This window comes from Rhineura floridana, chromosome 18 (assembly GCF_030035675.1).
Source record: "Rhineura floridana isolate rRhiFlo1 chromosome 18, rRhiFlo1.hap2, whole genome shotgun sequence".
Classification (NCBI taxonomy): domain Eukaryota; kingdom Metazoa; phylum Chordata; class Lepidosauria; order Squamata; family Rhineuridae; genus Rhineura; species Rhineura floridana.
This window is the reverse complement of record NC_084497.1, coordinates 6,538,694-6,670,692: the sequence shown is the minus strand read 5'-3', so window position 1 is coordinate 6,670,692 and position 131,999 is coordinate 6,538,694. Positions and strand designations below refer to the sequence as shown.

The 131,999-nt window shown below is 50.1% G+C and overlaps 5 protein-coding genes across 9 annotated transcripts; 2 read left to right on the top strand and 3 right to left on the bottom strand.

Annotated features, from left to right (window-relative positions):
* Positions 1-22,971: 22,971 nt before the first annotated feature.
* TMPRSS9 (transmembrane serine protease 9) lies at positions 22,972-47,464 on the bottom strand. Of its 2 annotated transcripts, XM_061600733.1 has the most exons (20): positions 47,352-47,464; positions 41,795-41,973; positions 40,708-40,835; positions 40,012-40,079; positions 39,721-39,890; positions 38,035-38,076; positions 37,406-37,519; positions 36,480-36,651; positions 35,930-36,195; positions 35,062-35,198; positions 34,627-34,948; positions 34,363-34,534; positions 33,660-33,931; positions 33,225-33,361; positions 31,259-31,613; positions 30,463-30,579; positions 27,068-27,239; positions 24,947-25,212; positions 24,417-24,553; positions 22,972-23,755 (listed from the first exon to the last, which is right to left on the bottom strand). In XM_061600733.1, exons 2-20 carry the CDS (start codon positions 41,946-41,948, stop codon positions 23,594-23,596), a joined length of 3,363 nt encoding a protein of 1,120 aa, XP_061456717.1. In that variant the 5' UTR covers positions 41,949-41,973; positions 47,352-47,464; the 3' UTR covers positions 22,972-23,593. The 2 variants fall into 2 exon arrangements, with proteins under 2 accessions (XP_061456717.1, XP_061456718.1); XM_061600734.1 differs by lacking the exons at positions 39,721-39,890; positions 40,708-40,835; positions 41,795-41,973; positions 47,352-47,464 and having other exon boundaries at positions 40,012-40,049.
* A 7,981-nt stretch (positions 47,465-55,445) lies between these two features.
* SPPL2B (signal peptide peptidase like 2B) lies at positions 55,446-78,376 on the bottom strand. 2 transcript variants are annotated; one of them, XM_061600953.1, is made up of 15 exons: positions 77,984-78,375; positions 74,673-74,792; positions 72,640-72,822; positions 71,346-71,435; positions 70,907-71,046; positions 69,664-69,806; positions 67,595-67,691; positions 66,643-66,759; positions 65,663-65,744; positions 64,391-64,465; positions 63,316-63,378; positions 61,544-61,643; positions 61,101-61,178; positions 60,341-60,501; positions 55,446-57,987 (listed from the first exon to the last, which is right to left on the bottom strand). In XM_061600953.1, exons 1-15 carry the CDS (start codon positions 78,047-78,049, stop codon positions 57,652-57,654), a joined length of 1,851 nt encoding a protein of 616 aa, XP_061456937.1. In that variant the 5' UTR covers positions 78,050-78,375; the 3' UTR covers positions 55,446-57,651. The 2 variants fall into 2 exon arrangements, 1 of the variants encoding a protein (XP_061456937.1); XR_009759487.1 differs by having other exon boundaries at positions 57,903-57,987; positions 60,263-60,501; positions 77,984-78,376.
* An 84-nt stretch (positions 78,377-78,460) lies between these two features.
* Positions 78,461-81,798, top strand: LSM7 (LSM7 homolog, U6 small nuclear RNA and mRNA degradation associated). The gene is made up of 4 exons (XM_061600954.1): positions 78,461-78,568; positions 79,739-79,829; positions 80,422-80,493; positions 81,035-81,798. Exons 1-4 carry the CDS (start codon positions 78,545-78,547, stop codon positions 81,175-81,177), a joined length of 330 nt encoding a protein of 109 aa, XP_061456938.1. The 5' UTR covers positions 78,461-78,544; the 3' UTR covers positions 81,178-81,798.
* A 1,757-nt stretch (positions 81,799-83,555) lies between these two features.
* Positions 83,556-90,666, top strand: LOC133372400 (kelch-like protein 21). The gene is made up of 3 exons (XM_061600946.1): positions 83,556-84,486; positions 87,728-88,139; positions 89,165-90,666. Exons 1-3 carry the CDS (start codon positions 83,574-83,576, stop codon positions 89,475-89,477), a joined length of 1,638 nt encoding a protein of 545 aa, XP_061456930.1. The 5' UTR covers positions 83,556-83,573; the 3' UTR covers positions 89,478-90,666.
* A 4,321-nt stretch (positions 90,667-94,987) lies between these two features.
* On the bottom strand, positions 94,988-127,497 carry ADAMTSL5 (ADAMTS like 5). Of its 3 annotated transcripts, XR_009759528.1 has the most exons (13): positions 127,144-127,497; positions 117,279-117,336; positions 109,731-109,885; positions 109,162-109,222; positions 107,128-107,236; positions 105,738-105,865; positions 104,151-104,274; positions 103,075-103,158; positions 101,879-102,042; positions 100,072-100,333; positions 98,572-98,643; positions 97,573-97,737; positions 96,944-97,028 (listed from the first exon to the last, which is right to left on the bottom strand). XR_009759528.1 is itself a non-coding variant. In XM_061601643.1 (12 exons), the coding sequence occupies exons 1-12, from the start codon at positions 127,272-127,274 to the stop codon at positions 96,715-96,717; spliced, it is 1,662 nt and encodes a 553-aa protein (XP_061457627.1). In that variant the 5' UTR covers positions 127,275-127,497; the 3' UTR covers positions 94,988-96,714. The 3 variants fall into 3 exon arrangements, 2 of the variants coding, with proteins under 2 accessions (XP_061457627.1, XP_061457628.1); XM_061601643.1 differs by lacking the exon at positions 97,573-97,737 and having other exon boundaries at positions 94,988-97,028; XM_061601644.1 differs by lacking the exon at positions 97,573-97,737 and having other exon boundaries at positions 94,988-97,028; positions 109,731-109,888; positions 127,144-127,169.
* Between the last annotated feature and the right edge of the window lie 4,502 nt (positions 127,498-131,999).

The window sequence follows — 131,999 nt, the reverse complement described above, 5'->3', positions numbered from 1 at the left end:
TGATAATAGTTCCCCTGCTCATTTTCCTTCTGAACTGGTTCCCTTCTCAATAATTTATGTTTGGCATGTGGTTGAAATTAGCAAATGAATAAAGAAGAGGGAGCAAGAGCAAAAAAATAATAAATAGAAAACTCGGACGGTCGGAATCAAGTGAACAAATTTACTTGCGTACCACATATTTTGGGATATGTTTCATGTCGTCTGTTCTGTTCATACATACCTGAAGTGGATTGAGCAATGAATGCATGATAGTGAGATGTTTTGCACTATTTTGAAATTTTGGGGCTCTATACAAATATTTTATTAACTGACATTAAAAAAATGACAAAAAGATGACTCTTTTTTGTCTCCTTGGGTTTCTAACCTGTTCTTCCTCAGCAAGGTTATTGCCACCCTTTTGGGAGAAAGGTTGTGATATAAATTTAATAGAAATCAATTAATAATGTTATTATTTATTTTATTCATCAGTTTATAACCCACCTTTCCTCCAAGCAGCTCAAGATGGTTTACATGGTTCTCCCCCATTTCATGGTCACAACAACCTTGCGAGGTAGGCTAAGCGGAGAAACTATGGCTGGGCCCAGGTCACTCTGTGAGCTTCACGGCTAAGCAGAGATTTAAACCCTGGTCTCCCAAGTCCTGATCTGCCAGGCTCACCTTCTGTAACCCCCTCCTCACCTTGACCGCTCTTCAACAGTTAATGTGAAAAGAAAACGCATTTGAAAATGTATGAAAGTGGAGGGGAAATTCTCACGGGTGGGGTGAGCTTTTCTGGTGAATTTGGTAGGCCTGGCTTGCTCAGAAGTTTTATTTATTTTTATTTATTAAATTTATATCCTGCCCTGTCTCCAAGAAGTTGCCATTCCGTTCTGTTCAGGATGGCATTTTGTTTGTGAAAGGGTCAACAAAATATAATATCGGAAGCGTTTTGGTTCTTAAATATATATTATTGTTTTGTTGTTGTTATGTGCCTCCAAGTCGACTAAGACTTATGGCGACCCTATGAATCAGCGACCTCCAAGAGCATCTGTTGTGAGCTGCCCTGTTCAGACCTTGCAAGTTCAGGTCTGCGGCTTCCTTTATGGAGTCAACCCATCTCTTGTTTGGCCTTCCTCTTTTTCTACTCCCTTCTCTTTTTCCCAGCATTATCTTTTGTAATGAATCCTGCCTTCTCATTATGTGTCCAAAGGATGATAACCTGCTTCATCATTTTAGCTTCTAGTGATAATTCTGGTTTAATTTGTTCTAACACCCAGTTATTTGTCTTGTTTGCAGTGCATGGTATCCACAAAGCTCTCCTCCTAAGTATATATATGCACACATAATTGTGATTAAACAAACAGAGGTTTTTATTATACTAACAAAACGTTCCGGCTTCTGGCTTCATCAGCTGCTAACATCCAAATGCTGTTGCGAAGGTGGCAGTTATAGAGCTTTGAGGATGGAATGGTCAGAGGGGCTTCCTTTGCAGAAGCTCAGTGATGCTGGAACTGTCCTCCAGGTTCAGGCCATGTGGTGCCAACGTGTCCAGAGAGTAAATCCAAAGGTTCTCCCTCTTAGTCAATGCCGCTGGATCTCTTGGCATCTCTATAGCTGTTACAGGCTGTGACCCTCAGTGTTGAAATGTTTTCAAATGGCTGCTCCACTTTTTTTGTTAAGATTACCAATTTGTGGTTTGTTGTTGAAATGTGCCTTCAAGTTGATTATGACTTATGGCGACCCTATGAATCAGTGACCTCCAAGAGCATATGTCGTGAACCGCCCTGTTCAGATCTTATAAATTCAGGTCTGTAGCTTTCTTTATGGAATCAATCCATCTCTTGTTTGGCCTTCCTCTTTTTCTACTCCCTTCTGTTTTTCCCAGCATTATTGTCTTTTCTAGCGAATCATGTCTTCTCATGATGTGTCCAAAGTATGGTAACCTCAGTTTTGTCATTTTAGCTTCTAGTGACAGTTCTGGTTTAATTTGTTCTAACACCCAATTATTTGCCTTTTTCACAGTCCATGGTATGCACAAAGCTCTCCTCCAACACCACATTTCAAATGAGTTGATTTTTCTCTTATCTGCTTTTTTCACTGTCCAACTTTCACATCCATACATAGAGATTGGGAATACCATGGTCTGAATGATCCTGACTTTAGTGTTCAGTGATACATCTTTGCATTTGAGGACGTTTTCTAGTTCTCTCACAGCTGCCCTCCCCAGTCCTACCCTTCTTCTGATTTCTTGACTATTGTCTCCATTTTGGTTAATGACTGCTCCAAAGTATTGATAATCCTTGACAAGTTCAATGTCCTCATTGTCAACTTTAAAGTTACATAAATCTTCGGTTGTCATTACTTTAGTCTTCCTGTCATTCAGCTGTAGTCCTGCTTTTGTGCTTTCCTCTTTAACTTTCATCAGCATTCGTTTGTGGTTTATATATATATATATATATATATATATATACACACACACACACACACACACACACACACACACACACACACACACACACAGTCTAAGCCCTCTCCATGCAACAGCCTGGCCTACTTTGCAGGGTTGTCATGAGCCACTCTTGACCTGTGAGCTCTCCTCCTGCAATAGGGACCAATGCCCAGAACTGGTTTCGGTCTCCTGGTGTGTGAAATATTGGCAAAGAAGCTTCAAACTAGACATGCAAATAGACAGGTGACCCCCACTCTGGAAGCCTCCACCCCCACGAGGAATCTGCTGCTTGGGGTTTTTTGGGGGGACACATAGAGACATCCCCCTTGCTGCTGAAGGTCAAACAGCGGGTCCTGCTTTGGATTCTTCCTGCCTGGTTTGAAGCTCCTTTGCCAATGCTTCGCATTCCAGGAGAGCGAAACCAGTTCTGGGCATTGGTCCCTATCTCAGGAGGAGAGCTTGGAGGTCATGAGTGGCTCACGACAAACCCTCAAAGCAGGCCAGGTTGTTGCATAAAGAGTGTACATATGACAGTCCTGCAATGTGGGACGATGTAAGAGCCGGGAAATGGAAAGGGCCCTTTATAAAAGAAATGGATGCTCCCAAACACTGGGATGTGTTAGGGAGAACTTGAGAGGAAGCAAAACCCTTCTGATATTATAGTTTGTTGACCCTTGCACAAACAAAATGCCATCCAGAACGGAACGGCTGGTTGGAGCCAATCAGAGTGAAAGGAGGTGAGTCAGCCACTGAGAAGACTCTTCTCGGTAGCTAACACTCTCCCCCATTTGTGCTTATTGGCTGCCAGGGACGTCTGCTGTTGTGGCAGGAGGCCTTCACAATTATCTCATCCACACCCAGCAACAAAAAAAAGAGAGAGTGGCTGTAAAGGGACCCTGCACTTCTAGATTTGCCGCCATAGCGCTAATGTGAGACATACAGCACTTTCGCGAGGCCATCTTTCTGATTTGGACCATCTCCTGGGGGACACTAAGAAATACCTTTCTTCAGTCACGTGTGTGCATGTACCTGTGTGTGTGTGTGTGTGTGTTAACTGCAGTACGTTTTGTTCCATCGGATAGGTCTCTGCCCCTCTGAATGAGTTCTAAGTCTCCCCTGTTGCTGCTGCTGCCGGTGGCGGCGACTTTAAAGGTTTTTTTTTCAGAATAAAAGAGAGCGACCCTTTTCGACACCCTCCACCCTCTTCCAACTTTCCATTTTTACTCCTTGTAAAAAAATGACAAATTAATCTTTTGGGAAGTGCACTGGGAAACCTTGGAGCACCCTCGATATAAAGCCCTCGAGCCAGTGTGGCAAAGCTGTGAGGGGGTCGGTCTATGAGGACCTGGGAGGCCAGAGTTCAAATTCCCCCACAGCCGTGAAGCTCACTGGGTGACCATGGGGACCAGTCAGTGTCTCTCGGCCAAACCTACCTCGCAGGGCTGTTGTGAGGATGCAGTGGACGGGCGGAGAACTATCTATGCCACCTTGAGCTCTTTGGAGGAAAGGCGGGATGTAAATGCAGAAAGAAAGCTCCAAGCAGATGAGCTCAGTCCAGGAGAGCACCGCAGTCTCGTCTCTTCACGAATGGAGCATCCACCTGCCTCTGCACAGGCTATATTCTCCCTCTTAATAGGCTCCTTTGTTTTAACGTATTTTAAGGTTTGTTTTTATGATGCAGCCTAATATATAAACATTTGCCTTTCACTGCCCTTCCCTTCTGTAATTGTAGTTGCATAAAATCCCCACCGGAGGGAGCCCTTTCCCTGCTTTGGCATTGTAGTCGCATAAAATCACCGCCGGAGACGGCCCTTGCCCTACTGTCATTGTAGTTGCATAAGATCACCACCGGAGGACACCCTTGCCCAAGTACAACAACCCAACAAGGTTGGGGGGCGAGGGGGAGCGGGACTGAATTGTTGCGGAGGGGACGGAGGGTGCCCTGCATTGTAGTCCCGCGTCGTCTGCCAGATGACAGCTCCCAGGAGTGGAATGAAGGTGGCTCACAAGAATCCAGCAAGGTCGCCCGGGCGCGGCCTTGTCAGAGTGGCGCAAGCGCACCGGAAGCGGCGAACATGACGTGCAACAGCTTTCTCATTTTATCTCTATGGGTATTCCCAGTCGCTTTAGGAGCGTCGCTTTCGGTGACGATGAAGCGGGGCTTGCTGGGAGTTGCAGTCTTCGTCCGGCGGGGCGCTGTAGTCCTCCCGCCCTCCTTCGTCATGGCGCCCGGCGCATGCAACGCCGTCCAATGAGCGGACAGGGAGGGGAAAAGGGAGCCGGTGCTTTTGTCAACAAGACCACACTTGCGTGTTCCTCTATGGGGCAGATTCCCGCTGCTTGGCAACCTGCGAGAAACGATTGGGGGGCGAAGGGGAGCGGGACTGAATTGTTGCGGTGTTGCATGCGCCGGGGGCCATGACGAAAGAGGGCGGGAGGACTACAGGCTCCCAGTGCCCCGCCAGACGAACACTTTAACTCCCAGCAAGCCCTGCTCCATCGTCACCGAAAGCGACGCTTCTAAAGCGACTGGGAATACCCATAGAGATAAGATGAGAAAACTGTTGCTGGTCATGGTATTCGCTTCCGGTTCGCTTGCGCAACTCCGAGAAGGCTATGCAGATTCCCGCTGCTTAGCAACCTGCGAGAGAGGATTGGGGGGCGAGGGGGAGCGGGACTGAATTGTTGCGGAGGGGAGGGAGGGTGCCCGGAGGGAGGGTGCCCCGCATTGTAGTCCTGGGTCGTGTGCCATCTCACAGGTCGCAGGAGGGGCAGCCAGCAAGGTTGCCCGGGCGCTTGTCAGATGAGCGGACAGGGAGGGGAAAAGGGAGCCGGTGCTTTTGTCAACAAGACCACACTTCCGTGTTCCTCTAAGGAGCAGATTCTCGATGCTTAGCAAACTGCGAGACACGATTGGGGGGCGAGCGGGACTGACTTGTTGCGGAGGGGAGGGAGAGTGCCCCCTCGTATTGTAGCCTGGCAGCTGTTTGAACATAACAATATCAGAAGCTCAACTGGCGTGTTCGCTGCAGATCAGAAAGGGTGCCACCAGGGCCAAGGGGATGCCAGCAGGGTTAAGTAGCAGAATCAATGATGCTGTTGGAGACAAGAAGGCTTCTTTTAAAAAATGGAAGTCTTGTCCAAGTTAGAAGAATGGAAAGGAATGCAAACGCTGGCAAAATAACTGCAAGAAGACAGAGAAGGATGCTAACATAAGAACTTGAGCACATTGCTAAAAACATGAAAGACCAACAATAAATTCTTTAAATACAATAAAAGCAGGAGATCGCCTAGGGAGGTGGTCGGACCCTTGACCCACATTGAAGTCAAAGGTATGCTAAAGAGAAGCGAGTTGCTGGTGGAAAAGAGGTTTCAGGATCCAAGTGGACTGTGGAACTTAGGAAACTCCTTTCTCCTGAGCCAGACCCCTTCGTCCATCTAGCTCAGTGTTGCCTGCACTGACTGGCAGCAGCGCTCCCCAAGGTTTCAGGCAGGGGTCTCTCCCCACTCCTACCTGGAGATGTTGCCGGGGATCCAACCAGCAACCTACTGCGCACAAAGCAAATGCCACTGAGCAATGGCACCCTTTGCATGTATACACTCATTTGCACATTGTAGTTGCATAAAATCCCCACCGGAGGGCAGCCTTGCCCTGCTGCCATTGCAGGCGCTTAAAATCCACACCGGAGCGGGCCCTTTCCCTGGTTGGCATTGTAGTTGCTTAAAATCCCCACAGGAGGGCAGCCTTCCCCGCTGTCATTGCAGGCGCTTAAAATCCACACCGGAGCGGGCCCTTTCCCTGTTTGGCAATGTAATAATAATAAATAAATAAAATTTTATTTATGAGCCGCCTATCTGGCCGAATTAACGGCCACTCTAGGCGACGTACATTGACACAGTAAAATACAATATAAAACTATAAAACCCACAATTAATGTAGTTGCTTAAAATCCCCACAGGAGGGCAGCCTTCCCCGCTGTCAGTGCAGGCGCTTAAAATCCGCACCGGAGCGGGCCCTTTCCCCGTTTTGCGATGTAGTTGCTTAAAATCTCCACAGGAGGGCAGCCTTGCCCGCTGTCATTGAGGGCGCTTAAAATCCACACCGGAGGATTGGCCTTGTCGGAGTGGCGCAAGCGTCTCGGAAGTGTCGCGCGGGGACGTCCCAGCCTCCCCGTCTTGCCTCTCGCTCTCTGTCCCTCCTCCTGCGGGAGGCGGCGGGGATGGCGGCGGGCAACGGGGATTTCGGATCGGGGTCGCATCTGGACCCCGCAGCGCTCATGGAGCACGTCAAAGTACAGGTCGCCGTGGCCCACGCCCAGGAGCTGCTGCCGGTAGGGAGGGAGGGCGGAGGAGCTCCCACGTGTAAGCGCAGTCTACCTCCTCCCCCCCCCTGTTGACCGACGCGCGCACAGCCGTGGGCGGGCGGTCGGGCGGGATGTCCCTGGTACGAGGCTGTATGTTGTGTGTTTGGGCTGTGGGGCGGGAGGGGCAAGCCAACACTGAAATGCACTCCCCTGTGCTTTTACGATTAGAAGGGGTTGAACGGTTAGAGCGCTAATGCTATAGCTCGGGTGCAGAGCATCTGCGTGCGTGCAGAAGGCCCCTTGTTTGATCTCTGGACCCTCCAGGTGGACTGCAGAGTCTCCCTGCCTAAAACCCTGGACAGCTGCTGCCGGTTAGTGCAGGCACTGCTGACCTAGATGGTTGGAAGTGCAACCCAATGTTTCCAGATCTTCCCGCCCTCTCATGCGAGCTCCCATCGTCCCTGGCTATTTGCTGATGCTTGGTGGGGCTGATGGGAGTTGTAGTGCAGCCGCATCTGGAGGGCCAAAGGTTCCCTACATCTGGTGCAGGAGGTAGCTTATCAAGGCCCCCCTTCAAGGACTTTCCAACCAATGCCAGAGTTGTACAGTCGATAACCTTTAAATTTCTCGGTTGCCTTTCAGACTACGGAGACCTCTGCCCGCAAGACGGAGGGTGACCCAGGTGCGATGCCAAGTGTCTGAACAACAGCTCAACCCACCTCTGTAATGTCCCGGTAGATCTTACGTCCTGTATAGCATTGTATTTATTTTTTATTTCTTGCATTTATATCCCAGTTTTCCTCCAAGGGGCTCAAGATTGGGTACATGGTTCTTCTCCCTCCCCATTTTATCCTCACAACAACCCTGTGAGGTAGGTTGGGCTGAGAGTTAGTGACTGGCCCCCAGTCACCCAAAGAGCTTCATGGCTGGGTGGGGATATGAACCCAGGTCCCCTAGGTTCTCATAAGCCAACTGGATAGTTTGGGGCTAGCCAGCCCCTCTCTTTCTCCCTCAGGCTAAACTACCTGACAGGGTTGTTGTGAAGACAAAACAGGTAGGGAAGAAAGTGTTTTAGCCACCTTGAGAGCAAAAAAAAAAGGTTAGCATATTTAGTACTCAGTCTGGGGTCCAGGAAATCTCTTCCCCCCCCCCCGCCAAAGTGCTTTTGGAATAAACTCACTTTGTACAATTCTACCGATGGCCAGTATTGTTGAGGGTTCCCATTTATGGAATGGCTGGTGCATTTTCAAGGGGGGTGTTTGCACATACACACGCTGCAGGTCACACACAGGACCAGCTGCTGCACGGGACGTTGGGCTTTTCTCCTTGGTTAAAAAAAGCAGCCCAGCGCTTATTTATGGTGACACAGAGTGAAAATGGTAGACCCTTAAGTGGGGACGGGTCGGGGGGGACACACGGTCAACCCACAGCTCATTCATTCTACGTCTGTGTTGGATCTTGGTAGGGGCATACAACCCCCCCTTTTTAAAAAAATCATCTTCCTTTGTTGAGTTACCAAGCAGCTTTGCAAACAAATGTCACTAACCTTCCTTTAAAAGAAACAAACCAACCCCGCCTTACCTGTCCAAATGTATTTCTCTTAGCAATGTGAAACTCAACTACTTTTCCTTTTAAAGCAGGGGTTTGGAGGGACAGGGCTTGAGCCAGTTTTAAAAATGCTTTCCCGGCTAACCAGCTGGAGGTGATCCTTCCTTGCCCCGGGCAACTAGGCCGCATGGCTGTTTACCATACGGGTTATAAAACCTTGGTTGCCTCTTTAAACCGTTGCCAACCCCTTGGGGTAGAGTCCTACTTATAATGCCCTACAGGTAGAAAATGGGCCATAACTAATGGCAGGAAGAGCCCACAATCGCCTCCTGAAATTCAAACGTACTGGGAGGAAAACTCCCCCCCCCCATATGCAAGTCGGAGATTGCAAACTGCGTCTCTCTTGAATACGCAAAAGATGTTTGCTTGGGAACTTTTTTAAAACAGAAGGGTCACCTAGGACGATTCGCTACACAAAGCCACCAGCAGCAGCGACAAACATGACAAAGAGACTTTGCACCTGGAGAGATTTTATCTCGCACTATGGGTGGGAAAACACACACACACACGTGAGAGAACACAACAGTGAATCAGAAGAGAGGGAGGATGGCAAAGGTCGTTCTGCTATGTCTGGACACTCATGGGTTCACCCATACCCCTTGTTTCATGCAAGCTCCAGCGACCCTCTGGCCCTAAAATAGCGGGGCGATGGGGCATAGAAGTTTATATTTCAGGGAGGTTTCTCTCTTTTACAGGGGTGGGGAGGATAAATTGAAATAGCCGGGCTCCCTGTTCCAGGTTCTAAAATCCTGGGAGGGGCTCTTTGATGGAGAAAGCAAAATAGACACGACAGGCTGAATCCAGTTGGGCCCTTTTGTCCGTGGAAGGTCTAACCGGTGTGCCCCTGCAGACGTTGGTGGACCACAGCTCGCATCACCCCTGAGGCTGACGGGAGTTGGAGTCCGGCAGCCTCCCCGTTGTCAAGGTTCACAATGAAATCTGAGACGGAGGAGACGTACAAACTGTGTGTTGTCGTGAACTAAGATCAACTCGGAGTCGACCCTTTGGAATTAACGGGCCTAGGTTCGCCATGTCCATTAATTTCAATGGCTCTTATCCGAGGTTCATTTATGTTAGATCCCTCCCATAGAAAGGCCTTTACAGCGTTACGTTTTCAATCTATGCCTTCGGCCTTTCTGGATGGGAGATATGCGACGGTCTCAGTTTATTTAAGACATTGTATATGTACTTCAGGAGAAGTTGAGGATGTTGTCCATTATTTATTGAGATGCCCATTGTATAATGCACTTAGGCTCAAACTTTTTTCTCCAATCCGTCACGTGCTGTCAAACAGACCACTGCTGGAGCAAACTTGCGTTCTTCTTGCGGGTACTGATATTCTTGTAACCACTCAGGTAGCAAAGTTTGCCCTGGCCGCAGGGAAATTGAGAGCTAGATATTTAAAGCAAGTGCCGTCCACCTCCCAGGTGTCCTTAAAGTAGTATTCTTAACTTTAAATCCTCCCCGGGGGTCTTAAGATACTCAAATGGGGTGTTATTGTCTTTTTATTATGTTGTAATGATTTTATGAATCTTAGCCTTTCTTATCTTAGGATGCTGTACTTTTATCGCTGGTAATTTTAATGTGCTTTTTAAAACTTTCTTCTTTTTGTATTGTATTGTGCTGGCCTTTGGCTAAAAACAATAAAGATCATCATTCATTTATGTTAGATGCAATCCAGCATAGTGCACCATCAACTCACTGATGCCAGATGTGGAGGGGTTGGCCACTAGCTTCAGATGGCGTTAAAAGGGGGGGAGCACACAAAGTTGGGCCCTTCTTCTGGCTGCCTCTCATTTCCAACCGCACCCTGAGGAGACAGGTGAGCCTGTAGAATCTACTCCCAGATAGCACAGGTGAGCCTGTAGATTCTACTCATATAGAGCACCTGCAGCAGGAGTTTGGAGCCAAGGCCTCAACTATGACCTCCTGGGAGGCTTTTCCCAACAGCCAGGGTGGCCTAGTTGGGAAGAGCTGTGGGTAGCAGAGCCAAAGGTTGCAAGTTCAAATCCCACAGTGAGATCTTTTCTTTTCTAGTGGCCGCCCAGGAGGTCTGGAGCCTCAAATATTAGTTCCGAAGAGTTCCTCCCAACGGCTGGTATAGCACAGCAGGATGAGAGCTTGGCTTGGGAAGCCAGAGTTTGAGAGTTCAAATCCCCGCTTGTGCCTCCTGGGTCTGAAGGGCCAGCCAAAGATCACCCCACAGTGAGTGGCTCAGGGGTTACGTGCCCCGCCACCTGTGTAGCCCTGGGCAAGCTGCACAGTCCCCAGGAGCCCAGTTGCCCCCCAGCTGGCAGTTGTTGCGGACAAGGATGGGGGTGGCCTGTGCAGCCGTGGCAAGCTGAGCAGGTCCTGGCCAGCTGAGGAGGACAGCCTAAGTAACCTGGGAGCAATAGTCAAGCTCCCAGGTGAAAAAATCTTGGGACTTAAGAATCCCGGCTGCAAAACTCTACTTTTCCCCCCTCTTTGCTGCCCAAGGCTTCCCCCACCCATCCTTCCAACGACAGGGAGGGGGCACGATTTGAACTCTCAAACTCTGGCTTCCCAAGCCAAGCTCTCATCCTGCTGTGCTACACCAGCTGTTGGGAGAATCTCTTCGGAACTAATATTTGAGGCTCCAAAGGGCCTGGGTGGCCACTAGAAAAGAAAAGATCTCATGAGCCTCCTGTGGGATTTGAACTCACAGACTCTGGCTCCCCAGCCCAGCTCTCTACCCTGCTGTGCTATACCAGCTGTTGGGAAAATGTCTTCGGAACTAATATATGAGGCTCCAGAGGTAATTGCAGCAGGTGTAGCTTCCATGATAAGTCGCACTTGCTGAAAATTCTCTTACACATGACTCTTAAGGGTGCAGCAGACTTGTTTGGGCAAGCTGTCCATCTGAAATGCTCCCGACATTTCAGATTTGGCTCCCACATCACCCAGCCTTGTCCCTAAAGTGGAACTGATGCATTAAGACACCTCCATTTCCTCTGTTTTTTTTATTTCCAAGCTTTGTACAAAAGGGTGCGTATGTGCACTTTGCCACAACTTTCACTGCCGCTGTCTCCTTTGCTCGCTCACTCTCCCCACACTCCCCCTCCATGCACGCTGAAAAAACACAACCTCGGTGCGGTTCTGCATGCCCCTTGCACGGAGTTTCTTTTTGCGCAGTGATTTACCAAGTGCTTAGGAGCACTCTCTCCAACGCTAAAATGCCGTGCCGAAAGAATCTTGCTGTAGTCGTCACGCCTCCAAAGTCTGCAGCCTTGCAACCGACCGTCTCCGCCAGCGCTATTGCGATTGCTGAAATCTGCGGGAGGGATCCTAACCTCTGAGGCGATGCCTTGGGTGGGGCCCAGGCAACGGGGACGAGATGAAAGAGAGAGAGTAAAAACACCAGGCCGCTGGGGTTGCCTAGAGAGTTGTTCTTCAACCTTGGGTCCCCAGACACTGTGGGACTACAACTCCCATCGTCCCTGACCGCTGGCTGAGGAGAACGCGAGTTGCCGTCCGACAGCATCTGGAGACCCAACGTTGAGGGACGCTGGCCCTCGGGTAACGGAGACGACAAGGTTGCCTTGGCCCTGGGTGAACAAGAGGCCTCGGCGATGGGGACAAGATGAAAGAGAGACACCTGGCTGCTAGTGTTGCCTTGGGAACTGGGCCTCAGTGAACAAGCCTCTGACGTTGCCTAGGGGCTGAGGTTAAAAAGGCGGGCTCCTTTTGAGGCACGATGACAGACGACAGGCTGGCCTACCTTCCCGCTGCTGTGGCTGTTGCGGAGGAGGTTGCTGGGCTGTTATCGTGTCTGGCTGTTGCGGGAAGGCCGGGCTGCCCGGTCCGTAAGCAGCGGGCTAGGCGGCTGTGGAAGGAAGCGGTACAGAGTGACGGGCAAGTCCCTTGCGTTGGCCGAGTGGCGGGGCCTTAGCCCAAGAGTGAGCACCAGGCCTCCAGTGTCACCTAGCCCGGAGAACGCCACGCAAACATCATGCTCTAGGCCAGGGATGGGGAATCTGCAACCGGGGGGGGGGGGGACACTGGATTTTGTTCACAGTGAAAGGCGAATCTACCAAGTTTGCACTTTCTGAAGCAAGATGAGAAAACAAACAGAGACACCCTTCGACATTCACATTCATCTGATTGTTGCAGTTCTCTAACCGACCCGTGTTTGCAGAAATGCGTACATTAGGAAAAAATATGCATAAGACTGAATATATTGGCGAAAATAACATACAAAGATGCATCACCTTAGGGAAGGTTGTTTGTAAAAACGTGCACGTTACGTAAAACTGCATACAAAAATGTGTTTATTGGGAGAAATTTGCACAAAAATTCTGACGAATTTCCGTGAGGACTACAATCATCATCATCATCGTTGCTGCAGAATTGTGGAGAACCAAAGACTGGAAAAATGAGGAACCGAGAGAACCGAAATGCACAGTGCCTTCTGTCCCAGCAATGGACCAATCTGTGAGTTTGGGTTTTTCCAGTCTGCTACATTTCCACATCTGTTGATGATTTTTTAAAAAGTCCTCATGAACATTTGCCAGCAATTTAGCACACCTTTCTCTTAACATTCACATTTTTGTATGCAGTTTTACATAATCTTCACATTTTTACAAGCAGTTCTTCCTGACTGTGATGCATTTTTGTGTGTGCTATTTTCACCAATATGCATTTTTAATGTACACTTTCCCCTCATAGACACATTTGTTGTTGGAGACCTGCATCGTAAAATCCAGAGAAGTGCGGATTTTGAAGGATGGCTGCGTTTCAGGACTCATATTGTTTCAGAGTGTGTGAATTTGATACATTTGGCTTTAAATGCAAACTGAAACGATGGCAACAACATGTCAGATGACTATCGACACATATGATATTGAAAAGCATGAGCCGCTGGGCTATTTCTACTGGATTGCTGCACTGAAATCCCGCCGTTTTCTCCGAGGAGCTCGTGGCGACCTACACCCGACCTACTCCCTCTCCCCATGTTGTCCTGACAGCAACCCCGTGAGGTAGCTTTGCCTGAGAGACACTGACTAGCCCCCAAGGCCAGGGGACGGGGAGTGAATCCGAGCCTCCCAGGCGAGGGCGCCCCGTTTGGACTTATGTCCAATTCTATCCTCGCAACGACCCTAAGAGGTAGGTTAGGCTGAGAGACTATGACTGCCCCACAAGGTCACCCAGGGAACTTCACAGCTTCTTGAGGACCTTTTTCTGTACACATGTCTAAGTTTTTAATCAGCCAGTCACTTTAATGATTTTGTTTTTATTATGTTTTGTATTTTATTGTATAGATCATTGTACAGCGCCACGTTACACTGTATGAGCTGGTAGCATGTAAACACTTTCACAACAAACAGACAAGCCAAAGTGAAGTGGCTCCCACCTGGCTCCTCTGGGAGGATTTGCTGCGGTGGAGGCCTGTGAGTGGCATCCGTCTCCCTTGGGATCTGCAAGGAAAAGAGTCCAACAGTGACGCTTGCAAGAGAGGGCGCGAAGATCTGGAAACATTGGCTTGCACTTCCAACCATCTAGGTCAGCAGTGCCTGCACTACGTGGCAGCAGCTGTCCAGGGTTTTAGCCAGGGAGACTCTGCAGTCCACCCGGAGGGTCCAGAGATCAAACAAGAGACCTTCTGCATGCACGCAGAAGCTCTGCACCTGAGCTATACCATTAGCGCTCTAACCGTTCGACCCCTTCTAATCGTAAGACCGCAGGGAAGTGCATTTTAGTGTTGGCTTGCCCCCCCGCCCCGCCCCAGAGCCCAAATACACAACATACAGTCTCATACCAGGGATATCTTGAGGTGGTCTGGACTGATGTGCGGCATGGTTGGGCAGAGAGACGGTGGGCTGCATTGACCGCACACAACTGAGAATGCCCCTGAGGCAAACAGAGCGGAAAATCTAGTCCCACGACATAGAGGACTTTTCTCTTTCAGGCCTGGGGACTTTGTCAGTCCCCATTGCCTTCTGGAGGCCACATGCAAGTGGTGTCCAGGGCCAGAGGCAAGAGTGGGCGGAGCAAAAGGGGTACAGATGACCTTTCACGGTAGCTGATTTTCCACACACCCTCCCCCAAGTATCCTCCATCCAGACACAACCTGGCCAGGCACAAGAGGCTAAGGAGGTTGTGAAGAAGGGACAGGGAGTGTGCAGCCCGGGGAGAGGCAAAAGCGCCAGGCAGAGCGGCCCGGATCTGCAAAAGCAGCTCTGCCTGCGTTCTTGCCCCCAGAGTTTGGCAATTCTGCGGCAGACTGTCTCTGAAAGGGAAGGCTCCATTTGGAGGGATGCATTTGCCACCCACAGCCCTGCCCTGCCCTGCCGACGTCTGCTCGGCTTGGACGTGATCTCGGTTTGAGTGGCTGTCCGCATCCAAAGAAGCTTCAAGCTGCACGTCAACCGTTAAGCATCCGGACACCACACTCAGCCACACACGCGGTCTTTCCTGTTCAAGGCTGCGACACGGGGGGCCATTCCCTGCCTTGGCAAGGTTTTTATCCCCTCAATGTGCTTTAAAATTTGTCCCCACAGGAGGGCGCACTTTCGCTATCTTGACATGTTTTTATCCCCTCAAAGTGCTTTAAAAATTGTCCCCACAGGAGGGCGCCCTTTCGCTGCTTTGCCATGTTTTTTAACCACCCCAACAAATATTAAAAGTTGCCAGAACTTTTGTCCGCGGTGCTCATTTATTCTCCCCATCATTCCTCCCGGCAAGCAGCAACAGCCCCTCCCGCCCACGACTGTTGTCCTCACAGCAACCCCGTGAGGTAGTTTTGCCTGAGAGCCACTGACTAGCCCCCAAGGCCGGGGGGGACGGGGGGTGCATCCGAGCCTACCAGGCGGGGGCGCTCCGTTTGGACTGACGTCCGCGCTTCTCAATTGTTCTCCCCGGCCCGTCCTCCCTGCAAGGAGCAACAGCCCCTCCCGCCCACGACTGTGTGCGCGTGGGAGGTAGACTGCGCTTGCACGCGGGAGCTCCTCCGCCCTCCCTCACCTGCAGCAGCTCCTGGGCGGTGGCCACGGCGACCTGTACTTTGACTTGCTCCATGAGCGCTGCGGGGTCCAGCCGCGACCCCGACCCGAAATCCCCCCTGCCCGCCGCCGCCATCCCCGCCGCCGCCCGCAGGAGCGCATGCGCCGTGCGGCACGAGGGAGGAGGTACAGAGAGCGAGAGGCAAGGCGAGGAGGCTGGGGCGTCCCCGCGCGACACTTCCAGGACGCTTGCGCCACTCTGACAAGGCCGCGCCCGGGCTACCTTGCTGTGTTCTTGTGAGCCACCTTCATTCCCCTCCCCAAAAATTTAGTCCTCCCCCTCGTCCCCCAATCGTATCTCGCAGGTTGCTAAGCAGCGGGAATCTGCTGCTAAGAGGAACACGCAAGTGTGGCCTTGTTGACAAAAGCACTGGCTCCCTTTCCCCCTGCCTGTCCGCTCATTGGACGGCGTGGCATGCGCCGGGCGCCATGACGAAAGAGGGCGGGAGGACTACAGCTCCCCGCCGGACGAAGACTGCAACTCCCAGCAAGCCGCGCTCGATCGTCACCGACAGCGACGCTCCTAAAGCGGCTGGGAGTACCCATAGAGTTAAGATGAGAAGGCTGTTGCAGGTCATGTTCGCCGCTTCCGGTGCGCTTGCACCACTCCGACAAGGCCGCGCCCGGGCGACCTTGCTGGGTTCTTGTGAGCCACCCTCATTCCCCTCCTGCGAGTCGTCATCTGGCAGACGACGCGGGACTACAATGCGGGGCACCCTCCCTTCCCTCCGCAACAATTCAGTCCCGCACCCCCTCGCCTCCCAACCTTGTTGGGTTGTTGTACTTGAGCAAGGGTGCCCTCCGGTGGTGATCTTATGCAACTACAATGACAGTAGGGCAAGGGCCGTCTCCGGCGGTGATTTTATGCGACTACAATGCCAAAGCAGGGAAAGGGCTCCCTCCGGTGGGGATTTTATGCAACTACAATTACAGAAAGGAAAGGCAGAGCAAAGGCAATGAAAGGCAAATGTTATATTAGGCTGCATCATAAAAACAAACCTTAAAATACATTAAAACAAAGGAGCCTATTAAGAGGGAGAATATAGCCTGTGCAGAGGCAGGAGGCAGGTGGATCCTCCATTCGTGAAGAGACAAGAGCTCACCTGCTTGGAGCTTTCTGTCTTTCTGCATCGATATCCCTGCTTTCCTCCAAGGAGCTCAAGGTGGCATAGATAGTTCTCCGCCTGTCCACTGCATCCTCACAACAGCCCTGCGAGGTAGGTTAGGCCGAGAGGCGCTGACTGGCCCCCATGGTCACCCAGTGAGCTTCATGGCTGTGGGGGAATTTGAACTCTGGCCTCCCAGGTCCTCATAGTCCGACCCCCTCACAGCTTTGCCACACTGGCTCGAGGGCTTTATATCGAGGGTGCTCCAAGGTTTCCCAGTGCACTTCCCAAAAGATTAATCTGTCATTTTTTTGCAAGGAGTAAAAATGGAAAGTTGGAAGAGGGTGGAGGGTGTCGAAAAGGGTCGCTCTCTTTTATTCTGAAGAAAAAAACCTTTAAAGTCGCCGCCACCGGCAGCAGCAGCAACAGGGGAGACTTAGAACTCATTCAGAGGGGCAGAGACCTATCCGATGGAACAAAACGTACTGCAGTTAACACACACACACACAGGTACATGCACACACGCGACTGAAGAAAGGTGTTTCTTAGTGTCCCCCAGGAGATGGTCCAAATCAGAAAGATGGCCTCACGAAGGTGCTGTATGTCTCACATTAGCGCTATGGTGGCAAATCTAGAAGTGCAGGGTCCCTTTACAGCTACACTCTCTCTTTTTTTGTTGCTTGGTGTGGATGAGATAATTGTGAAGGCCTCCTCCCACAACAGCAGACGTCCCTAGCAGCCAATAAGCACAAATGGGGGAGAGTGTTAGCTACCGAGAAGAGTCTTCTCAGTGGCTGACTCACCTCCTTTCACTCTGATTGGCTCCAACCAGCTGTTCCGTTCTGGATGGCATTTTGTTTGTGCAAGGGTCAACAAACTATAATATCAGAAGGGTTTTGCTTCCTCTCAAGTTCTCCCTAACACATCCCAGTGTTTGGGAGCATCCATTTTTTTTATAAAGGGCCCTTTCCATTTCCCAGCTTTTACATCGTCCCACATTGCAGGACTGTCGTATGTACACTCTCTCTTTATGCAACAACCTGGCCTGCTTTGTGGGGTTGTCGTGAGCCACTCATGACCTCTGAGCTCTCCTCCTGAGATAGGGACCAATGCCCAGAACTGGTTTCGCTCTCCTGGAATGCGAAGCATTGGCAAAGGAGCTTCAAACCAGGCACGAAGAATCCAAAGCAGGACCCGCTGTTTGACCTTCAGCAGCAAGGTGGATGCTCTGTGTGCCCCCCAAAAAAACCCCAAGCAGCAGATTCCTCGTGGGGGTGGAGGCTTCCAGAGTGGGGGTCACCTGTCTATTTGCATGTCTAGTTTGAAGCTCCTTTGCCAATGTTTCGCATACCAGGAGAGCGAAACCAGTTCTGGGCATTGGTCCCTATCTCAGGAGAGCTCGGAGGTCATGAGTGGCTCATGACAACCCTGCAAAGCAGGCCAGGCTGTTGCATGGAGAGGGCTTAGACTGTGTGTGTGTATATATATATATATATGACAGTTTTGAAAGCAACAAACAGAACTTCACTCAAGGTTGCTCTGGATCCCTATAAGGATTCCATTAATCACCTAAAATATATATATGAACATAATTGTGATTAACCAAACAGAGGTTTTTTTATATTAACAAAACGTTAATAAAAAGGCCATCAACAAACCAATAATATGGTGGCGACACATTGAAGACATCTTTATGGTCTGGACGAATGGTAAAGAGAGTTTGGAACAATTTAAAAATTACATCAACTCTATCCATCCCTCTATTAAGTTTACATTTAATAGTACAAATGACAATCCGCACATCCCTTTTCTGGACGTCCTTCTCACCATTGAAAACAACAAAATAGCCACTGATCTCTACAGCAAACCCACTGATGCCCACACCTATTTAAACTGGAAATCCTGCCATCCTAGGCATATAAAGAAGAACATTGTGTATAGCTTAGCTCTGAGAATCAAACTTATTTGCAACACTGAAGATAAATACCAGAGAAGGATCAGTGAACTTAAAGAACACCTTCTTCGAAGAGGATATTCTCCACATATTATCAATTGCAACATCCACCGAGCCTCCATTCTGTCCAGAGAAAACCTCCTCCATCATACTGAGGTGTCAAAGAGCCGAGAGCAACGGATTCCATTTGTGGTAGATTTCCATCCAGCATCTCCTAACTATCACCGAGCAATCAGGGAGAGCTACCCATTGCTGGCAAACTCTGAACATCTTACCAAAGACATCAGCAGGCCTCCTGTTATAGCATTTCGCCAGCCTCCTAATTTGCGCAGACTGTTGGTGACAGCTGTGCTTAAGCCACCTATCACCAATCCTGGGTCTCATCCTTGTCAATCCAAATGCTGCATCACCTGTGTGTACCTCAGGGAGACAGCCACTTTTACAAGCACTAGGACAGGCAGGACATATTACATCAAACAGAACATCACCTACAGGTCCTGCAATATAGTTTACATCATCGAGTGCAAAAGACCAGGATGTCATATCCAATACGTAGGAAAGACCACAACTGACCTATGCACGCGCTTCAGGAACCACAAGTCGGCAATTTTGACAAAAAAAGTGGAGCAACCAGTTGCAAAGCATTTTAACATCGAAGGTCACAGCCTGTTGGACTTTTCCATTACAGCAATAGAGATGCCAGCAGATCCAGCAGCATTGACCAAACGGGAGAACTTTTGGATTTACTCTCTGGACACATTGGCACCACATGGCCTGGACCTGGAGGACAGAACCACCACTACTTCGCTTCTGCAAATGGAGCCCCTCTGGGCATTCCATCCTCAAAGCTCTATAACTGCCACCTTGGTAACAGCATTTGGATGTTGGCAGCTGATGAAGGCGGAAGCTGAAACGTTTTGTTAATATAATAAAAACCTCTGTTTGGTTAATCACAATTACGTTCACATATATATGACAACCCTGCAAAGCAGACCAGGCTGTTGCATGGAGAGGGCTTAGAGAGAGAGAGAGAGAATGTGTATATATATATATATATATATATACATATATATATAAAAACCACAAACGAATGCTGACGAAAGTTAAAGAGGAAAGCACAACAGCAGGACTACAGCTGAATGTCAAGAAGACTAAAGTAATGACAACAGAAGATTTATGTAACTTTAAAGTTGACAATGAGGACATTGAACTTGTAAAGGATTATCAATACTTTGGAGCAGTCATTAACCAAAATGGAGACAATAGTCAGAAGGCGGCTAGGACTGGGGAGGGCAGCTATGAGAGAACTAGAAAAGGTCCTCAAATGCAAAGATGTATCACTGAACACTAAAGTCAGGATCATTCAGACCATGGTATTCCCGATCTCTATGTATGGATGTGAAAGTTGGACAGTGAAAAAAGTGGATAAGAGAAAAATCAACTCATTTGAAATGTGGTGTTGGAGGAGAGCTTTGTGCATACCACAGACTGCGAAAAAGACAAATAATTGGGTGTTAGAACAAATTAAGCCAGAACTATCATTAGAAGCTAAAATGATGAAACTGAGGTTATCGTACTTTTGACACAATGAGAAGACATGATTCATTAGAAAAGATAATAATGCTGGGAAAAACAGAAGGGAGTAGAAAAAGAGGAAGGCCAAAGAAGAGATGGATTGATTCCATGAAGGAAGCCACAGACCTGAACTTACAAGATCTGAACAGGGCGGTTCATGACAGATGCTCTTGGAGGTCGCTGATTCATAGGGTCGCCATAAGTCGTAGTCGACTTGGAGGCACATGACAACAACAAAACAATAATATATATTTAAGAACCAAAATGCTTCCGATATTATATTTTGTTGACCCTTTCACAAACAAAATGCCATCCTGAACAGGACGGAACGGCAACTTCTGGGAGACAGGGCAGGATATAAATTTAATAAATAAAAATAAATACAACTTCTGAGCAAGCCAGGCCTACCGAATTCACTAGAAAAGCTCACCCCACCTGTGAGAATTTCCCCTCCACTTTCATACATTTTCAAATGCATTTTCTTTTCATATTAACTGTTGAAGAGCGGTCAAGGTGAGGAGGGGGTTACAGAAGGTGAGCCTGGCAGATCAGGACTTGGGAGACCAGGGTTTAAATCTCTGCTTAGCCGTGAAGCTCACAGAGTGACCTGGGCCCAGCCATAGTTTCTCCGCTTAGCCTACCTCGCAAGGTTGTTGTGACCATGAAATGGGGGAGAACCACATAAACCATCTTGAGCTGCTTGGAGGAAAGGTGGGTTATAAACTGATGAATAAAATAAATAATAACGTTATTAATTGATTTCTATTAAATTTATATCCCAACCTCCTAAGGCTGCAACTCCCAGCAACCCCCGCTCCATCATCACCGAAAGCGACGCTGCTAAAGGGACTGGGAATATCCATAGAGATAAGATGAGAAGGCTGTTGCTGGTCATGCTCGTCTCGGTGCGTTTGCACCACTCTGACAAGACTGCGCCCAGAGGACCTTGTTGGGTTGTTGTACTTGGGCACGGGTGCCCTCCGGTGGTGATCTTATGCAACTACAATGCCAAAGCAGGGAAAGGGCTCCCTCCGGTGGGGATTTTATGCAAGTACAAGGCCAAACAGGGAAAAGACTCACTCCGGTGGGGATTTTATGCAACTACAATTACAGAAACGAAAGGGATGTTATGCAACTACAATGCCTGTCAGCTCTTCACTGAGACAGCAGTGTCGGTGGGGGTGCAGGCAAGTAACTTTTCCAAGCTCTGGAGGCAGGGCTGGAGATTCCTTGGTAATTGCCAGGCCGTAAGTCCTCAGCCGGCAGCTTGGCTATAAATCTGCCAGGCTAGCAAGGAGGAAGCAAGATAAGGGCAGAGGCCGTTGAAAGCTTACGTGCCAAGCCAGAAATCCAGAAGAGACGTCAGTGAAGGTCTGGGTCTAGTTTGCCGAGAGATCAGTCCAAGTCAAGGTTCAGGGGATAGGAAGACACACAGTGGTCACGCCTGACGTTGTAGTCAGCAACAAGCTGAAGCCAAGGTTTGACTTTTAAGGAGCAGGTTTGTCAGCAGGTGTGAGCCATCAGCGTTTTGGCCTTAAGTGGACAGGCCTGCCCCTCTTCTGCCTGACCTTCTGTTGTCTACATTCTGCAGGTGAGGGGGGAGTATCCTGTTCACTGTCTGCATCTGGCTGAAGGGCTTCAGCCGAGTCTGGGGTGCTCTGCAGCTGAGGGGGAGAAGGAGCTGGGTTCTCAGGAGTTTCCTCCATTTCTCCTTCTGGGTCTGCTGCTTCTGGGTCTGCTGCTGTTACTCCCGAGTCATCCTTGTCTGATGAGTCCTCTGACGGGGCCATGACACAAACAGGGAAAGGGCCTCCTCCGGTGGTGATTTTATGCAACTACAATGACAGCAGGGCAAGGGTGCCCTCTGGTGGCGATTTTATGCAACTACAATGCCAAAGAGGGAAAGGACTTCCTCCGGTGGTGATTTTATGCAACTACAATGATAGCAGGGCAAGGATGCCCTCTGGTGGCAATTTTATGCAACTACAATGCCAAATCAGGGAAAGGGCCCCCTCCTGTTGTGATTTTATGAAAGTGCAAGGACAATGCGTAGAAAGGGCTCCATCTGGTGGCAATTTTATGAAAGTGCAAGGACAATGCATAGAATGGGCTCCCTCTGGTGGTTATTTTATGCAACTACAAGGCCAAGACAGTGAAGGGCCCCCTCTAGTGGCAATTTTATGCAACTACAAAGCCAATGCATAGAATGGGCTCCCTCTGGTGGTAATGTTATGCAACTACAATGCCAAGACAGGGAAAGGGCCTCCTCTGGTCATAATTGTATGCAACTAGAATGCCAATGCATAGAAAGGGCTCCCTCTGGTGACAATTTTATGAAAGTGCAAGGCCAAAGCAGTGAAAGGGCTCCCTCTGGTGGCAATGTTATGCAACTGCAAAGCCAAGGCAGGGAAAAGGCCCCCTCTGATGGCAATTTTATGAATGTGGAAAGTCAAGGCAGTCAAAGGGCTCCCTCTGGTGACAATTTTATGAAAGTGCAAGACCAAGGCAGGGAAAGGGCCCCTCTGGTGGCACTTTTATGCAACTGCAAAGCCAATGCATAGAAAGCCACCCAAGCCGGCCTCCTCCTCCATTCAGATAAAATGGTGCAAATTGAGTATGTGGCCCTGTTGGCTCCTTGGCCTTGCATAACGCAGAGTTGGTGCTCTTTGTGGGGCTGAACTTGAACCAATTCAGATAGCAAGGGGTAGCAATGGAAGGGTGGCACAGGCCTGAAATTTGCATACGGGAAAATGGCAGCATGGGAGAGGAATAGTCAAGGTGTGGGTCTTCTCTTTGTAAACGAGACCACATTCTGCTTTTTCTGATGACCTGGTGTGGTGCAAAAATAAATTTCCCCAAAATTATGGGGGGGTTGCCTTTTTTTTAAATGTGGCAAGGTGGAAAAACCTTTGCTGGCACAGCCAACGCAGCAACGCAAGGTGGGCACAGAATCCTTATCAACGTCCTGCTCCAGAAAGTGATTTGTTTTAATGGTCTGTTGCTCTGATTTCAGGCGATTGCAGCTTTCCCCCAGTCCTCGCTCGCTCGCTCGCTCACTTTGTGGGGCACAGCCTAGAGAAGGAAGAGTACTCATAGCCGCCACCACCACCCCCAAAATCCAGCCTTCTGGTACAAGGCAGAGTCCCTCACCCAGAGGACCATCTGCATTGGAAAGCAAAATAAAGGCAGAGGTTCCAGCCAGGCTAACTGGCAGAAAATCTTGTCCTGGGCCCAAGGCGAAAAACCTCACCCGCCCCTCAGTCTTCCTTCCCAAGAGGCAGCTCTGGGCCACAAATTATCCTTACAGGAGTGGGAAATAGCAGAAGTCATGCGAGCGGGTGGATCAACAGGGAGGGGACCTTTTCCTGCCCCTCCAGGCCCTGCAACCTTGCATGATTCTGAAGTGAGCAAGGGGCCCCCCTTTATTCAAAGAAAGCATGTCCTAAATTGGCTCCTTTTTGTTAAAGGGGGGGACTCCTGAGTACCCCTCCCAATCAGTAGCAGGTCGGCAAGGCAAGGCCAGGGGCTGTTCTTCTGTCTCTTGCGCCAGGCCCCCTGCCTTTCTTGGGACGCCTTTTCTCCCTGCCCGGGTGGCAAGTTCACACCTTGAGGTTCTGTCCAATCCAACCCCGCACGACTGTCACTTTGGCGTAGACACCCGGGAAGTATGGCCGTGCGCAGCCGTAGCCCCAGCTGGTGATGCCCGCCAAGAACCATCTTCCCGAAGGCTCTTTGCAGGCCAAGGGCCCCCCGGCATCGCCCTGCAGAGGGAAGCAGAAGAAGGAAGTGTTTTAGGAGTAGAAACTGGGCTCTTGGATGAGGGGACCCCAGAATCCGGCTCTGGCTCTTTTCTCTCCATCCCTGCTCAAATGCTTCTGGCTCCACCAGCTGTTTCCTGCCAGAGTTTGGGCGCCATCTCTGTCCCAAAATGGACATGGACTGCCTTCAAGTCGGTCCTGACTTACAGCTACCCTACGAATAGGGTGTTCATGGTAAGTGGTATTCAGGGGGGTTTCCCATGGACTCCCTCTGAGGCTAGTCCTCCTCAGCTGGCGAGGGCCTGCTCAGCTTGCCACAGCCCCTTCCTTGTCTGCAACTGCCAGCTGGGGGGCAACTGGGCTCCTTGGGACTCTGCAGCTTGCCCACGGCTGCACAGGTGGCAGGGCACGTCACCCCTGAGCCACTCCCTGTGGGGGTGATCTTTAGCTGGCCCTTGACACCCAGGAGACACGAGCGGGGATTTGAACTCACTCTGGACTCCCAGCCAGGCTGTCCTCCCCACTGTGCTATACCAGCTGTATCTCTGTCCCGACTAGGGGCTTTTTCAGCCATGAGTGAGGGGAGATTCTGGGGTCACAGGGGGCTAGGATTTCAAGCCTCTCTGGGCCATCCTAGGGAGGGGAAATGGTGTTTCGGACTCACAGAGCAGCTGTCAACAGTTCCCTGCGGGTAGCCGGCACAAACCATCCTGCTGCTGATCTGGATGGGGTAGAACCGCCGGCAGTCTTGCTCTCCGATGAGTTTGACGGCCGCCTTCTGCAGCTGCTTCGACATCAGCCCTAGGAAGGAGGTGGACAGATGAGAAGGGGTCCCGGCACCACCAACACCCCAACACAAGAAATTGCCACGCGCCTCGCGGCTCAGCTTTCAGGGCTTGACACGACGCTCCCAGTCCTCAAACAAAACAAAACAAAAATATCCAAAGTATCCTGGATTGTGCCCGAAGGAGCCGCACAACGCCCGCTGATCCAAGGCTCTTGACCGGAAATCGGCCCGCAAGTGAAACCAGAATGAGAGCTGTTTCAGGATTCTCTCGGTCAGGAGCCAAAAGTAATAGCAAGAGGCCGAATCCGGATGTTTGGGGAGTGATGGCTGGTGGCTTCAGAGCCGGGGGGGAACAAGGAGCAGGGTAGAAGGGCCCTGCAGCTGTTGCCCAGCCCATCCTCACATACCTCCCTCCTTGGTGGACCCCCAGCCGGTGATGAAGCAGCGAGCTCCCTCGTGGAAGAGGTGGGAGTTGTCTGGCAGGCAGATGGGCTTGACCGTGCTGCTGTAGCGCAGGGGCGAGGCCAGCTCCAGCAAGGCCACGTCATAGTCCAGCATGTAGGCGTTGTAGAAGGGGTGCTTGTGGATCTGGAGGATCTTCTCCACTCGCCCGTCCAGGCCGCTCAGGAAGGGCGTCCCCAGGATGGCCACCCACAGCCTGGGGTCGCTGTAGCTAAAGGGGGAATGTTGGGTTTTAGAATAACTGAATCACAGAATGAGTTGGAAGGGGTCTGTGAGGCCATCCAGTCCAACCCCCTGCTCAATGCAGGAATCCAAATCAAAGCATTCCCGACAGGTGGCTGTCCAGCTGCCTCTTGAAGGCCTTCAGCGTCAGGGAGCCCACCACCTCTCTAGGTCATTGGGCACATTGTCGTACGGCTCTAACAATTTTCATATTCAGCTTGTGATCAACAACAATCCCAAGATCCTTCTCGCACGTTGTATTGCTGAGCCAAGTATCCCCCATCTTATAACCGTGCACTTGGTTTCTTTTTCCAAAGTGTAGAACTTTGCATTCATCCCTGCTGAATGTCATTCTGCTGTTTACAGCCCACTGCTCCAGCCTACTGAGATCCCTTTGACTTTTGCTTCTGTCTTCCAAGGTATTTGCTGTGCCCCCCAATTTTGTATCATCTGCAAATCTGATCAGCATTCCCTGCACCTCCTCATCCAAGTCATTAATAAAGATTGTTGAAGAGCACTGGGTCCAGGACCGAGCCCTGCGGTACCCCACTTGTTACCTCCCCCCAGTTTGAGAAGGAACCCTTCATCAGCAAGTTTTAGCAGGATTCCACTGCTTTAAGGAAGGCCAGAAGGTCTGGCCTTGGACAGAGTCCCTCTTGCCCTGGGAACAAACCCTCCTCTAGATGCTCGGGCCCAAATTAACTGCAGGTCATCGCTCAAAAGGACTCCCCTCTCCTGAACAAAAGGATCTGCTGCTTCTCAGTCAGACCCTTGGACCATCCAGTCCAGCATTTAGGTAAGAGAAGCAGCTCAGCAACAGAGCACCTGTTTTGCGTGCCGAAGGTCCCAGGTTCAGCCCGAGAGAATCCCGGTCTAAAAAACCTGAAGACTAGCTGCCAGTCAGTGTGGACAGCACTGGGCTACAAGTCTGGCAGCTCCCTACACGCACTCTCATTTAAAACCAGCCTTTTATCTAGGACCACGCAAAGCAGGCCCTCCCCACACTGGCCTATGGCCTGTCCCCTAAGAATAAAGTAAGATTCTAGTCCTCATTGTTCTGAATAACGGGCTGGTATTTGAAGAGGAACGGAGGAAGCTGCTTTATAGGGAGTCGACTCAGAGCACTGGTCCATCTAGAGCAGTATTGTCTGCACTGACAGGCAGCAGCTCGTCAGGGTTTCAGGCTCAGAGATAAATCCCAGGCCTACCTGGAGATGCCATTGGGGGAGTGAACCAGAGACATTCTGCTTGCAAAATTGGTGCTCTAACCACAGAACCGCAGCCTCTAGACCAGCCTTTCCCAACCAGTGTGCCTCCAGATGTTGTTGGACCACAACTCCCATCAGCCTCAGCCAGCATTGCCAATGGTCAGGAAAGATGGGAGTTGTGGTCCAACGACATCTGGAGGCACACTGGTCGGGAAAGGCTGCTCTAGACCTCACAGGACAAGCGGGAAGGAAGCCGATGGCCCCTCCTGGCCCGGCCGGATGCCTTTATTTTTATTTATTTATTTAAAATATTTCTATCCCGCCCTTCTACCCTACAACAGGGCACTCAGGGCGGCTACCACAAAATCACACACAGATATAATAAAATAGACAATGAAATACACAATAAAATATTAAAAATCACAGGAAATTAAAATGTGTAAAATACTATTCAAATACATAAAATGCATTATGCACACACATAGAAGCATAAAACATGCATATATGAGCATACGCATATAAGACGGTGAGAATAAAAGAACTTAAAAGATGAAAATAAGAGATAAAAAACTTAAAACAGTATCAGGCCTTGCCCTCTCCTCCCGCCCCCCCCCGCTAACCAAACCCCCAACTCACATGTCGAAGCAGTGGGCAGCCGACAGCAGCCACCTCTCAGCCACGATGACAGCGCCACACTTGTGTTCTCTCCGCCGCAGCCATAGGCTCGCCTGCCACGGCCACTCCCCACGGGCCGCTCCGCTGCCCCCCACAATCTTGCTGAAGGCTGTCGCTGGGGTCAAGCCGCAATCTAGGTGGGAGGGGGTGAAAAGCAGGCAAGGAGAACTGTCAAGGCCAGCCGGCCAACTGGGCCTCCCTGCTCAGCGACTAACATCCCCAACTCTCCCCCCCCCCGTCCAGCTTTGCACTTCAACTTAAGTTTGCAACTCTCCACCTGGACACACTTCCAAAGGCCACCCTGGTAGCAAAATCCACCCCTGCTGGAGGTGGAAGAAATGGGGTGGCGTCCTTGCAATGCAACATTCATGTTTTAATGCATTCCTACACATCATCATCAACATTATTGTTAGCTAATTAATTAAACTTCCTTCTTGCCCTTCCTCCCAGAAGGAGCCCAGGGCGGCAAACAAAGAACAGAACACTAGAAACATCTTGAAACGTCTCAAAAACAAAACATCTTACAAATATTTTAAAAATAAAACAGCTTTTTTAAAAAAAAAAAACTCTCAAAAACATCTTTAAAAGCAATTCCAAACAAACGTAAACTGGGATAAGGTCTCTACTTAAAAGGCTTTTTGAAAGTGGAAGATCTTTGGATATAAGAACCCCTGAATAAAAGAGAAAGTCCATTTGGCTTCCACCCTTGGCCCTCAGGGAAGTGCACCAGCCAAGCATGAAGGGAACAGCCCTCCTCTGTTAAACCCCCTCCCTTTAATAAGATGGGTCCCATTTAGTCAGATACGCCCCATGGGAAGCTCACAGGAACTGGGCAACAGCCCTTCCCTCTTTCCAACCAGCTGGTTACTCTGAGGTAGAAAGCCTCTGGCCATGGAGGCTCCATTATGCTATCAAGGCTGATACCTGTTGACAAACCTCTTCTCTGCATGCCTGACTCTTTTCCTAAAACTCTCTATGCCAGCACTGAAGTTGGGGTGCAGCAAGTGCCTTAGCTTTTGGGTTGTTTTCTATCAAGGGCACTCTGTCGGAGTCCATTTGCCAGTGGTGGGCAGGGTTGGAGCCAAAGCGAAGAGTGGTTGCTCCTTTTCTCTCACACCCTTTCCTCCCAGTTCTGTCCCTCCTTCCCCCCTCTGCCCCAAATTAGGACGAGGACTGCCTGAAATGAGGTCATGTAGCCCTTGGGGCTGTTTGAAGGTTTGGGAGGCAATTCCACTTTGGTGGGTATGTACGTAGTGCATTAAAAGTGGACTGCAAGAGGAGAGCCAGCATGGCTTCTGCAAGGGAAAGTCCTGTCTCAGTAACCTATTAGAATTCTTTGAGAGTGTCAACAAGCATATAGATAGAGGTGATCCAGTGGACATAGTGTACTTAGACTTTCAAAAAGCGTTTGACAAGGTACCTCACCAAAGGCTTCTGAGGAAGCTTAGCAGTCATGGAATAAGGAGAGGTCCTCTTGTGGATAAGAAATTGGTTAAGAAGCAGAAAGCAGAGAGTAGGAATAAACGGACAGTTCTCCCAATGGAGGGCTGTAGAAAGTGGAGTCCCTCAAGGATCGGTATTGGGACCTGTACTTTTCAACTTGTTCATTAATGACCTAGAATTAGGAGTGAGCAGTGAAGTGGCCAAGTTTGCTGACGACACTAAATTGTTCAGGGTTGTTAAAACAAAAAGGGATTGCGAAGAGCTCCAAAAAGACCTCTCCAAACTGAGTGAATGGGCAGAAAAATGGCAAATGCAATTCAATATCAACAAGTGTAAAATTATGCATATTGGAGCAAAAAATCTGAATTTCACATATACGCTCATGGGGTCTGAACTGGCGGTGACTGACCAGGAGAGAGACCTCGGGGTTGTAGTGGACAGCACGATGAAAATGTCGACCCAGTGTGCGGCAGCTGTGAAAAAGGCAAATTCCATGCTAGCGATAATTAGGAAAGGTATTGAAAATAAAACAGCCGATATCATAATGCCGTTGTATAAATCTATGGTGCGGCCGCATTTGGAATACTGTGTACAGTTCTGGTTGCCTCATCTCAAAAAGGATATTATAGAGTTGGAAAAGGTTCAGAAGAGGGCAACCAGAATGATCAAGGGGATGGAGCGACTCACTTACGAGGAAAGGTTGCAGCATTTGGGGCTTTTTAGTTTAGAGAAAAGGCGGGTCAGAGGAGACATGATAGAAGTGTATCAAATTATGCATGGCATTGAGAAAGTGGATAGAGAAAAGTTCTTCTCCCTCTCTCATAATACTAGAACTCATGGACATTCAAAGAAGCTGAATGTTGGAAGATTCAGGACAGACAAAAGGAAGTACTTCTTTACTCAGCGCATAGTTAAACTATGGAATTTGCTCCCACAAGATGCAGTAATGGCCACCAGCTTGGACGGCTTTAAAAGAAGATTAGACAAATTCATGGAGGACAGGGCTATCAATGGCTACTAGCCGTGATGGCTGTGCTGTGCCACCCTAGTCAGAGGCAGCATGCTTCTGAAAACCAGTTGCCGGAAGCCTCAGGAGGGGAGAGTGTTCTTGCACTCGGGTCCTGCTTGCGGGCTTCCCCCAGGCACCTGGTTGGCCACTGTGAGAACAGCATGCTGGACTAGATGGGCCACTGGCCTGATCCAGCAGGCTCTTCTTATGTTCTTATGTTCTTAGAACCACCAAGCTTCCAAGATTGGCCTTCTGACCCAGCCTGTGCTGACCTGCCTTCTTAGAGTTGCTGACCTCATTTTCCTGCTTTTTTCTTCACCTGGCCTTGGGAGAGAAGACCTCTCTCTCTCTCTCTCTCTCTCTCTCTCTCTCACTCCAGCAGTGGAGAGCAAAAGTGCAAATGAAGCTGTCTGCATCTCCCACTCAGTTAGCTACAACTAGGAACTCTTTTCTGTCAAGTATATATTTCCTGTAATAAACTAGAGTTTCCTATTTCCCTAAGTCCTGAGTCTCAGGGAAAAGGTGTGCTGCTTAGGGATGGGGAAAGATTCGATTCAGTTCACATTTCAAGCCAAATTTATCAAATCTGCTGTTTCTGAAACGATGTGAGAACTGCGACACAGCCGTCCTTTGAAATTCACTTATCTGAATTTTGAGACACAATTCTCCAACCAAGGAATGTTCACAAAAATTCACATCTGAATTTTGCAATGCAGTTTGCCAACCAACCAACAAAAATGCAGATATTAAGGGAACACATGCACACACAGAAATTAATGTATTGGTGAAAACAACATACAAAAATGCATTAAATCAGAAGAAATTGCTTGCAATAATGTGCACAGTAGTCCAAGCCGCATACAAAAAGGTATTTATTCAGAGAAATTTGCACTAGAACACTTACTGCAGTTTGACTCATCTCTGCCGTTGCTGCAGTCGACGACGCCGTCACATTCGGGGTTCGCTTTCCCAATGCAGACTTTGCCAGAGCATTTGAAGGTGGAGGGGGTGCACGGCACACCTGGGGACACCATTGCAAGAAGCAGATTTACACGGGGGAAACTGAGACCCTCCACCCTCTTCCCCCTGCACAGGAGGATCAAAGCCCCCCAGCTCACAGCTGTGTGGGGCATGAAGGGGTTGGACCATGTACAGGACGTGGAGGGGGGAAGGCAGGAGACTCCCCCCTTCATGTTGGTATCAGAGTCAGTCAAAAGGAAACACTTTGCAATAGGGCACCATCATGTCACATCGTCTGTTGCAGCAATGACAATCTGCAGAGTTTCTTGTGGGTCCTTAAAGACTCCCTGACTGCATGCCGGCAGACGCTTTCAGATGTACAAATATTACTGTTATTATTTAGATTTATGTCCTGCCCTTTCTCCCAGTAGGAGCCCAGGGTGTCAGATGTACAAAGCATTATCCAGACCTACCCAGGAAGAATCTTGCTTCGTGCACCTGATGCAGCAGACCCTAGTCCTCGAAAGCGCCTGCCTTAATAAATCCGTGTCCCTTTATTATTTATTTTTATTTATTTATTTATTTATTTATTTTTATTTTATTTTATTTATATATATATATAGACAGGGGTGGGGAACCTTTTCCAGCCTGGGGGCCGTGTCCCCTTCTGGGCGGAGCAATGAATGCAAATGCTGCCACACTGCTAAGTCTTTGCTTTCTTGTGGCCCTGCCACAGGTACCTGGGAACTGGGTGGATTTCGGGGTGCTGGCTGGAGGCCCAGGTGTGGCGCTGGCCCTGAGGCTGGTGCTTCGGTCTGGCTGGGTGGTCCGTTGACTAGTGAAGGGCTGGCTGGAGGAGATGGCGGTGGCCGTGGTGCCGATGCTGGTGGCCGTGGCCCCGGCTTTGGTAGTGGACATGGCAGTAGTGCTGGGGCGCGGCGAGATGGTCTCCAGGATCCAGCCCTTGAGCTTGGTGATCCGGGCGTAGACGCCGGGCCTCTTGGCCTGTGCGCACCCGAAGCCCCAACTCACCAGACCCGCCAGGTAGAACACGCCTGGGGTCTCCTCGCAGGCCAGAGGCCCCCCAGAGTCACCCTGCGGGGAGAGAGGGAGATGGGAGCAGCTGACCAAGGGCACCCTCGGGTGCCGTTCACCACAACCTATTTTGAAAGTCTCTACCAAGGGAGTTAATCGGGGTCAAGGAATGCATCCTGGTCACTGGAGGTCCCCTCTGGAATCTCACAGAGAACTATTCTTGACTTGCTGCTTAGGAAAAGGGTCTGCTTAGGGCTGAAACGCAAATTGCTCTTTAAATGAACAACTGAACAGGACCGAGAGCAAAGGTGAGAAGTGAAGGAACAGCCCAAAGGCCGTCCTTTTAACCAGAGTGGCCTGCCCCACAGGGGAAACGTTACATTTTAAAGCAGTAGACACCTTCTGAGCACCACGTTCCACAATCAGGTGGTACTTTGGATCGTCACCTTGCAGTGGTGAGTGGGCTTGCATGTTCCAGTGAACCCTGTGAGTGATGCCGTCGGGAGTCATGTACTCCCAGCAGGGTCACCCATGGCGGTGAGGTCAAGGGAGAGGAACCAGACAAAGAACGATCCAAGAAAGTCCTCAATGGCAGAACAGGCGGAGGATAACAATGTGTACGTCACAACGGCTGTGAAGGCGGGTGAAGGCTGCAGCAGATAAAGGACTTCCAATCGTTGTGGTATCCCATGCCATTGGATCAAAGCCTTTTTCTGTCAAGATTGTGTGTTGATCGTGGTGCGCCGATCTCCCCACATAAAACAAATTCACGCACATAACAGAAGTCCCGTGGCGATTGGCAAATGGCGACGGGGGCAGGACTGTGAAATCCAGAAGCCCCTAGTCATGGCCTGGCACATCGGCGGTGGATACAGATTCAGACGGATCCATTGTTAAAGACGGTATTTTGGAAGACAATCTTACTTGGTCACGAGTGATCGCCAAGATGTGAGAAGAAGAATTTGAAAGCCACGGGAGGGGGCATTTATTTATTTATTTATTTATTTTAATAATTTATACCCCACCCTAGTTCATAGAATTCAGAGCGGCGAACAGTAACAATATCCAATACAATCTAAAATAACAATAATGAGAGTACAGTAACAACATTAAAAATCAATTAACTATTCAATGTTCAAAAGCTAAACGAAACAAAAAAGTTTTTAACTGACGGCGAAAGTCCATTTACCATGTTAATCGCCACCCTCTCCCACCGCAGACTCCCTTGAGGCAGCTATGAAAGCTCTCCATTCCTGAGAGTGCCTGTTTTGTCTCTGTGTGAGAGTGTCAGCAAGCGTGCGTGCGTATCAAACCCATTAGAGCAGAAATGAAAACTCACTTGAATTTGAACCTAACCAATTGATTGGGGTCCATGAATCTGAGACTGCAGCTCCGATCTGAATTTAAAGCGATCTCAGAAGGCCATCCGTTTTTTACACCGCTGTGTTTTCCATGTCTGCACTGCTCTGGCCGTATTTCAAGTAAACAACGTGGAACCAGGGTACCAACAGCACTCTCCGCTCAGAGGGGCCATTGCTAAGGGTACCATGCGCCCCACAGGCGGCGCACTTGGCATGCACCAGAAACAGAGCTTCCAGCGTTGCAGATCCTGCGTTGCGCCTCTCAAACGTGGGCGCACCTACGTCTGGGAAAGAGGAGCCTTCACCTCACCTGGCAGGAGTCGACCTTCCCTTCCAGAAACCCGGCACAGATCATCTGCTCGGTCAGGGAGAAGTTGTACAGGACGTTGCAGGTTTTCTGGTCGATGATGCCAACAGACGCACGTTGGAGGTTCTCAGGCTTGGAGACTGCGGGTCCACAAAAGAGGAAAAGATATAAAGCAGGAACTTGCCGGGCCAGGGGCACAGCCCCCTCCCCAAAGTGGCCATCCGGATGGCTCCGGGAAGCCCCCAAGCAAAGTGTGAAGGAAACAGCTCTCCCCTGGTGCAGCCAGCATTCACGGGTAGACTGTCCCTGCACATGGAGGCTCCACAGATGGAAGTGTGCGTATTTTTTTAAAAATATGCTGAAAATTCTAGATACGCACGCACGCGCATATTCAGTCACGTGGGGGAGGGGAATTAGCCGCAGCTGTGAGCCACCTACCGTTGCCTTCCTGAAGGCTTCCCCAGCCGGAGATCACACACTTCCTCCCCACAGGGAACTTGTGGATGGCGAGGGGCAGGCAGATGGGCTGGATGTACCTGCTGAAGGGCAGGGGCCTGGCCAGCTCCAGCACGGCCACGTCGAAGTCCAACAGGGCGGAGTTGTAGGAGGGGTGCGGCACCACCCGCCGCACGCTGACCTTCACCGAGGTGCTCCCTGCTGCCGACAGTGAGGTGGTGCCTGCAAAGGCCGTCAAGTACTCCACCTTGGTGCTACCAGCACGTGCGGACACAAGATACACATGGCGAACACCATTAGTGCCAGCAAGGCTAGGGGGCGACGGGACTCACCCCACACACACCCACACACAGAGGTTACAATGCCTGCAAGGGGTCTCCCCCCCCACTTCCTCCTCTCCACCCCTGGGGTGGTTCAGAAGGCAGAGGGCTTCCCACCCCCAGGCTGGTGGACTGACCTTGCTGCGTGCAGTTTCCCCAGTCCTAGGGGAAGGGGTCCCTTCAGTGGTAATCGGTGCTGCTCCTCTCCCCGGGCCCATAGTTCAGTGGGCAGCAGGAGGTCCTGGGCTCAACCCCCCAGCATCTCCAGGTCAGGTGGCGATCCTGGAGAGTCGCCGACGGTCCATGCGGACAACGCTATGGAGTCCCTGGGACCCCAGGCAGGCCACCCCGCTCCTCGTACTTACTAGTTAAAGCAGTGGGCGGCCGAGAGTAGCCAGCGGTCCCCAATGACGGTGGCCCCACAGAAGTGCTGCAGCCCGTCCTTCAGGCTGACCTGCCAGGGGACCTCCCCGTGAGATGCATCCAGGCCACCCACGATCTTGAGCGGCTTGGAGAAGCCCGGCCTCCGGCCACACTCTGCACAGAGACAAAGCAAGCCCACCCATCATCGGTCCTCCGGGCTCACGGGGGGAGGCGAGATGGGCCCCTGCTTGGAAGGGAGGCTCTACCTTGGAGTAGGGGCACTGTCGCTGCAGGCCTGCTGGGGGTCGTGGAGACCAGGGTCGTGGTGGAGCCGAGGCGGGGTTTGCCGGCAGTGTCGGTGCCCTCGGTAGAGGCCAGGGGCCCCAGCGTGGTGGTCATCGGGAGGGTAAGGCCTGGTGGAGCCCTGAACGCAGCGATGGTGTCTAGGATCCAGTCCCGGAGCTTGGTGACACGGGAGTAGACCCCCGGGCGCTTGGCCTCGGCGCAGCCAATTCCCCAGCTCACGATGCCGGCCAAGAAAAAGCGGTCCGAGGGCTCTTGACAGACCAGCGGGCCACCGGAGTCCCCCTGTGGAGGAAGAGAAGGAGGAAGACCCCCCCAGGGCACAGCGGAGGAGCTCTCAGCCTCTCCAAGAGGAACCGAGAACTCCTTCGGCCACCCCAGGAGGTTTCTGACCATACCTGGCAGGAGTCGACCTTGCCCTCCAGGTAGCCGGCGCACAGCATCCGGTCGGTGAGGGCATGGCTGTACAGGCTGGCGCAGAGCGCCTGGTCGAGCAGCTCCACTGTGGCCTTGTGCAGGAGTTCCGGCTTCACCACTAAAGGCAGGAAGAGAGATTTTTAAAAGGGGGGTTCGTGCAGCTGAACTCAAAGTCCAGGCTCAGGCTTGCCTAAGGGGGACTCGTCAGGACGCGGAGTCCGGCGCTCGTCTGTCCGGGGGTAGATTCAGATCTGCGCTCGTTTGTAAATAGGGTTGGCAGGGACCCCTGGATTAACAGAGAAAGAGGGGAGAGCTGTGGGGATCTAGGATCCAGAGTTGCCAGAGGAGGGGGAGGGCTCTGATCTTTCACTGCCGCGCAAACAGAGAGCAACAGCAACCTCGAACTCTGTGCAGAACAGCAACGTATTCATCGATCAATCTTAGCATTTCTGCAAGGTTTGGGTCCCCAACCCAGTTCAAAGTGCTTCACTAGTATGGACTAGCACCTTGAGGGATGGCCTGAGATTGGGGTTCAAGTGCCACTTCTTTCCTGGACTTGCTCTTGAGCAAGCCCTTGCCTGTAAAGTGGGCCTAACAGTGGCCTTCCTTACAGTGTGGCCCAGGAGGCTAAAGAGAACTCCTTCTCAATGGGCTCTCTTATGCAGATGTCTCAAAGAGAGCAGTTGCGCAATTAAAACACAGAGTTAAACTCAGTTCACTCCCACCCACGCAGCCCGTATCTCTCATTATCTGTGCGGTGCTCTTTATCTTCACTGCACCCCTGTGAGGTAGGCTAGGCTGAGCTGCACGGCTGCCCCTTCCTCCACCTTTGCCCAAGGTTTCGCTTACAAAAGTCTTCCTTGAGGTAACCCCAGCCGGAAATGAAGCACTTCTTGCCGGGTGGGAAGACGTGGCTGGATGCCGGCAGGCAGGCAGGCTGGACGTACTTGCTGAAGGCCAGCGGCTCGGACAGCTCCAGCAAGGCCACGTCATAGTCGGCCGTGTCGGTGTTGTAGGACGGATGCCTGAGGATGTGGCCCACTGTGGCCTTCACAGCGCTGCCACTCAGCCAGATGCTGCCTGCGTGGGCTGTCCAGGTCCCTGGATCCTGAAACCTGGGGCGGCAGCAGAGTTTCAGTGCATCAGCTCAGCCAGCAGGGCCTGTTTGGCCAACGCTTCTGCAGGGAAACCTGCCTGCAGTGAGGCCCCAGGAAAATGTTTACGCTGCACAGCAGCAGTCTCCCAGATCTCTTATGGGCACCCACTGACAAAGGAGGGCACCCTCCGATGGAGCAAGGGGAGGGTGCCCAACCAGAGACAGCAAGCTTAGAATCATAGAATAGTCGAGTTGGAAGGGGCCTGTAAGGCCATCAAGTCCAACCCCCTGCTCAGTGCTTACTCGTTAAAGCAATGCGCCGCGGACACCAGCCACTTTGCCGCCAGGATCGTCGCCCCGCAGAAATGCTCATTGTTCTCCCTCAGACTGACCTGCCAGGGGAACTCCCCCCGGGAGGCCTCCGACCCCCCAACGATCCGATTGGCCACTTGCATGGCTGGCCGAGAGCCGCAGTCTACAAGAGAGGGGAGGGCCAGGATCAAGGAGGACCCCCAAAGGAGGTCTGACTAGTCACGTATGCAGAGGGTCAGAACCAGCAAGAAACATTAGAAGCCCCTTAAAAAATACTGATTGCTGCAAGCTTCCAGATTCTGAAATGCTGGCGTATGCGGCTGAAGAACTGGTCTTCTCATCAAAACATGAGAATTGCCATGTGCAAAAACATAAAAGCCAGCCAGCCAGTCTTGTAGCCTAAATCAGGTGCATTGGGGAGGGTTGCATCCCCTCCAGCCACTATTTTAATCTCGTTTTGTACACCGCCCAGAGAGCTATTAGCTATGGACGGTCTAGAAATGAAAATAAATAAATAAATAGGCAACGCTGTCCAATTTGTCCGCAATACACCTTCCAATAATATTTTCAATACAAGTACTGATTGAGGAGGCCAACAGCAGGCGTCAAGAGGCATTCTCCTGCTCTCACACACAGGAGGGGAAGGCCTCTTCTCTGAGGGCCCTTGACAGCTTCCGTCAATATGAACTACTAGTCCATCAAAATGCATTTAATGCAGCCAACAGCGGGACTAAAAGTTGCAGCCTTGAAAGATGGGCTTAGCTTTTTAGACCTCACTGTCCTCTCCTTTCCTCTCAAGCAGCAGATGCCTGTCTGCTTTCCAGCAGGGTATGGAAGAAGGAGAGCCCTGCGTGGCCAACGTGGCTGAGATGCCCTGGGCTGCCCACCCGAGCAGCGGAGGGAGAGGAGGAACCCACCACACTCTGCCTCGTCGGAGCCGTCCAAACAGTCCCGCCGGTCGTCACATTCCACATTCACCCTTGGCACACACTGGCTGTTGCGACAGGCAAAGGCGTTCCCAGGACACGTGCCTGCAAGCACAGCAGCAGGAAGACTGGAACCAAAGCTTGGGGGGGGGGAGCTTTTTTTTTTAAAGCCAAGTTTCTAGCCCTTATGGCTGCATAAACGTCAAAACACGTAGACCATCCCTTTACAAGAAACCAGATTTCGACTGAAGGTCAGGAAAACCTTCCTAACTGTTAGAGTGGTACGGCCAATGACCAAGGGAGGTGGTGGGCTCTCCAACACTGGCAGCATTCAAGAGGCAGCTGGACAGCCACCTGCAGGGATGCTTTAACTTCAATTCCTGCATTGAGCAGGGGGGTGGACTTGATGACCTTAGCGGCCCCTTCCAGCTCGGCAATTCTTGTCATACCAGAGAAGCCATAAAGGCACTGAGCCGGACTTTGAGGGGTTTGGAGGTGATGAGTGAGATTCGATATCGATCTCACCGTGCTGAAAGGACCAGGCACAGCAGAATGAATTACGCAAAGATGCCCATCTCAGTGCAAATGGCGTTCATTGCATCCCCTGATTTCAAGCCTACCTGATTTCAAAGTCATTCCAGAGGGGGTGTCTCTGCTGAGCCCTGCAAAAGATGTGGGGGGGGAACAAAGAGAGAACAGGGGCAGGTCTGCTGCAGCCAAAGTGCTTTCCGTTCCAGGCAGGCCACATAAGGCCAGAGCTTTGCACCCTCCCTCCCAGCAAGTCTTCACTGCCACAGCTGTCCATACCTCCCGACCCCTGCACAAAGATTTACTATCATAATATGGAGTTACTTGCATGGTAGCGGTTAGAGTGCCGGACGAGGACCTGGGAGACCCGGGTTCGAATCCCCACGCAGCCGTGAAGCTCACTGGGTGACCTTGGGCCCAGTCACTGCCTCTCAGCCTAACCTACCTCACAGGGTTGTTGTGGGGATTAAATGAGGAGGGGGAGAACCGTGTTTGTATGCCACCTTGAGCTTGTTGGAGAAAAGGTGGGTTATAAATGCAAACAATGATAATCAAATGAAAAATGGTCTGGCTAAAGCCTCAAACAGCCTCTCTGGTCAAGCATGGACTCCGAGGGATCTCCATTCTTTCATTCACTTTCTGGCAGCTGGACTAAGGCTGAGTACATACCCCATGCATTTAAAGCACACACACCCACCCAAGAATCCTGGGAACTGTACTTTGTGAAGGGGGATGGGACAGGCTTTTAGGAACTGACCGCAAGGGCTGTTAGGAGAGTGCTGTTTTTACTAACTTGCATTTATGGGAGGGTGTTTTAAATGGTTTTAACTTTATAGTCAGATTAATTACATTTTAATTATAACTTCATGGGCCTCCGTGGCGCAGCGTGGGAAGCGGCGGTAACGCAGCCAAAGCTCTGCTCATGGCCAGAGTTCGATTCCAATGGAAGGAGGAAGCCGAATCTCCGGTAGAAGGGGTCGAGGTCCACTCAGCCTTCCATCCATCCGTGGTCGGTAAAATGAGTACCCGGCATACAGTGGGGGGTAAAGAAAGGCCGGGGACGGAACTGCCAATCCCACCCCATATATATGGTCTGCCTAGTAAAACGTCGGAAACGACTCGCACTATATTTGTTGTCAATTTTGTACGCTGCCTTGAGTCCCAGTTCTGAGGAAGAGGCAGGACATAAATGAATAAAATGATTTATTAAATGTATATCCTGCCCTTTGTCCCAGAAGGATCCCAGGGCGGCAGACAAAAACACTAAAAACACTCTTAAAACATCTTAAAACAAAACTGTTTAAAATATATTAAAACAAAACATCTTTCAAAACATTTAAACAAAACATCTTTCAAAACATTAAAACAAAACATCTTTTAAAAATGAAACCAGTTCCAACACAGACACAGACTGGGATAAAGTCTCTACTTAAAAGGCTTGTTTGAAAGAGGAAAGTTTTCAGTAGGCGCCCAAAAGATAACAGAGATGCTTATCTTTTGTAATAAATAATCATGGTTATAATAATAATTTGTGGCTCTGTGAGGGCAAACTACAGTTCCCAGAATTCTTTGCGAGAAACACCCCAGCCATACCTCCTGTCCCCTGGAGCATTGCTGAGAGACACACAGTGGCTGGTCTAAGATTTCAGAGACCTGGCTTTAAATTCCTTGCTCGGACAGCCTGTCCTACCTTGCAAGGTGGTTGTGAGGACAAAAAGGAGACCACCTGCACACCCCAAGCTCCCTGGGCAGAGGGGTAAGGCGTGGTTCACTGATACCTGCGAGGGAGACGACTGAAGAGATGGTGCCGTACACTGGGAGAGGAATCCCTTCTTTGCCCAGGGCTGTGGCGAGGCCCCTGCTCAGGGCCTCCTCTTCCGCGCCCGGGCTGAGCGGCTGCGTGGAGAACCAGAGGCGAAAGTGGACGAGGACACTGGCATTGCCCTTCCTGCCAAGAGGAAGCAAGAGGTCCCTTGCGATCCTCCGGCGAGCGACAGAGGCCCAGGCCAGTTAGTCCAGGCTGTAGAGAGCACTCCTCCCGCACCTGAAGCGCCAATGCGGGGGCCTACCTGTACTGCAGGATGGAGCACCTCGAGCAGGTCCCTTCCAGGGCTGAATTCTGGAAGCTGCTTTTAAACTGAAAAGGGGAAGAGGAAGAGAGGGTGCAAAGAGTGGAGCCCCCCCCCAAAGCACAAAGAGCCAGATTTAGAGGATGCTTTGATTTAGTCGCATAATTCATATCCTCGCACTTTCAACGATGATTCATGTTCTGTTTCTTACCCAACTCCCTGAACATTTCATACCGGGGACGCTTTAATTTGGATTCCTGCGTTGAGCAAGGGGGTTGGACTAGATGGCCTCAGAGTAGCCTATGATTCTATGAAACACCACACAACGCTAACGGTTACAATTCCTAAGAGGTATAAACATGCGGAGAGGGAGCGGCGTAAGTCACGTTAGAAAGGGATGCAGAACCAGACTCATTGATCCATCCAGCTCAGTATTGCCTACACTGACTGGCAGCAGCTCCCTACCCACTGAGCTTATGGTCCTTCCCCATTGGGATCTACACTACAGAATCGTCATTGCCTCAGTGGGCCCAGGCCCTGAAGCCTATCAAGGCCAACGCGAATGCCACAACTCCCGCAGGGCTTACAGAGGGAAGATTCGGCTGCATGGAATTGCAAAGACTGGGTGTTAAACGCAGGCGCCGCCAAGCCGCCTTGGCATCCAGGGGCTCTTCTCTCTGCAAGGGGCCAACTTACCAACCTCTCCAGGACAGGGGTCAGCGTGCGGTGGTAGTCAGAGCTGAGGCACTGCAAGGTGCTCTCGTAGGGGATCCCTCGCAGTTCCACCAGGTGCTCAAAGAGAAATTCTTGCTTCGCAAGGAACGCTGAGGAGCAAAAAGAGGAAAGGGGGCTGGTGCGAAAGCGCTGCTCTGGAGGGGAGAGGAAAGCCCAGGGCAGAACTTGCCCAACGCTCCCCCTGTTGGATAGGCAAGGCTGTTCCGGCTGCCATGCTCAGCTGCCTGGTGTTAAAGGGAAAATGAAGACAGGCGTGTGTGACCACCTTTCCAGCAAGGCTTTTGAGAGTCGACACACTCAGCCAGGCCTCCTGCGTGATCCGGGGCTGGCTGCGTTGGCCGCCTACTAGTTTCCAGGCTCAATTCAAAATGCTGGTTTTAACCTATAAAAGCCTTGGGACCACCTTTCCCCATATGAATCTATCCAGGCCCTGCTCTTGCCATCTGAAGCCGTTTTCTGTATGCCCCCTCCATGGCATCAATGAGAGAAGGAGCCTTTTCAGTGGTGGCTCTGACTGTGAATCCACACTCTCCTCAGTGACGCATTCGTGGCACCATAGAATCATAACAGAGTTGGAAGGGGCCTACAAGGCCATCCAGTCCAACCCCCTTTTCAGTGCAGGAATCCAGCTCAGAGCATCCCCGACAGGCAGCTGTCCAGCTGCCTCGTGAAGGCCTCCAGTGTCACCTCCCGAGGTCATTGGTCCCATTGTCGTACCGCTCTAACAGTTAAGAAGTTTTTCCTGATGTTCAGCCGAAACGTGGCTTCCTGTAAAGCAATGGCCTGTGTCTTTTGGTGTCCTGCACTCTGGGACGATCGAGAAGAGATCCTGGCCCTCCTCAGTGTGACAACCTTTCAAGGACTTGAAGAGTGCAATCCTATCTCCCCTCAGTCTTCTCATGGGGCTTTGTTTCCAGTCCCCTGGTCATCATTTTCAGCCTTAGGGGTCCAGGGAAAGGCATCCCTTTCCCCCACTCTGGGGACCCCTTGCCGTTGAAGATGTTGGCTGAAACACAGGCATGTCCAAAACAAATCCCCACAGACTCACCCATCAGGATCCCGCCGCACAGAGCCGTGACGGCGCTCAGGAGAACAGAGGCCACGGCCACCTTGCAGTAGGGTCCAGCGCCGCCACATCTAGCCACGGAAGGCACCTTCTCTTCCTCCAGCACCGGCTCCACAGCTATGGCTGGTGGTTCCATGCTCGTCCCACAAATTGTGAAGGATCTACAGGCGGGAAAAAGACTAGGGCTGGAATGGATTTTGCAATGAATCCCTCCTTTCAGATGTGCAAACACAGACTCTCAGGGGCTAGCTTTGCACACACACTGGCTGTGCTCACTTCTAAGTGGGGAAAACAAGCGCTCCGAATTCCTTGCATTCAGATCAGCCTTCCTCAACCTAGGAGCCTCCAGATGTTTCATCTCCGGGAGAGTGCTTTTGACCAGCTGATGCACCCAAACACACGTGTCAGCACCTGAACATATCCCCAGCTAGCCATTCCGTAAGCAGATGGCTGTCAAATAGCCCAGAATTAATAGGGGGATTTCCCCCCCTGTAATTCTTGGGAGATCCTCTGTTGAGCGTGCGAGGGGCCATCCAAGGTTTGGAAGGTTGGCCCTCATCCACCGCACAGAGGGGCTGCTGTAACTTGTGTCAGAAGGAACTAAATAATCTTATGCCAGATCTATGCTCAGGAGTATAGTGGCAAATTCAGAAGTGCAGGTTCCCTTCGTGATAGTCACGGTGACACCCCTCCCTCTCTTTTTTGCTACTCACCGGCTCCATGCATCTACTCACTGAAACGCATAGGCTTTGGGAATGCCACGTCTACCCATTGAAACGCGTTGGCTTTCTGGCCCCCAGGTCTACCCATCAAAACGCATTGGCCTTCCTGCTTCAAGTATCCCTCGGTCTGTTGGCCAGATCTACCTGGGCAGCGGGAGGAAGGCCTGCAACAGGGTCTGATGAGCGTAATGCGTCAGCATCGGGTGCCTTAACCAGGTGTTTGGTTCATCCCACAGCACCAGTTCTGCTTACCAAAAGTGGCCCACTAGGTGGCTCACACTCCACACCAGCGAGCCAGGCTTCTTAGCCATTTAAAGTTTGAGAATAGGTTGAGATAATTTCACCCCCAAGACTTCTAATCATTCACTTTACCAGATAAAACTGCGGGAGGGTTCGGGTAATGAGCATCAGCTATCCTGAGGGAAACTTCAAAGGGAACCAGCTACTAGATAGTTCAATTAGTCTTTCGCCCTTATACCCAGGTCAGATGACCGATTTGCACATCAGGACCGCTACAGACCTCCATCAGAGTTTCCTCTGGCTTTGCCCTGCCCAGGCATAGTTCACCATCTTTTGGGACCTAGCACGCATGCTCACGCTCCACCTCCCCGATGGGGTGGTGAGACGGGCTTGTGGTGCGCCCTCCACTCAGCAACCTCGGGATCCCACCTCGGCTGGCGCGCACCAGCTCTCACCTTCATTGTGCCAGGGGCTTTCGTGTGGAGCCTCTGACTCACATGCATGTTAGACTCCTTGGTCCATGTTTCAAGACGGGTCGGGTGGGCGGCCAATGTCTCCGTGAACCCAGGGCGCCCATCATGGCACCTCCCCACCCTGCGGCATGACACGGTCGGGGCGCACTGAGGACAGTCCACCCCAGTTGACAGTTGCGCTGGGAGCAGGGAGGGGCAGCCCCTGTGCAGAGGCCCCCATGTCGCCTGCCCCCATGAGGGGGAGGGGCGGGGAGCCGGCAGGGGGAGGGTGCAGCAGCGGTCGTCTCCCTCGACCCCAGGATGCGGTGAGAGTGTTTCCTCAACCCCGGGATGTGGAGAGATGCCCCTAGTAGCCAATCAGCATGAAAGGGGAGATTGTTAGCTACTGAAAAGAGTCTTCTCTGTGGCTGACTCACCTTCTTTCACTTTGCCTCCAATCAATAGGTAAGGACAAAGAAGCACATTAGAAGACTCTTCTCAGTGGCTAATACATTCCCCTTTCATGCTGATTGGGTCATAGGATGCTGGAGACATAGGGACCCTGCTCCCAAAAAAGTAAGGGGTCCAAGTACCCCTGAGACCCTGGATGACTACACCCCTGGCTACGCTGAAGGGTTCTGATGGGAGCTGCAGTCTGGAAACATCTGGAGGGCGCCTGGTTGAGGGAGGCTGGGCCAACAGACAGTGGAAAAGACAACAGGGGAGCGGGGAGAGAGAGAGAGAGAGCTTGCTGGCGTCAATGTGCTTTTACAGACTTTTACAGAGTCACAAGATAACAGGCCCTGGCTCTGCAGAGCTTGCCTTCTCAAACTCGCAGAAACAATCCTCTCCTAGTGAGGAGGAGCTGCGATAAAGGTCTAAAGCAGGCTCCCTTTGCCTTCCTCCTCATTTACACCCGCCTTGGACGGCCCTTATCATCCTCAGCGCCAAGAGAAAGGCCTCTCCTGTTTCTGCCGGCAGCCCTGCCAGGGATCTCCCCTGAGAGGGGTGGCTTTGTGGTTCTCCTTTGTGAAGTGACGGGGCTCAGTTTCAGAGGACTCTGGTTGCCATGTGAAGCCCGATCAGAGGGCCAGGGTGGCAGCACAGGGCAGAGCCGGGACCAACACAGTGTGTGTGTGTGGGGGGGGTGTCCCTCCTCCTCCAGGTCCCCAAATCCGCCAAGCAGGATTGATGATGCCCTACTTAGGAATGCTTGGGGGCATTTGGCCCTCTGCAGATTCCGAGCTGAAGCCTCATCCGCACCTCGCCGATGAACACAGGCTGGGTGACGCCCATTAATTTCAAAGAGTTTAGTCTGAGTAAGATTTCATGCACGTCCGACACAGACTAGACCAACTGAAACTGATGGATATGACTAACTTTGGTCCATTAACGTCAGTGGATCTATTCTGAGTAGCACTGACTTTATATTGTAATTTATATTAAATTTATTTTATTTTAATTCATATCTCGCCCTTCCTCCCAGAAAGAGCCCAGGGCAGCAAGTCTCATCATGTCCAGGCACAAGCAAATCCTGTTAAATTCACAGGGGTTTCTTCACAAGTAAATTGGGTCGATTATCCCACTGAATGTCACACGTCCCAGATGTTCTATTGATTGATTGATATTTATTCTTGCATTTACAGCCCTCCTTCCCTCCAAGGAGCTGAAGGTGGTGTACATAGTTCTCCCCTCCAGATTTTATACCCACAACAACTCTGCGAGGTAGGTTAGGCTGAGAGAGAGAGAGAGAGAGAATGAGAGAGAGACTGGCTCCAGGTCACCCAGTGAGCTTCATGTCCGAGTGAGGATTCGAACCCTGGTCCGCCCTAGTCCCAGCCCGATATCTTAACCGCTTCGCCACCTTGGCTCTCGCTTCTGACACGGTTCCTAGCTCAGCCCTCCTCCTTTAAAAATGGCAGATTCATGCAGGAAGAGGGTGGAAAGCGACTTTACAGGCAGCTCAGAGTTTAACTGCCAGCCAAAATCATAAGAAACACAGCACCTTAGAATCATAGAATAGTAGAGTTGGAAGGGGCCTATAAGGCCATCAAGTCCAACCTCCTGCACAAAGCAGGAATCCAGATCAAAGCATTCCTGACAGATGGCTGTCCAGCTACCTCTTGAAGGCCTCCAGTTTTGGAGAGCCCACCACCTCTCTAGGTAATTGGTTCCATTGTTGTATGGCTCTAACAGTTAGGAGGTTTTTCCTGATGTCCAGTCGGAATCTGGCTTCCTGCAACTTGAGCCCATTATTCCGTGTCCTGCACTCTGGGATGATCAAGAAGAGATCCTGGCCCTCCTCTATGTGACAACCTTTCATGTACTTAAAGAGTGCTATCATATCTCCCCTCAGTTGTCACAGTGCCCAACCAGACGCCCCCAATGGGAAGAAACAGACAAGCAGGCGTGAGCACAACGGCAGGCGTTTCTCCCCTCTTGTGACTCCCAGCAGCAGGTATCTGGAAGCAGTGGGGGGCACTGCATAGCTATCGTGGCTAGCAGCCCCCCTCGACTGAAGCCTGGCTCCGGCAGGACTGAACCCCACGTCCCGTTTCCAGGACTGAAACCTGCTGGACGGTGCAAAGTGCAAAGGCTCTTGTGACACTCCTGCCCCGTTCCTTCTCCCCACAGGATAAAGCGGCGCCACTCGCAGGCGATGGGCAAACTTTGGTGCCAGGGGATGCCCAGAGTCAAGTCTCTGCAGCGGAAGGAAAAGAGGAGAAGCCAGAAAAAGGCAAACAGCAGCACTAGAAGAGCCACAGCTGCTGACTGTGAAAGAAAGAGGCCGGCAGCAGCTGGGTCAGGCCAAAGGGGAGGCACCTAGTCCAGCATCCTGTTCTCACAGTGGCCCCCCTGAATTTGTCTAAGTCATCCAAGTTGTTCGCCACCAGTGGCTCCTGTGGGAGAGAGTTCCACAGGTTAACGCTGCGCTGCATGAAGAAGTGATTCTTTTTGCCTGTCCCAAATCTAACAACTTTCCGCTTCATTGGACGTCTGTGGGTTGGAGCGTTATGCAAGAGGGAGAAAAACTTTTCTCTGGCCTCTTCCTCCACGCTCAATTTTACAAATCTCTACCAGGTCTCCTCTTTCTCACACCTTTTTTCCAAAACTGAAAAGCCCACAAAAGTTGTGATCGTTCCTCCTAGGAGAGTTGCCCCAACCCCTTGATCATTTCGGTTGCTCCTTTGCCGTCGCTCTGCAACATCCAGTTGCCCCCTGGAGCAGCACATCCAGGGGTGTAGTCATGCAGGGTCTCGGGGGGTCTGAGACCCTTTACTTTTTGGGGAGCAGGGTCCCTATGTCTCCAGCATCCTACAAGCCAATCAGCATGAAAGGGGAGTGTGTTGGCCACTGAGAAGAGTCTTCCAACTTGCTTCCTTATCCTTTCCTGCGGATTGGAGCCAAAGTGGAAGGAGGCGAGTCAAACACTGAGAAGACTCTTCTCAGTAGCTAACACTCTCCTCTTTCACATTTATTAGTTCCTAGGCATTATCAAGGATCTCATACTCAACCCCACAGCAAAAATACAGGAAGGGGCATGACTATAATTAGCATGAAGGGACCCTGCACTTCCGAATTTGCTATTGCACTACGGAGCACATTCCACAGGTGCAGTTCCCCCTAACCCTTCCCACCAGCAAGGATGGTGCTTAAGGGAGCATCCTCAGGTTAGCGGATGGAGAGATGTGCCTGTTTCAGTTCTCTCTGTTTCTCATTTTGCCAATCTTAAATTCAGTTCTCCACATTTCTGGAGCAATTTGCATTAAAAAAAAAATCCTCGTGAAAATTGTTCAGCCTTTTAGTGCAGATTTCTCCTAATAAATGCATTTTTGCAGCTTCGACGCGTGCACTCATTTTAGCAAGCCATTTCCCATCACACAATGCGTTCCTGGATGTTATGTTCACCCATATCTTCACACACACCTTCCCTCAACCCTGCGCATTTAATTAAACCGTGTTTGACTGGTGAACTACATTGCAACTTTCAAATAAGTGCAAATTGCAAAGGATGCCTATGCGTCGGTTCTCACATTGCTTCCGAAAGGGCTAATTCGATAGATTCCGCCTGAAATGCGAATTAAATTGAATTTCTCACCCATCCCGACTTCAGGTAAGACTCACCTGCCCGGCCCAGGGAAATGTGACCCGCTCCTTATTAGCAAATCTTTTCCTGCTGCTGCTGCCACCACAGTTGGAGACTCTGGTGCTTCTCCATTAAATGCTCCCCTCTGCCCTGTGCTCAGCGATGTGAGATGGAGGCTTTGTTGGACAGGGAAGGTGAGAGGAGGAGGAGGAGGAAGCCAAGGGGGTGGAGAGCTTAAAGGTACAGGGCAAAAGGAGGAAAACAGAGAACAGCAGGAAATGCTCCTTCCCTTGGAGAGGTTGTCCACAGGGCCACCAGCTGACCAAGTGACACTCCTCCTTTCTTGGTCTTTGGGACAAATCATTATTGATTACTGATTATGCACTTAGTTAAGAAATCAGAAGAAGGCTAGGACTGGGGAGGGCAGCTATGAGAGAACTAGAAAAGGTCCTCAAATGCAAAGATGTATCACTGAACACCAAAGTCAGGATCATTCAGACCATGGTATTTCCGATCTCTATGTATGGATGTGAAAGCTGGACAGTGAAAAAAGCAGATAAGAGAAAAATCAACCCATTTGAAATGTGGTGTTGGAGGAGAGCTTTGCGCATACCATGGACTGTGAAAAAGACAAATAATTGGGTGTCAGAACAAATTAAACCAGAACTGTCACTAGAAGCTAAAATGATGACACTGAGGTTATACTTTGGACACATCATTAGAAGTTATGATTCACTAGAAAAGGCAATAATGCTGGGAAAAACAGAAGGGAGTAGAAAAAGAGGAAGGCCAAAGAAGAGATGGATTGATTCCATGAAGGAAGCCACAGACCTGAACTTACCAGATCTGAACAGGGTGGTTTACAACAGATGCTACTGGAGGTCACCGATTCATAGGGTCATCATAAGTCATGTTGTTGTTATGTGCCTTCAAGTCGACCACGACTTATGGCGACCCTATGAGTCAGAGATCTCCAAGAGCATCTGTTGTGAGCCACCCTGTTCAGATCTTGTAAGTTCAGGTCTGTAGCTTCCTTTATGGAATCGATCCATCTCTTGCTTGGCCTTCCTCTTTTTCTACTCCCTTCTGTTTTTCCCAGCATTATTGTCTTTTCTAGTGAATCAGGTCTTCTCATTATGTGTCCAAGAGAAGACATGATTCACTAGAAAAGACATTATTATGACATAAGTCATAATCGACTTGAAGGCACGTAACGACGACACCACTTACACTCCACCCTTCCCTGCTCAAGGAGGTTGAAGGAAGGCTGAAGAATTTGGGGGAGGTTCATTTGGTGGGATGGAAGAGATTGTGGCAACTTGCAAAAGAATGAGGAAGGCCCTGGCTCAGTGTCTATGTTGTGTCTGAATGGATATTGGGCTGTTGTAGAGTTATATTGACATGCACATTTTTCTTTTGTGTTGTAAGCCGCCTTGGGCACATTTGTGTGGGAAAGCGACGTACAAACTGAATAAACAGTAATAGTAATCCTCTGAATGAGACTAGGCTTGAAAACCACCCAAAGACTGCGTACACACCATAAAGCACGCCCTCAAAAGAATCCTGGGAATCCTCACAGAGCTACATTCCTACTTGCCGCCCTGGGCTCTGGGAGAAAGGGCGGGATATAAAACTAATAATAATGATGATGATGATACACTTCCCACCACCTTCTCACAAACTATGGTTCCTGGATTCTTGGGGGAAGGTACTTTAAATGTCTCCTGTCTCCGCAGCCATAGTCCAATGCCTAAACTTTGTGCATGCAGATCAGGATGAATGCTCAAAACATGCATCATTTGGAGGAGCCCATAGCAAAAAAAATTAAAAATTAGCAACATATGTTTTTAAAAAACAGTGCCGGGAACAGCTGGTGCGAGAGAGTCCCGAGGGCCTCCACACCGGAGACAGAGCCAACTTGTGTTATTCAGGGCTACTTGTCATTATGGATGAGTACAACCAGTCATTGTCATGATGCAGGCCTTTGATTCTCTCCTGTGATGAGTCATATTCAGATTACCCGAGTGGAGCCTTTGAACTGACTGGAAAAGAGACGGGCCTTCTGTTCTTTGCTAGTGGGCGCCTGGCCAGGCCGGCTAATTATCCACCCATCCTATCTCCATTTCAGCGAGTGCCCTTAAAAGCCTCCACAGAGAAGACCGGCCTGCACGCCCGGGAGGTCCCCTGAAGACTGCGAGGACTGTGCAGGAGTTGCAACATCACCTGCATCCTGAGCATCAAATAGAAGCCTGCAGGGCGCAAGGGGAGAGGGAGAGAAGGGTCCATCGGCTGCAGCTCTTTAGGATGTTGGTTCTAGGGATGCAATAATGTCCGAGGCCAGGATCAAAGCGCTCGGGAACAAATAAAACTGCACAGATCATTGACCCGCTTAGCCTAGCGCTATTTAGGAGCACACTCACAGCATGCTTTGCAAGCATATTATTTCCCCCAAAGAATCCTGGGAACTGTAGTTTACCTTTCCTAGTGCTAGTTCCCACCATCCTTAATAAACTACCATTCCCAGGATTCTGTGGGGGAAGTCATCACTGGATGGAAGAACATTTTTTAAACTACAACGGTGTTTTCAGATGTTTTTCACTGTTTTCAGATTGTTTTTCGCCCTGGGCTCCTTTGTGAGGAGGGCGGGATATACAATGAATAAATAAATAAATGTGCATTAAATGTGGATGTGGCCTCTGTCAATAAGCAGCATTTCTGGCAGAGAAGGGTACCGTCCTTCCCAGCCTAGAGGGAAAGCAGATGTTAGAGTTTGAACATGCTGTTTCGAATGCAATCCTCTTGGCCAAGAAGCATTGCGGCAGACTTTCGTCCAGGAACATGCACACCTACCTTAGACAGAGAGAGAGATCTGGTCTGTTGGGCAAGAGGGAATCAAGTTGCGTTAAGCTGGATTCCTGCACTGAGGAGGGGGTTGGACTAGATGGCCTTATAGGTCCCTTCCGTCTCTACGATCCTATGAATCTTTCTCTAGAAAATGGATTACAGCACCTGTGTAAGAGAGTACCCTGTCGAGAGCCTTTGTGGTTTAGGAGAGATGGAGACAATTGCCCATGTGCTACTCTATTATTCTTTATATTGTGATTTTAGAGCTATTTTTATTACTCCGATACTTTAACTGGAGTATTTGTTGTCTGACCAGAACCCCCGGGTCACAAAGAAAGCGGCCAGCTTCCTTGCAGCTTCTATTGACAGTCGGAGAGTGAATGAATGAATGAAAATTTATTTTTACCCTGCCCTTTTTCCAGTCTGGAACTCAGGGCGACTTACAAATAAAACTACACGTAGTTAAAAACATAGAAAAATATACAATTAAGATACAATTAAACTCTACGCAACCTTAAAACCATGAAACAGGCACTTAAAATACTAAAAAAACAATTTAGAATAATACAAACAAGAGCATGAAACACTAAACAAACCTTGTAGAGTGAGGATTAAATAATATTTTTGTAATTTTAATCTTCAATGTTTCAATGTTTTACAAGGAAATCTATTGGGTTTGCTTGGTTTGATTATGTACAAGAGTGACATTATTTTACTTTTTCCTATTTTGCACTTGTACAATTTTGTATGGACTGGTCTTTGACAGCAATAATCAATCAACAGCACCTGTTGATTCATCATCCCTCTCCACACTTTGCATCCCATATAAACGGCAGGCTCTTTCCCAAAGCTCCTGCAAGGTAGAAAAGCCTTGAGGCTGCAGGAAACAAAATTGTCACGGCACACCAGCCCGTCGCCTCCCCAGTGACTAACTGAACTGCTCTCCCAGAACATGTTTGTGCCACACACGGAGCAGTGAATCTGAAGCTTTAAACCCCCGATGCAAATCCCATGACAGCCGCAAAGGAAAGCATGGCTTTGCTGGGGTGGTGGTGGGAAGCCCCTCTCTCTTCCTTCACAGAGTTATCATGAAAACAGAATGAGACAAAAGGCACCGAGGGATCCATGAAAATGCAGCACTGAGATGTCTTGCTTGCAAATGATTTGGGTCTCTTGACTTGCAGCAAACCCCCAAATGACTGTGAGAATTCAAGACTACAGAGACTGCTGAGATTTTACTGTTCACTCAGGGCAAACAGTACGAGTTTCTAGGAAGACACGCAATCAGCAAACAATGCATTTTTCTCCCTTGTACAATCATGCGGCACACACACACACCCCAAATAGCCAGAGGAAGAGTGCATTGATGTGACGTCGATATCTCCACCCCTTTGAGGAGAGAAGCTTGAGAGAAATGGGTGTTGGACAGACCAATCTTCCTTCCACACCTGACCCAGAATAACAAGGCCCGCACATGTGCACAGCGCATGGGGATTGCTAAAGCAGCCTCAAAGTGCTTCTGTTTACACAGTGCAGCCCCAATGTTGCCACCACCCTGGGAATGGTTTCCTTAATCCCCCGGTAAAAAGCAAAAATCAAGGTATGAACACTCTAGAAACCATATACAAATCAATACTGAAGAAAAAATGTCTGCTGAAGGACAGAATGTACCAGCATGCCAAAAGTAAAATACTTAGGCACTTTTAATAGATGGGTATGCTATAAATGGTTGTTGTTGGTGTTATGTGCCTTCCAGTCGATTACAACTTATGGGCGACCCTATGAATCGGCGACCTCCAAGAGCATCTGTCGTGAACCGCCCTGTTCAGATCTTGTAAGTTCAGGTCTGTGGCTTCCTTTATGGAATCAACCCATCTCTTGTTTGGCCTTCCTCTTTTTCTCCTCCCTTCTGTTTTTCCCGGCATGATTGTCTTTTCTAGAGAATCGTGTCTTCTCATGATGTGTCCAAAGTATGATAACCTCAGTTACATCATTTGAGCTTCTAGTGATACTTCTGGTTTAATTTGTTCTAACACCCAAATAAATAGTGAATAAAATATAATAAAAACATGGTATTAGGAAGTAATAACCACAAAATATACAGAACATGAACACTAAGCAAAAAAATCCCACATCAGACATGAATAAAAACAGTAAAAATGTCAACAGAATGCACACCAAGAAAACTGGATTACAGCAAAGGGGCGTAATAAGTACACCAAAAATGGATAAAAAGTAACAAAGGAGCCAGGCGTGTTTCGACTTTAGGAACGTCTTCCTCAGTGGCGTCTCCTTGAAACAAAACCAATTCGTGCAATTCTGAAAAGTGCAAATTAGCAGGTAAAAATTAGAAGCTTTAATACACAGGGTATAGCCAAATGATTGACTACATAATGCTGAAAACAGTACATGACAAACTTACCCGTTCACTAGTGCTACTGCTACCATTGACATATATAAATGTTTGCAGTCCTTTTATAAGGCATCAGACTGTGAGCCTGAATAATCATTAACGATAATAGTGACATATATATGTGTCAGCAAGCAGCATAACAACGATGTAACACAACATGAACCACAGCTGGAACAAGCACCACACTCTTCTAGAGGAGCTTAATTCTGTCCATACTTCAAACAATGAACAACGGTTCAAGTAAAGTCCGGATGAAAAATGAATGCTAAAAAGAACCCAAGGGGTTGACAAACAATGGCTTAGAAAATGCAACGGGAAATTGTAAAAACCAGAAAATGTGTAAATCTATAGGACAGCCATCCAATTCCTCATTTAGACCATTTGGTATTGAGGTGTCCACCTTATATATCCAGAATAATTCCCTCCCTTTTAAGCTGTTTGGACATTTCCCCCCCTGAAGTTTTTACTCTCTCTAGACACCAAAATAGGAGGGATTTCTCATCGTGTCTGAACTCCAGGAAATGTTTGCATTTTCTTTGTTCTAATGCAACTTTTATGTTCGCAAATACGGGTTCTTATTTTCCTAGCGGTCATGCCCACATATAAACGGGGGCATGGACACTGTATGACATATATAATCCCCTTAGCAGCACGTGTAAAAAAATCTTTGAGATGAGATACCTTCTGCTCTACAGGATTGATGAATGATTTAGTTGTAAAACAATTAGAATAAACACAGGGAAACTGGCCCATAGTATGACTATTGTCTATAATGCTGTTTACCAAATCAGTTGTTTTTAATTTAGAATGCACTTAACTGAAGATGGTTTTAGCTGAATTGATGGTGATGTTGTGTTTTGCTGATTTATATATTATTTTATATTGTACTTGAATTGTTGTATTGTATTGTTGTACATCGCCCAGAGTGTCCATTAATTCGGACAGATGGGGGACTAATAAATAAAATTTTATTATTATTATTATTAAGGTTGCCCGCTTATGAGCAAACATAGGATAGTCCTTGCACCTTGGAATATCCTCGAAGACAGCCTTTCCCAACTAGTGTTGTTGGACCACAACTCCCATCAGCCTCAGCCAGCATTGCCAATGGTCAGGAAAGATGGGAATTGTGGTCCAACAACACCTGGTGGCCCACTAGTTGGGAAAGGCTGCTCTAGGAGATACCAGTGTCAATTAATAATCTCCTTGATGGATGTTGTGTATGTATCGTATGTAACTGGTATGATTATCCTGTGTTCCGAAGGATGTCTACCGCTAGGTGTAAGTCGCACGACCCACATTTTTAGCTTTGTAAAGTGCCTGCTTAAGAATCTTCGAGGGATATCCTTTGTGTTGTAGATGTCTCATCAACACATTGGCTTCAGTAAGGAAATCTCATATGGCTACAATTCCTTGTCAGCCTCAGCATCTGTGGATATGGAAGGTTACGTCTAAGATGGGTGGGATGGTAACTGTCATATGTAAGATAGGAATTGACATCAGTTGGTTTTCTGTAAACAGTGGTGGTTAAAGTACCATGGTTGTTTTTAATCTCAACATCCAAAAAATGAATGCAATTAGCATCATAGGTGGTTTCAAACTTAATCGTGGGATGTAAGGTGTTGATAAAAATATCAAACTCCTTAACTCCCTCCTCAGTTCCTGTCCAACTCAAAAAAAATATCATCTAGGTATCTCTTGTATACCAGTATCTTGCTTCAGAAAGGGTTGCTATCATGTAGACTGTATCTATTTTCAAATTTATCCATAGAAACGTTAGCCAATTCTGGTGCAAATCGACACCCCATAGCGGTCCCAGAAATTTGCCAAAACATTTTATCTTGGAACAGAAGTAATTTTTTCTTTAATACTAGTTCTGCAAGTATACTTAAAAAAATGGGTGGAAGGATGCAAAGTTTCTTGTTTATCCCAAATCTCACTAATAACATGAATAGCTTCATCCTGAGGTGTATTCATGTACAGTGCTGTTACATCCATAGTCACCAGCCAGGAATCTGTAGGGTGTGGGGGCTGTACTGTTGAAAAAATCCCGTGTCCTTTAAATATGCATCAATTTTTCCTGAAAAAAGGTTTGAGAAAATGATCTATAAACACCACCAATGGTTCAAAAACAGATCCACAGCCTGACACAATGAGCTTGCCTGGTGTAGGATGAGTATTTTTATGTATCTTGGGAAGCAGGTAAAAGAAAATCATAAGTGGGCTTGGAAATATAATTTCCAAGATTAAAAGATTAAAGCCTCATCAGTAAGGAGTATGATGTCCTTCTTATCGAACTAGTGGGATTAGTAATACAGGGTGCATAACGCTTAGTACTGCCTATCTAAAGGCCTCCTTAATAAAATGTTTTGTCCCAAATAACCAGAACACCTCCTTTATCAGCAGGTTTCAAAATGACATCGTCCCTCCTCCTCAATTGTTCCAAACTCTATTTTTCCATCCTATTCAAATTATGCCAAGCTTTCATAGGTTGTTGCTCAATCCTAGCCACCTCCTTCGATACTTGGTCTTGAAACACCTTAATATCGGGATTGCAGGATGAAAGATTAAATGTGGATTTAGGCTTGAATTCCACCTGTGCCAATGGTGAATTCAACCTGTCTTTCAAATGGTCAGCTAGCCTTCTCTTTCTGAATAATTGTTGTAGTTCCACCATGGTCCAAAAGGAATCATGTCTCGGCGTAGGGACAAAGGAAAGCCCTTTTTGTAAATTTGACAGGGGACAAACTCACTACTGATTGGTTCTGAACACTTTTCTCCTTTAGTCCCCCAAACAAAGGCCGAGACGAGCGCCAGGGACTACGAAGCCTCCAGAGGCGGACAAAGAAAAATTCAGACACAAGACGTTTGCCTTGACCAAATGACCTGATGCTTTGTCAAGTTTATTGTTTTAACCTGCTTTTGTAAAATAAAAAGTTCCATATACATTTATAAAATGGCTTAAATTAAGGCATAATCCTGTAGTATCTAAGACAAGCGTCCATCATTCTGCACAAGCGACGGGTTGGCTCCGCACACCGCCCACACGCCCCACCAAGGAACCAGGCCCAGGCCAATTTAGGGCAGGGGGCGAGTGGGAAAGGTCTTAGGGAAGCCCAGGAAATCCTCCCAGGGAGTGAGGACTGAGGCCCCCTGGCGGAGCGGGAGGTGGCAAGCGGGATCACCAGGCACTCAGCAGAAGCTGGTAAACTTTTATACATAAAGGTTGTAGAGCCACGTCTTACAGTCCGAAAACAAAAAGGACACTGACACACAACATGATAAATGGGGAGAGAGACACAGGCAAAACTAAACAAACGAAAAGCCCCTAGAGAGATTACAGGCTTGGGATGCCAGATGAGATCTAAGAGACTCTCCGGGGGGGATTCACACGACCCTGAACCCGTCCAGAACCGTTAAGACTGTAATCTCCCTTCAACTCTCCCTGGAGCTTTTAACCAATAAAGGTGTTAACGGAGAAAGCACTTGCACCCAGACCCTCAGGTTAGCCCCCCCACACACACAAACCCAAGCTCCTCATTCGGGGCGCGCATCACTGCTGCCCTAGGGAGGCCAAACTCCAAGGCTGCTGTCCCAAAAAGCACAAAGAAGGGGAAAAAACATTGCAAGTTGTCCCCGCTTCCCGATAGGCCCCAAAGGAGGTCTGGGCTGAGCTACAAGGGGAGGAGAGGGCCTGTCCTGTGCAATTTGCCTCTTGGCAGGTGGAGGAGGTGGGAGCCCCAAGAGTAAGCGCCGCCAAGGACCCCAGTGCGCCCCAAGAGTTTGGGGGCTCCCCAGAACAGTCGGTTGACATCCAATTTATAGCACGGAATTGACGGGAGACACAACTGTGCTTTCAACGCCCCGTCACCTTCAGGGGGAGAAGGGCGAGGCAACCCAGAGGGCTCTTGGCTCTCCAATCACGCTCCCAAGGGGTGAATGCCCTCCTGGGCCAGGCCTGTGACCAGTCTCAGGACTGGAGGAAGGGCAGGGGGGTGAGCTGGAAGAAAGGCGAGCTGCCTGAACCCCCTCTCTTCCCCAGAAGGTGTCTCCCAGGAAGTGACCTCATCACAGCACCAGAGCAAGTCCAGGGCTCTGGTGATCAGAGGCACACCCTCTATGGAGAAACACTTTCATTCACATCTTCCCGGGAGGTCGGGAGGCACGGAAACACGAAGACATTTTCTTCTCCGCAGGAACTGATCTATCCCTAACTCCAGAGAGCTTCAGAGAGGAGCGCCAGGGCTGGACTGCCCGGTCGTTAAAAGGCTAACTGCTAACAATTTGGAGGGAAGTCACAGGAGTTTCCTAGGACAGGTCCAGATCAGAGTGATCTCCCCTGAAACAAAAGCTCTGGCATGCCTTCCAACAGTATTAGCATCCCACACACACCGCCCGCTCCCCCCCAAAAAAGCAAAGACCGAGTCGGCTCCCCTTGGGGTGATCAAATCCTTTCCAGAGGCCACTTTGTTCCTCAACGTTTGCATTCAAAGTGCTCCAACAGGAGGCAAAAGCCGCGCAAAGAGACACAGGCCCTTCCAGGGGAGGGGAAAGTTATACTTTTTATATATAAAAAAAGAGAAAGCCAGCAACAGTCAGAGGAGCAGGGGAGTGTTCTCCCCCTGCGTGGTCCAGGAGTGTTCTCCCCCTGCTAAAGCAATATCACAGCCACCCAAGCGCAAAATACTGCCTACGTCTTTAAAAAAGAAGTTATCTTAATACTATCCCAGCATCATGAAATAGGGAAGGAAAAGGCATCTGCTATTGTTGCTGTTTTTTAAAACTATCACTGAAATTCTACCAGAACCTTCATTAAGCACCATATTTGGGGAAGCGGGGAAATGAGGTGTGAAATGCTTGATTATTATTTTTTTTTTCCCCCTTGCATGTCCAGAACTCAGCCACAGGAGTTTTCTCACGCTGGATGATCAAAGGTATGAGATGCGCTTCTGGGCTGAACGCAAAAGGCGACCAAATCAGTCCTTAGTTCATCTCCAGTTAGTTAGTCTGTGATGGGGAAGGAGAGAAAAAAGAGTGGGGTGGGGGATTTGCGGCAGGGGGGTGAGGAGAAGGGGACGCTCCTAGTTAGACTGGCTCTGCTCCACCGAGAGGCTCTTACTCCCAGGGCCATCGATGTCCTTCTGAGGGCCAGGCTCTTCTATATGTGGAGACTGGGGGGCCGTCTCACGGGGCTCAGTCTGTGCTGCCGCCTCCTCCGCCTCCTCCGCCTTCTCCAGGAAGGGGACACACGGCTCCTCACCATTCAGCAGGCAGCTGCGAGTGGGCTCATCAGCCGGGAAAGTAGGAGTGGCCGGCTGGTCGATGGCTTCTGCCTGAGACTGTGGAGAAGCGGCCTCTTTTGGGGCTGCAGGGCAGCCGACAGGGGAGATCACCAAAGGGGGGTGAGGTAGGTCCTTCTGCAGGCAGAAACAGCAGCAGCCCCGCGTTCGGGGACAGGGAACAGGGGAGGGAGAGAGAGAGAGAGAGAAAAGGTAACTACAACAACTCTTTTCTTAACAGAAGTTCTCCTAGCTCAGCCTCTCCTGCCAAAGGAAGGGGAACCCCAGGCAGATGATAAAGCCAGAAGACAAGTGGCGGCCACCAGAGAAGGCAGGAGCAGAAGGGAAAGCCAACAACCCAGCTGCGGCCGCAAAGCCGCACAGCTTTCAGCGGCACCCCACACCCGCTCTGGCTCCTTACGTGCAGGATTTGGGCTGCTGGGTACTTTAAGTGGGGCAGAGGCCAGCACCTTGGCACAGATGTCAAACCCACAAGGGCCGACAAGGAGGGGAGGTGTGGGCAGAACGGCGCGAAGGAGTCAGAGCACCTGGGCTCACCTGACGACAATGAAGCACCACCTCTCCCCCCGCCCCCCCAAGCAGCTGACTCTCGCCTAGCAGGGGCAGTTCACGAAAAGTCCCAGTCGGAGATGACGAGGAAGCGCCCCAAGTAACCCTCCCACTTCCGCGCGACGCTCTCGGGTACAAGGAGGATAAATTACTTCTGAACTACAGAAGCCTGTTTGTCCAAACATGGTGTTGACAGGCACCTTCCTTCCTCACGCAACGTACCTCAAAAAGGAGGGCGCTTCTCCGTCTCGTGACAGCTATGGAATTTGCTGCTGCAAGCACCAGACGCCGGTATGGACTGCTTTTTTTTAAAAAGGGGGTTAGACAGATTCACAGAGGAGGAGCACATGGGGGCTACTAGCCACTGTGGCTACCTTGGAGGCAGCCTGCCTCCGGACGACGCCAGTTGCTGCAGGTCACGAGTGGGTAGGGGGCCGCTCGTGTCCTCCGTGTGGGCTTCTTCCCATGGGGACATCCAGAACGTTGGACTAGACGGGCCTCTGCTCTGATCCAGCAGCTGGGCTGTTCTGGTATCCTTAAAGCGCTGGGACAGGGCTTGAATACAGAGCTGCGAGCCTTCCGCTGATGTTATTCCGCCCCTGCGCTGCTACCCTAGGGGGTGAATCTAGTGAGCACCCTGTGCCCACTAGCAAGGACCTGGCACCCGCCATAGCTGAGGGTTACCCCAACCATAACCCCAAGTAATGGACTGTTGCTCAGCTCTACAGAGGGAACCCCAAAATCCGTCTGGGGCAGCCAGAAGCTCCTGGGTGTCCATCCAGGATGAAAGACAGCTCTCTCACCACCATGGCAAGCCCCCACCCCCCAATATGAGGCGGACAAGGGGATCCTCCTGGAAAAGCAACCCAGTTTTATGTTCCAAGCTTAGGACAGTTCAATTACGATGGCTTCCTCACCCACCCACACACAAGGAATACTGGGAAACGTAGTTTCACAAGGATACAGAAAAGTACTACCGTTCCCTGAGGCCTTGGGGGGGGTTGCCCCCAATCTTCTAGTGCTTCTTCCTACCCTCAATGTTTCCATCTTGATTTTTAAAAAGCTTCCAATTCAAGGATTCAGGTAAGAGGTCACCTAGGCGCCTCCTCCTGTCCCCCAATTGGGAAAAGGCCCCTAGAGCCTCCCACGGCCACTCCACACCCTTCTCCTCTCCAAGGGTGTTAGAGAAGGCAGCGCACTGCAGCATGAGGGTGGCTGCCAGGCTCTTGCTGGTGGGCGCAGGGTGCCCACTACATTCACAGCACAGGAGCAGAATATCAGTGGAAGCCTCGGTGCTCTGAATTCAAGCCCTGTCCCAGCGCTGTAAGAATACAGAGGGGCCTGGTTGCTGGACAGAGAGGCCCGTCTAGTCCATCGTTCCGGGTGCCCCCACAGGAAGGACATGAGCGCAATGGCAGCCCAGCCGCACTCGTGGCAACTAGCGTCGTCCGGAGGACGGCCACCTCCAATGCAGCCACCTTATGCTCCTCCTCCGTGAATCTAACCCCCTTTTAAAAAAAAAGCGGTCCAACCTGATGCCTGTTGCTTGCGGCGGCGAATCCCAAAGCTTTAATGTTGCGGGGAAGCACCCTCCTTTTCGAGGTACCTTGTGTGGGGACGGCAGGCGCCTGTCAACGCCGTTTGGGGACAAACCGGCTTCTGCAATTCACGCGCCACGGGCACAAAAGCCTTACTCGACAGCGAAGAGACAAAAAATGAAGCGCTCTCCGGAGACTAGGAAAGGAGCGGTATAAAAAGGAGAGGAGAAAGGCAACATGCAAACGCCTCCACGGATGATCTTTTTCCGGAGGGGAGGATAACGCTAACAAGAGTTTTACTCAACTTTAATTCTAGTTAGCTTTTATTTTTCTCTCTACTATTAGGGTTTTCTCGAGGAGACTCATATCAAACTGGTATTCACCGCAAAGCCGCTGCCCGTCCAGAACATGTTCAGCTCCTTGCGCCAAAGGGCCACGACGAAGCTGGTGAGGAGCGTGCAGGGCACGAGGTAGAGGAGCGCCGGCTGGCCCTTCTGCATCAGTGCCAGCGCCACAAAGGTCACCAGGAGGCCGATGCCGTAGGCTGCAGCAGAGGAGGAGGAGAGAGTCACAAGAGGACACGGGTGAGGGCCGCGGGGACGTCCACCCACGAACCGGCTCTGGGAGTGGGGCACGTGCGGCTTGGCTCGCTCTTTGCCCCGCTGCTAAGGCGGGAGTGGACCCCTTTAGTCCTTCCCTAGGGGGCCACACCCCTCCCCCCAAAATTATTATTCATTGTATTTACATATCGCCCCATAGCCGAAGCTCTCTGGGCGGCTTACAATTAAAGCGCTATAAACAAATATACCAATTTAAAAGACACATTTTCTAAAGAGCATTTTTTTAATAAAAAAAAAGGAGCCCGGGACCACAGGGAGACGCCGTACGCAGAGTCAAGCCATTTGTCCATTTAAGCTCAGCTGTCACGGAGTGTCAAAGGGCTCGCAAGGAACCTGCCTAGCGAGGTGGGGTGGGAGGGGAGGGCAAAGGGGGGAAGAGGAGAGCCGCTTTTCACAGGCTCAGTAGCTGAAAGGGAACTGGAGGCAGCCGTGGGGGGTGGCAGGGCGGAGCGGAGGACGGGGACTGTGCGATGAGAGCCGGCTGCTTTGCTTTTTGCGGAGAAAGAGGCGGCAGCAGACATACCTATAGTGCAAGCCACAAAATACACTCGGGAGGACTGGACTTGAATGTCAAACCTGTGGCAATAGGCGACCAGCAGACCTGCGGCGGAAAGAGACCGGGTTTTGTCACATTTGACACACACACCCCATGCACGTCTTAGTGGGAGGGACGGCCTGAGAGCCAGCAAGGAAACCCTCACCCATGGAGGCTCTAGGGAGGAAGCTGCTGCCTTATTTAGAGAGCGTCTCCTCCTCTCCAGGCAGAGAATGGGGGGGGGGGGTTGACGCTTCTCCAGCAGTGCTTCCTAAGGCTTCTTCCATTTGGAGGAAAGGCCAGTGGGGACTGAGTCTTCTGCAAGCGAAGGAGGTCTTCTGCCCCCAAGATACCCTCCTCAAGAGTTGCTCAGCCCACGTGGGGCCCCTCCCCGCGTCAGGAAGATGAAAAGAGAGAGAGGAAGGGCCTACCTGGAACCAAGATGTCCCCGAATCCCAGGAGGGAGAAAGGCCGGTCGCAGAGCGCCAGTGGGGAGAAGTTGAGCCTTGGGACCTTCAGCACCATCGGGAGCTGAAGAAAAAGGGGTGTGTGTTGAGGAATAAGGGAGTTTCGCGTCCTTTGAATTTTAAACCCTCGTTTGAGAGAGGAATTCTACCAACGCTGGGAAACAGCACCGTGGCGGGGAAGGAAAGATCTCTCCCCCCCACTAAATTATCACTCCTGATCAAAGCCGCTTCCAGTCCCTCTCTGGAGCCTGCAGGAGGGACCTACAGCGGCTGACATGACACACAGGCCCAGCGGTCTGGAATGATAACCCTATACACCCCATACCCCATCTGCCTTTCAGAGGGCTCTTCCGGGCACCAAGAGCTGGCTCTCATGGACCCTCATGCCCCCAAGGAAGGATGGAGGCATCCCAGACAGCTGGTGGTCTGCAGTCTCAAGAAATTTAACGCCTTGGGACTGGAAGCATCTTTTTTTTCCCCCAGGGGTGTCCACAACCACCCTCACGGGGATGTTTCCCTGAGCTTTATTCCTTCATAGGAAGAACAGAGGAGGTTGAGGCAGCCCAGAGCAGGGAAAGAGTCAGCCAGGCAGAGTTATAAACTAGCAGGCCAGGGGGAAATGCCAGGCTGGGACATTCCCCCCCCCATTCTCCCTGGCATGCTGGATGGCTAAGTGCAGGGATCCTTTATTTTCAACATTCGGCTGCTTGCAACCCCAGCCTGCCTCTGTGAAGGTCCTCAGAGCTTACCAGGTGCAAGCAAGCTGTGTGAGTGGGTGACATCTTGATACACATTGCTGCAGTCCTCTAGATCTTGCTGAGCCAAACAGGCCGCCAGGGCTGCTGGGAATTTAAAGCCTCTGGAAGCCACCACAGAATCCCCATTCCGGGGCTTTAAGGGGAGAGGCTCCAGTTTGAATCAGGGCAAAAGCACAGAGGAAGGCTCCTCCACGCCCCTCCTTTCCCTCTTTCATTCCTTCCCCCAAAATCCTCTCCTTAGGGCTGCCATGACGGCTCAGGCAGAAGAAGTTGCTCCTGTTATCAAGGAGGTACTTCCTCCGGCCGGCCAAACTCCTGCTGCAAGGATATAAAGCAGCTTTGGCTGCGCAAGTGAGGATCAAAGCAACTTCGATTTAGGATCAAAGGTTAACCACCCTCCTCCTCCTCCCCGCAACAACTTTCATGTACTCTTCAAGTACATGAAAGGTTGCCACACACAGGAGGGCGTGGATCTCTTCTCGATCGTCCCAGAGTGCAGGACACGGAATAATGGGTTCATGTGACAGGAAGCCAGATTTTGACTGGACATCAGGAAAAACTTCCTAACTGTTAGAGCCATACGACAATGGAACCAATGACCTAGAGAGGTAGTGGGCTCTCCGACACTGGAGGCCTTCAAGAGGCAGCTGGACAGCCATCTGTCGGGAATGCTTTGATTTGGATTCCTGCATTGCGCAGGGAGTTGGACTTGATGGCCTTGTAGGCCCCTTCCAACTCTACTATTCTATGAACCCACCCCCACCCCTCAAATTAAAACACAGAAGTCCGCTGACGCTCACCCTGCACCTCACCCCTTTTGTCCCTAAAGAACCAAGCTGGCCACCTCCCATTTGCCAGGAATTTGGGGGGGGGTGGACTCCAGCCCCTCCCACTTCCTCTGCAGCCAAACAAGATTCTTCCCCACCCCCCACCTTGTGCCTCAGCAGCTCTTTGGAACACCCCAAGGGCTCGCCCCACCTTTTCGTGAGTGGCGGAGTCTGTCGGGCCAGCGGCTACTTCCACCATGATGCTCTCCCCCATCTGAAAGGAAAAACAGGGGTGTGTTGGGGGGGTGGACGTAAAAGAGGACAAATCAAAACTTCCACTCATTTACTTGGGGCTGTTCTCCAGCCTCAGGGCAAAGGGCAGCCGCTGCTCTGCCTTACAAAGAGCAGTGCCTTCAATCCCCACCCACATTCTCTCCTTCAAGCCATTCATCTCCCCCCCATCACAGGAGCCCTCAGGCCCCCCTTTCCCTCCACATGGGGATAAGGAGAATGGGTAAGGCAGAGGAGAGCAATCTAGTCCCAGCCAACTCACGCAGGTATGTAGGATGCTTACTTACACCGAGTCAGACCCTTGGGGTCCAGCCAGTGGCTCTGCAGGGTTTCAGGGCAGGGGGGCACCTGGAGATGCCACGGGGGCCTTCTGCATGCACAGCAGATGCTCTACCACTTGAGCTATGGCCTGCCCCAGTAACGTCACCCTTGTGTTAACAATCGTGTCATGAAACTCAGGGTGGGCGGGGGAGACACTCTGATTTAAGGCAATGGGGGGGGATGCACACAGTCCCTTTGCAAGAGGATTCCGTGTTTCATGCTATGCTGATCTCAGTTTCCTTCGAATCTCAACTGTCGCTGCTATTTTTATTATTTTCCATAAAACGAAGAAAACATAAACACCAGCACAGCAATCAGGTCTCATGTTTACAGCGAAGGTCGCCGCTTCTTCTGACCCAACAGTTTCGACCCTCCTCCCAACAGTTATCCCCTCGTTCAGAGCTCCAAATCCACTCTCGCACCTCCAAGAGGCCCTGAGCTCCTGGGATCTCCCCGGCTCTGCAAGGAACGGATGAAAAGCCTCCAGGCCACTCCTGCTGGGCTTCCAACGGCGGCCCCAGAGGAAGGAAAGCCCTTCTCAGCTTCGGCCCGCCCCTACTGGCCTCCTCTCCACTCAAAACACACAGTCCCAACGCCCTCCCAACCACGGGAGCCACTAGCGACGCCCGGGGCAGGCACGCCCAGGAGGACGCCAGGCCCCTCGGCAGACTGACCTTGGTTAAATACGGCGTAATGAAAACGAAGAAGACGTCGTAGACAAAGAGGACCAGCAGAAGCAGAGTGCAGCCCTAGAAGGCGGAAGAGAGAAGGAGGGCAAAGAGGGGGAGGTCAGTCAGCAAGATGCTGCCTTTGCCCCGTCCTTGGAGCCGCCCTGGCTGAACATGGACCGGCATTCACTGGAGGGGGCTGGCCAGAGAGCGAAGTCCCCTGGAAACGGACAGTGAAAGCTGCCTCCTGTGGGCTACGCTCCTTCCATGGTGACCTCTTCTTGCTCTGGCGCACTGAGTGTTTCTGAAGGAGGCCGATTCTCACAGCCGCCTGACACCAAGCCAGAGTGCTGGCCCAGGCAGACCAGTGCCGGCCCCTCTGACAGGCAAGCTGAGCCTGGAAGACCCCGAGGCAAAGCAGGCACTCTGCCCACTGAGCAAGGGGGCCCCACCGCCCTCAAGAGGGCTGCTTCTTCTCCTCAATCCATTCCCAGTCTCTCCTCCTCTTCCAGCTACTCTAAGACCCTTCTCTGCCTCTGATGCGCAAAAGTAGGAGCAGGGGAACCTTTTCTACCATGAGGGCCACATCCCTGCCCAGGCAACCTTTTGGGGGCCACATGCCAGCAGTGGGAGGGCCAGAGGAAAAAGTGGGAGGACCCACGGCTAATGCGGCTCTTTATCACAGTTCAAGGGCACGCTCCAGCCAGGCAAAAGCACTCAAGGACCAATATTGGGGCCGGCCTGAGGGAATGTCGAGGTAACCCACCCCTGCCCTCCACCGCCCCACCACTGCGATCTTCACCTCTTCTGACAATAAAAATCCAAACTTCCCACTCCAGTCTCCCTACTTCCCTCCCCCGCTGGGTTACTAGCTGTGTGCGCACCATGCCTTTACAGCACACTATTCCCTCCCCCCCTCAAATCCTGGGAACTGTCGTTTCCCCCTCACAGAGCTACAATTCCCAGCACCCTTAAAAACGATAGTTCCCAATATTCTTCTGAGTGGGAGGAGATGTGCTTAAATGTGCGGCGTGTATGCAGTCACATTGACTCTGCCTAGCCCACCTCACAGGGTTGTTATGAAGAAACGAAGCCGGGAAGGGGAAGAGAGAAAGAGCCACATCCATTTTCTGGACAAGTGGGATTAAAAAGCAACGCCACCATCATCGCCTTAGTGGAACCTCAGGGTGTTTCCTAGAGGAGGGGTCCTGCTCCTTCGCTGCAGGGTCGCCAGCAGGCCCCAATCCTGGTTCCCACCTGCCCCCGCCACAGCCTTACCTTGAAGGTGGGCAGGCGGATGGTCTTGAGCATGTACAGGCAGAAGGCGATTCCCAGGGCATCTTGGAGGACCCAGGCCCACCTGCGGGAAGAACGGCCGCGTCTCAGAGCGGAGAAAGCAGGGGCCTTGTGGCGGAAGCGGCTGACCCCCGGGCCCAGAGGCAGATGCGTTGAAACGTGTGTTCTCCCTTCTTCCACTCTCCGCCATGGCAGAGCGCCCCTCCCTGGAAGGGGGCTCCATTGGGGCCCAGGCTGGGTTCTCTGTGCCCACCACAAGTTTAGTCTCCTTTCTAGAAGCTCTTTTGCCCCGTTGCCTCTTTCCCTCAGCTCCACCTAAGAACGTCAGAAGAGGCCTGCGGCGGCTGGACCAGCCCAGAAGGGGCCCATCCAGTCCAGCGTCCCGCTCTCACAGGGACCAACCAGATGCCCCAACGGGACGGAGAGCGCAAGTAGGACCTGAGCGCAACAGCAGCAGCTTTCCCTGCTTACGATTGCCGGCAACTGGTGTTCAGAAGCATCCTGCCTCCGACAGAGGAGAGAGAGAACACAGCCATTGCGGCTGGTAGCCACTGGCAGCCGGATCCTCCTGGGGTTTGACCAGTGGGTCAAGAGACTTCCCTCAAAGGGCCTCCCCTCCGCCTTCCTCTTAGGGCAAGCTCACCAGTCGATTGGGAATGCACTTGCCCTCCCAGCTCGGACTCTATCTCTTTTCGCACCATCTCAAAGAGGAAATCGGAGGGCTAAAAAAAGGTGCAGAAGAGGGCAAGGAAATCATCAGGAGGACTTGGCAGGCGCCCAGCCGAGGAAAGCAACGGCATTTGGGGCTTTCCCGTTTAGGTGTGCAAATTGATGCACGAGAGAGAGAGAGAGAGAGAGAGAGAGAGAGAGAGAGATGCGGCTTTTGAAGGACTGAGGGTGTCCCCCGCAGGCTGAAGAGAGAGCGCAGAAGGTGCAAGACAAAAAAACCACCCAAATCTTACTGGTCCTCATTTCGGAAGACACCCCAGACCAAGCTGATGGCGACACAGAAGACGGCCAGCAGCAGCATCCGGACTTGAGGGCGCTTGTGGAAATATGGCAAGTTGTTATCCGGGACCCTGAAAGCAAGACAGACGGGGTGAAAAGAAACAGCGGAGACCAAGAGGGAAGGGAAGGAGGGCGTTTGGCGGTGGTCTCAGGGCCTGAATCAGCACCCCCACCCTTACACCAGGGGAGTGCCCGGACCTCGGCGGTAGATCACAGGGACAAGGGAAGCTGCTTCATGCTCAGGAAGACTTTTGCCCTTTGTGGCTTAGGTCTGAGCTAGCTCTGTTTCAAACGGCGAGTCTTTTCCAGCCGTACCTGGAGATGCTGCAGAGGACCGAAGCTGGGACCTTCTGCACGCAAAACAGCTGTTCTACCCACTGAGCTCATTACACAGAAGCCCCCCAGGTCCAATCTCCAAGGGGAAAAGCAGGGCAGGGAACAGGTGATGAGAGCTGCTGCCAGTCAGAGCCAACCAAGCTAGGAGACGCAGACAAACAGCCAGGCTTGGAATCAGGCAACTGCTGGCAGAGAGCAAATGCAGAAGGCGTCACCGGCCAGAGAGGCAGCCTCTCGCTCCCCCTTCTATTCTGTGGGTCCAGGGGATGATTAAATTTTTGTAAAAAAATGCCTCCCCACCCCCATTCAACTTGCTCCTAACACAACCCCATCAACAACAACAACAAAATATAAATACATATTAGAGAGTAGGATGAAAGACAGCTGCTCCCAAAAGTAAAGTCCAAAATCTGGTGAAAACAAGAATGAGGGTTTGGTCCGCCCAAAGTGATCTCTCGCTCGTAACGCTTATTGCAACTGGATTTGAACCCAGCCCTCTGGGCCCCTGCCCGTTTCGCGCACTGGGCGACAACCACAAACGGCAGGGAAGTGAAAGCCGCTGCCTCGTACCTGCATTTCCCCAGAGGAAACCTTCGCACAAACGGAGAGAGACAGCTGTACAGTCCGATGGAAGCCGCAAGGCAGAATATTCCTATGATGGCATATACTGGGGGATAAGGGGGGGAAAAGAGAGTATGAAAGAGCGCCTCAGGCTATGCAAATACTGCTCAGTCCCCTGAAGTCAAGGCCAGCTGCGGTTCACTGGGATTTGGCAGGTCAGCAGAGACACGAAAGCAGACTGACCACAGACTGGGGGGTGGGTTGGGGGTTTCAGAGTCCCCAAAATATTACACGGCCTTCACATTCCCTTGGATGATCTGAGCAACCGGGTACATGGGTATGGAAGGTGGTGCTCCCTCAGGTAGCCTTCTCCATTATCCGGGGCTTTATCAGTCAGAACCAGAATCGTAAACCTGACCCAGAACCATACAGGCAGCCAATCCAGCCCTTTTAAGAGCAGGGTCAAGGGTCAGAGGCAGGATGCCCTGCTCAGCAACCAGCATTCTCGGCCAGTTGTGGCTTGCAGAGCACCTTAAGGGCAGCCCCGCACAGAGAACATGACAGCAGTCCAAGTCTTGAGGTCACTAGGGCTAGGGTCACAGTGGCAAGGCTAACCCTGTCCAGGAACGGCCAGAGAGTTTTTGTGGACTGGGCTACACCTCATCGTCGGATGCACCGAGGATTATTCTGTGCCAAGAATTTGACATTCTCAAAAACGCGACCTCAGCCGAACGGAGTTCTTGGTTCACCCCAAGGTGGCTGCACTTAACAGTCATCGCAGCTCGCCAAACCCTTTCCCAAGTGCTGTATAGGCCCTGATGCTAACGAAGCTCTGCACTGTTGTCACTGATGCTTTTGTTTTAATTTGCCTATCCAAAGGACCACAGCAGTTGGCACACAGCTGGTGTGAACCCACATGCAAAGCCCCCTCCCCTCTGTGGCCAGGTTTAAAAAACAACAACATGGGCTGTGCCTGAGGTCAGCTGCTCCTGGGTCTCCATGGAGTCAGCCATGTTCTGGCAAAAATCCTTATGCCCACCTACAGAGGGGGCAACTGTTGCTTGCCTGGCTCAGCCCCCCCCCAAAAAAAAAGGAGGGAGAGAAGAGAGAATATTTAGTCTCTCCAGCTGCACAGAGTTCTTACCAGGACGGCAAAATCAAGCCATGATCGGTTTTTTAAGCACAAAAGCAGAGCCCCCCCCCAAACGGCATCACCGTCTGAGCTGAAGTGTCTTTTTTAATCTGATTATTAGAGCCGCAGCGTTTAACGGATTAGATAAGCCTTTAATTCAACGAAAAAGGTGGCAATTAGTTCAGCATTTTTTAATGCCTATTATCTCTTATGTAAGTGCTTACAAAAAAGACTCCAAGCATTTTTTCTCTCTTCCCGCCCCCCCCCCCAAACGTAGGAGGAAACGACTCTCCTGCAATGCTCTGACACAGGTAGGTGTTGCCTGAAGACAAAGAAAGCTTCTTGCTTCAGAACTGTGCTGTAGTGGCATGCAAAAGGTCCGAATGGTAGACGGACAAAGGGGCCTTCTTATTTAAGTCAGCCCTTTATTCAGAACCTTGAGGACTGGGATCTTACTTTGTCTTTATGGGGAGGACCGCAGGATACGTTCTGCATACGGAAGGTTCAATCCCCAATGGTATCTATTCCTGGTAGGGCTGTGCCATGTCCCCAGCATGAAACCCTGGAAACCTGCTGCCAGTCAGTGCAGGCAAACCTGAGCTAGCAGCCTGACTTGGTAGAAGGCGTTTCATTCAGCCCTAGGTTCCTAACTTATTGTTATTGTTAATTTCTTTCCTAGGTTCCTAACTTATCATTTTTACGCTTCTGCAAATTTAACCGTAATATTAAACTGACTAAAGCTCGTACGATTAACGAACTAAAGGTTCCTTTAGGAGCGAGACAGACGGCCCAAACAATTTAAGAACAAAACACGCCAGGAAAGCAACACCTGCAAAGTCTGAGCTCTCCAAGTCACACGGGGAGCACCAGAAGGATCTGGGCTCTCTCTCGGGTCACGGAAATTCTGGCACCGCAGAGGGCGTCGGCCGCCACCCAGCACAAGTACCTAGGTGATCGTAGAAGTAATAGAGAAGGACGAGCATCGAGCAGCACATGACCACGAACACGCAGATCATGATGGGGGTGACGTCCACTGTTTCGTCCTCGTGCTTCTCCGCCCCGTCGTCCCTCTTGTGCTTCATGTATCGCCTGAGAGGACAACCAAGGGCAGCCCATCATTGACCCTGCATATCTACAGCCCTGAGCATCTGCTCAGTGACCTCCAAAACGATGTGGGTGGCGGCCACCGGCTTCAAGTAAGGATTGGGCAAATTCACGGAAAAGGGCAGCCAACTGGTCGCAATGGGTCCATTCATTTTCTTTGAAAGATTTATAGCCTGCTCTTCGTTGGCACCAATGCCGGGGTCAGGCACAATATAACATAAGTTATTACAAACCCGCAGGAACAACAAAAATTGCTTTGCAAAACAATTCTTAACACATTGGCAAAGAAAGACAAGTAAAAACAGCTAAAACGGCCTTCCCCAATCTGGTGGTCTCCAGATAACATAGGCTGCAACTCCCAACCACCCCAGCAGCCAGCACGGCCAATAGCCAGGGGTAACGGGAGTGGTAGTCCAAAACGGCTGGAGCGCACCAGGTTGGCTATCCCCTGAGCTAAACAGCGAAAACCAAAACGGCCACCCAATTCAAAAGCCTGAGCAGACAGAGGAGTCTTCGTTTTGTGCCAAAACGGCACCTGACGTACCTGTAGGGGTGAGGTATTTCAACTAATGAGGGGCCACCACAGAGAAGGCCCAACAGAGCTGGTATCAGCAAGAGCAGGCGGAGAGCGATTGCCTTCAGGTCCTGCTTATGGGCTTCCCATAGGGGCATCTGGCTGGCCACCATGGGAAGCTGGACTCCGGACTAGCTAGGCCTGATACGAGGGCCCCCTGCCGGATCAGACTGACATTCTTGTGGGCAAAGGGAATTGGCACAGGCCACACCCGAGCTCCCGTGAACAGCCACACCTTGCAGCACCCCTCAGGGCTGGTGATGTGCAAGAAGCTGGGGGCATCACTTCAGAGGTGCTGGGGGGAGGGCAAAAGGAAGGAGAACTGTGGGCCAAACAGCTTTGAGGGAAGGAGAGGGGCAGAAAGGAATCCACAGAGCCCACAAAGGGAGGCCAGAGAACATCCACCCACTGTTTCACATTAATCCCACCCCTCGGGGCATTCCGTTGCAAAAGGGAGACGCTCCCAAGGGCCAGAAATCCAGGATTAACCGCCCGCGGCCACCCAACTTACTTCTTCACATCTCTGCTTCCGGCCCAGTATCCGCCGACGGCAACCGTGCCCACGGCCATCACAAAGATGATCACCATGTTGTAGTCTAAGACGGGCTCGTTGGGTGCATACATTGCCACCTTGACGGAATGGCCAAAGCTCTGCCAGACAGATGGACAGACCGGGGGGGGGGGAGAGAGAAGAGAGTTCAGCCGACCCTGAAAACTGTCACGACAGGTGGAAACTGCCTTCCAGGAAAGAGGGCTTCCTGTCTTGCTCCAGTGACTCACTCAGATGCACAACGCAGCCCAAACTTAACTCTCAGGATCACCATCAGCCCCTGACCAGCCTCTGGTCTTCCATCATTCAGGAATGCGTAGGGGGGGGAAAGAGACTCCTTCCCCCCGCCGGCTGCAACTTTATAAGTATCTTCCACCACAGCGGGAGGGAGCTCACTCACCTTGCCAATGTCCAGCATGTCCGCATAGCTGAGCAGGGCCACGGGGATGTCGATCTCTTCATACTGGCTCCGGTTGCCAGCAGGAGGAACCTGGGAGGGACGTGAAAAACAGCCGGGTTGCAAAGACGCTACTGGCTTAACGTGCGTAACGTGGACTGCACCAACCCAAATTCCATGGCACAAATTATGCGCTCAGCTCAGCAGCAAAGATCCCAACCGTTGTTCTTTTGCAGCAACCTGCTCAGCTTACGTAAGTCAAACCTGAACTGCTGCAGGACTTGTACGTTTGGGGGGGGGGGAGGGGGGTCAGCGTTACAACACAACAACAGAAGAGTGACAGAGAACGGGGGGCGGTGGTTGCGTAAGAGACATGGCGGGGGGCCAGGAGGGAGGGGGATGCACCAGTGAAAGAGCACCCCAGCCCACTTTTGGCCCCCTTTCAGAAAACTCCATCCTGGTCACAAGGAGCCGCAAAGAACCAGGGAAGATTAATGACTTCCAAAGAAGCGTTTAGAAAAGACTTTGAAAGGGGGACGTTAATATCCCGAAGGGACGTCATGCAGAAAGGGAAGCGAATTAAAAAGGAGGCAGATGAAAAGGAAAGTTATACGAGCGGAACCACAGTGGTGGTGGGGAGATAGCTGCATGCCCAGGACAGGGCAAGATGCCCACAGAAATTACAAACTAGTCTACGCACACATACACACACACGCAAGAGATGCCCTATATGAGGTATGACAATTGGGATGGGGCAGAGGCAGCGAGAAGAATGAATTGAGCAACAGGGATGGGCTGGGAGTCCTTGCCATTATCTTCAGGCCTTGACGGCTCAGTGGAACCTCCAGTGTCAGAGGCAGCCTATCACAGAATACCAGTTGCTTAGGGGCAGAGAGCAGTGGCCTGCTTGTGAGCTTCCCAGCTGGAGCACTGTGGGAAAGACAACACTAGACTAGAAGGGATGAGGTTGGGGGTTCAAATTCCCATTCAGTAGGTGGCCTTGGGCCAGCCACCAACTCTCAGCCTAACCTACCCCACAGGGTTGTTGTGAGGCTAACATTGTACAGAACCATGTACACCATCATACCTTGAGCTCCTCCTCAAAGTGGGATATAAATGTAACGATAAATAAATAAAATAATTCCAGCCGGTTCTTAACTGGATGAAAAGAGGACAGGTGGAAAAGAAGAGGCAGAAGCAGACAGGTAACTCCCCAGAAAGAGTTCCCCGCCCCACCCCCTTTACAATTTTAAGACCTTCCCAGAGAAGCAAGTGGGAGGGGGGAGGAATGCCTCACCAGTCTCTCTCGACTGACAATCAGCAACCCCCGAGCACCGTTGATCTGAGCCAGCCGGACTTTCTCGTAGAAGGTGCAGTTCCCCCGCATCACCATGGGGATTGTGTTGCTGAAGCCACCGTCGGGCACATCAGATGGAGCACACAGGACAGACACCGTCCGGTCCTGCAGCTGCAGGAGCGACTGTAGGAGAAGTCAGCAGCAATGAGTAAAGGAAGACTGGAGAATGAGTAAAGGAAGACCGGAGAAGGCAGCAGCAATGAGTAAAGGAAGACTGCAGTTCAACACTGGAGAGATCCATACTGAAGCCTTTCAAGAGGACTGATGAGGCCCATTTATTTACAAATATTTTGATACTGTCCTTCACCTTTGCAGATACTAGGGTGGTATGCAACAGGCACAAATGAAACTAGTAATGCTGAAAATACTATATAACTGCAAGGAGAGCAGTCTTTAATACAATAACCAACTTTAATACACCTGGGCAAATTAAAGCACTTTGATCTGCTGCCAAAACGACTGCAAAACTGGTGCCAGTTGAAATCTTGTGAGGAGAGTACTCCAAGTCAAGTGGTTATTTTTAATTTAGAAAGCCCTAAAGGACTAAGGGGCCAAATACTTGAAGAACCACCTCACCCTACACCAGCCTGCCCATGTATTAAGATCTGCCGGAGAGGCCTTACCTGCCGTCTGACAAAGTACTCTGTGCAGGAAGACAGTATGACTGGTGCCAATGCTGCTTATTTTTCAGCACATCTTAACCCAAGCCTTCCCAGTGGACTGATGTAAATGAAACCAGCACCAAACTAAATCTATTTATTTGTCCATCCGCTCTGTCACTAGGATTCCATTGTTTTAATTTTGGTTTTCAGAACATTTATTTAATGTGCAGTAAGGACAGGCAAGAATTTCACGGAAATCAAATTTGTCACCAGACTTCCCTATTGTTCACACGTTCATTATCTACATGGACTGTTCTTGTATGTTGAGAGCTTCCATGCCGACCAGATTAAAAAAAAAAAAACCCTCATCAAATATAACCAAACTTTATCATTGCATTCCCTGTCACTTCCATCAATGAGGTGTTCGTGGTAATCATGAACACTCACTGTCTGCTATAGTTTCTTTAGCAACCTGGAGGGAGGATGGCAGGGCTGTTGTGCAAAGTCCTGCAAAAGGTGGGGGGAGAGCGACTTTCTTTGTGCCCAGTGCCTGCCCACCCAATTCCCTCTTTGCCACCTTGAAAGTCTTGAAGAGGGGACAGAAGGGAAGGGGGGTTGCAAAATCAGGGGACCTGAGGAAGGGGAGATCAGTTTCTCTCCTTCCCGCCAGATTCACACACAGAGACTCGCTGTATCTGCTGTATTCTTTCCCTACAACTAAAACTGACCAGCCTGTCTTTGCTTTGCTAAATTAAACTGACCAGCCTACCTGAAACTGACCAGAATGAGTCTTTGCTGAAGTGAAACTGACCAGTCAGCCTATCTGCTAAAGTGAAACTGACCAGCCTACATCTGCTTTGATAATAAAGTGAAACTGGCAAGCCTGCCTCTGATTTGATAGGGTGAAACTGACCAGCTTGGTATTTGGTTTCTAAGGTGAAACTGACTAGGAGACCTTGGCTTTCTCCCACAGCTGGGGGAGGGAAAGAGAGGAATTCATTTGGTGGACGCTGGGAAGGGGGAAAGCCACTTTCCTTTCTGAAAGGAAAACATAGTTAGAAATAATGCTAAAAATATTTTCCTGGAGGAAATAAACTGAAAGGGTAAAAGCAGAAGATAGTGGAAAAGGAACGGAACGGTCTGCCAATCTGATGGAATGTGATCAAACCGGATCCAACAAGTGGATCCCAGCCCCAATGCATGACACGGTTTAAAAATATTCTGAGACTTCATCCTCACTGATTACTGCCTGGGATCATTACTTTGAGGAAGGATGGGCTGGAAATTGAAATGATAAATAAAAACAGGGTGGGTGTCCCACCACAGGAAAGTTCCCCTTTGCCAGTGTAAGTGAAGCAGCAGGAAACTCACAGCTTTGCCCAGGTCGTGGGGCAGGTGGGCCCATTGGGAGTTGAAGAGGATGCAATAGTCTTTTCCTTTGGCGCTTCCCTTCTCGGAGAAGATGCGCACCATGCCAAATTCACAGGATACCTGGAAAACAGAGAAGGAAGATTGCATCTGGACTCGCCTCCTGTAACACCCTCCATGCAGTCGCCTCTGAAAAACCCACCAGCGTGCCTGACTGTAGCTGTGAGAAAAGGGGGGGGGGAGACAGGCGTGTCCCACACCACTCCAATTTCCCCATCACCTTTGCGGACTCCAAGATGGTTTCTGGGACCAGCTCAAAGTGCTGGTTTCGTTCCTTCGAAGTCCTACGTGATCCGAGGTCAGGTTTCCCTAAGGACCTCCCACATGTCCCTTGCTGCTGCTGCCCACCTGGATTTATGGGCAGACCTTCCTCGGCCAATACAAAAAAGGAGCGCAATGACATCATGATCAGAGTCTGGTCCTCCAGCACCTTGACAGGGAATATCTCCCTCCTCCCCCCTGCCCCAGCCCCCTTTGCTAAAGCTAGAGAGTAAGCGGCCACCTTAAATGAGCAAAATTTTTGCACAGTCTTCCAGCCAGTTAGACAAGACTAAGTCAGCCTTTGCCAAACTGCTGCCCTCCAGATGATTTGGACTATAGTTCCCATCAGCCCCAGCCAGCAAAATGGAGGAATGAGGGCTCCTGCCTTCCCAGAACTCCCCCTATACTATGGCAGTGCTTGAGACCAGTGGGTGGAAGAAGACTCCACGGGTGTAAGATTAGAGCTGGCAGGACTTCACTTGTCTCAATCTGGGAGCAGAGGAGAGCCAGCCTTTATTCAAGTCTGAGAGCATCAGCGTGCGCGCACACACACCAATTCTCTAGAGCCAGATGCTCCTGGGAATCTGGTGAGCAGAGGATGTGAGCAAAATCCCTCCTTGCTGCATGTCTCTACCGTGCGGGCTTCAGAGGTACACTGCCTCTGAACACGGAGGTTCTCATTACCCATCACGTTTCAGATGTCTGCATGGCTCTCTTTCTCTCTCTTGGGACTGGAGACATTTAAGAGGCAGCTGGACAGCCACCTGTCAGGGTTGCTTGAACTTGGATTCCTGCATTGAGCAGGGGGTTGGACTACATGGCCTTATCGGTCCCTTCCAACTCTACTATTCTATGATTCTATGACTTTCTACTTCCTTTCACTGGCTGCTCTCTAATACCCAAGCCTAGGGGGGTCCTTTGGGACACTGGCCTGTGATTATGGCTATTACACCTTCTTTTCTGATAACTCCCAGCAGCTACATTCTCGAACCACAAAGAGCTGGCTCCCTCCTCATAGCAGAATATATACCTACCAGGCCTTATCAAGATAACTGCCCGTGAAAGACTTTGAATACGCTGGACAAGCTCTTCAGACAAACCCTTTTGCATCAGAGGCGGTTTCAGTTACAGATGACGATGATTATCAACCAGCCTTATGTTGATGCATACAAAAAGTTCATTATAACTTGTGTGTTCAAGCCAGCTTCTTTCCTAAGGAGACAACCTCCCCAAACACACTCACCTTTCCCCAGGAGGTGAACCCAGGATCCCCAGGCCCATCTCTATGGACAACTAGGCTAGCTATCAATTCACAGGAACGTTTTAAACGCTGCATCCCTCAAGAGGCAAAGCTCAAGAGAAAAGGGACACAAAGGGGATCTCTCCTTGTTAAATGGGGATGAGCGCAGCACGCGTGATAAGCAAACAGCAGCTTCCCAGGGGCATCTGTAGGAGGCGAGGGCTGATGGCTGGCTGCTGTGGGATCACGATGCCTGAATCAGATGGGCGTTTCTTTGGTCCGACCCAACAGGGCTCCAAATGGTTTTTAGAGCTATCAGAGCCGCACTGAGACTATTTCACAGAAGGAAAAAACTGAGGCTGCGACACCAAGAGTCACATCAAGCCATAGGGTACAGCCCAACTCATAGCACTAAAGCAATCTCTCTCTCTCACACACACAAACACACACAAACATGCCTATTCACATGATTGTTAACGTGAACTTCTCTCCGCATGTTTGAACGTTTTGTCTCAGAACATTTTCTGGCAACTGGTAATACAAGCAGCCGTTTAAATACGGCAACTCCTGGCCCTGTTATTCCAGGTTACAAAAGGGGCATAATAGCCATTTTAATCAAGCATGAAAAAATTAGAGCTGCCCCAGATGCTGGGATGCATCTCATTATTGGTGGGGGAGGGTCACTGCTCAAAGACAGAGCCCCTCCTTTGCATAAAGCCCCCAGTTCAGGAACTGGGAATGTCCCCCTGCCTGCTGCCAGTCAGCGTAGAAGATGCTGAGCAAGATGGGCCAGCGGCTCTCAGTCAGAATAAAACAGCTTTCTATGATCCTAAGGAAGATAGGATCTTCATTCCATGAGGAAAGGAATCTTAACTTATTTTAAAGGATTAAAGTGGGGTGTTCAGTCCCCAGGACCTTGCAGGCAAGACTGGGAAAGACCTCTGCCTGAAGCCCTGAAAAGCCACTGCCGATCAGTTCAGGCAATACTGAACTAGATGAACCAGCAGTGAAAAGCAGTTTCCTATGTACCTATTTAAGCCAAATCTTTCTTTAAAATCATGAAGGCTAGTATCTTAAGCTATTTTGAAAGAAAGGACCGTAGCTGAGGGGTAGAGCACCTGCTTTTGCATGCAGAACGTCCCAGGTTCATCCCCAGGTAGGGCTGAGAGAAAGACTCCCTGCCTGCAAACCTTGGAGAGACTCTGGTGCCAGGCACTGCAAGACAATACTGAGCTACATGGACCACCCGACTCGGTATAAAGCCCTTCCTATGTCCCTATTTAAAATCAACCCTATTTAAAATTCAGAGACACGAAAACTAGAATCTCTCTTTTCTTTTTAAGGAAAGGACAGCAGCTCAGTAGGGTAGCGCCCCTGCTTTGCATGCAGAAGGTCCCAGGTTGAGCTCTCACACACAGCATCTCCAGGCAGGGCTGGGAATGTCCCCTGCTCCTGAGAGCCTCCGATGCTGCCAGCCAGTGCAGGCAGTGCTGAGCAGAGCTGGAGGGCTCCGCCTCAAGGAGCTTCCTCTATTCCTGCGAGGACCTTCCTCCTAGCGCTGGCGGGCGAGGCTTGGACCAATTTCACGGACGGCAGAAGGAAAAAGACTGAGGCCAATGGGGGAAGGGAGCAGAGCGGACCCGAAGGAGGACCGGAGAGGAGAAGCCCCCCCCCTCCCTCGGTATGTTGCCCGGGCGGGGGGAGCAGGCGGGAGAGCGACGAAGGAAACAGCGGGATGCCGCCTCTTCCTCACCTGGGCGGCCAGCAGCAGCCACGACCCAAGCAGGACTCGCCGCCCCAAAGTAGCCGCCGCCGCCATCTCCGTCTATTGTCCTCCCTGGAACCCGGGAGGAGGAGGGGGAGGCCTACTTCCGGTCCAGACCGGAAGTGAGCCGCCGGTTACCCGGCGACCCAGCCTGGAAGCCCGCCTCTCTCTCTCTGTTCCTCCCTCTTCCTCTCTAGTCGCGTAGAGATTATGCGGGCAGAGAGTCACACGCCAACCCATACAGAGATTTTTTTTTTAAAAGCATGGATTGTAATTTAATGTCGCAATAACCGATCGCGAGAGGCTTTTCTAACGGCAAGTCCGTTCTCCTCGGGAGCGGCTTGTGAGGACGGGTAGCACTTCCGGTCTATAACGGAAGTGGGCTTTTGGAAGTTGCCGGAAGTGGCTCCTCAAGCCTTCCTCTCATAACACAAGGGAAGGGGGAAGGGGCGGGCCTCAAGGTCTAAACGCTGAACTGTGATTGGAGAAGCGGCCTGTTTTGAAAATCGGGGGGAAAGTGACGTAAGGGAAGCCGCATCAGAGAACGGGATGCCGGCGGAGAGCAAGATGGCGGTGAGTGGAGGCTTAACATGCAACAGGGGAGAGGGGAAGAAGGGGGCGCTGCCTCCCTACGCAAATTTATGTAGATGAGGCGCCTTACATCATGCTGATTGCTGCACGCTAGTGAAGACTAGGCAAATTTATGTAAATAGAGCCACCCAACGCCATCCGGGGGAGGATGCACTCAGGGGTAGACTGCGCCTGGATAGGGGAGCTCCTTCGTCGTGGCTGTGGAAAGAGATTTTCCTCCTGCAGAAGAAGCAGAGCCTGGAAGAAGAAGCTGGACGAGGCCGGAAGGGGCCCTGCCCTCGTCTCAGAACCTCTGCACAGGAGCATCAGGAGAAGCAGGATCTGGCCCACGGGAGCCCATCATCGTCCAGCACAGGGGCCGACCAGATGCCCCAAATGGGGAAGAACCCATAAGCAGGACAAATCCCCATCAGCCTCTGCAGCTGAGGAAGATCTCGGGCTGGGAGGGGGACCCTTCCTGTTTGGAAAGCCACTGCCAGTAAATAGGCTTCTGAAAACCAGTCGCTGCAGGAGGGGAGAGTTGCTGTTGCGCTCAGGTCCTGCTTTGGGGCTTCCCATCGGGGCATCTGGTTGGCCACTGTGAGAATGTATGTATTGCCTTCAAGTCGATTTTGAATGTATGTATTGCCTTCAAGTCGATTTTGACTTACGGCAACCCTATGAATAGGGTTTTCATGACGCTGAGAGGCAGTGACTGGCCCAAGGTCACCCAGCGAGCTTCATGGCTATGTGGGGATTCGAACCCTGGTCTCCCAGGTCGTAGTCCGACACCTTAACCACTACACGCTGGACTAGATGGGCCCCCTTTGGCCGGATCTAGCAGGCTCTACTTATGTTCTTAGGGACAATACTGGGTGCTCAAATAGCCCCACTTGGTACAAGGCAGTCTAGGAACATAAGAAGCCGCTTTGTACTGAATCAGACCGTTGGACCATCTAGCTCAGCGTTGTCTTTCCACTGACCAGCAGTTGCTCTCTGGTTTCAGGAGCGAGACATTCCTGGCCCTGTCTGGAGATGCCATTGGGGACTGAGCCTGGGCCTTAGCGCTTGGGCAGGTTAGATAACCATTTGATCTCTCAGTTTACTGTAAAAACAAGCTGGAAATTGAGCTCACCTGAGCCTGCTTCCTTCTACTCCCCCTTTATGATTTAGGACAAAGAGAAGAAGAAGAAAGAGAGCATCTTGGATCTGTCTAAGTACATCGATAAAAACATCCGTGTGAAGTTCCAGGGTGGCCGGGAAGGTAAGCAGCATTCTGGGCAGTTGCTGCTGTTCCTTCTGAGTCCCTTTGCACCTTTCCCAGGGAATCAGTGTCCTGATCCCTCAAGCCTTTCCCCTCTTCACAATCCATCTTGCTGAAACTCCAGACTCTGTGAAGTCTCTGGGGACATTTAAAATACATCTGCCCTCCCTTCCAACCAAACTTCAGAGCTGCTTATAATGCTATTTCAAACAACGTATTGCAAAATGAAAAGGAAGTGCTATGACACAGGAACAGCGCCATTAAAGAGCCAGGTAGGGCCCAACGGTGAACATTAATCTGTTCGCTTCTTTGGGGGCCTTGGCCAAAAAGTGGTATACAAAGAAGCCTATAATAATGTAGATGGAAATAGAATTGCAGGATTTCTTTTTGTCAGGTGAAATTGGCGAGTCAGTTAAAGTCTGTCGTCGGTGTACCATTTCAGTTGCATCTCTGGCATAATCCTGCTTGTGCAGACAATTAGGGAGTCACCAGTCTAATGTCCAGAACTTAATTTAACATCATGGATTACTGCATTCAGCCTTAGAATGGTTATTGAAGGCTCCTGATTTCTTTTTCCTCTCTTTTCTAATAGCCAGTGGTGTCTTGAAAGGATTTGACCCTCTTCTAAACCTGGTGCTGGATGGTACCATTGAGTATATGAGAGGTGCGTATAAGACCCCATGACACAGAGCAAGCTTGTGGTATGAAGGGGCAGAGCTCAGGGGCAGAGCATGCAGAAGGTCCTAGGTTCGTCCCCAGTGGCCTTCTAAGTGGAGACTTTTACTCCACTTGGTATCTTGATTTGATTTTCTATGTGTATTGCTGCTGCTGCTGCTGTTTTTGGTCTAATATATGTAGTTGTTTATATATATATATATGCAAATAGTTTGGCTGTTTTTATATATGCAGATACGCTGTGTCTTGTTTTGCATCGCTTAAGAATGCCTTGTGGCAAGCAATTCACAAATGAAATAAATAACAATATTAACAACAACCTCTGAATGCGTAAAGAAATCAGAGGCACATAGGAGTGGCTGATCCTCTCTGCCTTTGGAGCAGGAGGGCTTTGTCTCCCATGCTCTTGTTGGTTCAGATAGGGCTCCTGCTGGGAGGCAGGGCGGGATATAAATCAAATAATAAATAAATAGCATAGCATGTCAGCGGGGCCCAGTTTTGTAACTGTTTTCTGGTCTTTTTCCTTCCAGATCCAGATGACCAATACAAGCTCACAGAGGACACCCGTCAGCTGGGACTGGTGGTCTGCCGAGGGACCTCGGTGGTCCTCATTTGTCCCCAGGATGGGATGGAAGCTATTCCGAACCCTTTCATCCAGCAACAAGATGGGTAGCCTTTCTGGGGCCCTGCTGCTGAAAACTTAACAGGACTGAGACGACCAACATCACCTGAAAATAACACCCTCTTCCACAAGGGGAATTTTTTTTTTATGCTCATTTTATACAAGAGAAGGACCTTGCAAGGCTGTTGTTACTGGGATTTAGTTATTTCCACCCCCACCCCCCTTTTTTAACTTTATTATTTGATGCTGTTCCTCACAAGGAAAAAGGCTTGTACCAGGAGATGTCCCCAAAACTATTTCAGAAAATCTTTTGTTGCTGTAAACATTGACTTTGCTCTTGAGCCACTGAAATAGCATGTGGCATTTAAGTAAAATAGGACACAGGAAGGTTTTTTTTCCCCTTCTCTGCAAAGAGCACAGCTCCTCCTAAATCGGCCTGTTGTCGTCTCCCCAGGGCTTCAGAGGAAACTATTTTTTCCTTTTCTTGTTGACAGTGTTTGCTTTCCCTTCTCCAGGACAGGTTGGGGGCAGGGGGCAGAGTTCTTGCCGTCTTCCATCAAGCGCTACCAGATTGTCAGGAATTACAATGACGTTTGTGTATAGTCTCTTTCAGATCCCAAATGGTGAATCTCTCTTCTTTCAAATAAAAAAACTGGCAAAAATTACCCAAAATTGTTATGACCATACTGCTTTGAAATGTGAAATTGTTTGTAGTGCTGAGTTTGATATGAATCATCCAATCGTATTCTTGGGACAACACGGCATCCGTCTTTAACTACCCCGTTGATACCAACCACCAAATCTCTTAAGACTTGTTTGTACAAAGAATCAGTTTAGATTCCTGAGGCACAGCCGGAGTTCAGATGTAACAACCATTTTATTTAAAAGGCTCTCGGTTCAAGGGGCACAGCTTTAGACCTGCTGCGGTGATCAGATTACTTGCCCCCTTGTGACCAGCAGTCAACAAAGTTGCTTTTCAGCGTCTGAATTGGAACTTGCCACTTTTCTCAGTTTGTGCCCGTAGACAAAAAGTGCTGGTGAATTTAACACGCACCCCCTTGCGATGTCCTGATCATGTCAGCGAGCAGTCTTCTAGCCCCTCGTTCTGCTCAGCCAGCTCCCCAAAGGGGTGGCTGCTGTTGTGCTTGCCTCTTGTATCAAAAATGTCTCAGAGTCTTGCAGCACCTCAAAGGGTAGAGACGCACTCACTGGTTGGTTCTAGTGCTGGTTCTAGTGCATCGCCACCATCCCCATCACCCCTGCTGCCTGACAATCCAATCTGAATGCATTCAACACACACACCCCAAAATGCTGCTGGTGAGGGGAGCGGGTGGCACCTGCCTCAGAGTCTGCTCCTCCCCCCCCCCGAGCTTTGCACACTCTTCATGGGGGCACCCACAATAAAGAGAGCCACTAATACAAAGCAGTAAAATGTAAATTTCCCCCCTCTGCCTCATATTAGTGGCTCTCGTTAGTTAACCTAATTAACTGCTTGCTTATGGACTAGAGACTTGATATGAGGCAGTTAGTATCCAACTAAGTTCTGCTAAGTAGTCCCGTTGAAATTACTTGACCCAAGTTGGTCATGTCCCTCAATTTCAATGTGTCTCCTCTGAGCAGGAGTAACATAGCAGAGAGCCCCCGGCTGTAAAATCCCCCTCTTGTGTTGCATGCTTAGGAGGAGCCAGACAGAGCTGTTTGAAACTGAGCCCTGAAAGCAAAGCATTCTGGGAGTTGTGCCAAGGCCCTTAGCATGCATTACGAACACCAGCCAATGCCTGCTTTACCACTCAGGCGGTTTGGTTGCAAACAGCAAACCACAGGGCCTGGTGGCACTTCGAAGGATTCGTTTTGGCAGAAGTTTTCACGGATTAGAGAGTTGCATGAAAGGGTGGGGGTGGAGAACAGGGACTGTAAACATGCGGGGGGTCAAATTTTAAAAGTGCAGCCTGACAACTCAAGTTTAATTTTGAGTAAGTATTCAAAAAGAAGCACAGTAACAATTCGCAGCAGTAGTTAGTGGTAACACCCATGATGTCTCTTGATTAATGCCCAGACTGAAGACTCAAATTTCAGGCTTGAGGGCTCGCTTTGCAGTTCCTCTCTTGGAGAACGGTAACTTTTAGGTCGGCACTGTAGTGTCCTTGGAGACCAGCTGTTCCCCCTCTTAATGCCACCTCGTTGCTGATGCTTGGCAGGTGATCCCAGGCATCGCGCTGCAAGGTGAGCAGTGTTAGGAAGGCATTTTTGACATCTGTGCCGCTACAAAACGTGCCTTATGTCGCATTTGCAGCTGAATATGACAAGAGCGACTCGCTCAGGGAAAGGGAAGGATTCTATTTTTAGGGCCAGGCTTGCCTCTATATCAGGCCAGCTGCGTTGCCAAGACCTTTCCAGGAGCCAAGAATCCTGGGCACTGGGAGGGTTGATGTTTGCGTTCAGCAAACATGGACAGCCGAGAAGGGAGGACGCTCCGAGGAGCTGAGCCCGAAGGCGACACCATCCTAGAGGTCGGAGGAAAGCTGTTTCCGGTCAACAGGTGGGCGCTGGCCTGCCACAGCCGGTACTTTGAGGCCATGTTCTTTGGAGGCACCCGGGAGCGCAGCCAACGGCACATCCAGATCAAGGGGGTCGAGCCCGAAGCCTTCAAGGCCCTTCTGGACTTCACCCAGACGGGCACCATCCACGTCGACCGCGACAACGTCGCCAGCCTCCTGGAGACGGCCGACTTCCTGCAACTGGACAGGGCCAAGAGGCGCTGCGAGACGTTTCTGGAAAGGGAGCTGCACACCTCCAACTGCTTCAGCCTCATGGCCTACGCCCAGCAATTCGCCTGCGTGGAGCTCCACTCCGCAGCCCGCTTGGTGGCCCTCTCGCACTGGGCCGACGTGGCCGCCCACGGGGAGTTTGAAGACCTCCCCAAGGAAACTTTGCTGGGTCTGCTGCAGAGCGACGAGCTCTTTGCGAACCGAGAGGACATGGTCTTCAACACAGTGATGCAGTGGGTGGCTGCAGATCCAGCGGGCAGAGAAGGGGACTTTCTGGAGCTGGTGGGTCTCATCCGGGTCCCTTTCCTGAGCCTCTCCTTCCTCGACCTCCTGGTGAAGCGCACCAAGCACCCTGGGCAGGAGATTTCGGCTCGGCTTGTGCGGAAGCTGGACACTTGCCCGCCCTCCAGCTGGAGAGATGTGTCCCAGTTGCCCTGCATGGGCCGGAGCTACGAGACCCTCTATGTGCTGGCTGGGAAGCATGACAAAGACCAGCAGGAACTCTTCCAGTTTCAGCCCAAGACCGGGACGTGGCAGGCCTGCTCTCCGCTCCAGCGCAAGAACTTCACCCAGTATGCTGTGGCTGCCGTTGGTAACTCCTCCTGCCTGGGGTAATGGCTGGGGAAGGAGCCTTTTGCCAGGCCGGTGCCCTCCAGATGCTTTGGACCTCAACTCCCCATCAGCACCAGGATGGCAAAGGCTGGCGTAGTGCTTCATGTCAAAACGCATGTCGCATTGCATGGGGCAAACTGTGGTCACTCAGTCCCAGTAGGTTAAACTGCACTCTGTACGTGCTCAAAGGCACCCTTTTCTTTACACTTCATGGTTTTTGGCTTAAGTCCAGGGCCACCCCAGGGAAAGCACTTGGATGCCAAACTCCCTGCGGTTCTTTTTTGGCTTCTTGCAAGTACAAGCAGGTCCGCTCTGGACCTGGCCCACATCCCCCAGAGCCTGGATTCACTTCGTCTTAGCTCTGGGATGTTTCCAACCCCAGAACTTAGCCTTGCATTCTTGGGGGCAGTTGGGAAGAAAAGATGGGCTCTGAACATGCACAGAGTGCAGTTCCTTCACTAGTCTCTAATTAGAGCCCACAATCTCAAATAGCAGGGCAGCTATTGGTTGGAGCCGAAAAAGGGTTTTTTCTGGGGGGGGGGAACTAAAGCTCTCTGTTTCTTTTCCCCTCTGGAGCCAAATCGATCTCCCCACCTTGCCACAATGTTCTTCCTGTCTCTCCTTCGGCAATGTCTGCCTCAGAGAGAGAGGGGAATGTGCAGTTTTAATATTTTATTTATTTATTTTGTTACGTGAGAGCAACTTAGAATCATAGAATAGTAGAGTGGGAAGGGGCCTATAAGGCCATCAAGTCCAACCCCCTGCTCAATGCAGGAAAATGAAAATGAAATGGACTGCCTTCAAGTCGATCCCGATTTATGGCAACCCTACGAATAGGGTTTTCATGGTAAGCGGTGTTCAGAGGTGGTTTCCCATTGCCTTCCTCTGAGACTGAGAGGCAGTTACTGGCCCAAGGCCACCCAGTGAGCTTCATGGCTGTGTGGGGATTCAAACCCTGGTCTCCCAGGTCGTAGTCCAACACCTTAACCACTACACCACACTGGCTCTCGAGAGCAACTTAAGAGTTAATGAAAAAATTAAAATTTAAATAAAATATTAAAAAAATATTTTTTTAAAAGCGAAAAACAAAAACAGTACATAAAGGCAGTGGAGCAACCTTTCTTAGGAAGGCCACACAACAGAAGCACTCCAGAAGCCTTCCAGACTGAAGAAGCAAATGCCTGGGAGAAGAGAAACATTTTTGCCAGGCTCCTAAAGATGGATAATGATGGTGCCAGGTGCGCCTCCCTAGGGAGAGCATTCCACAAACGGGGCCACCACTGAGAAGGCCCCGTTCTTGTGTCACCAGTCTCCGCACCTCCTTTGGATGGGGCACAGGAAGAAGGGCCTCTGATGCTGAGCGCAGGGTCTGGTCTGGTACATATAGTTGATACTGCCGCCCAATTGACTAGGGACATCTTTTTTTAAAAAAGAAATTAGCTGATTCCATCAGGAAACACTGCAGCGCTATTGTAAACAAAACAGTGTCATGAAATCAACTTAGAAACATGTATAAATATATGTGAAATAATTTTTGAAAAATAAGACCCCTGGAGCATGAGGCATCCAACTCTATGCAGGCCCCTCTGGGACGCCCGTGTCTTGGCCAGCTGTCCAAAAAAACACCACTGTCCCATACTCCTGGGGAAGGGCCACATCACAGGGGCTCTGCTCCACGCCTTCTGTGGGGCCCACTAGGTAAGGAGGTCAAAACAAAGGTGCCAACTCAAACTGTTCAGTGGTAGATGAGGCTTTATTCCAGGAATGTGAATTTTGTATTCTCTGCTGTAGATCCCGGGCCTCGACCAGACCTGTCCTCCTCAGGGTTCTGGTGGAGGTTGTACCCCAAGACAGACAGGGTTCTTCAGCCTCAATGCCCTTGGCAAACTTAAATCAAAGGCTCCCCTGGGCTATCAGTTTCCTGGCTCTGGCTCCACCCAATAGGTCTTTGGATAGCAACCTGAGGATGGAAGCAAAGGCCACCTTTCCCCAACCTCAGCAGAGGTCCACCTTGCTTGTCTTCTCTCCTCCTTCCCTCTCTTTGAGGCCCGTATAAATTCCCCGTCTCCCTTCCTTCTGCCTAAGGCCACCAGGCAGCTGAGGGAGAGGGCCCCACCCTGTTGCTCCCACACGTGGGCGTCCAGATGAGGTCTCCTCGGGAGTCATTGCCTGGGTGTTGCCGGCTGGTGCCTGCTTAAGGGGGCAGGTGCCAGCACAGGACCAGCAGCACGCACTGGCAGCCCATAACGTCCACTAAGGATGGATCCAGGCAAGAGATGGAAAGATCTGTCAGTTTTCAGTTCTCTCAGTTTCTCATTTAACCAAGCTTAAATTCAGTTCTCCATGCGACTGCAGCAGCTTGCAAATTTTTGTTGTTGTTACGTGCCTTCAAGTCAATTTCGACTTATGGCGACCCTATGAATCGGCGACCTCCAAGAGCATCTGTCGTGAACCGCCCTGTTCAGATCTTGTACGTTCAGATCTGTGGCTTCCTTTATGGAATCAATCCATCTCTTGTTTGGCCTTCCTCTTTTTCTACTCCCTTCTGTTTTTCCAAGCATTATTGTCTTTTCTAGTGAATCGTGTCTTCTCATTATGTGTCCAAAGTGTGATAACCTCAGTTTCATCATTTCAGCTTCTAGTGACAGTTCTGGCTTAATTTGTTCTGACACCCAATTATTTGTCTTTTTCGCAGTCCATGGGATGCACAAAGTTCTTCTTCATGAAAATTCCTCACCGTTTTAGTGTGAATTTCTCCTAACAAAACACATCTTTGCAGGCAGTTTTGACTAACATACACATTTTGGCAAGCCATTTCTCATCAGTCAATGTAGGTTATTTTGACTCATATGCTCTTTTTATCCACCCTTTCCCCCAACACACACTTTTTTTTTAAACATTGTTTGGTTGACGAACTGCATCGCAAAACTCAAAAATAAGTGCGAATTTTGAAGGACATCTGCGCTTCGGCTCTCATACAGTTTCAGAAAGTGCGGATTTAATACATTTGGCTTGAAATGTGAACTTAATTGAAATTCTCACCCATCCCTTATCCAGGCGAGCGAGATAAGCCGACTCCTCTGTTATTCCCAGGGCAATGGTAGGAAGCGGCACCTTCTTTTCCCTCTGAAGAAGGCTTTTGAATTTGGGAGGCCCTGCCTGGTGCCTTTCCATCCTCATCCTCCTCTTCCTCCTCACCACTCCGTGTGTTCTTTCCGCAGGTAACTTCCTTTTTGTAACAGGTGGATACTTCCGGGAGGAGTTTTTCTGGTCCAGCGTGGACTGGGTGCTGATCTACAACAGCTGGAACGACACGTGGCTGGAAGGACCAGCTATGAAGAGGGCCCGGAACAGCCACTGCGCCGTGGGGGTGGGCTTCCACCTGTACGTGATGGGAGGCAGCACCGAGGAAGGCATCACCCCGGACGTGGAGCGCCTGGCCCCCACAGACTCAGCCTGGGAGAGCGCAAGCCCTCTGGTGCACCCCGTGGAGCGAGCTGGGGCAGTCAGCATAGGGACGCGCATCTACGTGGTCTGTGGCCTGGACGAGAACGGAGACGTGTGCCGGGCAGTCCAGCGGCTAGATGTAGAGACAGGCATTTGGGACATCGTTTCTTTCTCGCCTCTCCCTAGGTGAGACTTCCCTGATACATAGAATCCTAGAATCGTAGAGTTGGAAGGGGACTATAAGGCCATCCAATCCAACCCCTTGCTCAATGCAGGAATCCAGCTTGAAGCATCCCCGACAGGAGTCTGTCAAGCTGCCTCATGGATGCCTCCAGCATTGGAGAGCCCACTGCCTCCTGAGGGCATTGGTTCCATTGTTGTATGGCTCTAACAGTTAGGAGGTTTTCCCTGATGTTCAGCTGAAATCTGGCTTCCTGTCACTTGAGCCCATTATTTGGTGTCCTGCACTTTGGGATGATTGAGAAGAGATCCTGGCCCTCCTCTGTGTGGCAACTTGTCAAGGGGACGCACTTGAAAAGTGCTATTCTATCTCCTCTCAGTCTTCTCTTCTCAAGGCTAAACATGGCCAGTTCTTTCAGCCTCTCCTCACAAGGTTTTGTTTCCTGTCCCGATCATCCTCATTGCCCTCCTCTAAACCTGTTCCAGTTTGTCTGCATCCTCCTTAAAGTGCGGTGTCCAGAACTGGACACTGTGCTCAAGAGGAGGCCTAACCAGTGGCAAAAAGAGGGGAATTAGTACTTCACACAATTTGGAAACTATACTTCTGCTAATGCAGTCTAAAGTGGCATTTGCCTTTTTTGCAGCCACATCGCACTGTTGGCTCATATCCAGCCTATGATCGACAACCCCAAGATCCTTCTCGCATGCCGTATTGCTGACCCAAGGATCCCCCATCATATAGGAACATAGGAAGCTACCTTATGCCGAGTCAGACCATTGGCCCATCTAGCTCAGTACTGTCTGCACTGACTGGCAGCAGCTCTTCAGGGTTTCAGGCAGGGGACATTCCCAGCCCTACCTGGAGATGCCATTCAGGGATTGAACCTGGGACCTTCCGCATGCAAAGCAGATGCTCTGCCACTGAGGTGTGGCCCTTCCCTTTCCATCCATTTCACTGGGTTATCTCCAACGTCCTCTCGAAGGGTTCTCACTGCAAGCCTGAGTGACTCCTCTCCTCTCCCTGTCCTCAGGTACGACCTCTGCGTCACAGCCCTGAACGGCGCCATCTACACGGTCGGAGGGGACGCCTTCCGCTTCGACGTGGACACGGGTGAGTGGACCCCGGTGGAGGAGGACTGCTTGGCGCGGAGGTTCTTCACAGGGTGCAGCACAGGAAATGGGCGCATCTACCTCCTCGCGCAGAGGCAAGGGAACGGGGCCCTCCCAAACATGGTGATCTTGGACCCCTACCTCGACACGTGTCGGGAGGTGGACAGCAAGCTCCCCTGCCCCCTGCCCATCCACGGGACGGCTTCCATACGGCGATTCGACGCGTGGGCATGACTTCGCCATGTGCCAATCCCTTCCAGGCGGGTCCAGCTTGCCAGAGAAGCAGCGCCCTTTCTTTCATCTCCAGGAGGCGGCAGAAGTGAGGCGTGCCTGCCATTCCATTTGGGAGGAAACCAGAAGGTCCAGCTCTTCGTCATTTCCATGGTGGACCTGCTTTGGAGGTGCCCTCGCCACCGGCACGGCTACTCTCACACAGAGGAGGGCACGACCCTCTCCCCTCTTTTGAAGGAGGAGGCCCAGTTGCACAGCACTGATTGGCCATGTTTTTGGCCAGTTTTTTAGGTACTGTTACGCCTCCATCGGATGAGTCCTCAGAGGAGGATGAGGGAACAGCGGATGGGCACAACAGAACCAGGACAGGGAGCAAGCGCAGCCACCCAAGATGCAGCTGCTGATCTCCCACTGCCAAAAGATTTCAGGACACAGCTGGAGCCCCTCCGTCAGGCTCAGAGAGTGACAGGAGGCCCCTCTGCCCCCTGCAGAGAGAAGACACCTGTGAGTAGCACAGCAACACAGGCGATCTGGCCACTTAAGCCTACAAGCTCCCAGGAGACAGAGGGCTGATTGCCAGGACCTGAACCAGTGAGGGGCATTTAAAAGGCAGTGAGATGCTGTTTGCCCTCCACTGGAAGCAACATCAGATGCCAGCATCAGACCCTCTCCAGCCATGCCAGACCCGGAAACCTGGACTGCCTTACGCTGAAGGGTGTTGAACCCTTGATTTGCTACTGACCTTGTTTTTTGGAAGACGAGCTGGCACGTGGAGCTCGACCCCCTACGTACACCCTTTGCTCACTCTCAGTCTCCTCAAGCCTTGTCCAATTTACAAACCAGCCCCTGCCTGGCCAGCTGCCGGCGGATTGTTTTACACCGCCATTAATCACCTCAGTACAGCTGGCAAAGATTGACAGGTGGTGTGCAAGGTTTTTTAAAAAAGTCAATAGTAGCCAAATTGGGTAGCTTTACTGAACAGAGGGAATGTTCCATCGGAGAATGAAGTCCCATCTTCAGGTGGTATCCTAATCCATTCTTCTTGCCATTTAGGATCCCACTGCTCAACAGCTAAATTCGGTATTTTCCAAGCCCCACTTCAGATTCAGAAGGCCCATTTATTCAGCATTCATCCTGATTTGCAGTACACAGAGCTTATGCAATGGTTAAATGGTGTCCTTTACTTCTTTAACGAGCATTCGTCCTGATTTGCTTGCGGCACATCTTCCTGTTCATCATTTGTTCATCCCATAATTGTTTTGTCCAATGCATTTCCCCAATCACTTTCCAAACGGCAAAAAGTCTGCCGTTGTTTTAAAAATGGATTTGTTGCGCTAGGCTGAGAGAGCACTACTTTACCTGGGCAAACCTAAATTTCTGATATGCACTTGAATCCTTTCTGCAAGACAGTGACAATCTAGAGGTGCTCTGAAGTCACACAGGACGTGAAGGTAGCTGTCTTGGCCCATAGAGGGAGCCACAGCCCTTTCTAGACTGGAGGAATAAAGGGGGGAGAGAGAGAGAGAGTGTGTAGCGTGAGGTTCCTTCTACTGAGTAAGAACGTTCGTCCATCCAGCAACATGTTGTCTGCTGTAGGACATCTTTACTGCTTGCATGGCATGGCAGTTAAAGCAAGAGCCCAAACTTACGATTCCCATGCACAAGTGAATTTGTTACACGCCTTAACCACAAAGGTTTCCCAGTCCTGCAATTCTCTCCTCTCCCGGGGAGATCATCTCCAAGATCTTGAGTAAAGTCAGCCAGAGTGATGTTATGGTTTAAAGTGCCACTTAGGACTGGGATGGTCAGCCATACTTGGGCCAGTCGCTGTCTCTTCCTGGCCTACCTCCCAAGACTGTTGTGAGAATAAAACAGGGATGAGACCATATGTGCTGCCTGGAGGTCTTTGGAGGAAAGCCGAGGTATAAATAAACTGTTACGAAGAGAGGCTCTCCCCCCCAGTAGAATGATAGAATAGTAGAGTTGGAAGGGGCCTATAAGGCCATCAAGTCCAACCCCCTGCTCAATGCAGGAATCCAAATCAAAGCATTCAGTAGGTACCTGAGATAGGCAGAGGAGCCACAAGAGTGGCACCGAGCAGTGGGTCTTCTATATGCCACACTTCCCTCACCCTGCCGTGGGACGGAGAGTCGGTGCTGGGCTCTTACTTAAAGCCAGACCACTGGTCCATCTAGTTCAGTATTGACCACACTGATTGGCAGCAACTCCCCAGGGTTTTAGACAGGGGTCTTTCCCAGCCCAACCATTGGGGATTGAATCTGGGACTGCATGCAAAGCAGGGTCTCTACCAGTGATCCTGACCGAAGCTGAGATGCCGTCCATGCAAGACTTGGGCTCTGCCACCAAGATACGGCCTCAAAATCTACTTTTAGTGCCATGCACCTCCAGGGTGAACCTTCTACACTCTGTGCTTGTTGCTCGGCAGACTATTAACAAGGCATGTAAACATGCTGTTGACACCAGAGCAGCTCCAGTGACCTGGAAACGGATTGTGCAAATGCTATGTGCACCATGACCACCACAGTGGTCAGCACTGCAGACTATCATGCACAATGTACGTGCTCCTGTACTCAGTCTCGAAGATTCTCACTTCTGTTCCTCCTCAACTGGGGGGAATCTGGCAGCAACTGTGAAATAGATACTGCTGTTTTAATGCTCACAATGTCTCAACCTGTTGATTCTTAGCAAGAGGATTAAAAAAAAAATCTCACTGGTTTCTTTTGCAGACATTGATGGATGGCTGTGAAGGCCAGGCCAGGGAGCATCAGTTGCATTGGGTAGCTGTAGCCCACAGTCACAGGTTCCACGCACATACACACACCCTTGCATGGTCTTCTGTGACTAGCTGACCTCTCTCTCTCTGCACCATCCAAGATCAGTTTGGCTGCCACCCCAAATTGCAGGTTTGGGGAGGGGGGGGAAAGAGGTGCTCCTCTAGCTGACTCTGGGCATGTTGCCATTTTCAGTGGAACACAGATCATGACAAGAATTAACTTGGATTTCTAACTTGGGGGCCTGGGATGTGTGTGACTCTGGGTACGTGCCGTTGATGTACTCTGGCTTCAGCTGAGAAGAAAGGGAAGGTGATTCAGAACACCAATGGAAGCTTAAATTTGGATAGCATGGGACACCCCCCTGTGCCCGTGGCATAGCAAACTCAGACTGCACTACAGTGGTACAGTGACAAATCTAGAAGTGCAGGGTCCCTTCACAGCCACGCCCCCTCTTTTTTAGCTGCTGGGTTGAGAATGAGATCCTTGGTAAAGCCTTCTCCCACAACAACAGCATGAAAGGAAAGAGTGTTGGCTACCAAGAAGAGTCTTCTCGGTAGCCAACTCACATCCTTTCACTCAGATTGGCTCCAATCAGCAGGAAAGGGCAAGGAAGCATTAAGAAGACTCTTCTCGGTGGCTAAAACACTCCCCCTTTGATGCTGATTGAATGTAGGATCCTGGAGACATAGGGACCCTGCTCCCAAAAAAGTAAGGGGTCTAAGACACACACCCCCAAGACCCCAAACGATAACACCCCTGCTGCACCGCCAGCACCAGGCCTCTCCAGAGATTTCTAACAGCTGCACTACTGAGTCACTCTTTCTCACAAAGCCAGTCTGGTCAGGATCGGCACATGGTCCTCCGATGCTGGATGCAGGACCATTGCGGCTAGTAGCCCTCCATCGCCTTTTCCTCTGTCAATTTGTCCGAATCCCTTTTAAAGCCATCCAAGTTGGTGGCCATCGCTGCCTTTCGGTGGGAGGAAACCCTGTACTTTAACCAGAGACGCATCATGTGAAGGAGAAGTCCTTCCTTTTGTCTGTCCTGGATCTTCCAACATCTGCTGTGCAGAGATGAAAGCTCAGCACCGGAGGACTCCCATTAACAATTGTTAACTGCTATGGAGAAGCCGCTTCTCCCTTTCTCTCACCTGCCCCCTGGATTTGATAAACGCACTTGGGTTTTTTTGTTGTTGTGGAGAGGGGGGGGGGCTGAATGGATCCAGATCTTACTACTTCAACTTCCAAGGTTTTCCCTTTTTGTCCTCCCAGTGATTTACATTTGCTGTTTCAAAGTCTAGGATTCTGTGATGCTCAGCTGTTCAACAGTCTCATCATCAGCAAGACTGTTAGGAAGTTATCTTTGGGGGGGGCTTCTAAACTCCAAGAGCCCACCCCTTCCCTGCTGCAGAAAAAAAGCCAACCAACACCACCACACAAACTCTTAGGACAAGGGGAAAGGAATGAGAGCACAGCGCAGGAGCTCTTGATGCCTCACCTCTGTGCAGCCTCGTCGCCTCTTTCTTCCTGGCTGTAAAATGGGCATATACAACAGGGCTGTTGGGAACGCAAGTGCCACAGTTGCCGTCAAGCACTTTTGCAAAGTGCAAGGGCTGCATAACCCGATCTGCCTGTTGGAGGTGCTCTGGCTGACAGTATACCTCCCCCTGCACACATACATGCTCCGAGACTATGCAATATGCCAGTTTGCACAAGGCAGTGTGTGTGTTTCTCCTGTGTGGTAGAGTTCATTTCCCTCACATGACATTGTGTTGATGCAGCCGTCGCTGCCCTTTTGCAGGCGGTCAACATTGGGAGATTTCTGACCCTCCCAGTAAAGCAAAACTAATTTCCCCACATAGGGTCTGAACCAGACAGTGACATGCAAGAGCATGCTTTTCAATCCCTGAGGGGTTAGCCAAACCCACCCACCCACAGAGGCACTCTCCTTGAGTGTGAAACAGGGCCAGTGAGGGAGTGTGGCATGGTGAGAGTTCCAAGGGCCAGATTGAGAGGCCTGGGGGGCCACCTGTTGCTTGCAGCCCACAGGTGCCCCACTTAGGATTACAACTAGTTTTTCACTCAAAATTGTCCCTCGGCAAGCTATTTGTCACCCCTCAACTCACCCCCTGGCAAAGGGTTCCTATTGGATCCTTCCCCTTGGGTGAAAGCAAAGATCAGGCTAGTCAGTTTCACCACCTTAGCAAAGCAAATACCCATGCTAGTCAATTTCACAAAACAAAGACAGACTAGTCAGTTTCACTTTAGCTACCCAATGTTCTTCTTTGGGAAAGGAAAGCTGGCTTTTAGTGCCCACCCACCAATCCCCCCCTTCACTGCCTCCTCCTCCACTGCTGCCGCCACTACCACCACCACCACCAAAAAGCAGGCTGGTCAGTTTCATCTTAGCAAAGCAAAGACCCAGACTGGTCAGTTTCATGTTTGTTAGATGCTTTTTGTTTTACAAATATCTGGTAGGGGGAAAAGCCCCGGAAGCTTGCAGCATTCAGGATCGGTCCACAAATACAGCAAACATGCAAACTATCAGAGAGTCCAGTGCCAGCTTCAACTTTAGAGAAATTCTCACCCATCCTAAAATCTCTAAATTCTCCCCTTCCAAACCTGCTTTATAAACAAACATCTAATATGGATATCATACAGCTCAGGAAAGTGCAGAAAAAGGGACACAAAATAACCAGGCAATTGGAGCAACTCCTGCTACGATCAAAAAACGGAGCTTTTTAGTTTAGAAACAAATGATGATTACGCAGGGGGGCGACACAATAAAATGAGGCAGGGTTTGCAGAAAATGAAGACAAAGGGACCTCCCCTCATGACAACTAAAACTTGTGTTCACAGAAGAGACTTCTTTACCGAAACACAGATTTAATATATGGCAACCTTCCCCAATTTGGTGCCCTCCAGACGTTTTGGATGACAATTCCCATCAAGTGCTGGCTGGGGCTCATGGGAATTGTAGTCCAAAACAACTGGGGGGCTCTGAGTTCAGAAATGATGATTTGCGGGATGTCCTGCCACAAGATGTAGTCACGGGTGCCACTTTATCTGGAGGTACAAGAGCACAAGACAAATTTATGGACAGTGAGACCGTGCGGCCGACACCCTTAAAAGCTAAAGGGAAGATCTATGTCCACAGGCAGTTCACCTCTGAATTGAAAGACAAGGCCAATATGTAAGGAAGATTCCTGCTCTGGTTATGGACTTCCCATCAGGGTGTCTGGGAGCGTCGGATGCTGATGTAGATGAACCTGCCTTGTTCTGATACAGCAAAGAACATCCATAGGGTTTAAAAAAACATGCATGTGCATGTAACACAAGTGTTAACACAAGTGTGTGTGTGTGTGTGTGTATGCACAAGCATGTGCACATGGATGCATTTGTTGATGTTGAGTTGCTATCCAAAGGCCACTGCAGCGGAGGGGGGGCAGAGCAGAGAAGGGGACTGAGGCAGCTTTCATGACATCACAGCTTTGCCATATTTAATTCCAACTTCCAGAGCACATGGAGGGAAGTGCAGGGACATTTGTCCAGGGCAAAGCCTTGCTGGCATTCTTGGTGCTGGGTTAATCATAATGATCAATCTCCCACAAACTCTTTTGGGTCCAGATGAACTGGGACTGCTGCTGTGCTTGGGGTCTCTCCGGGATAAGGAACAACTGTGGCCATCCTGGTGTCATTTGACTCCCAACTCCCATAATCCCTAGCCCTTGGCTATGCTGGGGCTGCTGGGAGTCCAACGACAGCTGGGGAGCCCCACACGTCCCCCAACCTTGAGCTGTCTGCAAGCTCCTGATGTGAGCCTTTCTGTCTTATGGCTTTAAAATCCCTGCAGCTCACGTCAAGATTGGAACAGCCTCCCACCCGCCCAGGAATTTAAATTGGGCCTTTGAATTCCCCCCCCCCATCTGTCCCTGAGTGAGGAGGACTGTGCTGACTCAGGCACAGTAGCTGCATTCACAAGTGGCATGCCCAAAACTTAAACGGCTCATGACGGGTTGCATTCTTCCCTCCCCCTTGCCAACAACCCCTCCAAGAAGCAGAAGCTTCTCCATGCGCCAACGATGAGACCAGGAGATTTTTGGTTGATGGGTTGTAAACTGACGCCGAGCATTGTTTTTCCCCACCTAAAGGACTGGAGAATTGTGTGTGGGAGAGATTCTCCCTGGCCTTGAACTCACGCTCGTGCCAACACATGATGCACGAGGCATGGTGCTGGCCACGGTGGCAACAAAGTGTGGTCTACTACAAGCCACTGGCTTAGTCCACCCTTTGCCCAGAGGGCTGGGGAGGGTCAAAGTCCCAGACACACACACAGGCACACACCCCAGCCGTTTCCATAGCACTCTCTCTCTCTCCGCGGTCTTCAAGACCGCTGATGACATCGCGATGGGTCCCCTCACCGTGGAACAGGGAGACCTGGACTTCTCACAGGGTCCTGCTTTGCAGGCAGTGCTTGGCGGTGTCCCGCAGTTGCAGGTCCTCCCGGGGCGTCCAGGGCCTGGCGTAACTCCCGCGCTGGAGCAGGATGCGGTTGAGGGTGTGCTCGTAGTTGACATGGCGACGGGCCATGAGGACATACTCGTGCTGCTCGACCAGCTGAGGACAGTCGCAGGTGTTGGAGACCCAGACGTACTCCCGGTGGACGACAGGGAAGCGGTTGCGGTACGTGTGCCTGACTTGCACGTCATAGCGCGTTTCCAGGCCGATGTAGCGCTTGGAGAGGATCCGGGCTCGGAAAACTGTGGCGGGGTGGTGGTGGAACGTTGTTACTATTGTTGTTGATTCGATTTATATCCCACCCTCCCTCCCGAAGGAGACTAGGGTGGTAGACATGACAATGCTAAAACATTTCTTTGGGGGGAAAACTCTGAAAACAGTGAGAAAACATTTAACCAGTGGCCTCAGGATTGCCGGGAGCAGTCTCCTTCAGCCATGAAATCCCTGGGCTAAACATGAATGTCTTTACATTCCTCTTGAAAGTCAACAACGAGGGAGACAGACACACCTCATCAGGGAGGGCATTCCACAAACGGGGAGCCACCATGGAATAGGCCCTGTCATGGGTCAACACCAACCAGGCACCCCCCAGTGGCGGCACCACCAACAAGGCCTCACCTGCCTTGGAATAGGGACGGGGAGGCAACAGACAGGTGAGAATTTCAGAAGCTGCCGCTTCTCCTACCACAGTCCCAAACCTTTCATCCTCACCACCATTTGGCATGTGAAGCAGCTCTATGTACTTTGCAAGGGAGAAAAAGGTAAGCCCTCCCATCAGCTCCTTACCAAGGAGGCAGTGAGTGGTGGGATGGTGCAGAGGCTTGATGGGCGGCAGGAGAAAACCTCAAGGGCATTTCTGCGCCCACTGATTCCACTTTGGCAACCCTTGTTTGAACCGTCGGGCGTTCCGCATGCACAGCAGATGCGCTGCCACTGAATTACGGCCTCTCTCTTAAAACAGAGAGTAAGATTCATGTCCTCATGAGATCAAACAACGGGGTGCTTTAAAAAGGAACAGGGAAGCTGACTTATAGCATGTTTCGGATTTTTAAAGCACCCCAAGCAGTTGCTCTACCCACTGAGCTACGTTCCGTCCCTGCATTGGTGGTTCAAGAGAGTGAGTGAGTGGGCAAAGGCGACAAATGTTACAAAGGGTCCAAATGACAGTGAAATATACTACAGATACCAGACGGCCAAATTAAATCACGACAGACAGTAAAATCCACTGCAAATACCAAAAATAGGGAAGTGTAAAGCTGTAATGGAAGTATAATCCTACAATGACAACTATTCTGGGTTGTTAAAAAATGCTTGCAGTGCTTCTTCAGATACTATTCTTAAATCCCAGTTCTTGAATCAGCAGCTGGCCTTGATTCTCCCACAAATATAATCAAAAATAATTGTGATTTGTCCTATATTTTTGGTCATTTGGTATCTGCAGTGTCGTCTTGACTATTTGTAACAATTGCTTGCACTGTATCACAGTTAGGTGCTCCGTTGCCTCTTGGCTTCTTCGCCCGTTCATTCACATACTGGTAGTGACTCCTCTCCCTTTTTATCGTGGTTTGTTTTGTGGAACCCTTTCCTTTTTTGGTTGTCCAAGAGATGGGCCACCTCTTCGAGCTCTCAGCCCATCAGCCCCAAAATATTCTGAGATCTTAGGAGCAAAAATGGCAGAATAAAAGGTTTGGGTGAGGTTCCTTGGCTTGTAGGACCAATTCCCCGTCACCTTCCCAACAACCTCCCCTCCGGAAAAAAATCCCAGAGAAAGAAGGAGCAACGTACCAAAGTCACTGTTGCAATAGTGGTAGATGCGCTGGGATTTCCCTCTCGGCGAGTCGCATTTGCCGCATCTTCCTGCACATAATGCAGAGGGGTGGGAGGAAGACACAACTTTCCTATATTTCATTTGATTTTTATGATTTATTTTTATTGCATTTATATCCTACCTTTTCCTCCAAGAAGCCCAAGGTACATCATGGTTCACCAGCAGTGTAGAGGCAAACTCAGAAGCGCAGGGTCCCTTCATGATAGTCACAGCCAAACCCCCTTCTAAGATTATACAACCTTTTAAAATTATAATCTGGCCAGGCTTGAATGCTGCTTTCTGCTTCTCTCTCCCTGTCACCATTTGACTGTCCTTTCTTGCCGTCAGAGATATTGCTTGAATTACTGAGTCTACGTGTTTATCTCCTGCTGCTACCAAACTGCTTGACGATGTAGATGGGATGCTATCATCGGGATTCACTGTCTCTCCTTCTGCAGTTACAGAACTCTCACTCTCCGCAACTCGTCTTGGCTTTTTGAAGTAGGAACTAACAAAGGCTGGCTTGCAATCGACACTCATCGGGACTCTTCTCAGTGGCTAACACACTCCCCTTATGATTGGCTCATAGGATGCTGGAAACATAGGGACCCTGCTGGGACCTGGCTATCCAAAAACCAGAGGGGTCTAAGACCCCCTGGGACCCTGGACAACTACACTCCTGGGCTCACCCCCCCCTCAATATTGTCCTAATTTTACAATATCCTTTCTGAGATCAGGGTATGCGCTTGTGACCAGAACGGTGCACATATAAACACCTATGAGGCATCCATCATGACCCTTCCCCCTACCCAAATCTGGATCAGTGTTTCCCCCACTTCATCACCACACTAAAAAATGCACCATATTTTCCCTCACTCCCAAAATGTCTTTCCTTGGCCCATGCACAAACGAGCCAGCTTCATCTCAATGCTGCCTTTGGTTTTGCCGGAGGGAAGAACAGGCAACCCAGCCCAGTCCACCCATCCTTCTGTGATCTCTGGATGAAAAATGGAGGATCTTGCAGCATCAGAGGCTTCAAACTGCCGAAAACAAGCTTGCCGTTTGCTTAATGGGTTCTGCGGCAAAAATGCCCCGGCTGCACTAATTAACTTGCAAGTTGGCGAACTGCCTGTACTTGCCAGAGTCATCTTGAATTATGGGATCAAAACAAAAAAACAATAAAAAAAAAAAACCTCTGGGGCCCCCGGATGACACAAAATGTTGAAAGTAAGTGCTCCGTGCGAGAGCAGGCAAAGTAAAATATGTTCTGCGCTTGGGTGGAACAGAAAGCTGAAATTGAAGTCGCTGCTTCAGCTACTCCATACAGTCGGTGGAGCCAAACTATTTTGGGGAAAGGAAGTGTAACAGAAAAAGGGGGAAAGCCTGGAAAGAGGAGATTTGGGGAAATAAGAGCTTGCTCCCACCCACCACCCCCAAAGTCCCGGGTGAAACAGCCACCCAGAGGATGCCCAAACTACCTGGCTGCGTGAGCACCTGGGCAGCGGCGGTGGCAGGTATGCCCTCCTGCTGAGGGGTCTTCTTGCCTATGTCCCTGATGCTTTGGGAGTGGGGTGCTGCTGTGGCTTGCGGGGAATGTTGGGGCTCCCTCGATGGGCTTCCCTCGACTTCCCTGGTCTGTGGCTGCCGGAGGGGGCTGGCGTCACTCTGGATGTGGTGGAGCCGTTCCCTCGGAAGCCAGAACTGGTATTCGATCCCTGGGTTGTGCTCTTGGAAGAGGACCTGACACAGAAAGCAGGCAGGGTGAGATCCAGTTAACATCCTTTTCTTTTCTTTTGCCCAGATGAGAGATCCCAAAACAATTCTTGGGTTGTGTGGGTTTATCACCTAAGCGGGAGCCATCGAAGAACTGAGTAGGTGCCCTTCTGAATTAGGCTAAAGGACCTTCCTGCTCAGTTTCCAGCAGCAGACAACCAGGTGCCTAACAGTAAGTTCCCAAGCAAAGGCACAAAAGCCACGGCTGTTTACCTTCGCCACCCCCTCCAGGCAGCTGCTATTCAAAACCAGACTGGCTCAACATGGAGGTTCTGTTCAGCCATCACGTCTAACAACCATCAATGGGCTTGTCCTCCATTAATTGATCTAACCTCTCTTTTCCTGGGGGCGGGGAACACAGAAAGCTGCCTTATACCACGTCAAGCCATGGGTCCATCTTGCTCAGTATTACCCACACTGACTGGGAACGGCGCTGCAGGATTTCAAGCAGGGGGCATTCACAGCCCTACCTGGAGATGTCTAAGATTGGATTTAAGTCCATGCAAAGGAGGTGCTTCACCACTGAGCTATACAATAAAGTAATTCCAGTCCTAATAATTATGAATAAGAGGCTAATTTAAACAGGAAGCTGTCTTATCCTGAACCAGACTACTGGTCCATTTAGTTTATACTGTCTACACTGTCAACAGTTGCCCAGGTTTTCAGGGCAGGGAGGCTTTTTTTCTCAGCCCCACCTGGAGATGCCACTGGGACTGTATTTATTTATTAAATTTCTACCCTGCCAGTCCTCCCAAAGGAGGTCAGGATTTGAACCCGGGGCCTTCTGCATGCCACGCAGGTGCTCTGCCACTGAGCTGCAGCCCCTCCCAGCCCATCTTGTTGTTGATCACAAGCTGGATCAGCAATATGACATGCGAGAAGGATCTTGGGGTTGTTGATCACAAGCTGAATATGAGCCAACAGTGTGATGTGGCTGCAAAAAAGGCAAATGCTATTTTAGGCTGCATTGACAGAAGCATAGTTTCCAAACTGCATGAAGTACTAGTTCCCCTCTATTCGGCACTGGTTAAGCCTCATCTTGAGTACTGCATCCAGTTCTGGACACCCACTTCAAGAAGGATGCAGACAAACTGGAAACAGGTTTAGAGGAGGGCAACAAGGATGATCAGGGGACTGGAAACAAAACCCTATGAGGAGAGACGGCCTGTTTAGACTTGAGAAGAGAAGACTGAGGGGAGATATGATAGCACTCTTCAAGTCCTTGAAAGAGGGCCAAGATTTCTTCAACATCATCCCAGAGTACGGGACATGGAAGAATGGGCTCAGGTGACAGGAAGCCAGATCGCGGCTGAACATCAGGAAAAACTTCCTAACGGTTAGAGTGGTACCACAATTAAACCAATGACCGAGAGATGCAGTGGGCTCTCCAGCACTAGAGGCCTTCAAGAGGCAGCTGGAGAGCCTCCTGTAGGGATGCTTTAAGCTGGATTCCTGCACCGAGCAGGAACGGCCTTATTGGTCCCTTCTAACTCTACCATTCTATGATCTCACCATGACCAACAAGTCTTCCTGGGTGGGCCCGTCTGCCTCGAAGCTCTCATGAACGTCAGCCGTGCGAGCGTAACGTACTTTGGTGCCGGCCACTTCATACACGCCCGGCAAGTCAATGGCCCAGTCTCCATTGATGACGTAGCGCTGCTTGGAGTTCATCAGTGCTGAAGAAGGGAAAGGAGACGGGAGCTTGAAAAGAATCCGGAGGCGGGCCAAGGACTTCACTGACCTAGCGTGCAGCAGCACCACTGCTATTAACGTGGGAGGCACAAGCCCCATCCTTCCTCACCATGCCACATTTCTCATTGACGCTGATTTGCACCCTCCCTGAACGCTTTCATCTGGCTGGGCATTGGCTGTATTCATTACCAGTGCTACTCAAAGTAGACTAGACACGGGCAAGAATTTCAATTCAGTTTGCTTTTCCAGCTGAACCTATCGAGTCCGCACTTTCCGAGACAATACGGGAACCGAAACCCAGCCGCCCTTCGAAATGAGAATCCGAGATAACCGAAACGCACAGACCTTTCTGTCCCTAAAGCAGGCGGGCTGCAATTAATGAACCTAAGTTGGTCATGCCTGTGAGCTTCAGTGGGTCTCCTCTGAATGGGACTACCACTGAAGACCACCCAACAATGCCCTTGGACTCTGATCATGACTCTTGCTCGTCTGGACAGAGGAGAGAGAGGGCCGGTGTTTGAGTGTGTGTGTAGAAACTACCCTGCTGGATGAAAGGGCAAACGTACATGTGTTGCTCCGCCCACTTTTGCCTCTGGCCCCGCCCACCAGGGGCATGCGGCCCTCAGGAACTTGCCCAGAAAGTTATGTGGCCCTCACTCTGAAAATGGTTCTGCACCCTTGACTTAAATGCACATCCTTTGTGCACGTTCATTCAGACACAGTTTGGAAATATGCAATTGGAAAGGGTGGGGAGAGGGGGCAGGCCTCTAGGGCAGCCTCTCCCACGCTTTTGGTCCCCAGATGTTGCTGGACTACAATTCCCATCATGCCATGCCGGCTGGGGCTGATGGGAGCTGTAGTCCAGCAACCCCCGGGGACTTAACGGTTGGGAAAGGCTGCCGAAAGAGAAGCAGGACTGTCCTGCTGTTGCTCTCAGCGTCAGATGGGGGTCAACGTGAGGCACCCCCCCATAAGGGAAAATAAGCCCAGGCCAAGCCACACCGTTCCCTACCTACCTAGGTAGTTGCGGCTGCGGTCTGTCACCTTGATGTGCCTGGCTCCTGCCGGGATGTGGGTCACGTTCTTGTAGCCGAAGACACCTGCCGGGGGGCCAGAGGAGGGCAGGTCAAGTGCAGGGGGGGGAGAGAGAGACCGGCAGGTAAGGAGGTGAGGTGGCTGCTTTGATCAGAGGTGCAGGGTGAGGCAGGGAGGGTGTGAAGGGGGGCACTCACAGCACGGACAAAGCTCCCCGAGATGCCCAACTTGAAATGTTGGCCACGGCCCCCCCAAAAAATGTCCCCTGGGGGAGTTCCGAGGATCCCGGCCTCCCTTCCCAGGTGGGGCTGATGGACAAAGACCCTTGCATCATTTTATCTTTGGGAAGGGCCATCGCAGCTCGGTGGCAGAGCCCCTGCTTCACATGCAGAAGGTCCCGATCCTTGGCAGCCTTTTCAGATAGGACGGGGAATATCTCCTGCCTGAAACCGTTGCTGCCGGTGAGTGTATGTATACAGTACTGAGCTAGATGGACTAACAGCCTGACTTGGCATAGGGCAGCTCCCTTACAGCCCTTTAATCAGAATCACGAGGACTGGAATCTTGGCTTATTTTCAAGGAAAGGACCGTAGCTCAGTGGCAGAGTGCCAGCTTTGCATGCACAAAGTCCCAGGCTCATCTCCAGGTAAGGCTGGGAACAGCTTCGTGCCTGAAACCCTGTTGAGCTGCTGCCAGCCAGTGCCGACAATGCTGAGCTAGATGGGCCAATGCTCTGACCGATGTTCAGAGCCTGGGGCAACTGAAGACAAAAAATATGTGTGAGGGTGTGTGTGTGTCATCTGGTTGGCCACTGTCAGAACAGGATGCCGCATTTGGCCTGATCCACCTGCTTGCAGGGCCCTTCTGAGCATGTCCAAAGCAAGGCCAGTTCTAAGCGTCGAAGGTGTGGAGGGGGAGAGGCCAGGATGAGGGGTCAGTGATTTTGTTTGGGGTGGTGGTGGAGGAGTCAGAGCATGCAAATGGGAACGGAAAGGGGAAGCAGAAAAGCGAAAAGCCAAAGCATTCACCCGCGGGGAACGTCAGGGCATTCAATCACCAGAGGTGGGAAACGCCGCCCGGGACACCTGCTGCACAAAGACGCACGACTCGTTCCTGCCGTCGCAAATGCCGCAGGCGTCGGCTTGAGCCTTGGAGCCCAGGAGCCCATCGCAGCCGGCTCTCTGGAAAGGAGACCAACAAGAAATCATCAGACACCCGGAGAGGATGAGAGGCTCGCAGCAGTGGGAACAGTGTGTGTGTGTTTGGATGGGGGGGGTGCAGATTTTAATTCATTAGGCCAGTGGTTTCCAACTGTATTCCGCAACGGACCACTTGAAAGCCATGGTCCCCGGCACCAGAGGCAAAGCTGTTGCAATATTCCAGGCACTACAGAAGGAGGTTTTGGGGGGGGGGCAGGAGAGGAAATGGAGCTCACTTTATATGGGACGTGTGAGAAATATGAGCTGCACACGTTCAAATTTCAAATCAGGTAATATCAGCATTGTGTGTGTGTGTGCAAAATAATTCTCAACACATTCAGGGAACTATAATTCCCCAAACGCTTTGGGATGGGCCGCAGCTCAGTGACAGAGCATCTGTCTTGCACACAGAAGATCCCAGCTTCAGTCCCCAAAGGCATCTCCAGATAGAGTTGGAGAGTCACTGCCAATCAGTGTAGACAATACTGAGGTAGATGGGCCAATGGTCTGACTCAGTAGAAGGCAGGTGTTCCTTCATTATTTATTTATTGAATTTATTAGTCGCCCATCTGGCTGGTAGGTTACAACAGTTTAAGTTTCACTATTAAAAACAACCGAAACAAATTACAATCACAGGAATAGGGTGTGTATTGAAAAACATGCATTCCAGTTGTCAAAGACCAGGGTAAAGATGTGCGTCTTTAGCATTCGCCAAAAACTATACAGTGAAGGTGCCAGGCGCACCTCTGCGGGGAGGGAATTTCACCATGATAAAGGGGCTACAACCATATTGCAGGTGCTTCCCTAAAGGGTGCCTATGTCATTATTATAGCCACTTCTCAAGTTTGTTTTTTCCCCACAAGTTTGTCTCTAGAGGACCCTGTAGGAACTTGAAGAACGAGGTGGGGAGAGAGGAGGAAGGAGTGGGGTAAAGGAAAACAGAGGGAAAGGAGGAAGCAAATGAAAACTGTATAAGAGTGTGCGAATTAAGAAGCAACTTTTTTCTGTCCAAGCTTTGCCCGCTATGTCATACTTACCAGGAACAAGATATAAAAGTGCCCTTGTCTTTCTCGAGTCTTGTATGGTGACCAACAGTAAGGAATGACGAGACTATGAGATGTCAAACCAGTTAAAACAGAGAAGCCTCTAAAGGCATTGCTAGTTTGTTATGCAGATGTGAAGCTGATGACGGCTAGAGAAGAATGCATGTTTGATTTAAAAGTAGTTTGTTTACTTTCCTGCAATAGCATTCAGACATGGAGACAGCAAAGCATAAATCTAGGATCTTGAACTGATTCCTTCAGTTACAGGAATGTGCCTTTCCAAATGTAGCACGCCGTTCCCACACAAGGCAGTTCGTTTAACTTTGTTCTACCAACCTCACAGGAAAGCAAGGCTCTTTACTCGCTCATCTGCCCCGCCATCCCAAATCTGAAGAGACTCACCAAACACCGGCCGCTGATGCAAAGGTCCCGAGACTCTGGGCTGCAGGGGGTGCCGTCCAAAACCCTCCCAAATGTGTAGTAAAAGTTGTGTCCCACGGCCAGGCAATTTAAATCACAGAGATTGGGAGCTTGCAGGGGGGGGGGAAAGGTATAAGGTCAGGAGGATGAGTATTTAATATTTATATGACTTATCAATAATATTAATATTAGTGTCAATGTTATTAACAATAACAATTTTTGTTGTTATGTGCCTTCAAGTCGATTACGACTTATGGCGACCCTATGAATCAGTGACCTCCAAGAGCATCTGTCATGAACCACCCTGTTCAGATCTTGCAAGTTCAGGTCTGCAGCTTCCTTTATGGAATCAATCCATCTCTTGCTTGGCCTTCCTCTTTTTCTACTCCCTTCTGTTTTTCCCAGCATTATTGTCTTTTCTCATGTCTTCTCATTGTGTCCAAAGTATGATAACCTCAGTTTCATCATTTTAGCTTCTAGTGATAGTTCTGGTTTAATTTGTTCTAACACCCAATTATTTGTCCTTTTTTGCAGTCCGCAGTATCCGCAAAGCTCTCCTCCAACACCACATTTCAAATGAGTTGATTGATCATTTATATCCTGTCCTTCCTTGCAGTAGAAGGGTTGATTAAAAACAGGGATGAATCTTTTATTTTTACTCTTTTGTTTAGTTTTTGTTTATATACAATCAAATTTTTTAAAAGAAAAGTAACAGAGATGTCGCTGTCCAGGGTCTAAAACCCCTTACTTTTTGGGGAGCAGGGTCCCTATGTCTCCAGAATCCTACAAACCAATCAGCACCAAAGAGAGAGTGTTTTAGCCATGAGTCTTCAACCATGCTTCCTTGTTCTTTCCTGCTGGTTGCAGCCAACCAGAGTGAAAGGAGGTGAGTCAGCCACTGAGAAGACTCTTCTCAGTAGCTAAGACTCTCCCCTTTTATGCTGATGGGCTCCTAAGGTCATCTGTTGTTGTGGGAAAAGGCTTTAACAAGGATCTTGTTCTCAACCCAGCAGCAAAAGAATACAAAGGAGGGAGGTTGCTGTGACCACCATGAAGGGACCCTGCCCCTCTGAATTTGCCATTAATTTACTGATTAAGAACAACACTCACAAGAGGTCCACGAATTCCCACCCACTTTGTCAGATCCATAAAGTATTCTCCTCCATGGGTTTACATAAACTTTCCCCAACCTGGCGCCCTCCCAGTTGTTTTGGACTACAGCTCCCAGCAACGCCAACTTCATGCCGCTGATGGGAGCTGTAGTCTCAAATATCTAGCAAGAGGTGCAGCCTGCGGAAGACCAAGATCTCCATTTTGGGGCTTCGGGCGGACATCCCTGGCAGGGCAAAGCCTCCATCTGGGCTGAGCTCACCTCCGTGGAACGGGACCCACTGGTAGGGCGTCTGGCTCCCCGCGATCGGCTTCCTGTTGTAGAGGGAGCACTGCATGGCACGGAAGGGGACGAAGCCAGGAGGGCACTCCTGCAAGGGGGAGGAGAGTGGTGAAGAAAAGAAGACAGCAAAATGCATGGGGAAACGTAGGGCCAGCAAACTGGATCTGGGCCTTCGCATTGCCCATAACAACGACGGGGAGCTGACAGAGTGGGGAAATCCGGTCTCTAATACATCGTTGGCAACAATTCAGGTGCACGCGGCAGGCTCCAGATACATTTCTGACTGCATTTATTTCCCGCCGTTCCTGCAAGGAGCATCCAGCTGGTGCACATGCTTCTCCACCTCATATTATCCTCACAACAACCCTGCGAGGTAGGTTAGGCAGAGAGAGAGTGACAGGCCCAAGGTCACCCAGTGAGCTTCAGGGCTGAGTGGTGGATTTGAACCCAGGTCTTGGCCAGAGTCCGGGGATCCCCAAACATTCCACACACACCCCGCAGACCCCTTGAAAATTGTTGAGGGTCTTGGCAGACTGCTTGATTATTTTTTATGCCGTGCTAGATGCTGTATGATTTTTAATTTGAATTCAGATTGTAGCACAATAAATTCACATTGCGTTCAAATGCAACAGAATCCATCGAATTCAAATTGCACACCAATGAAATGCAATCTAGGAAATAAAAGAAGGGATAAAAACCCAATTAAATATCAATATGAATGTGTCATGCGATGGGTGCGCCATCTCCCATCTTTAAGAACACATCCACAGACACACCGCAGCCCACCTGACTGAAGCTAGCAGTCTGTAAACAAGAGTTAGGTGATCCCTGTCCAAGTCCAGCACTCTGGCCAGCATCTCATATAAATATAACCACAAAAGGGACTCTGGGAAACATCTGCTGCACCCTGTGAGCACCTACCTGTTGTTGGCCTGCCTGCCAGCCAGCTAGCAGAACTGTCTCCATGTGCAGCTCTCATAGGTGTGGCCCAGCAACAGGGCCAGTGCCAGAAGGTGGCCAGGTCAGGTCCTGGCCAAGAGCCCCTGTGGACCAGAGGGGCCCCTGAAAGGCCCCTCAGGGTGGGAGGATAGCACACCTGTCCCCTGATCCATGGCAGCATTGGGTCCTGACCTTGCCAAGGATCATGGAGAGGGAGCTCCCAGGCACCCCCCCCAATACAGACAGTGTGGGCTTCAATAAGTCTGCACACCCACCGCACCTACCTCTCCCGTTTCTGAGAAAACCCTGCGTGCATGCCTACCATCAATGAAGATGGCAGCAGGGGCTTCCCTAAGAAGCTGCTGCCCCTGCCACCATCTTGGTTGATGACAGATATTTGTGCTATGCGTGCATGTCTTTCGCGTCACACAACATGAGATGAGGTAGGTGAGACGCGTGAGTGGCCACCATGGGCCTAGGGCAGGCTGGTGCCCAAGGGCCCAGTCATGCCTGGTGTCAGCCCTGCCCAGCAAGATCTTTAGCTGTAGAAGTCCAAGGCACTGCCCATTCGGTTGTCAGTACGCTTCTCAGGGTGGCCACTATGAAGCAAGATGGCTGCTGTTGTGCGCTCATCAGAAGGCCTGAAAGAACTCTTTCATCACCAGATAGGTGGCTACGTCACTCTCTCCAGAGAAGGACCTTCTCTGTAGTGGTGCCCCAGTGGTGTAACCTTCTCCTCTCGGAGACATGGGCAGTCCTACAATGATGGGGCTCTACTGTATATTTGTTTTCCCTCTCTCGATTTGTTTTCTCTAGCTTTTGCAGCTAAGATTAATTTGAGACGTGAGCCTGTTTTGCGGTCTTCTGTGCTGTTATTTATTGATCCTACTGAAGTTTTTTTGTTACTATTATGTTCTGAATTGTTTTTATTACATTGTTTTCTCCTTGCTACAGAGGTCACCGGGTGATGACAAGCAGCATACAAATACACTTAATAAATAATAACACAAGCAAACCTCACATTAAACAAATGCCCAACACAGTCTTTATTTTTTTTTTAAGGAGAGTACTCACGTCCAGTTCACACACTCGGTACTGCCTAGGGTTCCCCTTGCAAATCTCCTCCTCGGGGAACCTGCGTCCAAAGAGGAAGCCTCCGTTAAGCGGCTGTGGTGCACAAGGTCACTACGCAGAAGTCCCTTTTGGGTTCAAGGTATGCAGGAACAGGAGTGCAGCATAAACGTTCTCAATTAAGGCTGCAAGACTCCTTAAAAAGCGTGGTCAGTCAACGGGAGCTTCGGCTGGAGGTTAAAACCTCTCCTCTTAATCAGAATACAGAACGGGTCAGGACTCTTCAAATGCCTGCTGTAATGCAAGCAGGGTGGACCATTCGAACCTCATGAGAGGGGCAACCTTGCCGGAGCAGGCTTTAAAGGTCCATCTGTAGCCCACAATCTTGCCTCCAACAGTGGGCAGCCTCTAGATAAGCCACAAGCAGATTCTGAAACCAACAGGCAGGATTTGAATGTAACCCCCCCCCCAATCTAAAGTCCAGTACTCTAACCATGCTGGCTCCTGGGTATCAGAGTTAGGGGAAACCACAGCCATAGTCCGCTGCCCCTTCCCCAAGCAAGCCAGCTCACCGAATGCACCTCCTCATCCGGAATGAGGCACCATCCCCGCAGGTGTTGGAACAAGTGCTCCAGCTACTCCAATGCGTCCACTCCCCATGGCCTGGCTGGCGTCTGTGGCGGGGCTGTGGGGCCTGGCCGAGTCCTGGGGTGCCGCTGTCTGTCCCCTACTTAAAGGAAGACACCAAAGTCAGCACTCTCTGGAGGCAAGGCAGTTTAGGAGGTGGCACCGCTATTTGCCTTTGGGTACCCCCCTCCAAATTCCTGGAGGGGGACTTTCCTGAAAGTAACACTCACCAGTTTTTAGGGTCAAAGGAAGCCTCACCTCTTAAGGGCAGCAGAAAAGATCCCTTCCGTATCTCTTCGTGCGTGTGGCAAAATTGCTCACATACATGTGTCTAACCTATAAAGCCTTATACGGCTTGGGACCACAATACCTGATGGAATGCCTCTCCCGATACGAACCCACCCATACACTGCGCTCAACATTTAAGGCCCTCCTCCGGGTACCTACTCCGAGGGAAGCTCGGAGGATGGCAACAAGGGAGAGGGCCTTCTCAGTGGTGGCCCCCAAATTATGGAATGACCTTCCTGACGAGGTGTGCCTGGCACCATCACTGTTATCTTTTCAGTGCCAGGTTGGAACTTTCCTCTTCTCCCAGGCATTTTACCATGTGTTTTTTAAATTGTTTTAAATTTTTTTAATTGTGTTTTGAATTGTTTTTAAAAGATGTGTTTTAAATTTGTATGTTTGTTTTTGATGTTTTTAGTTGCTGTAAACCGCCCAGGGAGCTTCGGCTATGGGGCGGTATACAAATACAATAAATAAATAAATAAATAAAATAACTGGAGAAATTTGCCCTGAATGACATTTCAGGAGGACTTGTTAAAAAAAAACACAGACTGATATGGAAATGTGAAGAACTGAACTTTGGATTGGAAAAATGGAAAACCCAAGACAAATTTGCCCATCCCTAACTGGAAGCAACCACAAAACAGACCCACCGGGGGTTTCAGTGGTGTTCAGCGCCAGAGACATAAAACAATCTCCACTGCCGGTCTAAAGGGCGCCACAACCAATGAGGCCCTGTAGATGTATGCCTGGCAGTCTGCGTGGGGGAGGAGGGGAGAAGGGGCAGGTAGGCATGGAGCAGAGCTTTGGGGCAGGCTTCTACAGAAAAGTGGGGGGTTTGAGTCTGACCTCTTCCCCTGCTCTGTATGTAACTGCCACCAGCCGAGAGAAGACATTTTGGCTTCCTGCGTGACAACAATCCCCCTTAGGCAGTTACAATTTGGTCATTTGGAAGTATCTCCACCCAGCCAGAGAAATGTGTGTTGGGGGGAGAGGTGTCCAGCCACAGTGCATCAGTATGCCACCCCGGGGCATTCATCCCCCTTCCCCCTTTGCGAAGTCATCCAGTGAAGGACGGGGCCCCTCAAAGCCCCAGGCGGCCTTTCCATCTCTCCCGTCCCCCACCAGCTCCGGCTATTGTCTTAGCAATTATATCTTTCTGCGTTTCTCATCCTTTCCACTCCTCTAATTAAGTTCTGGAAACTCCGTCCAACCGTCTGCTTTATCTCTTCCCAAACATTTGGAAAGGGGGTTGTTTTTTTTAAAAAGGGGGGGGGAAATCCTGTGATGGATTTCCCCGTTGAGATCCTCGCGTACCCACACAGAGGAGCCAAGACCCGCAACCGCCACAATCACAACACACATCAGGGAACCTTCCCAAATTCCCAAGCGACAGGCAAAAGGGACACTTCAGATGGGAGATAAGGCCCGCACCCTCCCTACAAAATCCTCCAGATGCAGGACTTTGAGAGAGAGAGAGTTCACCATCCATCCCCCGCCCAAGGGCTCCATCTTTGTTTATGAAGGAAAGGTCAAAAGAATTAAATATTTATCGCTGGACTAAGCAATGGCCATCAACAAGACAGAAGCACCCAAAGCACGGCACAGTGGCGGCTGCAAAGAGGAATGAGGCAAGGCAATCAGAAAAGGAGAGCTCTGCTTCAAAATGTTTCAGGAAGTGCAGATTTGATAGATTCAGCCTGAAATGCAAACTGAATCGAATTTCTCACCCATCCCTACCAGCTAGAGATGTAATAATAATAATAATAATAATAATAATAATAAATTTAATTTTTGTGTCGCCTATCTGGCCGAAACCACTCTAGGCGACGTACAACATTAAAGTTCAACAATACAATATAAATACATAATAAATGTAGCCAGGGAGAGTTCCAAGGGCCATGTAGAGAGGCACAGAGGGCCGCCTTTGTCCCCTCACCTTGAGACCCCACCACCCTGAGGTAACGACTTCTGAGCCTTTTCCTGAAACCGACCAATGCATAATTTACTTTGGGTGCCTGAGAGGGACAAACAGACGCACACGCATTCCCAAACCTTCCAGGAAATGTTAGAAGAGTCTGGAGAATCCCAAGGGCTTTGCTCTCTCTCGCCCCTGCTCGGCACTTGCCAGTTTTAATGAACTCAGGCTGAAGTGAAGGATAAAAACACACAACATTGGCAGCAGGTGGGCTGGGAGCTTGGGGGATGTGGCGTGATACCCCCCCTCCACAGAGCTGAGGAAAGATGGGCCAACTGTTTGGGGCTGCTGGCTAGGCCCTCAGCCGGAGGTCTCCAACAGTCGTGGAGAGGACAGCCAGCTTCAGACGAGCCGTTGGAAAGAACCTCCCACGCACACCCCACCCCTTCAAGGAGATCTGTAGCCAAGGGAGGTTGATAATATCTACCCAGGAGGACCTGAGGTGCTGTGCAACAGCCCTGACGCCTCTTGGGAATACTCGGGGGCTGGGATAATCATTTTCCCCACACCCTGTCGCTGCAGTAGGAGCCCAGGAGGCTCATTCCTCCTGGGTTTGCAACAACGCTGAACTCTGCACTCATTCAGGGCTCCGCAGCATGGAAAGGCTGCCTTCCTGCTGGTGAAGACTCCTGCCAAAGAGAGGCACACCCCACAAGAGCCCTTCCAGGCACTGTAATGGATCGGAGCCGGATCCATTCGGGGAAATGGGTAGGGCTGCTCCCTCCCTCGGGGATGTTCCAGGCTGAATTTCCAGCTTTTTTGTTTGTTTGTAGAATCATAGAATAGTAGAGTTGGAAGGGGTTTATAAGACCATCCAGTCCAACCCCCTGCACAATGCAGGGATCCAAATCAAAGCATTCCTGACAGATGGCTGTCCAGCTGCCTCTTGGATGCTTGCTTGCTTGTTTGTTTAATACATCTGTGGAGTCCAAGGGTGGCGATGTTCAGGCCTGGCGGTGGGTGGGAATGTGGCTCTATGAGCCTCTGCATCTGCCCCTCAAGACTGTCTCCAGGCCACACCTTTTGCTGCCCCTGCCTCACCCTCTCCTTGAGTGTTTCTGCCTGGTTCCTTGACCTCTGACCATGCCTGTTGCCTGTCTAGATGGAGGAGACAAGTGTGCGAGAGCGTTGTGTAGAAACCAGCCTACTGAACAAAAGAGGAAAATTTACACTAGTTGTCCCATCCGCTTTTGCTGCTGGCTTCGCCCACCACTGACATGTGGCCCCCAGAGAACCATCTATAGAAGGGAAAGCGGCCCTTGGACTAACAAACGTTCACCTCTCCCAGCTCTAGTCCGTTGGCTTAGAAGATCCCCAGCAAAAACTCACAGGCAACACTCTGCCCAGTTGTCAAGCCTGGGATGCCTGACAAACTTTTGCCTCCGTCTTGACATTTGCAATTTAATTGCATTAACATTATTGTTATGGGTTTGGGGTTGAGATGGATTTCTCTGAGTCCCCTTCCAGCCTCTGATTTGGAGGCTTGCGCCTGGGGGTGAGAAACCCACTCTGCTGGTCAGATGAGTTTCTTTTGTTAATCTAATAGAGTGGCCAGGTGGGTTAATGGGTCTATCAGATGCCCATCAACTGATGAATGGGCCAGGGAGATCCTTTTGTCATTGAAACTCTTCAGGAGAGCCTCCCTCCCTCCTGGGGCTGAGGAGAGACTTGTGTTTTGAGTTGTGTCTGAGAAAGGATGGGGACTGGAGGCAGGCAGAGAGACTGGCTCTCTGCATCATGGCTATAGGATGCCTCCTGTAACACTGATGGGAAAGCTGGATATTGGGCTGCTGATGCCTTGAACCCCCTCCATCCTCAGCTCAGGTTGGAATGTGTGTAAATAAATAAATCATATTTCATAAAGACACCACAGTCTCTGCTGACCTTCTTCCCAAGGAAATCAAACCCTGGGTGAGCGCAGGGACCCATGGAAATCTCGCTGCTTGGAGACTTCCGGGAAGGGTGACTTAGCCTGTGCCTGCTTTTGAGACGGGCTCCTGCCTCAAAAGAAGCTTATTCAGATATATCAGTCAGATTTTTTTTTTTTTTTTGACTGATTAAACTTCTCCCGGGTAGGGAGAAACGAAGAGATTAACCTCAAAGCCTATTTTTGTTGGGACGACCAGATCTCATTAATTTATGGGACGAGGTCCAGCCGACGAAGGTGGGACGGATTTTCAACAACAAGCTCTATCTGATAAAGCGAACGTTCATCTTATCTTCTAAGAGAGAACGCACTAACAGGCAAGCACCCTTCTTTCTATATTTTTCTTTTACTTGACTTAAATTGTTGCTGTTTAAAAGAGATTTGCCAGATTGATCGGTTTTTGACATCTCACTGGGGAGCCATAACTTCTCTCTGCTACTCACTAATTAATAGCTTATCTCTGTTTTTGTTGCAAAAAGCTGTCCTGGATTTGCATTCTAAAGATATACACAGAAGAGGGATTTCTATTCCAGATTTTTATTTTGAAGAATATTATATTGTCTGAGACTACTCTCTTTTTGGTCTATTTTATTTTGACGAATCTGTTTCCTGACGACCGCCATTAATTGTTTCGATCCTGGGAACTGCATTTTGTTTACTTAAGCATGGAGAGATAAGGCTGTCTGCTCTGTTTATACTGTGATGTCACCAAGTTTGGAGTATTAACCCAATTGTTGCTGAAATAAGAAGTGGTTTTCCTATATTTTTCTTTTAAAATGGCAATTAAGAAAGTGGCTGAGAAGCTGGAAATAACTATGTTTCAGAAAATAATGGATGAGATTGAGATAACGAAACAAAACCTGCGACAGGGTTGTAAGGAGCTGAAAATTGAATTGAGTAAAATGAAGCAGGAGATTAAAGATATAGGGGTCCCTGTGAGAGAGGTGACCCTGGAAGGGGTCCCTGTGAGAGAGGAGACCCCGGAGATTGGAACAAACGTGGAACAGGAAAAAGATTTGGAGTCTATGGACTTTAGAAACAAAATCTATTGTTTGGAGACACAGGAGATTAAAGACATAGGGGTCCTTGTGAGAGAGGAGACCCTGGAGACTGGAACAGGGGTCCCTGTGAGAGAGGAGACCCTGGAGACTGGAACAGGGGTCCCTGTGAGAGAGGAGATCCCGGAGATTGGAACAAACGTGGAACAGGAACAAGATTTGGAGTCTATGGACTTTAGAAATAAAATCTATTGTTTGGAACTCAATGTTATCTCTGAAGAAATTAATGAAGATTCTAGAGATAAAGTTATCAATGGCATGGATAATCTTCTGGACTGGAATGATGTGATGGAGCCCAATATAGAGAAAATCTATGGAATTAACTGCAGCCATGTGACAATGGAAAAACTTTCAAGAGATGACCCAGTGTATTTTGAAAAAAAGAACAGAGATATGATTTTACAGCAGTATTTCAGCAACCTATTCAGAATGGATGGCAAGAAAATATTTGGGATAGAGGTAATTCCCATCAGACTCTTACTATATGACTATGGCTTTGACAGCAAGATTATTATGGAATACTGATAATGGAAGATTGGATACTGAAATTACTGGACTTAACAAGACTACTGAAGATGGAAGATGGAAAATGGAACTAATAGGGATAATAGAACAATGGCTATTGAAATTACTGAACCTAACAGATTCTGATGTGATGGATTAATTGAAATGTTTATTTTGACTATGGTTATGACAATAAGATTATCATAATTAGTAATGAGATGGATTAATCGATATGCTTATCTGGAAAAAAAAATTGATAGATATATTTCTTAAAGAATTGAAACCTCTCTTTGACTTTTTGTGGAAAGAATAAAGTAATGTTTATGAGATTTGATGATTAAGTAAGATAACTACTGGAGGAAAGTGATTTTATAATATGACTTAAGAGACAGGATTGTTATATATTATAGACTTATAACTGATTTGATCTTTGACAAATGGGAAGTCAATATTTTACTCTTTATTTTTTATTTTTGTTTTTTTTTTTTCTTTTTGTTTAACTATTTTTGATTTTGTTTTTTGTCTTTGAATGTTTTATGATTTTGTCTTGTATGTTTTATGAAAATCTGAATAAAAATTATTGAAAAAAAAAAAGGAAATCTCGCTGCTTGGAGATTGGGGTGGTGCGCAACATTATTTACAAATTAAATTGCTGTTTACACTTATGTATATAAGCTGGCATGTTCCTTCCCACGCAAAGGTTTCTGGTTCCTGTCACTCAGCCTCGCTTCCAGTCAGCCACCAGATATTTGCCGCTTCTCATTAGCTCTCTGAGACAGAATCCTGTCCTCGGGGCAGGAAGGGAGGGGGCAAAGCCTAATCCCTGGAGGAAGTCAGCTGTCCCTTGAGGCCATGTAAATGCCAACAAACTTATGACGCTGCTTTAACTGAGGGCTCATCTACACGGTGGTTTCCTGTGTGTTTCATGCTACTCACATCTCTTTTAAATTTGTGTGGTTTACCCGACGTTACCAGCAAACAGAAGCTATCGCACAGTTTCCCCCCTGTAAATCCATACCAAACCAATCCACTGATAATAGGAAAAGGGAAGGAAAAAAGTCCTCACTCCATATCTCTAGCGTGTGCAGACGCTTTTTCAATGCTTTTAGGTGGGTGTTTCAATCATTCCCCTCTCCACTCCCACTCCCTCCTCCTCCCTTCTTTCATTTCCTGTAGGCTGACAAGCAACTTCCAGCTGCTCTCCTCCATTCTGCTGGCCTTTTTTATGTTGCTGTAAACTGTGCCTTTCTTTTCTTTTCCCCTGAACTTGTGTGCAAAAGCATAACACTGCTCAAACAAAAATTTGTATTTCAGCTGTATCCTGCCAGGGAAAACACAGATATTGACACTTCTGTGGTTTTTTTTTTAAAGGAACCTACTGCAGCTGGTAGAACAGACTGAGCATGCTTGGTCACCTAGAAACCAGAGGAAGTGGAAATGTATAATTAGAGGGCTGAGCCACAAGGAAAAAGCGTGACTAACCCTCCCCAGAAGAATGCCTGCTTGTGTGAATGGGGAAAAGCAGCTCACATTGAGCAGGAACTGCAGATGATGCAAATGAAAAGTGAAGGTGAAAGAAGTGTATTTCCTACAATGAAATGCTCCCATGTAGATGAGCCCTAAGTCAGACTTGTGGTCTAGACTTCATCAATCTTTGGCGGTAGAATCCCACCTGGGGGGAAAAAGTGTGAGAGTCTGGAAGTGCCCTCCCTATGACATCATTGCCGTCTCTCAGACTTACCTGAAAGGTGCACATGAAGGTCAGCCAGACGAGGAGGACCATCCAGGGAGAGATGCTCCTGGGCAAATAAAAGAACATGAAACGTGCATGTTGAAATGAACGTTTCTAGACTCTTTTCACAGAGTATGCTGGCCCAAACGGAAGCTTGCTTCTGTGTTTTTTCATGCCACACAATTGCTACTCTATAAGTAGGAGCTATTGCCCATAAAATAAACAGAGATGGCAGGCAGGCAGAAATGTTTAGATGCTGGCTGTAGAATGTGGAGGCCCCTTGCGCACGGACCCCATCTCCCTCAGTGAGTCTACCTCTGCAGCGCCATTATCACCAGCTGCTCTTCCTCCTCCTCCTCTTCCTCATCATGGCTTCCACCTGCTTGCTTGCCAGCTTGTGGAGACCCAACGGGGAAGCAGGCAATGGCATCTATGGCTCCCCCTCCTCTCCATCCTCGATGCCAGGGCAGAGCCAGAGACAGGTTGCCATGGTGAATAGGAGAAGGAGAAGGTCCAAGGGAGCTCTTGCCAGTGGGCCCCCTGCTGGGTGTAGGCCCTTGGCAGATGCCCGCTGACGCCCACCTTTGGTGCTACCTCTGAGATAGAGAAACTGTCAAAATGTGGATGTATTAGCAGCTTTAGACCCAGCATTGCTTGGGAATTCTAAGAAACAAACAAACAAAAAAGTCAAAGCAGCTTGGAATGGCCCAGACCACCATCTTGATTCAAAACGGTGTCCAGTTCTATCCAAACATGGATGAAAACCTTCTCCTTGATCTCAGGAGCCGTCGTGCAAAATTTGGTTACAATATCTGTCCGAACGCATAGCAACAACACCAACAAATATACGTTCCAAAATAGATAGCAGATAAGGCCAAACTCACACGTGCATTTTAAAGGACTCTAATGATCGCTCAGGAATCTTCTCCCACCTTCAGTTTTAGTGTGGAATTCACAAGCCTCTTATGAATTCACCACAAAGATTGTCTTGCCCCTTATATCCCCAGCTGATCCCTGCGCTCTGCAGGTGAGGGCCTTCTGCAGATACCATCTTATCAGGATGCCCGTTCCTCACAACATAGGAAGCGGGCCTTTAGTGTGGTGGCACCGACCCTTTGGAATTCCCTCCCCTTAAATATCAGACAGGCGCCGTCTCTGTTATCTTTTCGGTGCCTACTGAAGACCTTCCTCTTTCACCAAGCCTTTTAAGTAGAGACCTTATCCTGGTCTGTGTCTGCATCGGAATGGTTTTTTAAGATGTTTTTAAAGTTGCTTTAAAAAAAAAAAAAGATGTTTTGTTTCTAGTATGTTTTTAAACTCTTGTTTTTAAGATTTTTCAAAGTGCTTTTTGTGGTTTTTGTTTGCCGCGCTGGGCTCCTTCTGGGAGGAAGGGCAGGATATAAATTTAATAAATAAGATAATAAATGTGATGCTTTTCCAGCGATCAGAGGCAACCCCACAGATATCCTTGTAGCCCACCTCCCTCCCACTGATGTTTCCTTCCCTGTGCTCTCCAGTCAGGGAGAAGTCAGAGAAGAGAAACAATGAAATCTGAACCTGTGAAACCGGCATAGATTACCCCAACATAGGCTCCATACACACTATAGAATCCTGGGAACTGTAGTTTGTTAATGGTGCTGGGAACTGTAGCTTTGTGAGGGATAAACGGCTCCCTAGATTCTTTGGGGGAAGCCACTTGCTTTTAATGTGCTTTAAATGTATGGAGTGTGTGTACAATGTTCTGGTCAGTTTCACCAGAGACTTAAAGCAGATCTGACAACTGGGCTCCTGCTGGGAGGAAGGGTGGGATATAAATCAAATAATAAATAAGATGTTCCTGTTGGAGGATTCCAGATAACTCAGGGCAGAGCATCTGCTTGGAGGGCAGAAGGCCCTAGATTCAATCCCCGACATTTCCAGGTAGGGCTGGGAATAACTTCCTGCCTGAAACCTTAGAGAGTCAGTGAAAAGACAATACTGAGCCAAGGATCTATATTCCTATTTTCCATCCTCTCGGAATTCTACACCACTGCCTTCCGTCAAATATGAAATAAAAAATAAATAAATGGATACGTGCACATTCAAAGCTGCATCTTTCGCCTTTCACGTCTGTACGCCGAGTGGTACAGGCGAGATCTCTCCAAGACTGCAGGAATATGTGGACATATAGCCACACAAACATCTATTACGGTGGAATCTTAGAACCCCTCTATCAAGGCACGCGCTGTGAAGGCAACAGCCAACTTTATGGGCAGCGAGAGAACAGACGCATATCCGGAATAGCTTGGCAGAATACACTGAGGAGGGACTCAGCAGCAGCTGCTGTTGAGCACAATGCACTCTGGCCACGGGGCCATTGTGTACATCGCTTCCTTTCATATTTTTTTCCAAGTATGAAAATTGTACAGTTATTCATCAAAAACAATTCACATACAGTATAACGCTATAACTGAGGTTATCCTACTTTGGACGCATCATGAGAAGACCGGATTCACTAGAAAAGACAATCATGCTGGGAAAAACAGAACGGAGTAGATAAAGAGGAAGGCCAAACAAGAGATGGGTTGACTCCATAAAGGAAGCCACAGACCTGAACTTACAAGATCTGAACAGGGCAGTTCACAACAGATGCTCTTGGAGGTCACTGGTTCATAGGGTCGCCATAAGTCGTAATCAACTTGAAGGCACATAACAACAACAACAACATAACGCTATACATCAAGGACCCTTCAGACATCTTGCATCATGATTTGTGCTCATGATGGTATCAGGGCGATTACATGCCATCCCGTTTTCAATAATGTTGGCGCCTCCAAAAAATTTCAGGGCAGGCATACTGCTTTGTTTCCAATCGATGCACAGCCCATAACTTCCTGCTGAAGTTCTGTAACTTTTCATTCCACAAATGTTTATTTCTCCCCTCCCCACACTTTTGTTGCGCTTTAGCGTGCAGGAGTGCCCCTCCGGACATCAATAACACAGTAACATTGCAGAAGCATCACAGAAGAAGGAATAAATGATGTGTGGACCGTCCAATATACGTGCACCACAAATGCACGATTGCAGCAACATGCCGCAAAATGCGCCTACAAGGGGGGGGAAACCCACACACCCCAGTCTGGAGAGGCCCTCTGGGGTGCGTGTCTTGCTCTGACACAGCAACCCCTCTCTGGATGCAGGAATCCTGGCTGCGGCCACACTAGTCGCCTACAGCAAAGCGTTTCCATTGGCCACACCTGGAGGGGCAATGGATTGATCAGCCAATCAGCTGCGAAATCTGTCCAAAGGTGGGTTTTAAAAAATAAATGCACCCGAGCTGATCTGACCAGGTTTTAATGTAGAAAGGGGCAGAGTTTGACTAGCGTCATGTGTCCCTGTTTTCAGAAGAGAGAGATGGAGATGCAGAGGAACCAGCAGAACAGTGTGAGTGTTTCTACTCTCTGTCTCTGCTCTCTATATTTGTTCCTCCAAGTAGCAAGATCAGGCAACAATCCAGAGATGAGCTAGGTTCCCTCCACCCCTGCAAATTGCTGCCCTAGACACCCTCCTATAGGAACACAGGAAGCTGCCTTAAGCTCAGTCAGACCATTGCCCCATCTAGCTCAGTATTGTCTGCACTGACCGGCAGCAGCTTTCCAGGGTTTCAGGCAGGGTTCTTTCCTGGCCCTACCTGGAGATGCCATCAGGAATTGAACCCGGGCCCTTTTGCATGCAAAGCACACGCTCTACCATTGAGCTGCAGTCCTTCTGGTAAAAATAAAGTGAGATGCCAGTCCTCATGGTTATAAGTAAGGACCTGATTTAAACAGGAGGATGGGAAGAGCTGCTTTATACCGAGTTGGACTAACAGTCCCTCTAGCTCAGTCTTGCCAGCTCTGACTGGCGGCAGCAACAGTTCTCCAGGGCTTCAGACCTGGGTCTCTTCCAGTCCTACCTGGAGATGCCATTGGAGGTGGAACCTGGGGCCTTCTACATGCCAGGCAGGTGCTCTGTCGCTAAGCTATGACCAAAACATCAGTGTCTAGGGGGGGAATTAGCAGAGCCAAGCAGCGCAACTGGTGTCACTCCCTCCCCTGGGACAGAATGCAGGAGGAAAGAGGCGAGGCAAATTACAGGCAAGACAAGACAAAGCGGATTCCAGCTCTGTGCTGGGAGGAGGAGCAGCTTCACAGGGCAGCGGGGGGCCAACTGCTTCCCCGAGAACCCAGACGGGTGGCGTTTTGGTGCCCCCGTTCAAGCCCATTCGCTTCTCCCAGGGCTGCCTTCGGGACTCTTTGGGACATTTATGCGGCACCCTCCTGCTCCTCCAAACCAGATCTGCTTTGCAACATTGCTGGCTTCGTCACAGCCTCCATTTGCAGAGGGAATAATAATCAAGGCCAGGGCGCCTCTGAGGAGGTGCAGAGGGCTCTTCCCTGACCACTAACTTCCCAGAACAATGAGAGATGAATACCAAGTTCCCTGGCACAGGTGTTTTTTTAAGCAATAGTTGTGTGTCGAAACGGGCACCCATGTCCTACTTTTGGGCACCCAGCAGACACAAACGGACGCATAAAATTTAATCAACGAACCAAGAATGCAAATTCAAGCCAGAAGCCACTGAAAGACTAACTAAAGGCATGCAATTTTCACAGAACTGAATGGAAACAGTAGAGCATAGGGGCACATCACACAGCACAATTAGGGTTCTCGCAAACCACCTGCCTTTCTAAAAAACTACTTAACAAAAACTCTCCCCCCATTCACTGTGATGTCTAGTTCTCTGTATCTTCATTTTTTTCAGTAAGAATTCTGCTATAGCAGGGCATGCATCATAAGCGACAGTTTTGCTTTGTAACTCATGTATTTACTCATGGAATGGGCTAGTAAGAATTTTGCTAGGCTAGTAACTTGTGCAAATGCATGTTTGTTTGTTTGAGCCACTTTCAGCTCAATCCAAATGTTGGGACTTGTACATAGAATCATAGAATCATAGAATAGTAGAGTTGGAAGGGGCCTACAAGGCCATCCAGTCCAACCCCCTGCTCAATACAGGAATCCAAATCAAAGCATTCCTGACAGATGGCTGTCCATCACAGCAAAGCTTCCGCATGCAAGCCATCTGAATGGGAAAAAAGGGCACCCATTAACTCCTTTAAAAATGCCCTGGGCCCGGCTCTGCTGCCACTACTCTCTCCTCCGGCACCTGCTGATGCTGCCTAATTGATTCTGACATTTTGATCTGGGGGTGACCGTGGAGGACAAAAGCAGTAGAGATAAGATGCCCGCGTGCTCCTGAGCTGGAAATATAAACAAGAAAAGGCAAAGGTGGAGGGTACCCAGTTCCCTTCTTCAACAGCATGGACTGCAGGGAAAGAGAAAGGTAAAAAGGTAAAAAACAAAAAGGCTTTCTAAAGAGAATCGAGGACGCATATGTGTATGCAAAAGTGCCTGGGGATTTCTACACACGCACGTATGCATGCCGTGAGTCATCCAGAGCTGTAGTGCGTAAAGCTGGTGGAATCTCATCGCTCAAAGAACCACCGTCTGTTTAGAAGTGAATCACCCCAGACAGTTCACAGGGCCGCCTGGAATGCACAGAGGCCTTCATTGTGGAGAGGCCTTTGCCAACCTGGTGCCCTCAAGATACTTTGGAGTCGGTAGCGTAGGGGTAAATTCCGAAGTGCCAGGTCCCTCCCTAATAGTCACAGCTGCACTGCCTCACAGCCAGGCCCCCTTCGGAGGTTATACAATAATCTGGTCAGGCTTGAATCCTGCTTTCCACTTCTCTGTTGTTCTCACCCTTTGGCCATCTTTTCCCACTGTCAAGAGACATTGCTTGAATTACTGAACTCAGTGTCTACACATTTACCTCCTGCTGCTGCCAAACTGCTTGACGATGTAGATGGGGTGCTATCATCAGGATTCCCTGTCTCTTCTTCTGCAATGACAGGATTCTCCCTCTCCACAACTTGGCTGTTTGAAGTAGGAACTAATTGGAACCCCTTTCACTCTGATTGGCTCCAATCAGAAGGAAACAACAAGTTAGAAGATTCTTCTCAGTGGCTAACACACTCCCCTTTCATGCTGGTTGGCTCGTAGGACGCTGGAAACATAGGGACCCTGGTGGGACCTAGCTCCCAGAAAGTAAGGGGTCTAAGACACCCCCCTGAGACCCTGGATGACTACACCCCTGTTTGGAGTACAAGTCTTCCCATCCCCCTCAGCGACAGGGACATAGGAAGCTGCCGTATACCATGTCAGGCCATTAGTCCATCTAGTTCAGTCTTGCCTACACGGACTGGCAGCAGCTCTCCAGGCTTTCAGGCTGGGGGACAGGCCCAGCCCTACCTGGAGATGCCGCCAGGGACTTCTGCATGCAAGGCGGATATTGTAGCATCAGCTGTGCTAGATAGGGCTGATGGTAGTCCAAAACATTTGGAGGGTACCAGGTTGGAGAAGGCTGATTTAGACCAACCAGTTTTATTTAGGACAGCACCCATCTTTTCCTACCTGTTTCTAAGAAGAGGCGTGGACCAGCTTAGAATCATCCGGAAAGTCTCAAGAGGACTCCTCCAAATCATGGTTCTAGTTCTGGTAGTGGGTGAGAGAGACTACAGCTCTGCAAAGTCCTTATCGTGACCCATAATGGTGCAAAATCCTCTTCTTCACCAAGGGCTATACATAAAGGAAGAGGGGAAACCCACCTTCTTCAATATCAATACTGAGGTGTCTTAACAAATGACCGATTCACATTATAAGCAATCTGGTAAAGGCGCCCCCATATTTCTGGTGCGGCACATTAAAGGAGCGGAGGGGCATTAATTAACCTTCCTCAGACTATTTTGTGGCTTCTTTGGACTGATGTTAGTCCTCTCAAGCCTTCTCAGAAGGATGTGGGTGTACTTTCCAATTATGCCCATTTTACAGATGGAGAACACTGAGACCAAGGTGCTTTTCTCCTCTGGGGCTGAGATTGGGACCCTGAACATAAGACTCAAAGGCAGTTCTGTGTCGCACCAGGAGTCCAAGGTGGTTTTGGTGGGTTGTTCCTCCCTACAAGACTCCCCCCTTGTCAAGAATGCTGTGCTCAGCGAGTACAGCATAGCTCCTGCCTTGACAGCCCCTGCGAGGCAAGTAGAGGCCAAAGGGTCAGAAGTGTTGGAACAAGGCCGTTAATTCCTAAAATTGCAACCGTCCAGGCTTTCTACAAGTTGCGCCACGCTGGCATTCTCCCGAGATTAACAAAGCACCGTGTGAGGACGGAAGGCCACCTGCTCTCCTCATAACAGCAAATGGAGCAACTCCTTGGTGGTGCACAACCCTCCCTGCAGCTGCAGCCACCCTTTTCCAAATCTGAACAGGCGTCAGCTGCTGATTCACAGTGTCTCTCCCTACTTCTGAGAGGGCCAAGAGTCACTGGGGACACCTGAGCACCTGGAGACGCCAGATTGCACTTAAGGTTGCACGTCTCAAACACGCCGCAGGTGGCAGAAAACAGGGCCCGGGGGGGGAGAAGAGAGGGGGCAAAAATAGCAAGAGAAACATAAACAAGATTTAAATGGCATAAAAGATAAATGAGTTTATGGAGCAGCAGAGAGAACTACAGACTCGCTTCTCATTCTCTTGCCTAAGCCTTTGTGCCTCTGAGCATACACAGAGTTGCATTTCCTTAGCCCACCTCAACATAGCTTGGACCAGGGAAAGGGGCTGTCAGAGTTGCAGGTTACATTCAGGAAGGCCTCTCACACACACACAAGCCCCTCTAGCTTTGCGGAAGTACACAGCGCCTCTGAGTCTGCACAGACACTCCTTAGGTGCAGCAAGGTTTGTTGTTGCTGCTGCTGACCCCTTGTTCCATCCCACTCCCGCTCTGACCCACCCCAGGGTCCTCTTCCTATCCCAAAAGAAAGCAGGGAGGAGGAGGAGGAAGAGAGCAGTCAGTTGCATCGCAACTACAACCGTGAATTGCATTTGTCGATCGCTTCCTGCGGAAAATGTCTCAAAGCAACTTCAGAACAGGATAACATGTCAAGAACTAAAATTAATTAAAAGCCAAACAACAAGAAAAGGACAACTCAAAAGCACAAATCCAATGGCGCACTTAAAAAGTACGTAATCTGGTCTCCACACACACACACACTAAAAGGTGTTAAGCAGTCCAGGAGAGCCTAAAATCACGCACAAGTGAGATCTCAAAAACTGAAGCACGAAAAGATTGGGTAAATAAAAAAAAGCTTGGCACGTAAAAGCGGACAGATGTCCTTTTTTATGGTGCATTCCTGACCATTTGTGCTCATGATGATATCGAAGTGCTTATACACAATTCCTCTTTCAATACCTGCAAAAGTTTCAGGGCGGACACACTGCTGCGGTTCCTGTAACTTCCTGGGGAACGGAATGATATGGGGACGGTCCAGCAGAAAAATGAAATTAACTGCCTTCAAGTCGATTCTGATTTATGGTGACCCTATGAAGAGGGTTTTCATGGTATTCAGAGTGGGTTTACCATTGTCTTCCTCTGAGGCTGAGAGGCAGTGACTGGCCCAAGGTCACCCAGGGAGCTTCATGGCTGTGTGGGGATTCGAACCCTGGTCTCGCAGGTACTAGTCCAACACTCTAACCACAACCACCAAGAATGATCTATTATTGCATCAGTGGCATGTTGCATAAATACACCCATGTCAAAAAACACAAATCTGGAGGAGGGCGGCGATGGCGCCTGGTGTGTTTCCCAAAGTCCATTCTCGTGTTTTCACCCTCTGCACCTCCCTTGGATAAGACACATGAAGGCCTATAATCCATGCTCTGATTGCTCAAACGTGCGTCCCATCCATCCTCCCAAACGTCACCCAGGAATAAAGACTTCTTCCTAAATCCACAAGGCCTTTCCTCAACATACTGAGTTTCCGAAGCGTCACATGGAAAGGAACTGCGGCCGTGCCATTTTTCCACGACAGCACATGCGGAATGAGGGTGCCGCCGCCGTTTGCATTCCGCAGCTCAGGCAAACGGCAGCTGCCTGGCTGGCCTAGCAAAATGGAGCCTCCACATGCAGAGCCAGTCTACCTCTGACTACCAAGTTGCTGAAAAGAGGAGGAGGAGGAGAGAAAGGGATTGCGGCTTTCAGGACCTGCAATGTTGGGAAAAGGATATTGGACTAGGTGGGGTCCACCTTGATCTCATGCAGCTGAGTTTTTGTGCATGTGTGTGTGGAGGGAAGATCTATCCCTGCATGGACCCTCCATGTCTAAAGGCAGTCTGTCCCTGCATGCTAGTTGCCGGGGGAGTAAACCCTGAGGATGGGGGTTGTTTCCTGAATGCCCCCACATTATTTATTATTATTATTATTATTATTTGATTTATATCCCGCCCTTCCTCCCAGCAGGAGCCCAGGGCGGCTTCTCTGCATCACATGTGGGCTTCTCTGAATCATCTGGCTGCTGACCACTGTCAGGAACTGGATGCTGGGCTGTTGGTTTATTCTTGACAAAACCAGGGTGTCCCATTCATTCTCCTGCCCCTGGCTCACAAGCAGAGCTGGCAGAAGGAGGAGCCAAAGCCAGAACTCCTGGGTCCCCCCCCCCGATCCGACTCCGAATGGGGAGGGTCAGTTTTCGACCGTGAGAAGTTGCAAGTTGTGCTCAGAAGGTCTCCGCAGAAGGGCAGCCCGCAGTTCAGGGAAGGGGTGAGAATATCTGAGTCTGTCACAGCTCTGGGGTGCAGGGGTCAAAGAGAAGAGCCCAGACAGACAGGCTTAGCTGCCCCCAGCTGCCCTCTCTCTCCTTAGCCTTTCCGGCCACTGAGCCTCAGTTTTCCCCATCTGCAGCACGCCCTCGGAGCCTGTCCGGCAGCTTAGAAGCACCCCACAAAGCAGAAGGAAACCTCCACTCACCAGGTGCTTTCAGCAGAATCGGGGGGCTCTTCCTGGCCCAGACCCTCCTCTCCTCTCCAGCCCCTCACCCCGGCTCCCCCTTTCCGGATCCCAGCAACTGGGAAGGGTGCGACTCCCACCGGCTGCAGCATCTCAGCAGCAGGGATGGTGCAGTGGGCCTCCTCCACAGGGAGAGCCCAGAGGCAGGCTTTGCCCCCCACCCCAGTCGCCCCTGGAAGCAGGCCTGCGGGTCCAACAGCACGCAGAAGCTGCTTCTCCTGTGCCTGGATCCCTTCTGCAAAAGCTCTCTCGTTCGCCTTCACTCAACTGCTCTGGAACCTGTCCCACCAGGCTTGGACGACGTCCCATGGGTGGGGTGGGGGCTGGGAGGGAGAGGAAGAGGGAGAGGGAGAGAGAGATAGCATCCCCCCTCTCCTCCCTATCTCTTCCCCTACTCTCTCTCTCTCTCTCTCTCTCTCCCCTCCCTCCTCCTGTTGGGTTCCTAAACATGTTATATTCCAGCCTCTAGCAACTGGGGTTATTAATATGCACACAGGAAAGGTGTGGACGGGTGGCTCTGGTGTTAACCCTTCTCACACAAAGCACACACACAGCCCCGGGGAAAGATCCATGGCAGAAAAAGCCCCTTCCAGAGCTAAAAATAGCCATGCAACATCACATACGCTCCTCTAACTTTTTTATGGGGGGGGGGAAGAGAGAGGGTGACCCACTTCACAAGGCAGGAAAAACCAGGGTGCAAAGCACCCAGGATGATTTCTGAATTCCTGGGAAGCAGAGAGAGAAGATGGGCCATTTTAACCCCTGGGTCGCCACCATCGTTTTCCAGGCCTTGTGCCAAAGACGTGGGTGGAAGGATAGGCTATAAATAAATACCCCCCCCAAAAAAAGAAAAGTGGGTATTTCACAAGATCACAGAGGGGTGGCCAAGCAATGAAGAGCAATCCCAGGAAGGGGTCACCTCCGCCCCTGATTGGGGTGTCACTGAAAGCTTGGCAATGAATGGCTCGGGAAGTGACCCCAGTGGCAAGTGAGGGTCAGTAAAAGCAGCCAACTTCCTTGTCCTTTCCTGCTGACTGGAGTCAGTCACAGTGAAAAGAGGTGAGTCAGCCACTGAGAAGACTCTTCTCAGTAGCCAACACTCTCCTCTTTCATGCTGATTCGCTCCTAGGGACATCTGTTGTTGTGGGAGAAGGCATTAACAACAATCTCATTCTCAACCCAGCAGCAAAATAGGGGAGGTAGCTGTGACTATCATGAAGGGTTCCTGCACTTCTGAATTTGCCACTACACTCCTGCAGTCCCAGTCCTGCCTAGAGATGCCACTGGGGGGTGAACCTGGGCCCTTCTGCATGCTCTGCCATTGACCAAAGGGCCCGTCGCCTAAGGACCAGAGTTGCGGCCCAGAAATAGCCACCAGCGAAAGAGGTGCTCTGGAAGCAGAGAACGATTTGTGAAAGGCAAGGGAGGGGAATAAGAGGCAATTGTGGTCAAACCATAACCATCCCAGATCCAGCTTTTGTCATCACCCACTCCCTCCCCCCACACCCCCGAAGATCCCTGGTGACAGCCAGCTCATTCTCCAAATTTGGTTCCCATCACGAACCAAAAAGTGCGTCACCGTCCGGCCCCCTCCACTTTGTTATGGAAAAGGCTCCCACAGAGCCAACTTCTCGGATCTGCGTTGTCTTGCCCCAGGCTCTGGACACAGAGAGCCCTCTGCTTTCCAGACAAACCTTGGATGCTGTGGTTTGGCACATAGATGGGGTTAAGGCGCACGGGGGTGGGAGAGAGTGCTGTATACCCTCTTGCTGTTTGCAGAGGACACGCCAAACATTCAACGGAAAGGACATTCAGAGCACATTCCCTCCCGATCCCCAAGAATCCAGGGAACTGTAGTTTGTTAAGGGTGCTGGGTGTATGTGTGTGTGTGTGTGTGAAAAACTACAGTTCTCAGGATTCTTTGGCGGAGGGTGCTTTAAACGTATGGTGTGTTTTTTCTCTATATTTAGTGAGCCTAGAACATTTAAGGGCATGGCTGGGCCCCTTCCACCCCTCAGCTGTTTGTCAGCGCTGCAGCCTCAGAGGCACTTGCATAAATCAATCGATGACCAGGCATGCAGGCGAATCTGCAACTGCAGCCCAGCCTTTCCGGGGTCTTGGGGTCACCTTGCACGTGGATGGATTCTCTCTGAACTATATTTTTGAGTCCTCTGCCCAATTATGGCTCCCACCCAGCCCCGAGCTTGAACACTGTTTGGCTTCCCCCACCCGCCAATGCACACACATGTTCACCGCGTGGGCGAATACCCATTAACACTCATCCGTGCAAACCCTGGTCAGCATCCACGTGAAATGTCCTCCTCCTCCTCTAAAATGCTGTCCCCATTAAAACCCGATTTACAGTTTCTGTGGAAAATCCAATCAGAAAAAGAACAGAAAAGAACACACACACGCATTTCAACCACTTGGCTCCCCCCACCCCAAAAATCCTGGGAACTGCCTTTATATCAAATCAGACCATTGGTCTGTCTAATGGTGTACTGCCTACACCAGCTGGCTCTGGGTTTCAGATGGGATTATCTCCCAGGCTACCTAGAGATGTTCTTGGGGACTGAGCCTTGGGCCCTCTCTGGTGTGGGTCTTCTCTGTTGAAACGGAAAAGAGTTCCTCTTTGGCTTCTGGAGAGCACAGAAGATTCCCGAAAGGTAATTAAAGTCCTGTGAAGTACATGTGTAATTTCAACCTCATCAGTGTGATTTAGACCGCAAAGCTAAACACACTGACAAAGGAGTAAGCCCCATTTAACACAGCGAGGCTGGTTTCTGAGCGTGTATTGATTCCCTGCTGTTAAACACGGGTTTAGTGACCTCTGGACACCGTTCCACACTTCTTGCACCTCTGTGGTTCTGAGTTCTATATGCAACCAGGAGAAATCTTTGGACCAGACAGGGATAGTTTCCCTTCCAAAAAAAATCTCCTATTCGCCCCTCAGAGCTGCAATTCCCAGAGTGGTTTAACCTTCAGGCCCTCTTCCCCAAAAAAGCTCTGGAAATCATAGCTCTGTGAGGGGAATAGCAGTCTCCGAACAATTCTGAGCACCCTTCACAAACTACACTTCCCAGGATTCTTCGGGGGAAGAAGGCATGACTGTTTAAAGTGGACTCATAGTGCTTTAAATGCATGATGTGAAATACAGCCTTAGAGCTGCATAAAACTAAGTTTTACTCAAGAGGAGACCCACTGGAATTAAATGGACCTGAGCTAAACCATGCCCATTAATGTCAATTGGTCGGTTCTAATGTTATGCACAACCTCACCTAAAAGGTTTCAGCCATATGTTGGACTTGGGAAATGTCAGCAGCCAGGCTGGCTTTCAGCACCTGCGGTTGTAAATAAACATTTATTCTTCGTTGCCTTTTCTTTTGCTGGTCTTCCTGTGGGTGATTGAGCGGTTTGTTTTTAAAAAAGAGATTTTTTTCCTGTGCTGTTTTCGTTGCAACAGAGTAGCATGTTGACAATGTCAACTTTCCTTGACCAAATATTTTGGACTCCTCCTCCCATCAGCACCAACACAATCCCCCTCCCAAGATGATCCAGAAATCCCCCAATTCCTAAGCAGACAAGTTTTTCTCCCTCCCAAGAGAATCATCTTAAGAAACTGAACTTTGAAAGAGTCAGGACAGACAAAAGAAAGGACAGAGCAGCACATAGTTCAGCTGTGGAATTTGGTCCCGCAGGCAGGAGGCAGTGATAATGGCCACCAACTTGGACAGCTTTAAAAGAGTATTAGATAAATTTATCAGCCTATCAACGGCTGCTAGCCACAAGGGCTTTATTTTCTACCTCCATTGATATGTCTCTGAATGTCGCTCTTGCATTCAGATCCTGCTTTGGGGCTTCTTCCCATCGGGGCATCTGGCTGGCCACTTTGAGAACAGAAGTCTGGACTAGATGAGCCCGCTTGGGTCTGACCCAGCTGCTGCAGGCCCCCCCCCCTTATGTTCCTAAGACAAACTTACAAGATCTAAGCTGCCATTTCAAACCAGCAACATTTGCTGCTGCTCAGAGGAGCTAATCCCGCAATCAGCCACCGCTTTGCAAGAGCTGAGCTGCAGGAGCCCCAAACGCCTTGTCACTGCTTGGATTTCCTGGGAGGCTCTCCAGATGTCGCTGGACTATAGCTCCCATCATCGTCAACCATTTGCCATTCTGGTTAGGGCTGCTGGGCACTGGATCCCGACAACAGATGTTCCTCCATCCCTGCTGCAAGGACTGAGGTCTAAAGAGCTGCAAGATCAACTTGGCAAGAGTTCAGCTGCAAGTCAGTTAAGGTACATGAAAGGTTGTCACACAGAGGAGGGCCGGGATCTCTTCTCAATCGGCCCAGAGTGCAGGACACGGAATAATGGGCTCAAGTTGCAGGAAGCCAGATTTCAACTGGACATCAGGAAAAACTTCCTAACTGTTAGAGCCATACGACAATGGAACCAATGACCTAGAGAGGTAGTGGGCTCTCCGACACTGGAGGCCTTCAAGAGGCAGCTGGACAGCCATCTGTCGGGAATGCTTTGATTTGGATTCCTGCATTGAACAGGGGGTTGGACTGGATGGCCTTATAGGCCCCTTCCAACTCTACTATTCTATGATTCTATGATTCTAAGAGCTATCTATGGGGAGCTTATTATTTGAAGCTTTGGCACTCATCAACAAAGACGCCTTTTTGGAGCAAATTTAGAAATGGGTGCTGCTGAGTGGAATAAATCAAGCCAGATTTCTTGGTTTGGGGTTGTTGTTGTTTCCTTTTCCTTTTCAGCTCAGATCAGGGAGGGTGGGACTTCTAGGTCAAAGGGGAGAGC

Bases quoted from the DNA above. Each gene is read 5' to 3' on its own strand.
- TMPRSS9 (XM_061600733.1), bottom strand. From the start codon at position 41,948: ATGGAACCACCAGCCATAGCTGTGGAGCCGGTGCTGGAGGAAGAGAAG. The intron at 40,080-40,707 runs GTAAGTTGGCCC...TCCCCTTTTCAG, and splicing joins CCCCTGTCCTGGAGAGGTTG to TTTAAAAGCAGCTTCCAGAA. The intron at 25,213-27,067 runs GTGAGTTGGGGG...TTCCCCCTTTAG, and splicing joins GCTGCCCACTGCTTCGACAT to CTACAGCGACCCCAGGCTGT.
- SPPL2B (XM_061600953.1), bottom strand. From the start codon at position 78,049: ATGGCGGCGGCGGCTACTTTGGGGCGGCGAGTCCTGCTTGGGTCGTGG. The intron at 71,047-71,345 runs GTGAGTGAGCTC...TCTGTCTGGCAG, and splicing joins ACATGCTGGACATTGGCAAG to AGCTTTGGCCATTCCGTCAA. The intron at 67,692-69,663 runs GTACTTGTGCTG...CTTATCCCCCAG, and splicing joins TTACTTCTACGATCACCTAG to TATATGCCATCATAGGAATA.
- LSM7 (XM_061600954.1), top strand. From the start codon at position 78,545: ATGCCGGCGGAGAGCAAGATGGCG. The intron at 79,830-80,421 runs GTAAGCAGCATT...CTTTTCTAATAG, and splicing joins GTTCCAGGGTGGCCGGGAAG to CCAGTGGTGTCTTGAAAGGA. The intron at 80,494-81,034 runs GTGCGTATAAGA...TTTTCCTTCCAG, and splicing joins TACCATTGAGTATATGAGAG to ATCCAGATGACCAATACAAG.
- LOC133372400 (XM_061600946.1), top strand. From the start codon at position 83,574: ATGGACAGCCGAGAAGGGAGGACGCTCCGAGGAGCTGAGCCCGAAGGC. The intron at 84,487-87,727 runs GTAACTCCTCCT...TTCTTTCCGCAG, and splicing joins GTATGCTGTGGCTGCCGTTG to GTAACTTCCTTTTTGTAACA. The intron at 88,140-89,164 runs GTGAGACTTCCC...CCCTGTCCTCAG, and splicing joins TCTTTCTCGCCTCTCCCTAG to GTACGACCTCTGCGTCACAG.
- ADAMTSL5 (XM_061601643.1), bottom strand. From the start codon at position 127,274: ATGCTGCAGCCGGTGGGAGTCGCACCCTTCCCAGTTGCTGGGATCCGG. The intron at 109,223-109,730 runs GTGAGCTGGCTT...CTTTGGACGCAG, and splicing joins CGGATGAGGAGGTGCATTCG to GTTCCCCGAGGAGGAGATTT. The intron at 97,029-98,571 runs GTACGTTGCTCC...ACCCCGCCACAG, and splicing joins CTATTGCAACAGTGACTTTG to TTTTCCGAGCCCGGATCCTC.